General features: G+C 33.4%; 6 protein-coding genes, 1 long non-coding RNA gene and 2 pseudogenes across 10 annotated transcripts; 8 read left to right on the top strand and 1 right to left on the bottom strand.

Moving 5' to 3' along the window:
• Positions 1–19,506: 19,506 nt before the first annotated feature.
• LOC117906638 (disease resistance protein RUN1-like) lies at positions 19,507–33,022 on the top strand. Of its 3 annotated transcripts, XM_034819751.1 has the most exons (5): positions 19,507–20,118; positions 22,279–22,354; positions 22,461–22,825; positions 22,903–22,991; positions 23,387–24,335. In XM_034819751.1, the coding sequence occupies exons 1-3, from the start codon at positions 19,610–19,612 to the stop codon at positions 22,548–22,550; spliced, it is 675 nt and encodes a 224-aa protein (XP_034675642.1). In that variant the 5' UTR covers positions 19,507–19,609; the 3' UTR covers positions 22,551–22,825; positions 22,903–22,991; positions 23,387–24,335. The 3 variants fall into 3 exon arrangements, with proteins under 3 accessions (XP_034675642.1, XP_034675643.1, XP_034675644.1); XM_034819752.1 differs by lacking the exons at positions 22,279–22,354; positions 22,461–22,825; positions 22,903–22,991; positions 23,387–24,335 and adding exons at positions 20,721–20,840; positions 20,916–20,987 and having other exon boundaries at positions 19,508–20,118; XM_034819753.1 differs by lacking the exons at positions 22,279–22,354; positions 22,461–22,825; positions 22,903–22,991; positions 23,387–24,335 and adding an exon at positions 32,866–33,022 and having other exon boundaries at positions 19,509–20,118.
• Positions 25,876–26,422, bottom strand: LOC117906640. Its single transcript, XR_004649871.1, has 2 exons — positions 26,189–26,422; positions 25,876–26,093 (listed from the first exon to the last, which is right to left on the bottom strand). It is a non-coding gene; the product is annotated as an uncharacterized LOC117906640 (long non-coding RNA).
• Positions 33,023–37,468: 4,446 nt separating the features above from the next.
• LOC117906637 (disease resistance protein RPV1-like) lies at positions 37,469–105,850 on the top strand. 2 transcript variants are annotated; one of them, XR_004649870.1, is made up of 4 exons: positions 37,469–39,006; positions 39,108–40,189; positions 40,261–40,918; positions 105,339–105,850. XR_004649870.1 is itself a non-coding variant. In XM_034819750.1 (4 exons), the coding sequence occupies exons 3-4, from the start codon at positions 40,526–40,528 to the stop codon at positions 41,531–41,533; spliced, it is 939 nt and encodes a 312-aa protein (XP_034675641.1). In that variant the 5' UTR covers positions 37,493–39,006; positions 39,108–40,189; positions 40,261–40,525; the 3' UTR covers positions 41,534–42,012. The 2 variants fall into 2 exon arrangements, 1 of the variants encoding a protein (XP_034675641.1); XM_034819750.1 differs by lacking the exon at positions 105,339–105,850 and adding an exon at positions 40,988–42,012 and having other exon boundaries at positions 37,493–39,006.
• LOC117905821 (disease resistance protein RPV1-like) lies at positions 41,637–62,537 on the top strand. The gene is made up of 9 exons (XM_034818684.1): positions 41,637–41,713; positions 48,360–49,458; positions 49,571–49,852; positions 49,943–50,045; positions 50,124–50,902; positions 58,155–59,678; positions 59,751–60,977; positions 61,047–61,730; positions 62,370–62,537. The coding sequence occupies exons 1-9, from the start codon at positions 41,637–41,639 to the stop codon at positions 62,535–62,537; spliced, it is 5,943 nt and encodes a 1,980-aa protein (XP_034674575.1).
• Positions 63,465–64,790, top strand: LOC117905817 (annotated as a pseudogene).
• LOC117906639 (disease resistance protein RPV1-like) lies at positions 90,120–93,765 on the top strand. The gene is made up of 2 exons (XM_034819754.1): positions 90,120–90,730; positions 93,687–93,765. The coding sequence occupies exons 1-2, from the start codon at positions 90,219–90,221 to the stop codon at positions 93,700–93,702; spliced, it is 528 nt and encodes a 175-aa protein (XP_034675645.1). The 5' UTR covers positions 90,120–90,218; the 3' UTR covers positions 93,703–93,765.
• Positions 94,188–103,963, top strand: LOC117905816 (disease resistance protein RPV1-like). Its single transcript, XM_034818679.1, has 2 exons — positions 94,188–94,465; positions 102,443–103,963. Exons 1-2 carry the CDS (start codon positions 94,394–94,396, stop codon positions 103,961–103,963), a joined length of 1,593 nt encoding a protein of 530 aa, XP_034674570.1. The 5' UTR covers positions 94,188–94,393.
• Positions 104,060–105,989, top strand: LOC117905815 (disease resistance protein RUN1-like). Its single transcript, XM_034818678.1, has 2 exons — positions 104,060–105,271; positions 105,339–105,989. Exons 1-2 carry the CDS (start codon positions 104,060–104,062, stop codon positions 105,987–105,989), a joined length of 1,863 nt encoding a protein of 620 aa, XP_034674569.1.
• Positions 105,990–116,955: 10,966 nt separating this feature from the next.
• LOC117906635 lies at positions 116,956–118,740 on the top strand (annotated as a pseudogene).
• Positions 118,741–120,772: the final 2,032 nt, after the last annotated feature.

Here is a 120,772-nt window from a genome sequence, read left to right as displayed (position 1 = left end):
ATCTTTACTTCAAATGTTCTGAGAGGCACATGTCTCAACAAAAAGTTGTGACTGTACATGTTGATATAGCTGCATCCTAGATTATGGCCTGACCGATTTCATAGATGCCAAATTTATATATTTACATATTTTTGAGGCTCAAGTTACGCTTTCTCATAATCTTGCTCTTTGCTTGTCTTCACAGACTCTAGATTTCAAACCAGCAAAGCTCATCTTTTTCTCTCTAATTTCACAACCTATAAATCATTCAATGATTTCCCTCTGATTTCTCACTACAATAAACACAACTTCTCTCTGATTTTGCCCAAGTTATATTAAGATATTATACTAGGCAAGATTATGCATGCACTAGTTATGTGATAATCTATTGAATTTGTGTGAACTAACCCAAGTAGTATAACTGGGTTGTCTCAAATCTAGCCTCAAACTTACTCAAACTATGGGATCTAAGGTTGGAATGTCATATAGACTGTGAAAGCAAAAAGTGGTTTGTTTTTTTTTTCTAAATGTAGTATTTTTAATCATTAGTGAATTTGTAGGAGTAAAAATTTTAAAATTTAATTATTCATTTTTTTATTTAATTTGTTATCTTAAGTTGTATTTATTTTATTGACAAAATTTGTTATCATACGGCTAAGTGTGAAATTCTATTTAAACCTATATGATTGTTTTCTTCTAATAATATTTTAATTATCTTTATCACCTAGTTAAAAAATATAATTAGGGTATAACAATTTCATTTGGTCATATATGTTGCTAAGAAATAGAAAATGATGAAGAATGTGCATTACCCAATATGGTCTGTTTCTAATACATACAGCTAGTTTGTGATTTTGAACTGCAAATTAATCATGAGATTTTGGTGCAACACATCCTAAACACGTGGTCAATGCATGGGTGCAACACAATTACACAATTTAATCTCTTATCCTTGGGTTTGATAAATATATAAATAAATTGGGTGCCTTAGTAAACCAGTTTTACAGCCTGATGTCTACTTGCATGCAAACTCTTAAATTAACTTTTTTTTTTCTCTTTAATATTATAAACCTCTACCATTTACGGTTTGTTTAATCATATTTTTTAAAACTTATTTTGAAAAATTATTTTTTATTCTTTAATTTAAAAACAATTTTTAATAACAAGTTTCAAAAAACATAGTCAAATGAGTTTTTATATTTTTTGTTTTCGAAAAATTGATGAAAACAACTCCTACTTGTTTTTTAAAAATTATTCTTTATTTTACTTTATTTTTAAAAATTGTTTACAAAGAACAATAGTAAAATAGTGTTAGAAATTTTTTAAAATAATTTTTTGTATTTAAAAACGAAAAACTATTTTTAAATCACACAGTTAAATAAGCTCTTAATAACTTAAATTAACATATCTTGCTATTGTGCTTTGTATTATGCTTATGATTTATCAAGTTGTATTTTATATATGGTAATATATTTGATAATTGTAACATAATTTAGTAACCAATTTTAAGGTATAGCATATATATTTTTTGTAAAATAATAAATCAGATAATGCCATTTAAAAATCAAATTCTTTAGGGGAAAATGTTAAAAGAAATAAATTTTTTTAGTGCCAATTGTTCTTGTCTTTATTGGTGTTGAATTGTGAAGCTTGAATCGGTATTGTTACGCTTTGCTTAGGATGTCAGGGTCGAGTTGCCAATTGTTCTTTGTCTTTATTGGTGTTGGATTGTGAAATTTGAATCAGTATTGTTGAGCTTTGCTTAGGATGTCAAGGTCGACCTGCTTGGTTAGCTCATGGGGGTTGAGGGGGTCAGCTCCCTCTGGAAAAATTATTTGTTATGTGATGATTTACGAGTTTACTTCTATTATATATTTAACCCTTTTATGTTTAATTTTTTTTTTTTTTTTTTTAAGGTAGGGTGACTATAATTGAAAGGTTCTTTTTCAAGAGTTTCACCATTATAACTTTTCTCATTCATTTTAGAAAAATTATGCAACATCTAGTGATTTTAGAAAATTTTCAATAAGTTTTTTTTTTTTAATTATTAAGCATTAGGTTAATTTTTAATTTTACCCGGTTGCCATATTTTGGAATAGGCTTGAGATGATATTATTGATTAAATATTATTAGTCCTATTTTTAACTTGAACCCTAAACAAGTCCCAATGGTCTGAAAGCAACCTATGCACTTCATGTCATCAACCTATGTTCATGTGCTACAATCTATGGTTCTATGATTTTTTAGTTGCTTCTTTACCATCTAACAATATGAAATGCCATTAGGTATATTTTAATAAAGAAAATGGTGATATTTTAATATGTAATGCATTTTTTAGATTGCTCTTATTTGAGTTGTAAGCTTTTTCATTTTTATTCAATCACTTTCAATATTTTATATTGTTTGATTTTTATTTTATTTTTTCTTTTTTATCTTATTTGTTTTTCTTATTTAAAATTAAAAAAATATCAATTTATTTTATAACGCTTACCATAAATAAATAAAATAAAAACATATTATATTTATATTATTTTCAATTAGATTTTTTAATTGAGACCAAAAATTGATCCACTCATAAACACCCTTTGAAATTTGTAACTTATACTGAAATTTGAAATTTGATATTATATTTATAAAAATAATAAATATAAATTAATTTTCAAAATAAGGTTCAGAGTTAACGGACTATAATATCTTTAAAGCTTATGCAATGTATAGAAAATAATAAACTAAAGTCGATATATTTTCAGTTAATAATGCCCACCACCTGGTTGACGAAATGCCGCACGGTAGTTTTGTGTCTTGGATTGCTCTGGTTTCATCTGGGTAAGCCCTCCTCTCACCTTGTACCCCCATATGCTTGAAGAGGAAGCAACAACATCAACAGCAGCACCAATAAAATTAAGCACCCACAGCAGCGCATTCCCTGCAGCAACTAGCAACACATCATCAGCTGTAGCGATAGCAGTTGCGCCCCCCATCAAACAGGCTGATTCATTGTAAGGAATTTAATATGTACACTATATATAGAGAGGATGGACTTGAGGTCTCCCTTAACCTTCTCCATCAACATAATCATGGGCCCCACTTGAACGCTCTAAAAAGGCACCCTCCTACATATTTCATGGGCCCATTTATAATACAGTGGAAATGCAGCAAACTAAGAAAGCCCAAACAAGAACCAACCCATGTATAATGAGCCTGTTTTTTATATCACTTTAAAAAATAGAATCCACGACAGTGGTAAATGTCACTTCTAGGTGTTTACTATTGTTATTTTTTTCCATTTAATGTCTCAATTGGGTTCTTGCTTGAAGGAAAAACTATAGGCCATGAGGGATTAGTTTTAAACTATGGCCACCTTTATATATATCATGTACAAAATTTTCAATTTTATTTTTTTATTATATCTCATCACCAAGTGGTGGAATGGCGGTGCACGACTATCTTAGATAAATTTTATAAAAAATTTTGTTTGTTTTATGTTTAATTTTATTTAAATACAATATATATCATAAAAGTTTCTAATAAATCGAAACTTTTTGTAGTTTGTATAGTATATTTTTACAAATTTTACTTTGTGATAGGTTTTATTTTATTTGATTTTGAGATTTTAAAAATGTTTTAATTTTTTGGCTCATAAATTTTATTTTTTTTTTTAAAAAAAGCTTAAACCCAAGCTCAAAATTGAAATTCAATTATAGTTAAATAGCCCAAAGTTTTTATTTTCTTAATTAATTAAGTTACAAATTAAATAGTCTTTTGAATACTTACTTTTACATTTATAAAAGTTAAGGTCTTTTCCCATTAAATTATCAATATACCAAATATAATTTATTAGAAGTTTTTGTTCTTATCTTCCGACCAACAAGAATCAATCTTGCCTTTTTTAAGGTGTAAGGATAAGCTCACAAGAAAAAGTTTCTAGTATTTTAATGCAAGCATTAGGTGAGCATAATAAGAATCAATCATATTTTTTTAAAGAAGGTTTGAGGATAAGCTCGGAAGAAAAAAGATCTCAAGACAATGATTTTTTTATATTTTAATGCCAACTTTAGGTGACCAAAGGGAATCAAATGTTGGTTGAAATATTCAACTCAATTTTTATTAAAAATTTAAATATATTATCATCTTTATTTAAATGTTAGTGTTTATCAATGGTTGAAATTTATTCAATGCAAACTTAAATCCATGCCTATGTTCAAAATAAATAAAAAATTAGAGAAAAAAAAAAAGAAAAATCTGATGTGGAAATATGTTGAGAGAAATTTTATTTAGTGGGCTTTATTTGATGCACAAGTCACATGACAAGTGGAAAATGAATTTATGGTAACTTCCAATACATGCATTTCCATTTTCAGTGGAGAAAAATGATTGGGTATCAAGTTTTAAGATTATTAGTTTTTGTGATTCCATGTGCATTTTTTTTATGCGTGAAAGTTTATGTAAATTTTTTTGGATAAGAATTCATTTTCAAGTTTTAAAGAAGCATTATTATGTGTAATCCATCATCATGTAGAAAGAAGAGTATCCCATCTTTATATAATTCATTTGTGTGTATGTGGAACCAATTTTTAAGAGAAATGTTTTCTCTTATCACTTTTTTTTAGCCTAAAATTAATTCCTAGGAGTGGATATAGTTAATTTCTTATTCTAAAATATTAGGTGTTTGCCATCATTTTTTATACAAGCACACATATTTTAATAAATAAATCAAGTGATCAAATTGATTAACTATCACCCACCTCAATACGATTTTAAGAAAATAAATAATAACTATTGTATGATAAAAGGTACTATTCCATGAAAAAGTATTAAAAAAAATTTACATCTTTTACAAAATATAAATTTTATAATTATCTAGGGTCTATAATATGAGTAATTCATATTCATATTTGATTGTTAAACAATAAAGTTTTATTCATTCTTTTACGAATATTTTGTATTTACTTCAATTCTTTTACAATTTGCTTTAGAGTTTCATAAGTAAAATTACTTTTAACTTTTATTTAAAAGTCATTATGACAAAATTACTTTTAATTTATAAATACATTATTTAGTATTTATATTTGAATAAAAAAATAATTTTGATATTATATCTCGTAATATATTTAATAACAAAATTCAAAAGAAGCATTAATCAAATGATTGTTTAAGAGATTTTCTATATTTTTAAAAGTGACTTCAAGAGCTTTTAGAATCATTAGCTCCCAATTTGGCTTTTAGTAGTGTACACTTTAAATTGTGCAGCCCTTTCTTACAAGATAATTAATTTTTTATTTCCTTTCAAAATTAAATTCCATCAATATCCAAAAACTTCCAAGAAAAGTTAGATGATGTTGGGATATTTATGTTTAATTTTAATTGTATTTTCAAAGTATCCATTTTTCAAGAAAAAAAAAAAGGGATAAGATTTGATTTGTGCTATATTTATAAATGGTGTAATGAGAGACAAAAGATTTTTTCATAAAACTAAATGGGAGTAATATTTTATTTTTATTGTCATGTAATGTACATCTTACCATCATCCACATTACCACCATATTTTAAAATTTATTTTTTATATAAGAGAGGTCCAACTTGCCTAATCATACGTCTTTTTGCGTTATTCAATGTTTGTAGGTGTTTTCCTTTTTAACTATAGACATTTTGTTCAATACATTTTTTAGAAGATGACATCTAACTTTATTATCCTCCCACACCTATGATATTTTGTAATATTTTTTAGTAAAAGAATGATGTGCTACAAGCCTACAACCTTAAGCCATTTTGGAAAAAATAATAATAATAAAATAAATAGCTTTTTTAGAAAGTGATGAAAACACGCAATATTATGCAAGATTATAGGTGTTCATCACATTATAGTAATAGGGTTTTCTTGAATGATCCATTCCCTCTTCAATGATTAATTCTACTAAAATAATTAGTTATTTAAGGTAATAGATTTTATTTTTTTATTGAAAGGAAATGGATGAATGAAGAAACTATTGTGGAAATATGTTGAAAGAAGGTTTTTATAAGTTCCCATGGGCTCCTCTTGAAAATGAAATTTTTATATCATATATAATGTATATACCATTTATATGCACTAGTAAGAAATGGATATTTAGCAACTTGTCAACATTAGTTAATTTGTATAAGAATTTTCAATGAATGTAAGATCGACTAATAATGTAGGAAAATGATTAGGAATCTAGTTTTAAAATAATTGGTTTTTGAGACCTCCTTATGTCTCTTTTATAAAGCGATTTTTTATATATAATATTTTGGATATAAAAGTCCATTTTCTAGAACTCCACTTGATTTTTTAAAATTGAATTTTTATGTGTCATACTCAAATTAAAGCAATATGGTCATCACCTTGAAGGAAGAAGAGCTCACATTCTATCTATTTTATTTATTTATTTTCACTACATATAGATAAATAGTATTAAATTTAGCATCCCATTTATTCTAATTTTGTTAATGAAAGGATTTGATTAGTATTTTTCGTTATTTAATATGTACATGTTGGTTGTTTGCATCAAACAAAACTCTATTTGTTAGATTAATTGAGTAATTAAACTGATAAAGTCTTAACCATCTCAATATATAATTAAATAAATGAATAAATAATGCATCACAAATTATCAATCAAACCCAAAATATGCTTTGGAGCTACTCTTGAAAAATTAAAAAAAAAAAAAAATATAGTAAACAAATTGTTACACCACATCTACTTAGGGTATTCATTTTTTTTTTTACAATATCATTAATTAAAGTTAATAGGTTGTGAAAACTTCCAAAAATTATAAGGAAATCAAAATATTAAATAAAATTGATTCCTAAGGCTACAAAAATAAGCATGCATAAGTTTTTTTCACAACAATTTGAGACTCATTGCATGAATAGTTGTTATTCATACTTGGTTCTTACATGACAAATTAAAGCATTGTTAATTCTTTAAAAAAAAAAAAAAACAATTATGTTTACTTCAAAAGTGAAGTTTCTCTTTATGATTCAATTCAAGGATTCATAAAAAATGAACTTTCTTTTTATTATTAAAATAAATTAGTCTTTTGCTCATTCCTTCCAACATTAAAGTTGTAATTAACTTTAACTATGACCTAATTTATATCTTAATACCATCCATATAAACACTATATTTTGTGAGTCATTTGGATTATTTTTCAATGAAAGAGGTTCAACAAGCATATGAGCCAACAAGGATAAAAGATTAGAGAATAGCTTTACCCAACCATATATGGTATTGTCTTATTGAGCATGTTTCCCATTTCTACAAAGGCATTATTCTTTTTGAACAAGATATCATTCTCAATATATGTTTCTACACATTTTCTGTTTTTTGACCAAGGGATTGTTTAATGTTCCAACGGATTAAGTTGTTCCTTTCAAAATCTTTTATTATATATATATATATATATATATATATATATATATATATATATATATATATATATCATCCAATGTAACAACCTCTCGAGGATTTAAACTACTTTGTTGACATTTCAACATTATTATTTTCTCAAGGAAGTTTCATGTGTATGTGTACATCTACGCAAGGCGTACATTTGGATGTTATACTTATGAATTTTAGGGTGGTTGTTCCCTTCTATTCTTTTTAAAGGCAGGCACCCACCTTCCCACTCATTACCATTATGACCTAGTGCAAATGACTTTCATTATATCTCATAAAAGACGAACAACTCATTTTAAATAATTTTGTTCATGCAAATAAATAATTAATTTAGAGGCACTTAAATGATCAACATTTTTTAATATGTATGCATATATACATGCATGCATACATACATAAACATACACTAAAAAGTAAAAAAAATAAAAATAAATAAGAAATTGAAATTAATTTTAGAAAATAGTGGAACAACTTTTAGATTTTATTAATTTTAAAATTATTTCCAATTTATATATAATTTTTCTCAATATAGGACAAGTGAGAACAATTTCTTTCCATGTTTATCTCGATTAAATAAAATATTCATATAAGAAATTAATTACTCTTTTATAATAATAGGAATGTCCTTATGAAGAGTATATCTTAATTGAAAAATATGAAAAAATTATTTTATTATAATAATAGGAAATTTTTTACAAATATATATATATATATATATATATATATATAATATAAAAATTTATTTGACAATATTGATTAAGAATACTTTATTATATAAAAAGTACAGAAAACTTGTTATTTCTCAATAGGAAATCAATTTTAATATCAACTATAATGATTTGTTCATTTTTATATAAATATTGTCTACAATAAGATCAAAATATTCATGGATATGCATCTATTTTATGTAGTGATGGAAACTTCACTTTTTAACTAATATGATCTCATAATTATTAAGACTATGTTTGGTTTCCAAAAAATTTGAGGGAAAATGTAAGGAAAAGAAAACAAAGAGGAAAAGTAAAAGAAAAAAAAAAGTAAAGGAAAATAAAAATAACATTAAAGCGATGAATTATTTTTATTTACTACTTCAAACTCATTTTATTAATTTTAACTCATCAACATAAAGATTAAATAATTTAAAAATGCACAAATTCTAAACTAATTTTAATTATATTTTATTTTCTTTGAAATTTGTCATAAGACAATTAAACATAAAAAATTATTTTCTTTAATATCTTTTTTCTTTCCTTAGTACTTTATGGGAACCAAAGTTAAATAAAAATAATTGAAGGTGTGACTCATATATATCACAATGCAATATAATTTTAATGGGATTTAATTCTAAAAAAAATATTACTAAGTACAATATTCATGGATATGCATCTATTAATAGTAATGTCTACTGCAAATGCAAAAAGACTTTAAAACTTAAACTAAGAATGGTTAATGGTAGTTGACCATATAATTAATTAGAATTATGTGTAATTTAATTTTCTCATAAAAATTAATCATATTTAACATTTGTCATGATATGATTCTAGTTTTTTTTTTTTTTTTGTATGACCATTAACAATGAAACTAAATATTGAATCTATACATGTTTACTTTAAAAGATTGATTTCAAACCCTACATTTTCTCTCTGTGCAAAAGACTTTTCTAAATAAGAGTAAATATTTATACCTAGGTTTCTAATGAGAAAAGAGCATTCTACTCCCTTTATTATCTCATTTCTATTTTTTTTTTTCAATCCAATTAAATCTTAATACTAAAGACTTTTGTTCAAATATAAATGCCCAATTCATTTATTTGGCTCATAATTTTTTTTTACTTAAGCCCAAACTCAAAATTAAAATCCAATTATATTTAAATAGCACAAAGTTTTTATTTTCTTAATTAATTAAGTTACAAACTTACTTAAGCTTGGGGTTGGGTTCTTGCATATGTAATTTTGAATTTCATGTTGTTAATGAGTGTTCACTTGAAATGAAATTTTGTGGTATTTGAGAAATCAAAGTACCAAAAATCAAGGAACTAGAAATAGAAATGATTGAATTAAAACTATAGTTGGCAAGATCTTATTTATTTTATTTTGATTTTAAATGGAGAATTTTCATATTTGGTGCCTAAGAAGCTCAATAAGAGTATGATGATAAAAAATAAATATAGGATGAGCTAATTTTTCTGCTCCAATCAAGTGTGATTTTAGTCTTTTGAATATTTACTCAGTTTTCATTTATTGACTATAAACGTTCTAGTATTTTAATGCAAACATAAGTTTCTAGTAATTTACTGCAAGCATTACGTGAGTACAACAATAATCAATCTTGGTTTTTTAAGAAAGTATGAGAATAAGCTCAAAGAAAAAAAATCCTAAGACAATGACTTTTTTGTATTTTAATGCCAACATTAGGTGAGTGGAAGGAAATCAAACGTTGGTTGAAAAATTCAACTCAGTTTTTATTAAAAAATTAAATACATTATCATCTTTATTTAAATATTGTTAGGGCATATCTATGATTGAAATTCAATCAATGCAAACTTACATCCATAAACATGTTTAAAATAAAGAAATTTGATGTGGAAATGCATTGAGAGAAATTTTATCTAGTGGGCTCTATTTGATGCATAAGTCACATGACAAGTGAGAAATTTAGTACCATCCTATTTCGGCATATATAAGACAAAGAATAGAGACTCGTCTATACTATGTGAGCAAAACAATGGTAGACGCTGAGACTCGGTACTCCAGAATGGAATAGATTGCTCTAACCCTAAAGAATGCTGCTCAGAATTTCTGCCCATCCTTCCAAGCTCATTAAGTGACCATACTCACAAACCAACCACTTCAAGTTATCTTGCACAAACCGGATCTATTCGGACGAATGTTGAAATGGGTCATCGAGTTGAGTAAGAAATCAAGTATTAGCCAAGGTTATCATTAAAGGGACAAGTTATGGTCGACTTGATAGCTGAACTCCTTAAAAAACAAGCACATCCGGCTAATCACTATGGAAAGCAACGGTGGACACTTCATATAGACGGAACATCTAGAGTGTCTGGATTCGGAGTAGGTCTGATCCTACAATCACCAACTGGGGAACTGATGGAGCAAGCTATCTGTCTCAGCTTTTCTGCCTCCAATAACGAAGTAGAATATGAAGTTGTCCTAATCGAGCTAAATCTTGCCCTAGTATTAGCAACAACCAAGTTGGAATCAGAAGTGACTCTCAGCTAATTGTCGGACATATTCAATGAGAGTACAAAGCAAATGATGAATGCGTGGCTTGCTACCTCGCCATAGTGGAAAGTTGCCTTAAAAAGCTGGACGAGTGGGTCATTAGACGAGTACCGTGTGAGGAGAACAGGAAGATAGACGCACTAGTTGGAAAGTTGCAGTCTAATTGGGAAGGGTCATATGTTATAACTAAGGCAAGAGACTCGAGGGCATACCACCTCCAGACTCTAGATGAAGTACCCCTCCTCCGCCCATGGAATGTGACCAACCTAAAACTATATTATCAATAAAATTGCTTATATAATATAGTAGAGATAAACGACTAAAGCAAGCATGCTTAAAATAATGGGTGCATTCATCTTGAAAAAAATGTATTTACAAGTATGAAATATTAGGCTTCAGCCGACCAAAGTAAAGAAATACAAAGAATCAAACCTTGTCCGGGGATCTTGCAATTCCTGCCTCAATCGAATAGCTTCTTCTTCGGCTTTTTCTTTCTCGGTCGACATAGCCATCTTTTTCTCAGCCAGTCGATGAGCTTTAGTCTAAGACACCTCTTTCTCCTCTTCAACCTTCCTCAATAAACCAACACTTTCTTCAACCAGCTCTTGGGCAATAGGAGCCTCACTCTTCGTCGTCTCCAAGTTGGCAAAGAGATTCTCATTCCTGTCTATGATTTGGGCAGCCTATGCCCTCATGGTTTCGACTTATATGGAGAATGCAAGTAATAGCAATATCCGGAGTACCGTATGAAAACGGTGTCGAAGTGGCACATGCCCCTTAGCACCCAAAAACTTGAAAATGGATAATACCCAACAACTACCCTACCAGATATAGGTAGATGGATTAGGGGGCATTGTGGGGAGCTATATTTCACATGTCCTTCTCAAAATCTAAACCCTTTGGCCGACTAGGGCAAACATATAACCCATCTGGGATCACTCTGTCTAGACTTAGACAAGCTCCGTCTGGTACCAGAGTGAGAAGTTTTACTTCTTCCACAATGCCAGATGGAATAAATAAACCAAGCCGATTGGACCTTTCAAACAGGAAAATCAAGCCAATCAAGTCCTCAGGATTTCTAACATGCGTGGTTAACCACACTTGATGTTTGAGCAACGAACTAGACATCATTTACACCCAAAAGTCAATGTCAATCAATTGTTACACACAATCCCAAACATTGGCAAGCGTAAATGGATAGTTAGCCACAGGGTTAGAGATTTTGGCACAACAGTCAGCAAATGACACCAGTCAACAACCCTTACTTGATATGATTGCCCAGTCCACGCAGGAATGACGACATTGACTGTCCTATTAAGGCTCAATTTCCACCCTAGTGGCAATCGCCATACAAGAAAGGCAAGAGTGCATAATCAACGCTATAACGACGATGCCATCAACTTTATATAAACTCCTCAAGAAGCATGAAAAAGGTACACGTGCATTCTCTCCCACAAAAAAAAAAAATAGTTAGAGTTATCCTCATTGATTTATGACTTAAGCTTCAAAGGGGCATGCCTGGACCACTTGTCTAGACATCTTTCTATGCAAGGAAGAAGTCCACCTAACTCCAGTGAAGCTGGACGGACCTGAATCCAATTGGCTCGACACCAACAATGCCCACCACCTGGTTGATGAAATGTCGCACAGTAGTTTTGTTTCTTGGATTGCTCTGGTTTCATTTGGGCAAGCCCTCATCTCACCCTATGCCCATATTCTTAAAGAGGAAGCAACAACATCAACAACAACACCAATAGAATTAAGCAGCCACAGTAGCACATGCCTTGCAACAACTAGCAACACATCATCAGCTGTAGCGATAGCAGTTACGCCCCTCAAAAAGGCTGATTCATATGTAAGGAATTTACTATGTATACTATATATAGAGATGATGGACTTGAGGTCTTCCTTAATCATCTCCATCAACATAATCATGAACCCCAACATAATTTTTATGCAAAGTTTTTTATTTTCTTAATTAATAAAATTACAAATTTACTTAAGCTTGGGGTTAGGCAGTTGCATATGTAATTTTGAATTTCATGTTGTTAATGAGTGTTCCCTTCAAATGAAATTTTGTGTTATTTGAGAAATCGAAGTACCAAAATCAAGGAACTAGCTAACAACAAAAATAGTTGAATTAAAATTGCAATTGACAATATCTTTTTTATTTTATTTTGATTTTAAATAGAGAATTTTTATATTTGATGCCTAAGAAGCTCAATAAGAGTATGATGATAAAAAATAAATATAGGATGAGCTAAATATTTTGCTCCAATCAATTGTGATTTTAGTTTTTTGAATATTTACTCGGTTTTCATTTATTGACTATAAACGTTCTTTTCATATATTTGCATAAATGTGTCATTTAAAATGTAAGGTCTTTTCCTATTAAATTATCAATATATCAAATATAATTTATTAGAAGTTTATGTTCTTATCTTCCAACCAGTAAGACTCAATCTTGGTTTTTTTTTCTAAGAAGGTGCAAGGATAAGCTCACAAGAACAAGTTTATAGTATTTTTAATGCAAGCATTAGGTGAGCTTTTTTGTATTTTAATGCCAACATTAGGTAAGTAGAAGGAAATCAAATGTTGGTCGAAAAATTCAACTTAGTTTTTTGTTAAAAATTTAAATACATTATCATCTTTATTTAAATATTGTTAGTGCATATCTATGGTTGAAATTTATTCAATGCAAACTTACATCCATAAACATGTTTAAAATAAAAAAAATTTGATGTGGAGATACGTTAACAGAAACTCTATCTAGTGGGCTCTATTTGATGCATTAGTTACATGACAAGTGGGAAATTAATTTATAGTAACTTCCAATACATGGAAGAAAAATAATCATAAGTTGCTTATTTTGTTAATTCTTTAACAAAAATAGAAAAATAATTATGTTTACTTCAAAATTGAAATTTATCTCTTTGATTTAGTTTGAGGATTCATATGAATGAACTTTCTTTCTATTATGAAGATAATTAATCTTGTTGACTTTCTAGGTGTTGCCCTTTCTCACAAAAAGTTGTTCATTCCTTCCAACATTAAAGTTATAATTAACTTTCATTGTAGCCTATTTTACATCTTAATACCATCCATATAAACACTATATTTTATGAATCATTTGGATTATTTTTCAATGAAATAGGTTCAACAAGCATATGAGCCAACAAGGATAAAAGATTAGAGAATAGCCTTAGCTAACCATATGTGGTATTGTCATATTCAATGTTCTTATGTGTTTCCCATTCCTACCAAGACATTATTCTTTTTTAATAAGATATTATTCTCAATATATATTTCTATATGTTTTCTGTTTTTTGACCAAGGGATTGTTTAATGTTCCAATGCGTGAAGATGTTCCTTTCAAAATCTTTTATTAATATATATATATATATATCATCTAATGTGACAACCTATCAAGGATGTAAACTACTTTGTTGACATTTCAACATTACTATTTTCTCAAGGAAGTTTCATCTGTATGTGTATATCAATGAAAGGTACTTTATACTTTTGAATTTTAGGGTGGTTGTTCCTTTCTATTCTTTTTAAAGGCCGGCACCCATCTTCCCACTCATTACCATTATGACATAGTGCAAATGAACTTTATTATATCTCATCAAAGATGAACAACTCATTTTAAATAATAATTTTCATGCAAATAAATAATTAATTTAGAGCCCCTTAAATGACCAATATTTTTTAATATGTATGCATATATATATACATGCATGCATACATACATACATACATAAACATACACTAATTAAAAAATAAAAAATAAAAAAATAAGAAATTGAAATAACAAACACTAATTAAGTCAAAAACTGACCAATCTCCATCTTGGCAAATTAGTCCTATACTACCAACTACCAAAATTCTTCTTTACAAGTGAACCAATTATCATCTCCTGCAAACGAACCTTTAGATGCCGTACACCCGAAAGGCATTCAAACTCCAAGGTTTAAATCAAGTTCAACAATGCTTGAACTTGAATGTTAGTACCACCTTAATAAAGGTATCTGCAGGATTATTAGCAGTTCCAATTTTTTGGATGCAAATATTTCCCTCAATAATTTCACTAACAAAGTGAAACTGAACATTGATATGCTTCAAATGTATGTGATAAGGTTGATTTTTAATTAAGTCACTGACACTTTGCCTACTAAAATACACACAAATATGTATTTTGAACAACTTCAAAGTTCTAAAGCAGTCCATGTAACCAAATCACCTTCTTAATAACCTCAGAGAATACCATGTACTCTGCCTCTATTTGACAAGGCAACTATAAGATTATAGAGTAGACTTCCAACTTGCAAGTCTGTAGCAAAAGTAAATACATGACCTATAATTAATTGACATTTATTTTAAGTCAATTGTATAATCAGAATTGACATAACTAACAGTACATTTACCTATACCATCATCCTACTAAAAAACCAAGCCAACATCTAAAGTGTGCAGAATGTACATATTGCAAAATCCACTTCATAGCTTGCCAATGTTAAATACCATCCAGATACCTGCTAACCAAACTAATAACTTGTTAAATACCAGGCCTCATACACACGATAACATACATCAAGCTCTTTACTGCTTTAGAACAAGGAACTTGCGATAGGTACTCATGTTTTGCATTTATGCTACCAAGCTTGAAATGAGAAGCAAGTGGGTACTTACATGTTTGGATTACTTAGTCATGCCACTTTGTACGTGCTTGTTTGTTCAAATATTGCTTTTGTCAAACTACCCTAGCCTTTGACTCTTATCTTTGCAAATTTCTATGCCAAGAATCTTTCTTTTTCTTTTATTCCATTTTGTTGACTTAATTGAGTTCTCAATATTTCAATTTCCATTTTTCGTTGGATGCCCCCAATATGTTATCATTATATTGGAGCAACTATATGAAAGATCCATCATATAGATAGCAAAAACATACACTATGATCAAATTGATTTTTTGTGTACTATTGTCTAGCTTGGATTGGAGTTGCTTAATCCATATAGCGAATTTCTCAATTTGCATGCCCAATTTGCCTTTTGGACAACCTTACAACCATCTGGTTTATTATTCATATGACTCTCTTTTTTCTCATGACCATTTAAAAATGTTGTTTTTACATCAAGTTGAACTTGTTCAAGGTCCAACAATACAAACGAAATTCGGATAGAGGAATGCTTTACCATTGGAGAAAATACATCATCATAGTCAATGCCTTCTTCTTGAGGACAACCCTTGGCCACCAACCTAGCCTAGAAATTGTTTTATTTTTGTCAAGAAATCCTTCCTTCTTTGTATATACCCATTTGCTTCCAATTTTTTTCTTACCCTTGCATAGTTGAGATAACTCCCAAGTCTCAGTTCTTTTGAAGGGACTACATTTCTACTGCCGTTGCATGCTTCCAATGTTTACTAATTTTATTTTTTCACTGCCTCTTTGTATGAAGTACATCATCATCTATTATTGGAAATACATATACTATCATATCAACAAATCAAGTAGGCATTTGAATATCTCTTCTTGGTCTAGTAACTATAGTTGAATCTTGCTATTGTGGAAGTACTTGAGTTGCAGTATCTTCTTCATGTATGATATCTTTATTTGACATTTCAAGGTTACTAGTTGTCTCATTGACATTTGCTAGGTCAATTGATGTTTTCTGAACTCCACATGTTTTGAAGTACCATAGTCTTCTCTTCTTGAGAACAATTTTTCTTCACATGCTTGTTACAATAGAGAAGATTTATCAAAAGTTAATCCTTGCTCAAATTTATTTATTTTTATTGGCACCAAAGATAATATCTTTTCACACCTATACAGAGCGCCATGAACAATGATCTCTTGGCTTTCAAATTTAATTTAGATTCCTTCACATGAAAAAAGACAGAACCAAAAACTTGATAAGGAATCATAATCATTTGCAGGTTTTTTAGACCGTACCTCAATAAGAGTTCTACCTTTAATTATAGTTGATGACTTACGACTGGATAAGATTACAAGCATAAACCACTGCCTCAACCCAAAATTCTTGATTTGCTCATTCCATCATTTGGCAACATATATTGATCACTCTTTTCCAACAATGTTATTTGATTCATTTGCTTTGCTATCCCATTTTTCTGTGGTGTATCTCTAATTGTGAAATGTTGAACAATGCTCTCATTTTGACATGGAGAAATGGATCACTTTTTTTATTCACCTACATTTTCTAATCTTAGATATTTGATCTTCCTACTAGTCCGACTTTCAATCATCTCGTTCTGTTTAAAAGACACTCCCAAAGCCTCATTCTTAGTTTTCATGGGATACACCCCAAACCTTTTACATTACATACAGCCAAACCCTTCTAGAGAAGTCATCAACAAAAGTAATAAAATAGTGCATACCTTCTAAAGATGCTACTCAGGTTGGTCCCAAATCGTCTGCATGGAAATAATCGAAGATACCTTCAGTACAGTGGAATATTGCAGTCTCAAATATCACTACTCTTGTTTGCTTTCCAAAAATATAGTGCTCACAAAATTTTCCAAAAATTCAGCTGCAGCCTAGTGAAACACAACAGATATTTTATTCCTTTGGCTTGGGTCTGCTGCTAAATTCATCATCCATTGAAGAAGCAAGGGGAACTGTCCAGGATGAATCGAGTATTTTTGAGTTTGAAGAAATCCTGAATATCGAAAAAGCACTCTAGCTTTACAAACAAAGGCTACAAGAAGGAAGGCTCCTTCTACTGAAGTATGCCATTACACTAAGTGTGCTTATTATAGGAATTATTGTTGGTTTAGATCGCCTGAGGAACTTGCGTTGAGTTCTCTGTTTACTTATAGATGGAGAATGAAGAGAAGTTTGATAATTTAGGAAAGCTTTTACACGTGAAATGGTGACGAAAATTGGGAGGTGTAATCAGCAGAGAGAGATTGTGAACAATGAAGGAATAGAGGAAGAAGATAGGGCAGTTGAAGGTGTTGGTTAGTTTTAGTTGAAGAGAACATGGAATTGTTGAGGCATCAGTGATTAAAGATTCAATAGCAATTTCATTAAGATAAGACTCAAAATATGTTACTAAATATAGCAAAGTACATAATAAGATATTTGATATGTTAGTCCTCTCATATTTGATCATATGCCCAAATTAAGTCCATGTTCTAGTCATGTGACACTTTCCATGTGTCGATTCATCATTGTGAAGGTAGGTTGGCCTCACACCATGTGAGTGTGATAGATAAAGTAACAACTTCTGAAGGAAATATGAGGTTATCCAGGGGCGCGCAGTTTTTTTAATTTCTTGGTAGGCTGCACATGGCTTTGTCATCAACAGCCCACATGGATTGCAACCATCAGCATTATATTTGCTATATTTAGCAACAAATTTTGAGCCTCATCTTAAGGAATTTCCGTTAAATCTTTAATTATTACTGCCTTAACAATTGCATGTTCTCTTCAACTAACTTTTAACCAACAATATTTTCGATAGGTGTTCCAACACGTTTTCCCTTTTTGACCAAGACATTGTTTAATATCCAAACACGTTCAGCTGACCAAGACATTGACCAAGACATTTTGCATGATGCAATGTAATTTTGACTTTTTTTTAATATATATATATATATATATATATATATATATATATTCTTTTTTACAAAGACAATATTTTCGATAAATATTTCAACACATTTTCCCTTTTTGACCAAGACATTGTTTAATATCCAAACACGTTCAACTGACCAAGACATTTTGCATGATGCAAGGTAATTTTGACTTTTTTTTAATATATATATATATTCTTTTTTACAAAGACAATATTTTCGATAGGTATTCCAACACGTTTTCTCTTTTTGACCAAGACATTGTTTAATATCCAAACACGTTCAACTGACCAAGACATTAACCAAGACATTTTGCATGATGCAAGGTAATTTTGATTTTTTTTTTAATATGTATATATATATATATATATATGTATGTATATATTTAATTAATTAAAATAATTATTAAAAAATCAACCAAAAATAGCAAAACATTAAGAAATTGAAAATAGTGAAACGACTTTTAGATTTTATTATTTTTAAAATTATTTCCAATTTATATATAATTTTTCTCAATAAAAGACATGTGAGAACAATTTCTTTCCATGTTTATCTTGATTAAATAAAATATTCATATAAGAAACTAAGTACTCTTTTATAAAAATGGGTTGTTCCTTAGGAATAATATATCTTAATAGGAAAACATAAAAAAAATATTTTATTTATTATAATAATAAGAATTTTTTATAAAAAATATATTTTAAAAGAAAAAAAAAATTGATAATATTGATTAAGAATTATTTTTATATATAAAAGGTGTAAAACACTTGGTATTGCTCAATAAAAAATCAATTTTAATATCATTTATAATAATATACTCTTTTTTATATAAATATTATCTACAATAACATAAAAATATTTCACTTGATTTAAAAAAAAAAAAAAAACTTTATGTGTCATAAGATAATAATATATTTTTTATTTTCAAAAAGTCAAGCTTATATAATACGGAAGTTGTTATATAGCTTTACCTGACACATCAACTTAATAAACCTTTATTTTCTACTGAATATTGCTCATTATGGAAAAGATAAAAATTAATTCAATAACTTTAATTTAATGTACGTGTAAGTTCACACGATCTCCAATGCCCTAATTGACTTGATAATTTTTTATTTTTTATATTTTAGAAATTAATTGAAAATAAAAGAAAAGAACAGCTGTAAATTGCACAGACAAGAGTGCCGGTCATTGTTGACTACCAAAAAGGAGAAAAGCGAAAGTTCAAAGCCACAGGGATACAGCTAAGCAGAAATAATTGAGAAAGAAAAAGCACATCCTACCACCAACATCCAAACTTCACCTAAGGCTAAGGGAATTAAGTCAGTCAATACCCAAAGACCCTTATTTTTCCTCCAATTTCTGTTCAACCATGGCTTCCCCCAGCATCCAGAGACCCTCTTCTTCTTCCACTTCTCACCCTCAGTGGAGCTACGATGTGTTTTTGAGTTTTAGAGGTGAAGATACTTGCATAAGCTTTACCGATCACCTCTACTCGGCTTTGATTCGTAACAATATTAATACCTTCAGAGATGATGAAGAACTTCGAAGGGGTGAAGAGATTGCACAAGAGCTCTTAACAGCTATTGAAGAATCAAGGAGTGCCATTATTGTCTTCTCAAAAACCTATGCTCATTCCAAATGGTGTCTGGAAGAGCTTGTCAAGATCATGAAATGCAAAGAGGAAAGGGAACAAATGGTAGTTATCCCAATTTTCTATCATGTAGATCCGTCTGAAGTGCGGAACCAAACTGGGGCTTATGGAGAAGCATTTACGCATCATGAGGAGAATACAGATGAGGAGAGAAAGGAAAAGATAAGGAAATGGAAGACTGCCCTGAGGCAAGCAAGCAATCTAGCCGGATACGATGCGAAGAACAGGTAATTGTAACTTCTCTTCATTTGTTATGGGAGAATTGTGTTTTGGGCCCAGCTGGGCCCAAAAATTAACAAATGGTCCATCTAACCGACCCATTTAAGCTGAAAACCCATAGGAAGTGTCAAAATTAAAAAGAAGGATATGCACTTTTATTAATTCCAAAAATAACCTTTGCTGATTATGAAAAAAAAAATAATAAACAAAAAAATCCAGGTTGGAATTTTGCCCTAATTTTGGTGTCTCTTCAGATTTCAAGCCTAGAAGCCGTTTTCTTCTCTTCATCCCGAGTTCCTCCATCGCTTGCATCTTAATCTCTGCGGCTCTTTGGAATTTTGCCCTAATTTTGCTCTCTTCAGCATTTCAAGCCTATAAGCCATTTTCTTCTCTACCTAGAAGTCGTTTTCTTCTCTACCTAGAAGTCGTTTTCTTCTCTGCCTAGAAGCCGTTTTCTTCTCTGCCTAGAAGTCATTTTCTTCTCTGCCTAGAAGCCGTTTTCTTCTCTGCCTAAAAGCCGTTTTTTCTGTTCGTCCCGAGTTTCTCCATCGCTTGCATCTCAATCTCTGCGGCTTTTTGGAATTTTGCCCTAATTTTGGTCTCTTTTCAGCATTTCAAGCCTAGAAGCCGTTTTCTTCTCTTCCTCCCGAGCACCTCCATCGCTTGCATCTCAATCTCTGCGGCTCTTTCATTTTTTCTCGCATTCGTCTCTCTCGAAAATTTGAATAAGGTATGGATTTCAGTTGCGTCTCTCTTGTTGCATATTTGAGGTTAGTAGATTGCCTAAATTTTGGTATCTCTTCAGCATTTCAAGCCTAGAAGTCGTTTTCTTCTCTTCCTCCCGAGCACCTCCATCGGTTGCATCTCAATCTCTCGGCTCTTTCATTTTTTCTCGCATTCGTCTCTCTCGAAAATTTGAATAAGGTATAGATTTCAGTTGGGTCTCTCTTGTTGCATATTTGAGGTTAGTAGATTGCTAAGCAAGGTTACATTTAGTTGTTAGATCCTTCTGATCCTTTATTTTTTTTTGTATTATAATATTTGTTTACATGGGTTTTTGCCCTTTTTCAGTTTGGTTGAATTGATTTCCTTGTCAGAAAACAACAAAACTGAAGGAATGGGAATCTTGTTCTATGACATAAACTCATATTTTAGTCGGTTTGTGCTTTGTAAATATGTTTTTCCAGTTGCTTTTAAATTTTTCATTCTAAAGAAAGAGATTATGATGTGTCTTTGGCTTGTCAGCAGCTTATCAATTTTTAGGAAAGAATTGGATTTTTGAAGGCTTCATGGTAGCATAAGCTTGCCAATGCATTGATCATCTAGTTTTTAGTTCTCCATGCCCTTAATGTCATTAAGACCCAAGATAACTTTTAAATTTTCCTTTAGATTTGCTGGGTTGAACAAAGAACTTGCACACACACAGAGTTCATGTGGAGCAACTTGTTAAAACTGGTTTTTTACTGAAGTGGCCATTTCATTTTCTTAGCTTTTGCTTGAATATTAAATTATATGGGGTAGGCATCTCCAAACTCATTTCTCGAAAACAAAGATAGGTTCTTGAATAAAGAACTTTGAAACAGTACACGCACATGTGGGACACGAAGTGGAGATTGAACTTCATTTTTTAACAAAATCTTCTATAGGCTGCACTTGTTTTTCTTCTTTTTTGGGTATTTATTCAAAATTTATATGGTTAGAGCACTTTACTTGCTTCTTTTCTAGAACATACAATTAAAAAATGTCTAATTAAAACATAGTTACTAAGCTACCAAAGATGAGTTTTCCAACTCTGTTTTGGTTCTCATTAGATATATAGTTTACATTTTTGGGTTGGCAATTATTCTTCTGGAATTGTAAGGAACCAAAATTGCAGACTTCTACATCAATTGGATGTGTGTTGATAAAAGATTGCTATTGTTGTGGTGGGTTGCTTTTACTTCTCTTTCCCTTAAGTTATCTAGCTCATCTATCAATACATTGGTATTGCAAGGAACCTCTTCCACCTCTTCGTGCACTTGTTTGAGTTTTAATACATTTGTAATTTGATTGACATAGAGTGTTGACCTTGCAGTCCGGGATATTGTATAGGATTGCAACTTAATTTAAGTTCATCTCTTATTTATAATTCCACACTTAATAACGTTTTCGTAATTATATTGACGTAGGCATGATTGCGGAGTTTTTGTAATGAAATTCATGGAATTGTGGTCAATGGGGGGGTTCTCCAAATCAATCGATGTGGTACGTAGGAGGAATTATCTATGACTATCTCATTAATGTTAAAATAGTTAGAAAAGCCTAATTAATTAATTTGCTGATTTGTTGCTATCAACTTGAATGAATGTAGGGAAAGTTGAAACATTACAGGTTGAAGATTATGGGGAGTATGTTGTTCTCAGCACAAAATGCACACCGAGATCGTGTCAGGAGATATTAAAGGGGATTGTAATTTGTGATAAGACTGTATAAAGTTAGCACATTTGTATGTAATTTATGGTGGACAAATGTAGTTCTTTAAATTTTGTTTTTGGATTGTAATTCTCTTTAGGGGGGCAAGCCAAGACACTAATGTTTGTTCACATTAGCCCTGAACCAGATGCTGATGGAGAAACAATTAGCATAGTTAAATTTGCAGAGCGATTTGCCATGGTAGAACTTGGTGCTGCTCGTGTAAACAAGGATAGTGCAGATGTGAAAGAGCTGAAAGAACAGGTTCTGAATGCTCTCATTATTTATCATTCTTCTCAATTCTTATTTATTATTCTGAAAACTTTTAACTATTATTTCAGATTGGTACTCTGAAGGCAGCTCTGGCAGGAAAGAGGAAAACCAGAGGACATGCCATATGCATATTGGTTTGTGGTAGACTCACTTTGTGGTATGTTTTACGGTACCATGTTTTATTTCTGCTGATACAAATTTTTTTTAACTAACAATTTGAATATCTTTAAATGACTACATTGTCTCTTTTTCATCAAAAAGATTGAGGCATGCCCATCATTACCACCTGAAGTATATTGAAACAAGTCAACAACACTCCTACATGCCTCCTTGATCCAGTGTGTGCCCAATTTAGTTTTAACATATTGTTACTACCATAATGTCACTGCAAACTCCATTTCGCTACACATTGACGTTTCTATGTTTGCCAACGAACAGTTTTTTATCATATGTTTCTACCTTGCATCATTCAATAAGGACATTCTTTTTTGGTGGATTTTTTTATTAGAAAACAGGGAGTTCTGGTTTTGATGGCATTGTTTGCTATGGCAGGTTCAAAAAATGGGATCAATTGGGAGGTCAATTGATGTTGCAAGTTTTAAGAATTATGTAGAATTATGCTAGGCAATTGAATGCATGTTTGGAGTTGTAGGTGTGCTCAACGACGAGAAAGGCTCAGGTTGGAAAATGGTGTATGTGGATTATGAGAATGATGTACTTCTTGTTGGGGATGATCCCTGGAAATAAGTTCTGTTCTGTTGTTTTGTGCATGCATACACTGATAGAACCCAGATCTACTGAACCCCCACTATACCATTATAGTAACTAGACCAATACATTATCATAGTAAAATTAACCAGAAATAAAGTCAGTATATACCTACATTTTTAGGATCATTTTGCTGGCATTCTGGTGGGGACTGTTTATAGTTCACTTTCTTGCTATATCTTGCTTTCACAGCTTATGTTTTTAGTAGTTTGTGTTTTCATTTGGAACAACTAGCACTATGGGTTCGATTCTGCAGTTAGACATATTTCTAATGCTTATCAATGTTCCTCTGCCAGTGAGTATGTTGGTTTTGAATCTATTACCCATCACCACAAAGGAACTTCTGTTCTCCGCTATTTAGATTTCTTAACGAAAATTGAGAATTGAAACTGATGAAAGAAAAAGGTGATTGATGAGAAATTAAACCAAGTGGAATGCTATATCTTGTGGTCCTAGACTCTACAATGGTTCATACCTAGACAAAAACATGTCCTTCCCACGTGCTTTTGAAAGATATATCTTCAGCTTTTAGATTCTCTCTGTTTTCGTATTTATTGCATCTTTTGCATTTCAATAGCCTATACTTTGCTGTTGCATATTGTGCATTTATATGGGTTTCCATGATTCCTTTTGCATGTTTACACATCTACTTCCACTCTTCTATAGATATTTTTTTCTCAGATTTAGGCACTATCTTCTTTCAGATGAATTATTTTTAATGAAATTACCTCTGTATTTCAGACCATTGAGATTCTTTTAAGCAAAAAGATATTATTGAACATGGAGGTTAGTTGACACTCTCTTTTTATTGCTATGCTAATTCACAGATGGTAGAATGTTTCAATTTTGTGAAGCTGAAGTTCATTTGTGGAAGATATCTTATTTTTAAAGAGGCTTGGTGATATTCAACTTTAAAGAGGCTTAAAGAAGCTTCACCATTGAGCTTGAAGGTTTGCCTGAGATCAGTGAGTCCCTTCTACTCATTTTATTTCTGTGTTGGCCCCAGATCACTCTGGGTTCTAACACTGCATTGATGGCTGGTTCAGATACGAGAAGACAGATTTCAAACTCTTGATCAATGCCTTGTCTGTGAGTATAGAAGGTCTGTTCAAGGCTTTTCTAGACAGATTTCCAATTACTTTCGTGAGGTACAAAGTTTCTTTATTTTCTAGTGAATATAGAAACTTTCTTGGTCTTTTCACTCTATTTCTGTCCTTTTTTTAGTAGGGGGTCCGAGCATGAATGGTGGAAAAGGACTATGCAGCTAAAGGTATCAGTAGTGTACATTATTTTCTAGTACGTTGAAAGATGATGATATTTCCATGGGGGTTGTGACAATCCAATAAAAAGTTCCACTTTTCAATGCCTAAAAATGGTTGTTAATGAGAAAATGCATAAGTTGGGGTTCTCACAATCACTGAATTATCATAATCCGCTCCCACTAGGTTATCAAAACCGTGTTGGTGATATTGCTATGCTGCTTATCATGTGCAATTAGCCATCAAGCAGTTTAGATTGTAAGATTCTTGTCATTTTTATACATGCAGTGGTTCCCCCTAGCTTGGAACAAGTATCCAATGACATGGTGGAAGCTAGAGCCAGAACTAGAGATGCCAACAAGAAAGGAAGAAGCATTTACCCAGATGGCCAAAAAGAAAAATTTTGTTATCTGATTTAAGTGACTTGAGAAGCAGGGAAATGTGGATGCAATATGACATGATAGCCCGCCCTTTGGGAAAATTGGTTATGGTTGCATTACACAGGTTTACAGAAATTGTCTCTGGAGAAAAACCAAGCAAACACAAGCATCAATAAGCTTCTATGAAGTGCAGTCTTTCAAGTTTTGGGTTCTCTACTTTGGAATTTTCTGGGTTAATGTAATGGATCTCTTGTAATAAAACATCTTAATAGAACATGATTTCATTTTAATGGGTCATTCTAGGGCACAGTTGAAAACATTATATTACCCTTCTCTGCAGTATAGGCTATTTGAAACAAAGATTGGCTTTCCTATTTTAATTTAACTACCTATTGTAAATTTTCAATGGAAAATTTGAATTATCATTCAAGTTGAAGATCCATCATTTTCTTCCTTTGTCATAAATACCTGTTTAAAGACAATATGAGACAATTTGAGAGAGAAGGAGATGAAAATTGCATAGTCCTTTTATCCTTTTTAAGACAATTTGATTGTGATGAATACCTGTTTAAAGTACAGTGAATTCATACATTATTTGTATTAAAGAATGTAGGTAACAATTATTTGGCTTGTCAAAATTTAGAGACCAGAACACTTTTGGCCCGGATAAATATAAAAAAATAAGAGATGGCTTACACTATGAATGTAGGGACGTGTTCCTCAAAAAGTCACAGCAGAATCCTAACTATTTTCAGCTGCCTTATTGGCCTTGTAGGTGTTCACTAATTGCAGCTGCACATCTTGAGAAACCGGTGAATGCTCTTTGTATTCCATTGTGAATTCACCTTTCCCCTGCACATAGAGGATCAAATAACATATATTTTAACATATTCTACAGAGCAACTCCAGCTATGGCATAGCCCTTATAAAATGATACTTGGTTTTACCTGAGTCATTGAACGAAGTGGTGTTGAGTACCCAAACATATTGTTTAGAGGGACCTGTGAAGCAGAAAATGATTCCACAAATGATTACTTACAATAAAACTGATGCAAACCAATAGTACTGCTAATACTGACAATTGAAGCAAGCTTGACAAGGTGATTCTTAGAACCCTAAGTCTCTTCCAAACAACTCCAATGCTTTCTGATTAACTACTCTTCAATTTTATTTTATTTTTTTGACAGGCAAATAAAATAAATGTATTAACAAAAAAACACCTACCAAAAGTGCTCCAAGGTACACAAGTCATAACTAGTGACGCCAAAAAACAAAAACACAAAAGAGCAAGAAAAACAAAAATCCCTTCATGAAAACCCTAACCAATCTATAAACTCTTAACATGGTTAGGGATCATCTATGTACAATCTACAATCTATCCCACAACAAAAGGCTATAAAGACATGTGATTAGCGCTTGATTAGGCATTTTTTTTGCTTTCAAATGATCTCCAGTTCCTGCCCTTACATAATGTCCAAAATGTACACAATGGGACAAACCTCTAGACCTTTCATTTTTTGTCCAAAATGAACCAAGACACCTTAAAAGAGTTTCTCTTACTGAACTTGCCATCACCCACACAACCCGAAACAAGGAAAACACCAAATTCCATAACACCCTACCTCCCCATACAATGTAGAAAGATGTGATCTATAGACTCTTCATCTTCCTTGCAAAGAAATAATCGAGTCACCAATAAGACCATCGTTTCTCTACTCTTATGCCTTATACATCATCAGACTGCATGTTCATGGGGGTTTTGAACAAAAATAACTTGTTTTCAAAAAATATTCTCTAAAGTAAATTCCCTATCAAAATAAATTCTAAATTGGTGTTTCTCAATCATGTGGATGCCATGTGGTTTGAGATTTTTTTTTTCATATATATATATATATATATAACATTTTTTCGTGTCGCTTTTTCCCTTTTTTGTCCTAGGTTTTTTTTGTGGGCAAAATTGCTCAAGGCTTGGTAATAAGAACCCACTTTGCCATTGGGTTAGTTGGGTGGATATTAGCTTGATTGATTATAATAATAAGGTTTTTCAGAGACTTATAGTCAATATTTGTGTTTAAATTATCAATGGACTTGTTCCTCACGTTTGGAAAAAGTAAGATAAACACCCTTGTACACCCTTGTACTTTTAGTACATTGGCCTTGTACACTTAGTGTAAATGCCTTGTACAGTTGCAGAAATTCAACCTAGATACAACATAACTAGTGCATATGGCTGGGTTAACCACGTTCCAATGTCATGGCTCACCGAGTTGGGGAAAAATGACACCAAATCGAGGTTTCTATTCATCATAAGCGCGCTATCTCATCCAATGAATGTGTACGAAGGGAAATGAGGAATGTCTCCCTTAGAAAAAATAAATGAGCAAGCAATTTTTTCAAAAGCATTTCAAATCCTTCAAGATAGGCACCCTTGTACACACTTGTACATTTAGCACATTTGCTTTGTACACTTAGTGTAAATGCCTTGTCCAATCACCAAATCCTTAATAGGTATATATTTTCAAGTGAATATAGGTGAGTAACCAATGTTTCCATTACCAAGGAGTGTGTTGTCAACCGATATGTGTGAGGAATGTTCACGATGAGTGGAAAATGTTGATGACTAAGTTTTTCAAAATCACTTGAAATACCTTAAGATACACACCCTTGTACACCCTTGTACATTTAGTATATTGCCATTGTACACTTGGTGTAAAGGCCTTGTACAGTTGGAACAATTCCACTTAAATACAACTGAAAGAGTGCATATGGGCGGGTTAACCACATTCCAAAGAAATGGCTAAGTGAAAAAGGGGAAAATGAAACCCAATTTAGGTTCCTATGCAACATAAGTTTGCTACCACAAGGCATTTGAATGTGTACGAAGGGAAATGAGGAATGACTGTGAGGGATGCCCCCTAGCAAAAAAATAAGGAAATGAGCAGCGAATTTTTTTCAAAAAAAATTGAAATCCTTCAATATAAGTAGGGTTGTACACACTTGTACAGTTAGCACTTTTGGATTGTACAGTTAGTGTAAATGGCTTGTACAGTTATGCAATCCACCAAAGGGACGATCGAACAAGTGCATATGGGTGGGGCAACAATGTTTCCATTATCGTGAATAAGGGAAAAAGAGGAAAAACTTAACCCTCATTTCAGTTCCTACGCCTAAGTAATGTGGAGGAGCTAAAACAATGAACTAACATTGTACAAATAAAATAATATACGTGGAAGGAGTGTGTTGTCAACCGATATGTGTGAGGAATGTTCACGACGAGTGAAAAATGTTGATGACTAAGTTCTTCAAAATCACTTGAAATACCTTAAGATACACACCCTTGTACACCCTTGTACATTTAGTACATTGCCATTGTACACTTGGTGTAAAGGCCTTGTACAGTTGGAGCAATTTCACTTAAATACAACTGAAGGAGTGCATATGGGCGGGTTAACCACATTCCAAAGAAATGGCTGAGTGAAAAATGGGAAAATGAAACCCAATTTAGGTTCCTATGCAACATAAGTGTGCTATCGCAAGGCATTTGAATGTGTACGAAGGGAAATGAGGAATGACTGTGAGGGATGTCCCCCTAGTAAAAAAAAGAAGGAAATGAGCAACGATTGTTTTCAAAAAAAGTTGAAATCCATCAATATAGGTAGGGTTGTACACACTTGTACAGTTAGCACATTTGGATTGTACAGTTAGTGTAAATGGCTTGTACAATTATGCAATCCACCGAAGGGACGACCGAACAAGTGCATATGGGTGGGGCAACAATGTTTCCATTCTTATGGATGAGAGAAAATGAGGAAAAAATGAACCCTCATTTCCGTTCATACGCATAAGTAATGTAGGGGAGATAAAACAATGAATTAACATGGTAGATATCAAATAAAATGCATGCAATGAGTATGTTATCAACCAATAAGTGTGAGGAATGTCCCCCACGATTGGAAAAAGTAAATGAGCAAGTTCTTAAAAATCACTCGAAATCCCTTAAGATACACATCCTTGTACACCCTTGTACAGTTGGTGTACATGCCTTGTACAGTTGGTGTAAATGTCTTGTACAGTTACAAGAATTCGACCTACCTACAACTTAAAGAGTGCATATGGTCGGGTTAACCACATCCCAATGTCATGGCTGACTGAAAAGGGGGAAAATGAAACCCAATTTACTTTCCTATTCATCATAAGTGCGCTAACTAATCCCCACAGCTCACCGTCTCCACCATACCCATTTATTGCCTACACTATACAGCCAACAACCAGATTATAAAGTGAAGAATTTTCAAACAGGTGAAATGCCATTCAATAGGAGATCTTTTCGAAAATATTCACTGTAAGTTTCTTCAATTTACTTACCTCATGCTTCATTCCTATGACCCAAGATGGATATGATCAAATCAAAATGTGAGAGAAAATAATTTACACCCACCGTCATTTGGATTTTGAAATGATGATGATGATAAAATAGATGCAAGGCTTTTCTAATTTCTGACTTGCTCACAACCCTCGCCCGTCGAAGAAATCAGTTGGGGGACATGCAGCAGCAACTCCCCACACCATATATCATAACAAAACCTAACTATTCGCCAATCACCTAAAGAGAAGGAAATGAACCTCATGAACTCATCCCATCCTTGATTGATGCTCTTCCATGAATCTTTACCATTGAGAGCTCCTCACTAAGTCAATAATATGTACTTCATTGATAATATTCAATCATTACAGCCAACATCTAACGTAAACAGGTTTCACCATCTTTTGCAAGACACTTTGACTACATTTGGCTGACATGATAGGATAATATATACATATCCTAAAGATCATTGTCAATGTAGAATATGATGTTCTTGGATATTATATCTGATAGAAACGATATTCTAGTTCATTATATCCAATCAGAGATGTTATAATATGCTTATGTTTGATTTGTAGAAGAAATGAAAAATAAAAAGGAAAATATATTGCATATCCGTATTCGATATTTTTTAAAATAAAAAATATACCAAGTGCCATTAAAAAAATGAAGAAAATGGATGAGAGAAACGAATTTAGGATCCATGGGATGTATATATATATATATTTTTTTTTTTTTGATAGGCATATCCATGGGATGTATATATCTCATGAGATTTAAAAAAAAGTTGGATAAATTATCTCATCACTTATCATATCCTATTAGTTGAACATAAGATATGAGAAATGACGAGATCTTTGATTATTATAAGGAATAATCGAGAGGTTTACTTATCTTATCCTATTTCTTATCACCAATGAGAGTTTCTCTAAACCATTTTATCAGCCACCTTCATAAATATTTCTTTATGGCCAATCTCCCAAGCATGAAGCTAATCTTGTTTTGTAAATTCTTATCCCATATCTTAGCCTCAACTCAAACAGTAATTAAATCTTGCCATTAATGAAGCCTTAATAAATAAACTATTTTATCGGTCACCTTCATAAATTTTCTTTATGGCCAATCTCCCCAAGCATGAATCTTATATGGTTTTGTAAATTCTTGACCTATATCTTAACCTACGGAGCTTTAACAAATCCATGGCATCTAATAACAATTTTACGTGAAAATTAAAATGGAAAAATCCATGCAAATGTCTTAGGTACCAAGTTCATTTTCATTCTCCACTAATCAAGCATATCATATTCAAATTTTGTGTATGCAGTTTCCCAGGAAAAAAAAGTTCAATGATAATTTGTTTTCCAGAAGGAACAACCTTAATTTTCTGGAAATGGGGGTAAGTGAAAGAGAATTCTGACGTTCCATTTTTAGAAATAGACAAAAATCAACATTAATACTAAAACATTTCTTGAAAAACAATAAAAACAACACTGCGAATATAAGCGGAAGAAAAGAATCCTAACCGCTGAAACAACTTCTCGGCGGCCTCGGTCTCTCTGGCTTGATACATTGCCTTCTACACTAAATTAAACGACGCCGTATTAGGAATGATGGCGTAGTCCTCCATTTGCGCCACCAGATCCAGCAGCTCCCCAGCCGAGGCGCCGATCATCAACTTCGCCCTCAAGTAATGGTTATACAAGTTCACATTCGGCTTATTCGGCTTCCCATTCTTATCAAGCGACCTAATCCAAAACTCGAACAGCTGATTCATATCCGCCCACCGCTGTGACGTCATCCAGTCGGCGAACACGTTCATCAGGCTCGGCACATTCAGCGTCTGCGACAGCGCCTGCAGCCGCGACGAAGAGGACTGGTGCAGAAATCCTAGAGGAATGATGGACTGAGCCTGGGGGATGGGGCTCCGCCAGTTCTCGTTGTAGAGCGGGCTCCCTGAGGCGGGGTTGGGAGGAAGTGGAGTGGGAGATGGCGGGGAAAGGCTGGGCTCGACGAGTTGGGGTTCCTAGGAAAGGAATGTGAAGGTGGAAATGGAAGCTTTAAAGGGATTGTTGTGGTGGTTTAGGGTTTTGAGGAGGGTTTTACGGGCTCTGGAGAGGATTGCCATTTGGGACGCCATTGATAAGCTCCGCTCAGTTCAGAGGTTTCATCGAGAGTACTAACAGAAGCGAAGGTGACATGGCATTTCACATTTAACACAATTCTCCCTTTTAATTTACAGCAATCTGAGTTGGAAATTTGAAGGGTATCAATATCTCATAGCCTTTCTATTAATTCTGTAACATATATGGACCATTTGTTAATTTTTGGGCCCAGCTGGGCCCAAAACACAATTCTCCCATTTGTTATTTGAAGTACTGTCCTTTTCTCTGTCTGCTGATATAAAAAATTATTTAAGAATATACTAACCACTTAAAGCTATGTGGTTAGTATGAGATATTTACTAACCACTTAAAGCTAAGTGAGTTTTAAACTTTTATGATTTTTTATTCATTTTTATTTTTTATAAAATAAAATTCCGTTCATTAAAATTTTACACTTGATAGAGAATATACTAAATTATTTTAAGTTAAAATTGATATTCTTTTAAAATAATTTTTTTTCTTAATTCCTTCGTACAATAGAATTAAAATTATAAATAAAATATGTTTAATTAATTTATAAAAGTTATATTTTGATTAAAGGGTTTTCAAAATTTTTTATAAAAATTTATAAATAATAATAATAATAATAATAAAGAACAGGGGAACCATTATCTAAATGAATGGTGAGAGAAAGTTATGCAAGTACAAAAGATGGTAATGTTGATAGTCTATAGTAAAATTATTAGGTTAAAAAGCTTGGATGCAGAATAGTGGTTGATTCTGTGATGGAATCCCCTATCAAAATAGGGTAGTAATATTCCAAACAAGTCAACTTCATTTTGAGCCTTCCAAAAGATTGAGTAGATAAGTTAACACAAAAATATTTCAATTTCTTTTTTCCACTTTTGATAATGCAAATCATATTCTGCATTTTTTTCCCTCATTTCTATCACACCAGCAACTGTATAGAATAATGCAATCGTACCCATAAGTAGTTTGATAGATGTGGTTTATTTTATTTTAATTTAAATTATTTTTAGCCCTACTAAGTTATAGTTGGAAAAGTAGGCATCATTAAATTTATTTCATATAATTTATTGTCTTTTGCTACTCATTCTATTGCATGAGTACATGATCTATTATGCTTTGCAATTGGCAGGTATGAGTCAACGCTTATTGATGAAATTATTGAGAAAGTTCATGGAAATTTACCTAAGATTTTAGGTGTTAATAAGAACATTGTTGGAATGGATTCATGCGTGGATATTTGAGGACAAAGCTAGCAATTCAGAGAATCTTTGGGACTCCATTTATTTCATCGCTTCGTTATTCAGAGAACCTTATTTTCAGAACAAGTTCTCAAAAAACTATAATATCTCATAAAGTTGTCAATCATGGTTCTAGTCTAGAAAATAGGTTTCTATTTTTAAGAACTGAAAAATTAATTTTAAAAACAATTCTTAAATAGGCTTTAAGTCACCCATTGGAAAGAAAATCTGGGTTAAGAAGGAGAACCAAAAAGCCTTAGTTGACCATAAGGCCTAAGAGCTAGGAAAAAACACGTTTTGCCTACTCTAGTTGAATGACAAAGAACTTAGATCTTTCTCGACTTTTGAACTCATAGAATGAGTTTGGTTGTATTCGGGAATGGTAAAAGCAACAATGAACTTAGAGTCTTTCTGCACGTTTGAACCTATAAATAGAAGCTTGGTTGTATTTGGGGATGGTTGCATTACATATAACCAACTTGAAAGTGAAAGGCACCATAGAAGGTCCAAATTTACCTATACTCAAGGAGTTACTATATATTGAGGGATTGAAAGCAAACTTAATTAACGCAAGTTAATTTTGTGATTGTATTTGCTTTGTTCATTTTACTCTAAATCAATGTCTATTCAAGGATGTGTCTTGGTAAGAAATAGAATTTTTGATAATTTTTGCTATGCCTTTGTACACCTCTCTACTTCTTCCTCATCATCTAGTGCACATAGTTGTAAAATGTGAAATTTACATCCAAAGACATGTAGCATTGTATGATAGCGCATTTAAACTCTAATGATTTGTCAAGGTTTACAAATAAAGAACCAATTCAAGCAATTCCCATTTAGGAAAGCCTAAAAATCCTATTTGTCCTATCTAGGAAAATGAATTCACATGAGTGAGAGAAAAAGATGATTTTCTCTTCTTCTAGGATCTTAGAGATGTTACATATGGATTTAATGGGTCCTATGAGAGTGCAATGCCTAGGAAGAAAGAAGTACATCCTAAGATTCAAAGTGTTATTCTTTCAAATGATGAATAAAAATGAATTTTCAATAAGAAAAATAAGAAATAATAGAGGAAAGGAGTTTGTAATTCTGACTTCTAGAGTTTTTGTGAGGAGAAGGAAATTAAAGAAGAGCTTTCAACATCTAAAACTCCATAGAAAAATAAAGTTATTGAAAGGAAAAATAAAGTGCTCCAAGAGATAGCACATATTATATTGGATTTCAAGAACCTACCTGGTTATTTGTCTTAAGATAGAGCCCTTGCAAGCAAGAGATGATGTAACAAAGTTAGGCTTGAGTTTCCACTAATTTATCCTTGTTCACATTGATATTGATTTGAGTATTCATGCATGCATTAGTGGTATTATACATGACTTAAGTGCATTAGGAGTTATGCGAAATATTTAAGTGATGGGTTTCTTGCAAGATTTATGATTTGTTCATAGTTGGTTGATGGATTTAGGCAATCCATTTGAGGTTATAGTGCACTACCTTCTAATTGGATGGTTGACTTGTTATAGTCATTGGGATGAGGTTTCTAAGGTGAGTGCATTAGTATATATGATTACACATTAGACAAAATTTACAATGAATCATAACATTAGCTATTGAGGTAGTCATGATTCACCAAACTACTATACCGAATGCACTCTCAACCTTGAGAAAATATTGAGCTAATGTTGAAGTTTTTAGTGACTTTGATTTATGGGTGAGTCTGTAGGATGGTCATATATTTCCTAGGGATTGGGTCACTATTGATTAAGGTAGGTGGCAATAGATTTGCATAAGATACGCATCATAATATCTCATGGATTAAGATAGTGTGTCCCCTTGGGTGATCTTAAGGACATGTGATCATGAAATCTATGGTTGTAGTAATTCGTTTAGTAGAATTTAACATATGTTCATTGTGAGTTAGATTATGTCAATTTATCACTTAATGGGATGATCTATAACTAAAGGATTGGAAAGATGATCTTAAAAGATTGATAGTATTCACCTCATTATATTATGGATACCAGTTCATGGGGAGCTTGCTTTTAGTCGTTAGTAGGTCACAGACCCATGTATTTTATATTAATGTAATATTATAGGATATTAGAGTGTAGTTGATTTTTTGTAGTGGGATGTTAAGTCAACTTTAGAATTAGATTATAAAGAAGCCATTGTTTTCCTACGAATCCTAATGGTCCCTACTCGAGTTCATACTTCTATGTGACACGTTACTTAAGGGATATATGGGTTATTTATTCATACGTGTGCATAAGGGTGTTTTGGTAAAAATGCAAAGTTGCTTTAGATCTTATGAATGATGTTTTTGGAATGGGATAATTAATTAATTGGACCATAATAGGGCTAATTAATTAATTAGGATCCAAGTGGGCTTTTTTTAGTGACCCCTAAGCCTAAGATAGGCTCAAGTCACTTTAGAATCTAGAGAGAGGAACCCTAGCGTCCACCCTTCTATGAGGATTCCACCATCTACAAGTGCCTAGATCCAGGAAAGAGAGCCATCAAGCAAAGATCTCTTGGTTTTTGAGATTTGCACTAGCTTCTTCATCGACTAAAATCATTTTGGAAACATCAAGATTGCAGGTGTATTTTTTTAAGCACATAGATCTATAGTTTTTCATGTATATGCTTTTGTTGCGTATCCCTAAGATAGTTTTTGCATACACCCCAACGATCCTAGGCTTAGAATGGATTAATCCAAATGCTCTAACAACTTGTCAATTGAATCCATAAACACAACATCTTATACTTCTAATTGAGTCCACCTATATGTTAAAACCAAAAGGACTTGCTATGATGTTTAGACAAGTAGGAAGCTTAATGTAAAATATCGTTTTTAGAAACAATGTCTTATCTAAACAATTCTAAAAAATTATGGATGTTTGAATCAAAACGTGTTGAAAGAATTTTTGTTAGATACTCAACTTGGATTAAAGCCTTCAAGATCTTCTTTAATAATTAAAGAGTTGTAATTGAATCGATCAATGTATTGATAGATGACTTAGGAAGTAAAGAAAATAATGTGTTTTTCTTAAGGATATTTCATTAAACATTTTAGATTTAGGCAAAGAAAAAAGAGTTGAATGATTGAGAATGTGACTGAACTCAATGTTGAAAATCAAGCAAACATCCACATGGAGCAAACTAAGAGAAACTAGTGATCATCCTAACAATGTGATTGGAAATGTTAGCGATGGGGTCCTCTCTAGAAGTTAAATTAAAATGGATGAACTTAGCTAGGTCACAACAATAGAAAAGTTGTAGGAAAATTTTTACAAGAGATGGGAGTGGTAAGTTTGTAAATCTATCCACCCGTAGATCAATGGTTGGAAGCCTTCTTTATCTAATGACATTTAGGCTAGATAAACCTATAGCATAGGAGTTTATGCTTGATAACAATCTTCATAAGAAATCACACCTTGGAGTTGTTAATAAAATCATTATATTTGTGGTTGGTACTTATAAACTTAGATTGTGGTATTACACCAATATATTTGTAGACAACATTTTTCATACAAATGCTGACTAGGGATGGAAGGTCTAAAGATGGGAAGAACACTTATAGGGGATGTTTCTATATCAGTTGCCTAGCTTAATAAGAAGCTAACAAACCAAGCAATTACTTTTGATAAAACATATGTTAAAAGGATTATGGTGTGAGTGATAAATCATACTTATGCCTTGTCATAACATGAGAGCTATTAATATATTAAAGATCTATTTTTACATTATAAAACTAAGCCCATTAACATAAGACATTACTAGTTTTAGTTGAATAACATACCATTGAGAGATATGAATTGTGCAGTGAATTTTGTTTACACTATCTTTGAACTCTTTCAAGAGATAAAATCAACCTAACTCATGGATGAATGTGCGTCATTATGGTAGTTTCTTTAGGAATCTAAAGATATATATTGATTTGATAAAATTAAGACTTGAAAGATGTTTGTGTTGGGATAATTCAAGAACTACCTTGGGTATATTAATCAACATATGAAAAATACTTTACTCATTTTCTAATATTTGAATGATGGATTTTAAAGGGGTGTTTCAAACACATTTAATTTTTAAGTGTAAGCCTTATTGGCTCATTTCTCATAAAAGATCAAGTATAAAAAGAACTTAGCACCAAAATGCTTTAATATACATGAGTTATTCTCTCTAATGTTAAATCCTTTGATCCATACCTAAGTAGTCTAGAATCAAGTATCACTGTTTATTATGGGAAAAATTTATTAACATTGATCATTCCATTTTACTTGAATTCTGACCGTTCTTCTCTATTGTTCAAATACTAAGTCTTTTTATGTAGTAACTCTGATTAAGAAAAACCAGAGAAAGAGTCACTACAACTTTTAAAATAGATTTGCTATGGAATTTGTCAATACTAGGATAAATGAATTACTTTTATTTAAATCCTACGTGAAAAACAATATGTGAATGAACTTTTATTTAGTAAAACTAAGTAAAAGAAATTAAATCAATAAGTAAATGAATATTGATTTTTAATTCAATTAATTCAAGTCTGAGGCTTTCCTCAATCCAACTTAAGGTATAAAAACAGAAAGAACAAAGGTCTTTAAGTAACATGATCTTGAGGTTCTAGGATCCTTAGCCGCTCGTGATTGACCCAAGCTTTAAAACTCAAAATTGCATTTGAAACCTAATTTTCCTTTTTAAAACAGACTCCTAAAACCATCAAATAAATTAGATGAATTACCAATTTAAGACTTATGTTTTTAACTCTTAGTACTCCTTGTAGCTTTGTCATAGGGTAGATAACGATAGGGAAGACCGGGATAACTAATGATCAAGAATTACCAAGAATTACTAGTATCGAGTAATAGCCTACTATATTATTCCCTAAACTAACTCACAAGGATAGGGTAAAAATAAAATTGATAAATTGTGACTCAACCAATAATTAATCTCATTGTTATAATGATTTACTCATTATCCCTGTAAGTTTCTTAGCCCTTAGGTTTTTATGCTTCAAGCCCCAAGTTAGCTTTTAGCCTCGTGGGGGTGATGTCATAATCACACTCCATAAAAGAGTAAAATTCCATAAGTTGAATCAAAAGAAACTAAAAAACAATATATTCACTAAAGAAGAAGAGAAAGAAACCGAAGTTGTATTTTTCCACCACAAAATGTCAAACTCTTGGAAAAAGATCTCTAAACCCTAAAACTAAGAGAGTTTATATAGTATTTATCAATGACCTAACATGTGGCATACTCTCATTGGCCACTTATTACAAGGAAAAGTCATAAACAACCTAAAAAGCTTAAAAAATTACGAGTTCTAAATGAGTGTAATGCATTTCGAATTTGATGGGGGCATTTGAAACTCGTTTCGACATGTCTCAAGCCTCAAACTCGATCACTAGTGGCTGAGTTCGAAATTTGGGTGAACTCCAAGTCAATTTCGAACTCATAAGTGGAAGGAGGTCCAATTCAAAATCAAGGGGCTGAGTTCGAAATGCACAGTGAATTTCGAACTCAACATTCTTCTCTGACTAGTTTGCTTCAAACGCGTATAATTTCCTAGTTTCAACTCCGACTTGTGCACCATTTGAAGCGTTGGATTCCTAAATTCCAAAGCTTCGAAAGATTTATAGCTTGCCAAAAATGGACTTCGGGAAATGCTATAAATTTCACCTCAAATTCAAAGTACATGATACCATTAGATTTTAAGTTCCAAATTTCCATCCAACTTGATGAATTTGCTTCATGCCTCATTTCCCAAACTCATCATAACCTTGTCTTGCCTTTCTACATAGTCTATGTATCTTGACTCCCTCATTTCCTCATTTAACCCTTTCCTAATCTTTCAAATTTTAATGTGATTCAACTTGCTATGTGTAGTCCTCATAGACAATAAAGGTACACCTGAGATCCTCTTGCTATCAACTATGCAAGTAAAGAAGGGATTTAAGAATAAGCAAATGACCTACTTGGCTACACTAAAGAAGGAAAAGAAAGATATAATAAGGGAACTCATTCCTAAGGTAATTGAGGTGGTACTTGAAGATTTAAGAATAAGCAAATGACCTACTTGGCTACACTAAAGAAGGAAAAGAAAGATATAATAAGGGAACTCATTCCTAAGGTAATTGAGGTGGTACTTGAAGAGTTCTAGTATGTGATTATGTGATGCCAATAGAAGTGACAATTCATGTTGGTGGATCATGTTCACAGTGTGTCAAAGCAAAGACACTCAACTAAATAAATCAACTCAAACATGACACACAAAATATATACGCCTGAGATCCAATAGTACAGACTGAGGATGTGGATGCTAGCTGCTTGGAATGCCAGAGGAACGTGGAACACCGAAAGCTTTGTTTAAAGGGTCAGACAATCAGCCTACTACCCATTGAGTGTGCCTCTGAATTTGATACCTTATGTTTGCGAGAGTGCAAAAACCTTGAGAGTCTGCCAACAAGCATTTGGGAGTTCAAATCCCTAAAATCTCTCTTTTGCTCTCACTGTTCACAATTGCAGTACTTTCCAGAAATCTTGGAGAATATGGAAAACTTAAGGGAGCTTCACTTGAACAAAACGGCTATAAAAGAGCTACCATTATCAATCAAATATTTGAATAGGCTTGAAGTTTTGAATCTGTACGGCTGCAAAAACCTTGTGACTCTTCCAGAAAGCATTTGTAATTTATGCTTTCTTGAAGTTCTCGATGTCAGTGATTGTTCAAAACTCCACAAATTGCCACAAAACCTGGGGAGGCTGAAAAGTTTGAAGATTTTCTATGCTTGTGGCTTAAATTCAACATGTTGCCAATTGCTTTCTTTGTCAGGTTTATGGTCATTAAAGAAGTTAATTCTACCTTGGTCAAAGCTAATGCAAGGAGTAATCCTGAGTGATATTTGCTGCTTGTACTCGTTGGAAGTGTTGGATCTATCTTTCTGCTATATAGATGAAGGAGGAATCCCCACTGAAATTTGCCACCTATCATCTCTGCAAGAATTACTTCTAATCGGGAATCGTTTTAGGAGCATACCTGCTGGGATCATTCAACTTTCTATGCTGAGACACCTTAACTTGGGTCACTGTGAAGAGCTTCAACAAATTCCAGCGCTTCCATCTAGTTTGCGTGTCTTAGATGTACATAAGTGCCCACGGCTGGAAACTTCTTCAGGTCTACTCTGGTCTTCTCTATTCAACTGCTTCAAATCAGTGATTCAGGTATGATATTCATAGAACAAAACTTCTTTGTGGAGACATGGGGATTTATGTGTTGATTAAATTTTCTGAAGGATTTTGAATGCAAGATTTATCCTAAAGAAAAACGTTTTGCCCAAGTAAGTCTTATTATTTCAGGAAGTAGTGGAATTCCAAAATGGATAAGCCATCACAAAAAGGGAGCTAAAGTAGTAGCAAAGCTTCCTCAAAATTGGTATAAAAATAATGACTTGTTGGGTTTTGTTTTGTACTCTGTCTATGGTCCACTTGATGATGAATCTGAGGAGAGACTGGAGAATCATGGAAGTTACTTCAAGTATGGTTTGACTTTGCGTGGTCATGAAATTTCTTTGGTGGATGAACAACAGTTTAATCACTCGTGGGGCTGCTGTGATGTTGTACCAAAAAATGTGGATGATTTATTATCCGAAGGCAGAGATTGTGAAGAAGTGTCACTCAAATAAATGGAGGCAGTTGACGGCTTCATTTTGTGGCTTCTTACGTGGTAAAACAATAAAAGTGGAAGAGTGTGGGATCCATCTTATATATGCCCATGATCATGAAAAGAACCATGGTAAAGCAATGATACCCACCATTTGCCGGGAATGTCAAGAGGATATGCAATCCCGACGGTATCTAGATGTCCACAGTTGCACATGCTTGGAAACTTTATCAAGTCCATCAAGTCAACTTGGTTTTTCTCTGTTCAAATGCTTCAAATCAATGATTGAGGTATGATTTTCATAACATTCAGTCCTTTTTCCTTATGAACAGAGTATTAACACCTGTACTTTTGTGCAGGAATTTGAATGCGGCTCCTATTGGAACAAAGCAATCAGAGTTGCTATTCCGGGAAATAATGGAATTCCAGAGTGGATAAGCCAGCAAAAACAAGGATCTCAAATAACAATAGAGCTTCCTATGGATTGGTACAGAAAAGATGACTTCTTAGGATTTGCTTTATACTCTGTTTTTATTCTTATGGCTTGTGATGGGTTGAATTGCCAACTCAATATCTGTGGTGATCAATCTGAATGCTGTCACGTGGATGATGTCCAGTTTTATTGCTGCCCAATTTGCCGTGAATCGAGTCAAATGTGTGTGACTTATTATCCCAAGGTTGCTATTGACAACCAGTATTGGTCAAACGAATGGAGACGTTTGAAGGCTTCATTTCATAGCTTGGATGCACCAGTCGAAGTGAAAGAGTGTGGGTTCTATCTTATATATACAGGTGATGTTATCAACAGAAACATCCCAGAAGATACCAGTACTGATACTCAGAGAAGCTGTGACAACACAGAAGCCACCAAGCGCGACCATCAGACAATGATAAGAGTACAGTGATGAGCAGAGAAGTTGTGATACCAGATCAGCAGCAGAAGATACTAATTCTAACGCACAAACAAGCTATGACTGTACACAGTGCACTGAGCATAGCGATTCTCCAATGGGTACAACGACACAGGATATTAACAGTAATGTTGTTGATGCCCAAGATGATGAAGAGGACCATATGCACAACTGGTTGGAGCTTCTTTGCAAATTTGTTGGATGGATATGCTGCAGAAGATACTAAGCATTTATCTCAAGCTTTTTGTGAGCTACGATCCTTTCTCTTCTTCTTAGTTTCTATTATATGGCTAAGTGATTTAAAGGGGCTGAAAATTCTTCCAGTGATCTCATTTTTCTTCTTTTTCTTCTCTTTTTTTTTCCTAGTGAACCCCTGTTTTGAAAGTCCATAGGCCTCCATAGGCCAAAATCCAAATCTGTTTTACTCAAAAACCTTTTTTATTAAATAACTCAGTGCAGAAAATTACATCGTTGACTTTAGAGCATATGACTGCAGTATTAAACATTTTTTTAAATAAGTTAATGCAGGAAATTACACCGTAGCCTTTGACTTGATTAAGCTTTGGAAGGATATGACTGCAGTATTAAACATTTTTTTAAATAAGTTAATGCAGGAAATTACACCGTAGCCTTTGACTTGATTAAGCTTTGGAAGGGCATGATACATTGCTGAGTGGATAGCGTTAAGGGCCCAACCTCTATAAGGTAAGCCATGAAAGTCCTTATTAATCAAGGCAAGTCAAACATTTCATGCCAATTAATAAATGATAAGTAAATTTCGATTCTTTATAAATAAAAATAATAATCATTTAAATTAATAACCTGCTGGTTAGAAATCTTGATTCTTAATCATTCATAAAGAATGTCTGTATATGACATTTTATAGATTCAACAAGAATGCATGAAGAAACATTCTTGTAAAGAAACCAAAACAAATAAAGAAAAATGTATGGTCAGATTAATTTATTTACATTTATTAAGCCATGATTAATTTGGAAGATAGCGGTTGCTTTCTTCTAATAATATTTTAATTATCCCTAATATCTCAATTATTATTTTTAAAAGGAATCCACTCATTTATCGCCTAATCAAAAAATAGAATTAGGATAGAACAATTTGATTTGGTCATATATGTTTCTAGGAAATAGAAAATGAGGGAGAGTGTGCATGACCCAATATGGTTTGTTTCTAATAAATACAGCTAGTTTGTGATTTTAAACTGCAAGTTAATCATGAGATTTTGGTGCAACACATCCTAACCACATGGTCAATGCATGCACATACAAGAATATACAAATAAAATGGGTGTCTCAGTAAACCGGTTTTACACCCTGATGTCTACCTGCATGCCAACTCTTAAATTAACTTTTTTTCTCTTTAATATTATAAACCCCAATCATTTTTTAGGATCCGTTTGACCATATTTTCTAAAAATTATTTTAAAAAATTATTTTTTATTCTTTAATTTAAAAATAATTTAAAAACAAGTTTTAAAAAATATAATCAAATAAATTTATATATTTTCTGTTTTTTAACAACTAGTGAAAATAACTCCTACTTATTCTTTAAAAATTGTTTTCTATTTTACTTTGTTTTTAAAAATTATTTCCAAAGAATAAGCGTAAATTAATGTTATAAATTTTTAAAAACAATTTTTTAAATTTAAAAACAAAAAACTGCTTTTAAATCACATAACTAAATAAGCTCTTAGTAACTTAAATTAACATATCTTCTTGTTGTGCTTTGTGTTATGCTTTTTTGAGTACCAATTGTTTTTTTCTTTATTGTCGTTGGATTGTGAAGCTTGAATCAATATTGTTGCGCTTCATTTAGAATGCCAAGGTCAAACTGCCTTGCTAGTTCGTGGGAGTTGAGAGGGTTAGCACCCTCTAGAGAAATTATTTTTTATATGATGATTGGCGAGTTTATTTCTATTATATATTTAACCATTTTATATTTATTTATTTTTTATTTTTATTTTAAGCGAGTGCGACTGCAGTTGAAAGGTTCATTTTCAACCGCTTCACCATTATAACTTTTCTCATTCATTTTATAAAAATTATACAACATCTAGTGATTTTAGAAAAAAATTCAATAAGTTTTTTTAAAAAAAATTATTAAGCATTAGGTTAATTTTTAATTTTACCCGGTTGCCATATTTTGGAATAGGCTTGAGATGATATTACTCATTAAATATTATTAACTTTGAACCCTAAACAAGTTCCAATGGTCTGAAAGCAACCTATGCACTTCACATCATCAAACTAACTTCATGTGCTACATTCTATAGTTCTATGATTTTTTGGTTGCTCCTTTACCATCTAACAGTATGAAATGTATTTTATATGTATATTTTAATAAAGAAAATGGAGATATTTTAATATGTAATGTATTTTTTAGATTGATCTTATTTGAGTTGTAAACTTTTTCTTTTTTATTCAATCACTTTCAATATTTTATATTATTTGATTTTTATTTTTTTTTTCTTTTTATTTCAATTTCTCTTTATCTTATTTGTTTTTCTTATTTAAAATTAAAAAATAACAATTTATTTTATAATCCTCACCATAAATAAATAAAATAAAATCATATTATATTTATATTATTTTCAATTAGTTTTTTTAATTGAGACCAAAAATTGATCCACTCATAAGCATCCTTTGCAATTTGTAACTTACTTTTCCATTTATATTTGATATTATGTAAATTATGAGAGTATATTTTTAATTAATCATTAAAATAGAAAAAATTTGCATATGCGACTACTTATAATTTTATCACTTATATGAGGCTCTTAATACTTTAACAAAAAGCAAAAATAGAAAGAAAAAAATTTCTATTCATAAAAATAATGAATATAAATGAATTTTCAAAATAAAGCTCAAAGTTAACGGACCATAATAACTTTAAAGCTTATGAAAAGTATAGAAAATAATAAACTCCAGTTGATATATTTTTTCCAGTTGATAATGCCCACCACCTGGTTGATGAAATGCCGGTTGTTTTGTATCTTGGATTGCTCTGGTTTCATCTGGGTAAGCCCTCCTCTCACCTTGTACCCATATTCTTGAAGAGGAAGCAACAACATCAACAGCAGCACCAATAAAATTAAGCAGCCACAGCAGCGCATTCCCTACAGCAACTAGCAACACATCACCAGCTGTAGCGATAGCAGTTGCGCCCCCCATAAAACAGGCTGATTCATATGTAAGGAATTTACTATGTACACTATATATAGAGAGGATGGACTTGAGGTCTTCCTTAACCTTCTCCATCAACATAATCATGGGCCCCAGCACTTGTACGCTCTAAAAAGGCACCCTCCTACATATTTCATGGGCCCATTTATAATACAGTGGAAATGCAGCAAACTAAGAAAGCCCAAACAAGAACCAACCCACGTATGATGGGCCTGTTTTTTATATCACTTTAAAAAATAGAATCCACGACAGTGGTAAATGTCACTTCTTGGTGTTTACTATTGTTAATTTTTTCCATTTAATGTCTTAATTGGGTTCTTGCTTGAAGGAAAAACTATAGGCCATGAGGGATTAGTTTTAAAATATGGCCACCTTTATATATATATATATATATATATCATGTACAAAATTTTAAATTTTATATTTTTTATTATGTCTCTACACCAAGTGGTGGAATGGTGGTGCATGACTATCTTAGATAAATTTTATAAAAAAATTTGTTTGTTTTATCTTTAATTTTATTTAAATACAATATATACCATAAAAGTTTCTAATAAATCGAAACTTTTTGTAGTTTGTATTGTATATTTTTACAATTTTTATTTTGTTATAGGTTTTGTTTTATTTGATTTTAAGATTTTTAAATTGTTTTAATTTTTTGGCTCATAAAAAAAAAATTAACTTTTACCCAAGCCCAAAATTGAAATCCAATTATCGTTAAATAACCCAAAGTTTTTATTTTCTTAATTAATTAAGTTACAAATTAACTTAAGCTTAGGGTTGGGATGTTGCATATGTAATTTTGAGGTTCATGTTGGTAATGAGTGTTCCCTTCAAATGAAATTTTGTAGTATTTGAGAAATTGAAGTACCAAAAATCAAGGAACTAGCTAACAACAAAAATAGTTGAATTAAAATTGTAGTTGACAAGATCTTATTTATTTTATTTTGATTTTAAATAGAGAATTTTTATATTTGATGCCTAAGAAGCTCAATAAGAGTATGATGACCAAAAATAAATATAGGATGAGCTAAATTTTTTACTTCAATCAATTGTGATTTTAAGTCTTTTGAATACTTACTAGGTTTTTATTTATTGACTATAAACATTCTTTTCATATATCTGTGTAAACGTGTCGTCCAACTATATTATCCTTTCACATTTATAAAAGTTAAGGTCTTTTCCCATTAAATTATCAATATACCAAATATAATTTATTAGAAGTTTTTATTCTTATCTTCCGACCAACAAGAATCAATCTTGCTTTTTTGAAGGGGTAAGGATAAGCTCACAAGAAAAAGTTTCTAGTATTTTAATGCAAGCATTAGGTGAGCATAATAAGAATCGATCATGTTTTTTAAAGAAGGTTTGAGGATAAGCTCGAAAGAAAAAAATCTCAAGACAACGATTTATTTATATTTTAATGCCAACTTTAGGTGATTGGAAGGGAATCAAATGTTGGTTAAAATATTCAACTCAATTTTTATTAAAAATTTAAATACATTATCATCTTTATTTAAATGCTAGTGTATATCAATGGTTGAAATTTATTCAATGCAAACTTAAATCCATTCCTATGTTCAAAATAAATAAAAAATTAGAGAAAAAAAAAATCTAATGTGAAAATATGTTGAGAGAAATTTTATCTAGTGGGCTTTATTTGATGCATAAGTCACATGACAAGTGGAAAATGAATTTAATTATAATAACTTCCAATACATGCATTTCCATTATTAGTGGAGAAAAATGATTGAGTATCAAGTTTTAAGATTATTAGTTTTTGTGATTCCATGTGCATTTTTTTATAGGTGAAAGTTTATGTAAATATTTTTGGATAAGAATTTATTTTCAAGTTTTAAAGAAGCATTATTATGTGTAATCCATCATCATGTAGAAAGAAGAGTATCCCATCTTTATATATTTCATTTGTGCCTATGTGGAACCAATTTTTAAGAGAAATGTTTTCTCTTATCACTTTTTTTTAGCCTAAAATTAATTATTAGGAGTAGATATAATTAAATTTCTTATTCTAAAATATTAGGTGTTTGCCATCGTTTTTTATACAAGCACACACACTTCAATAAATAAATCAAGTGATCAAATTGATTAACTGTTAACCACCTTAATACAATTTTAAGAAAATAAATAATAAGTATTGTATGATAAAAGGTATAATTCCATATAAGTAATTCATATTCTTATTTGATTGTTAAACAATAAAGTTTTGTTCATTCTTTTACGAATATTTTGTGTTTGTTTCAAATCTTTTACGATTGGCTTTAGAGTTTCAGAAGCAAAATTACTTTTAAGTATCAGTCCCTTATTGATTGTATTTATGGTATAAATACATTATTTAGTATTTATAATTGAATAAAAAAAAGTAATTTTGATATTATATCTCGTAACATATTTAATAACAAAATTCAAAAGAAGCATCAATCAAATGATTGTTTAAGAGATTTTCTATATTTTTAAAAGTGACTTCTAGAGCTTTTAGAATCACTAGCTGCCAATTTGGCTTTTAGTCTTGTGCACTTTAAATTGTGCAGCCATTCCTTACAAGATAATTAATTTTTTATTTCCTTTCAAAATTAAATTCCATCAATATCCAAAAACTTCCAAGAAAAGTTAGATGATGTCGGGATATTTATGTTTAATTTTAATTGAATTTTCAAAGTATCCATTTTTCAAGGAAAAAAAAGGGATAAGATTTGATTTGTGGTATATTTATAAATGGTGTAATGAGAGAAAAGATTTTTTATTTAAGAATATACTAACCACTTAAAGCTAAGTGGTTAGTATGAGATATTTACTAACCACTTAAAGCTAAGTGAGTTTTAAACTTTTATGATTTTTTATTCATTTTTATTTTTTATAAAATAAAAATCCGTTCATTAAAATTTTACACTTGATAAAGAATATACTAAATTATTTTAAGTTAAATTGATATTTTTTTTAAATAATTTTTGTTCTTAATTCCTTCCTACAATAGAATTAAAATTATAAATAAAATATGTTTAATTAATTTATAAAAGTTATATTTTGATTAAAGGGTTTTCAAAATTTTTTATAAAAATTTATAAATAATAATAATAATAATAAAGAACAGCTAGGGGAACCATTATCTAAATGAATGGTGAGAGAAAGTTATGCAAGTACAAAAGATGGTAATGTTGATAGTCTAATCTGTAGTAAAATTATTAGGTTAAAAAGCTTGGATGCAGGATAGTGGTTGATTCTGTGATGGAATCCCCTATCAAAATAGGGTAGTAATATTCCAAACAAGTCAAACTTCATTTTGAGCCTTCCAAAAGATTGAGTAGATAAGTTAACACAAAAATATTTCAATTTCTTTTTTCCACTTTTGATAATGCAAATCATATTCTGCATTTTCTTCCCTCATTTCTATCACACGAGCAACTGTATAGAATAATGCAATCGTACCCATAAGTAGTTTGATAGATGTGGTTTATTTTATTTTAATTTAAATTATTTTTAACCCTACTAAGTTATAGTTGGAAAACTAGGCATCATTAAATTTATTTAATATAATTTATTGTTTTTTGCAACTCATCCTAATGCGCCAGTACACATGTCCCATTATGCTTTGCAATTGGCAGGTATGAATCAAAGCTTATTGATGAAATTATTGAGAACGTCCCTAGAAGCTTCCCTAAGACTTTAGATGTGAACAAGAACATTGTTGGAATGGATTCTCTTTTGGAAAGACTAATATCATTGTTAAAGATTGAGTTGAATGATGTTCGCATGGTTAGGGTTTATGGGCTTGGTGGAATCGGTAAGACTACCATCATCAATGCTCTTTATAACAAAATCTCATATCAATTTGAAAGTGTTAGCTTACTCACAGATGTCAGAAAAGAATCCACAGAAAATTCTGGTCTTCTTAAGTTACAACAACTTCTTCTTAATGATACTCTAAGGACAACGAGGAAAATAGTTTTAAGGAATGTTCATGAAGGTATCAAAGAAATAAGGGACAAGCTTTCCTCAAAAAAGGTTCTTGTTTTTCTGGATGATGTAGATGAGCTGACACAATTAGAACACTTGATTGGAAAGCATAATTGGTTTGGTCCAGGAAGTAGAATCATCATTACTACTAGGAAAAAAGATTTGCTAACTAGGCATGAAGTGAATGATATGTATGAAGTTAAGAAATTAAATTTTCATGAAGCTCTTCAACTTTTTTGTCGTTATGCCTTTAAACAACATCATCCGAAGGAAGGTTATGCAGATCTCTCTCATCAAGTAGTACGATATGCTGATGGTCTTCCATTAGCACTTAAAGTTTTGGGTTCTCTATTATTTGGAAAGAGACTACCAGATTGGAAAAGCGAATTGCGGAAGCTGGAAAAGGTGCCTAACATGGAAATTGTAAATGTGCTTAAAATAATTTTTGATGGATTGGATTATACACAAAGGATGATATTTCTCGACATTGCATATTTCTTTAAAGGAGGTGATGTGGAAATAGTTTCAAGAATATTGGATGGTTCCGAATTCAATGCGGAAAGTGGAATAAATGCTCTCGTTGATAGGTGTTTCATAACCATTTCAAAGGACAAGACAATAGATATGCATGATTTGTTAGCCCAAATGGGCAAGGGCATTGTTGATCAAGAATGTCCTAATGAGCCAGGAGAGAGGAGCAGATTATGGAGACATACAGATATTTATCGAGTATTAAAAAGAAATACGATAAGATATATATATAGAAAATATGTTTTGTTCAAGAAGTTATTTATCTTTATCACCTTAGTAAGGATTTACATGTATTGTGCTTTTCTAATTTTATACTCTTATTATCTAGGGGACTGAAAAAATTGAAGGGATATTCCTTGATGTGGACAAATCAGAACAGATACAGTTTACATGCAAAGCTTTCGAAAGGATGAATAGACTTAGATTGTTTGTCGTCTCCCACAATCGCATACAACTTCCTGAAGATTTTGTATTTTCGTCTGATGACTTGACATGTCTCAGTTGGGATGGATATTCTTTAGAATCTCTACCATCAAACTTTCATCCAAATGATCTTGCTCTCCTCAAATTGAGTAATAGTAACATAAAACTACTTTGGAAAGGAAACATGGTATGATTATTATTTATTTATGCTTTTGTTTCATAATATTTTTAAATTTTTTAAAATTGATTTATTAATAGAAATTCTATTTTGTTCCAGTGTCTTAGAAATTTAAGGTACATCGATCTCAGTCATTCACAACAGCTTATTGAATTACCAAATTTCTCGAACGTGCCAAATTTGGAGGAACTTATTCTTTTAGGTTGTATAATTTTACTTAAGGTTCACACACATATAAGAGTGTCATAAAACTAACTTTTTTTTTCCTTGAATTTTATAGGGTGTGTAAGCCTCGAGAGTCTTCCTGGGGACATTCATAAGTTGAAGCACCTTTTAACTCTTCATTGCAGTGGCTGTTCAAAACTAACTAGTTTTCCAAAAATCAAGTGCAACATTGGAAAACTAGAGGTGCTTAGTTTAGATGAAACAGCTATTAAAGAGCTACCATCATCGATTGAACTTCTAGAAGGTCTTCGCAACTTGTATTTGGACAATTGTAAAAACCTTGAGGGTCTCCCGGACAGCATTTGTAATTTGAGATTTCTTGTAGTTCTAAGTCTTGAAGGCTGCTCAAAACTTGACAGATTGCCGGAGGACCTGGAGAGAATGCCATGTCCAGAGTTTCTTTCCTTAAATTCTCTCAGTTGTCAATTGCCTTCTTTGTCAGGTTTATCTCTCTTAAGGGAACTATATTTAGATCAATGCAATCTAACACCAGGAGTAATAAAGAGTGATAACTGCTTGAACGCATTGAAAGAATTAAGTCTAAGAAACTGCAATCTAAATGGAGGAGTCTTCCATTGTATTTTCCATCTATCCTCACTGGAAGTATTAGATCTAAGTCGGTGCAATCCAGAGGAAGGAGGAACCCTCAGTGACATACTTGTGGGTATCAGTCAACTCTCTAACCTTAGAGCCCTTGACTTGAGTCACTGCATGAAGCTTTCACAAATTCCAGAGCTTCCTTCAAGTCTGCGACTGTTAGATATGCACAGCTCAATTGGGACCTCATTGCCACCTATGCATTCTCTGGTGAATTGCCTCAAATCAGCAAGTCAGGTATGATTTTCTTGTGTTAGCATACAATGTTTGCATAAATTGTATGTATTCCTGTATGTTGGCATATTTTGGCTAGAAATTGTCTTTTCCATGTAAATTAACCAGCATAGATATTGTATGATATATAATGCTAGTTGTTTTGTTAGCTTCTTATGAATTTGATGGAGCAAATGGGGTTGGAAATATGGTGAGTCAGGAGCAGCTACTGCCTGCCAGCTCACAAGTGTTTCCTTTATAGCCCTGGAGTGAATGGAGTTGATCATATAAGACCATTTGTTTTCAGTGGTGGAGGGAATTGAGCTTGAAAATGGGATTGAAAGGATAAGCTAATTGTTCCAGGTTGCTCGTTAATAGGATTTCACTACTGCAGATTGGAGTTCACATGTAATGTGAGTGAAAGACCGGAGTGATTTGAGAAGCATTTTTCATGAAAGAGTTGAAACAATGGGAATCATCTAGGACATAATTTTCTAGACCATGGAAACAAATGGCTGGAAGCGAAAAAACATTTGTTGAGTTAGTTGGATGCTCCTCCACCTTGAAATTTGCATGACAATAGGCCCATAAGGGTGTGCCTTATGTCCCTCGGCACTAAGTTGGTTCTACTCTCATTTCCAAAATGAAGAGTAAGAGAAACTCTTGGTGGGAGATTTTGAAATGTGAGAGAGCTTTACCTTAATTGAGATTCTAAGAGTGAATTTGAAGTTACAATTTCAGTTCTCTAAATCTACATGAAGATGTTGCTACAAGTGAAAACATCTTCTTATTTTGGTTCTCTGAATCTATATGAAGAAGAAGTTGCTTTGCAAATAGAATTTTTGTTTTATAGTTTTTGGAGATCACTTCAATGGGATAATGAAGGTGATTCTGTTGTAATGTAATTAGTGGAGGAGAAGAGAACTCGTGGTAATTGAAGATAGTTGAAGGAGGCTATGGCGAGAGATTGGTGGTGAGCACATGATGAGCCATATTGAAGCATATCAAAAAGAGGTGTGGATTGAAGAAATAATCACTCTGAGGATTCCTTAAGGGGATTGGTGATTGATTTGGGAGGACGTGTAGGCAAAACTGGATTTATATTCATAGTGGATTTGCAACAACAAAGGCACCCATTGTTATTTATTTATTTATTTATTTCCTTTCTCCACTTAGAGATTTTTTATGTTATATCTTGTGCAATATTTGTGTGCTTGTTTGATGAGATTTCATTAGAGACATTTTAGCCTATGACCTTGTGCTAATCACTCAATCACATTCATGTGCATATGTTATTTGATCATCTAAAAAAGATCTCAAGTTCATAGCATACTCTCTTAAAAACTCATAAATCATATCGAAACATGTTTGCTCATGTTCTCAATATGGATAAACTATATTCTCTTAAGATGGAAATTCACCGAGAAGGAACCTCTATAGGTAGACCTCCATACTTCGAAGGAGATAATTATGCTCATTCCAAGGTAAAACGGATATACTTCCTGAAAATGAAGTCTGACAGAGATTGGAGTTCTGTTCAATTTGGTTGATATCCTGATATGGTGCTAGATAGAGATCGGATATATATCCACTAGGGTAGGAAAAACTATGTAAAGTTGGGATAGGTGAAGGAATGAATTTCAAATGATCACAACAAAAACATTTTCTGAATATATTATTGAAATCATGGACATTGTGAATGCTGATTTTCAATCTATGGAAGATCCCTGAATATACCTGATTCCAAGGTTACCTGAAAACTGTTAAGATCCCCTCTGATCGTTTTAGACCTGAGGTCATAAAACTAGAGGAATGGAACACTGTTGATTCAATTAAGCTAGATGAGATAGTTGGCTCCCTTCAATTGGAGATGACCCCAAGTGTTCCTAAGAAGAAGAAACATTAACACTGCACTAAAAGTAGATGAACATGCATCTGAATTAGAATAGGAATAAAAAAATGACCAATATTTGAAATTTATAGGCTTGATAACCTTTCAAAAAGTTCAAGAAACGAAGGATAACCTATTCGAGACCATAAACTAGGGAAAAGAAATGTGATAAAAAGATAAAAAGCACTAAAAAGATAAGGTCACTTTCTTGAATGTCAAAAGGATAAGGTCATAGAAGTAATTTGGTATGATTTTGATGAAGAATGTAGAAATTTTATTGCATTAATTTGCTGGAAACATGCATAAACATAATTATGATTTATTGTCACATGACGTTGATGATATTTGTGTCTTTTGAGCATGATAAGCCTGTGGAAATTGTTGATATACTTGCTACCTTCTATATCACTTTTCAATGAAAAGAAAAATGTTAAATTTGAAACTGATCTTGAATCTGAAAATTTTGAAGGTTCGTCTCATGATACAACATATTTGGAAGAAAAGTTGTCATTTGAGATTGCCAAGTAAGCCTTGTATGATCAGTGCCTTAAGATGAAAATTGTGAAAGGTTGATGAGAATAAAAGAAGTATGAGACAAGACTTCCTTGCTTGAAAAAATTCTCTTACCTTGAAAATGAGCATAGTACCTTGTTAAAAAATTTGAATGTCTTACAATCTGATTATGAGTCACGTAAATTAGAATTGACTAAATTTAAAGAAGTCTGATCTAGCTCCATTCCTTTGTCCATAAAAGAAGTTGAATGTATGCCAAAGTTATTCTTCAATACTTAGCCAAACTGAATGCTCAGGTAAAATGAAAAGTAAATTAAAGAAAATATTGCAAGATCATCCTAAAGCTTGCAAGACTAAGAAAATCCAACAATAAAACACCAGACTTAGTGCAAAGTTTTAGATCCTCAAAGGTTAAGGCTTTGTTTAGGATTTTTTAAAAAAAATAATTCTTAAAAAACCGTTATTGAAAAAAGTTTTCAAAAATAGTTGGTCTAATGTTTTCTAAAATAAAAGTCTATTTAGAAACTTAGAACGTTTTTAATATATTTTTTGTATTTCCAAATATTTCTTAAAAATAACTTTTATTTTTAGTTCTTTATTTTTCATCATTCTTTATATTTTTACCATTATTTTCTTAAAACAACCCTACAAAATAAATGAAAACATTTGAAAGCAATTAAAATATGTTATTAGGAGATACCTTATTTTCATAACAAGTTCTCAAAAAACTATAATATGTCAAAAAGTTACCAAACATGGCTTTAGTCTAGAAAATAGGTTTCTATTTTTATGAATTGAAAAATTAATTTTAAAAATAATTCTTAAATAGGCTTTAAATCGCCCATTGGAAAGAAAAGCTGGGTAAAGAAGGAGAACTAAAAAGCCTTAATTAACCATAGGGCCTAAGAGCTAGAGAAAAACACGTTTTGAATTTTGAGAGTGGCTACTCTAGTTATATGACACAGAACTTCGATCTTCCTTGACTTTTGAACTCGTAGAAGGAGTTGGTTGTATTTGGGAATGGTAAAAGCAACAATGAACTTAGAGTCTTTCTCCACGTTTGAACCTATAAAGGGAAGTTTGGTTGGATTACATATAACCAACTTGAAACCAAAAGGTACCATAGAAGGTCCAAATTTACCTATGCTCAAGGAGTTACTATATATTGAGGGATTGAAAGCAAACTTAATTAACGCAAGTTAAATTTGTGATTGTATGTGCTTTGTTCATTTTACTCAAAATTAGTGTCTATTCAAGGATGTGTGTTGGTAAGAAATAGAATTTTTGATATTTTTTGTTATGCCTTTGTACGCCTCTCTACTTCTTCCTCATCATCTAGTGCACATAGTTGTAAAATGTGAAATTTACATCCAAAGACATATAGCATTGTATGATAGTGCATTTAAACTCTAATGATTTGTCTAGGATTACAAATAAAGAACTAATTAAAGCAATTCCCATTTAGGAAAGCCTAAAAATCCTATTTATTCTATCTAGGAAAATGAATTCACATGAGTGGGAGAAAAAGACGATTTTCTCTTCTTCTAGGATCTTAGAGATGTTGCATGTGGATTTAATGGGTCCTATGAGAGTGCAATGCCTAGGAAGAAAGAAGTACATCCTAAGATTCAAAGTGTTATGCTTTCAAATGATGAATAAAAATGGATTTTCAATAAGAAATAATAGAGGAAAGGAGTTTATAATTCTGACTTCTAAAGTTTTTGTGAGGAGAAGGAAATTAAAGAAGAGCTTTCAACATCTAAAACTTCATAGAAAAATGAAGTTATTGAAACGAAAAATAAAGTGCTCCGAGAGATAGCACATATTATATTGTATTTCAAGAACCTATTTGGTTATTTGTGTTAAAATATAGCCCTTGCAAGCAAGACATGATGTAACAAATTTAGGCTTGAGTTTCCACTAATTTATCTTTGTTCACATTGATATTGATTTGAGTATTCATGCATGCATTAGTGGTATTGTACATAACTAAAATGCATTAGGAGTTACGCGGAAGATTTAAGTCATGGGTTCCTTGCAAGATTTATGATTTGTTCATAGTTGGTTGATGGATTTAGACAATCCATTTGAAATTATAGTACACTACCTTCTAATTGGAGGGATGACTTGTCTTAGTCATTGGGATGAGGTTTTTAAGGTGAGTGCATTAGTATAATATGATTACACATTAGACAAAATTTACAATGAATCATGACATTAGCTATTGAGGTACACTTGAGATCCTCTTGCTATCAACTATGCAAGTAAAGAAGGTATTGAAGAATAAGCAAATGACCTACTTGGCTATATTAAAGGAGGAAAAGAATGATACAATAAGGGAACTCATTCGCAAGGTAATTGAGGTGGTACTTGAAGAGTTCTAGTATGTGATGCCACTAGAAGTGACAATTCATGTTGGTGGATCATGTTCACAATGTGTCAAAGCAAAGACACTTGATTAAATAAATCAATTCAAACATGACACAAAAATAATAATTAGGTTAAAAGAATGAACTCGGGCATAACCTAATTATTAAATAAGTAGCATGTCATATAGTCCATTTAATAATAATGTCAAGTTAGATCTTGTTTAAGTTAATATGATTAACTTCCCAATCTGACATGTTTATAACTTAATTAACCTACTTATTCAAAATCAAGTTTTAAATGAGTCAAATGTGGGTTAAATAGGTTATGGTTATAATCTAGTTAATTAACATCATTATTACACAACTCAATTTAGGTGAAATTTGTATTATGTAGTTTGACTAAAAAAACGACATATTTATTAAACAAGTTATTTAGGTTTACACAAATTTGACCTAAACATGATTATACTCAACCCAAACCCATTAAAAACGCCTCGGGTTCAAGTCTGGTTGACAAATTGTATCAAACTTTGCCATCCTTAGATGCTATTAAAGTTACATAAGAAACTCACATAAATAAGGGAATGGGAGCACAAAATTGACTTAGAGCCAGGAGCTAAGCCCCTTGCCATAGGGGTCCCATAGGATGGCACTGCCGAATTTAGAAGAACTAAGGAAACAACTTAAGGAGTTGCTTAACACGGGATACATCCAACAAACTAAAGCTTCACATGCCACACCAATATTATTCTAAAAGAAACATAATGAATCCCTCTGAATGTGTATAGATTATCGAAGACTCAACAAGGTGAAAGTGAAAATATCTTATTCTGCTTGTTAACAAGTTGTTTGATCAACTTAGTAAAGGAAGGGCCTGACAAAGTTAGATTTGAGATTAGGCTACTACCAAGTCATGATTGTTCGAATGGAACAAACCTAAAACTAGGTGTCCAATATGGTTCCTATAAATTTCAATCCTTGTTCAAATTTCCTTTTTCCACAAACTTTCTTGCAATACGAAATTACCTTTTATTTGAATTATATATGCACCACTCTTTCTCTAATAAATTAAAAAAATAAACTATTAAATAAGTAATACTTATATATTAAATAATTTATCCAAATACTATACAAAATAGTCATTAATTAGAGAAAAATAGTTTTTTTTTATTAAAGTACAAAAAACATTTGATATTGCTAAAGGATGAAAAAATAACTATTTGATATCTTATTTTAAAATGTGAATTTAATAAATCTAATTTGAAAGATATAAACGAAATTTATAAAAATCTAAGAACAACATATAAATTTTAAAGCATACATACCATTTTAAAATTTTGTGATAAAAACTTTATTTATTAATTTAAAAATTGTAATGAATACATAAAATAAGAATAAAAAATTTACAAAAAAAAAAAGAAAGAAAAAAATTGTTTCTCATTCTTGACATTGATAATTTTTTTTTACTTTTAATTTTTTTTTTCTCATTTGTATAGCTATTATAGTTTTTTTGACGATTCATTTACTAAGAATTTTGATTTCCCTTATATTTTATTTCAAATAACTAGTACATTTTTCTAAATATTTTATTCTTTATAATTTTTAAATTACATTTTTTTTAATTATAATTTTTTTTTTAAAGAAGGATGTAAATAAGTGTTGATAACCTTATAAAGTTTGTTTTGAATTTTTTTTTTTTTTGTTAAGTTTTTATTTATTTTGATAAGAGTATAAAAAAATAATAATAGTTTAAGATGAGTATAAGGATAGAAATAATGTTAAATTCAATTAAAAGTTTATTATACCTCCTTAAACATCAATTAATTCATGGAAGAGATGACGAAAGTCTCTTCAAATTGTGATGATAAAGTTAAGGATCATGAGTTTAAATAATGAGAATTATAGTTTAATATAATAATTATTAGGAAGTTAAAATGCCCTCACATGCTATTTTATTCATGGATAAAATGAATTAAACCTTTTTTAGCAAATTCTGAATGTGAATTTCCACTAGGATTTGAGGGAATGTTTTAGTTCATTAGACGCTCCACCTTGAAACTTGCATGGAAAAAAGCCAATAAGGGTGTGCTACATGTCTCTCGCCTCATGGGATTAAGAGAAACATGAGGAGAAATTTTTCTGTGAGTTTTTGAAACTTGAGCGAACTTTGTCTTTAAGATTCTGAGAGTTAAGTTGAAGCTACAATTCTAAGATCTCTGAATCTGTATGGAGAAGAAGCTACTACAAGTGAAGAAGAGATCTGCTTATTCTACTCACTTACGGTTTCAGTTTCCCCTCACTTCCAGTTTCCACACTTAATCTTGTCACTCACTTTCATGTTGATTGATTATCCGTCATCTAAAAGGGATATTAAGTAGATTCAGGAGCATAGATCAAAGAAAGTTAATACTGGAAATCAATTTATCGAAAACTGATAACAAACTCTCTCATAAAAACTCACATAATGGCAGACCCACTGGATTTACATTGACCTTTTGTGCAGGATTTGAAACACGAGAGCAATTCAAATGGAGTATTTCTCGCTGATTCTCACTACATTGGCCATGGAATCTGTATTGTTGTTCCGGGAAGCAGTGGAATTCCCAAGTGGATATGGAATCAGAGAAAGGGATATCACATCAGAATGGAGCTCCCTCAGAATTATTATGAAAATGATGACTTCTTGGGATTTGCTATATGCTTTGTTTATGCTCCACTTGATGAATGTGAGGACATACCAGAAAATGATTTGGCACATACATCCGAGAATGAATCTGGTGACGAAGCCCTAAATGAATATGATGATTTACTTGAAGCTGAATCTTCAATCTCCACTGAGTTAAAATGTCAATTGTCATTGTATGAAGTACATGGATTTTCTTTCCTACATGTGCGACATCTCAGTTTTCGCTCTACTTGTAAATGCTACCATAATGGAGGTGTATCAGAACAAATGTGGGTGATATTCTATCCCAAGGCTGCTCTTCTGGAGAGCTGTCACACCAATCAACTCATGCATCTTGATGCTGTATTTAAGGACTCTGGCAGTCATTTTAAGGTGCTCAAGTGTGGGCTCCAACCTATATACTCCCAAGATCCTATAGTACAGACTGAGGATGTGGATGCTAGCTGCTTGGAATGCCAGAGGAATGTGGAATACCGGAAGCTTTGTTTAAAGGGTCAGACAATCAGCCTACTACCCATTGAGTGTGCCTCTGAATTTGATACCTTATGTTTGCGAGAGTGCAAAAACCTTGAGAGTCTGCCAACAAGCATTTGGGAGTTCAAATCCCTAAAATCTCTCTTCTGCTCTTACTGTTCACAATTACGGTACTTTCCAGAAATCTTGGAGAATATGGAAAACTTAAGGGTGCTTCATTTGAACAAAACGGCTATAAAAGAGCTCCCATCATCAATCAAACATTTGAATAGGCTTGAAGTTTTGAATCTGGACAGCTGCGAAAACCTTGTGACTCTTCCAGAAAGCATTTGTGATTTATGCTTTCTTGAAGTTCTTGATGTCAGTTACTGTTCAAAACTCCACAAATTGCCACAAAATCTGGGGAGGCTGCAAAGCTTGAAGCATCTCCATGCTTTTGGCTTAAATTCAACATGTTGCCAATTGCTTTCTTTGTCGGGTTTATGCTCCTTAGAGAAGTTAATTCTACATGGGTCAAAGCTAATGCAAGGAGAAATCCTGAGTGATATTTGCTGCTTGTACTCGTTGGAAGTGTTAAATCTATCTTTCTGCAGTATAGATGAAGGAGGAATCCCCACTGAAATTTGCCACCTATCATCTCTGCAACAATTACTTCTAACCGGGAATCTTTTTAGGAGCATACCTGCTGGGGTCAATCAACTTTCTATGCTGAGACTCCTTGACTTGGGTCACTGTCAAGAGCTTCGACAAATTCCAGCGCTTCCATCCAGTTTGCGTGTCTTAGATGTACATGAGTGCACACGGCTGGAAACTTCTTCAGGTCTACTCTGGTCTTCTCTATTTAACTGCTTCAAATCAGTGATTCAGGTATGATATTCATAGAACAAAACTTTTTTTGTGGAGACATGGGGATTTACGTGTTCATTAAATTTTGTGCAGGATTTTGAATGCGAGATTTATCCTAAAGAAAAACGTTTTGCCCTAGTAAATCTTATAATTTCAGGAAGTAGTGGAATTCCAAAATGGATAAGCCATCACAAAAAGGGAGCTACAGTAGTAGCAAAGCTTCCTCAAAATTGGTATAAAAATAACGACTTGTTAGGTTTTGTTTTGTACTGTGTCTATGATCCACTTGATAATGAATCTGAGGAGACACTGGAGAATGATGCAACTTACCTCAAGTATGGTTTGACTTTGCGTGGTCATGAAATTCAGTTTGTGGATGAACTCCAGTTTTATCCCTCGTGTGACTGCTATGATGTTGTACCAAAAATGTGGATGATTTATTATCGGAAGGTGGAGATTGGGAAGAAGTATCACTCAAATAAAGGGAGGCAGTTGACGGCTTCATTTTGTGGCTTCTTACATGGTAAAAAAATGAAAGTGGAAGAGTGTGGGATCCATCTTATATATGCCCATGATCATGAAAAGAACCGTGGTAAAGCAATGATACCCACCATTTGTCGGGAATGTCAAGAGGATATGCAATCCCGACGGAAGCTTTGTTTAAAGGGAAATGCCATCAATGAACTACCCACTATTGAGTGTCCCCCTAAACTTAATAGCTTATGTTTGCGAGAATGCAAAAACCTTGAGCATCTTCCCAGTAGCATATGTGAGTTGAAATCCCTTACAACTCTCTTCTGCTCAGGCTGTTCACGATTAAGGAGCTTTCCGGAAATCCTTGAGGATGTGGAAAATTTGAGAGAGCTTCATTTAGATGGAACTGCTATAGAAGAACTACCAGCATCAATTCAATATTTAAGAGGGCTTCAATATTTGAATCTTGCAGATTGCAGCAACCTTGTGAGTCTTCCAGAAAGCATTTGTAATTTGAGTTCTCTCGAAATTCTAAATGTCAGTTTCTGTACAAAACTTGAGAAATTTCCTGAGAACCTGAGGAGTTTGCAATGTTTAGAGGATTTGTCCGCTTCAGGTCTAAATCTAAGCATGGACTGTTTTAATAGCATACTTGCAGGCATCATTCAACTTTCTAAACTGAGAGTCCTTGACTTGAGTCACTGCCAGGGGCTTCTACAAGATCCCCAGCTTCCGCCAAGTTTACGATATCTAGATGTCCACAGTTTGACATGCTTGGAAACTTTATCAAGTCCATCAAGCCAACTTGGTTTTTCTCTGTTCAAATGCTTCAAATCAATGATTGAGGTATGATTTTCATAACATTCAGCCATTTTTCCTTATGAACAGAGTATTAACACCTGTACTTCGGTGCAGGAATTTGAATGCGGCTCCTATTGGAACAAAGCAATCAGAGTTGTTATTTCGGGAAATAATGGAATTCCAGAGTGGATAAATCAGCAAAAAAAAGGATCTCAAACAACAATAGATCTTCCTATGGATTGGTACAGGAAAGATGACTTCTTAGGATTTGCTTTATACTCTGTTTTTATTCCTATGGCTTGTGATGGGTTGAATTGCGAACTCAATATCTGTGGTGATCAATCTGAATGCTGTCACGTGGATGATGTCCAGTTTTATTGCTGCCCAATTTGCCGTGAATCGAGTCAAATGTGTGTGACTTATTATCCCAAGGTGGCTATTGACAACCAGTATTGGTCAAACGAATGGAGACGTTTGAAGGCGTCATTTCATAGCTCGGATGCACAAGTCGAAGTGAAAGAGTGTGGGTACTATCTTATATATACAGGTGATGTTATCAACAGAAACATCCCAGAAGATACCAGTACTGATGCTCAGAGAAGCTGTGACAACACAGAAGCCACCAAGCGCGACCATCAGACAATGATAGAGTACAATGATGAGCAGAGAAGTTGTGATACCAGATCAGCAGCAGAAGATACTAATTCTAATGCACAAACAAGCTATGATTGTACACAGTGCACTGAGCATAGCGATTCTCCAATGGATACAACGACACAGAATATAAACAGTAATGTTGTTTGTAGGGACCCCTCCCCCTGATGACACATGGCACAAATTTCCCGATGACACGTGGCACGTATTCTTATCCGGATTAAACCTATCCGGATCTTCCCAAGAGTACACGTGGCGCGCTTCTCCTATCCGGACTTCCTCAGGGAGAAGCACACTACACTCACAAACATAACATCCGGACAACCGCCACAATGCATCCGGACGACCAACATATACTATCCGGATATGTTTGTCCGGATCATTGACTGAAGTAAGCAAGTCTTGCACGTCATCACAACAGCCTGCCATGGCCCACGTTCCGCCACCTGCAGAGTGAAAGGACAGGAATGAAGTGACGGCAAGTCACTTCCCACGATCTCTGACAGTCACGGCGCCTCCCACGATCTTTGTCAGCCGCCCGTAGGGTGATGATGGTCCTGCCACCACCTAGTGGCATCATGACAAGCCAAAATATCTCCCTACCATTAAAGAGGGAAACAGAGTTTCTGGTACTATATATATGAACCTTCGCACAAAGAGGAAGGTAAGCTTGCTATACCTAGTAAAAAGCCAACTGTGCTAACTTCTTACTCTCTCCATCACCATGGCTGACAAAACCATCGGAGGGTGTGTCCGGACGCCCTGTCCGGACATCTTTTGCAGGCACAACTGAACAAGAACTCAATATTGGTTGAGATCGTGCGTCCATTTGGCAGCAACGTGGATCACAGGGACGCGAGGCCTCAACATTGGCGCCGTCTGTGGGAAAATTTCGCTGATTCAGTCACCGGCAAAGATGGCCACACCTTCCAGAAGCCATTCATCTGCTAGAGGAGAGGAAGATAATTCTGAATGGCGCGAAGCCATCGAAAGAAGACAGTTAGCAAGCGAGCGACAACTGCAAGCTCTCCTCCAGGAGAAGACAAAATTAAGAGAGGAAAACGCAATATTGCGTATCCAGGCATCATCGACGGGGCCTCCCCGTCGTCAGCATTCAAGAGGCCAAGTAGCCAACTCAAGGCCTCACCCAGAGTCGATATACCCTGGAACAGCGGGACCAATCCCTGAAACACGCAACACTGGGCCACACGAGCCACACACACCCGTGCCTCGAGCTCCCCATGAGGAAAGCTAGGACTCCACTCGTTTCTCATCTAAGAGACAACGTGACAGAAGATCCCAGTTGTCGGGTGCGATGCGTGGGAGACTAGGCCCCCAGGAGCCTGGCAGGCCAAGGCTGCCAATACCCACCACATGGGGTGTGCACCATGATCCTACGGTCACCCCTATGCCACAGAACGTTCTCCCGCACCGTGACCCCTTGGTCACCCCTAGGGTGCAGAACGTTCCCCCGCACCAAGCGGTACGACAAGCTGTGAGAAATCTCCCAAATGAGCCACCCATTGGCTCAATCAGCAAAAGGTTGGATGACATGCTCTCCACGCCTTTTTGCTCTCATATCATTCATTACGAGCCCCCAAGGGGATTCCTCGTATCCAAATTCTCCACGTACGATGGGTCCAGCGACCCCTTCGACCATATCATGCATTATCGACAGCTCATGACTCTCGATATAGGCAACGACGCGTTACTATGCAAAGTATTCCCCGCCAGCTTACAAGGGCAGGCCTCTCATGGTTTCATCGCCTACCTCCCAACTCTGTTGATAATTTCAGGGACTTATCGAAAGTCTTCGTGGGGCAATACCTATGCTCCGCTCGGCATAAGCAGAACATCAGCACTCTGCAAAACATAAAGATGAAGGATAATGAGTCCTTGAGGGAGTTCGTAAAGCGGTTTGGTCAGGCCATCCTACAGGTGGAGGCTTGCAGCATGGATGTTGTCCTACAGATCTTCAAGCAAAGCATCTGCCCAGGCACCCCATTTTTCGAATCGCTCGCTAAAAAGCCTCCCACGACGATGAATGACTTGTTCCGGCGTGCCAACAAATACTCAATGCTCGAAGATGACGTACGAGCAGCCACCCAGCAGCAAGTCTTAGTTGCCGGACAGGCATCCAAAAGTAGTGCGGAGAGAAGTGCCAAAATTCCGGACAGGCCAAAACCATCTGATCGAAGGAAGGAAGGACCAAGTCACCCGGAAATGCCGCCCCTCACACCCCTTTCCATAACTTATGAGAAGCTTCTCCCTATGATCCAAGGCATGTCCGATTTTAGGTGGCCTAGACCCCTCGAATCGGACCCATCCAGAAGGGATCATAGCAAAAAATGCGCCTACCACAAGGAACATGGCCACACAACGGAGACGTGCAGGAGCCTTCAGTATTTGGTTGAAAGGCTTATAAAGGCGGGGCATTTGAGGCAATACCTCCGTTCAGACTCCGGAGGTAGAGACGCTTCCCGGAATCACAACTCCGGAACCCCCACGGCTCCAACCGCCCCCAAGGCCATCATAAACTATATTAATGGAGGTCCATCGGATGAGGAGCATGACTCCAAACGAAAGAGATAGAAATTGTTGAGGGAAGCATTAGTGCGTGAACGTATCAATTCCATCCGGCCTGGGATAACTGGGGGGGGTCCTTGCCCCATAGACGGAACAATCATTTTCCCACCAGTAGACCCCACACGGATATTGCGGCCACACCGCAACGCCCTCATTCTGTCCCTGGAAATGGGTAACTTCGATGTTAGATGCATCTTAGTTGACCCAAGCAGCTCAGCTGATTTGGTGCAAACATCGGTGATAAGCCACATGGGACACAGTTTAACTTATCTCGAGAACCCTAGGAGAATCTTGTCCGGGTTCAACGAAGCAGCTACTACTTATTTGGGAGACATTGTGCTGCCAGTCCAAGCTGGCCCAGTCACCCTCAACGTTCAATTTTCGATGGTACAAGATTTATCACCCTTCAACATTATCTTGGGGCGCACATGACTGCACTACATGAAGACCATCCCTTCCACGTACCATCAAATGGTAAGCTTTCTCACCGAGGATGGGCAAATCGACCTGTACGGCAGCCAGCTAGCCGCTCGCCAATGCTACCAGATAGCAAGAGAAGCAGGGACCAGCCAGGAGGATAAGCCCCTCCCTGAGTCCACCCACGCACTTGACCAATAGCAATCACTGTGTCCGGCGGACAAAGATCCCCCGATAGCGGATCCCTTGCAAACAATCCAAATTTCAGAGGAAGGTACTCACTCTACATATATCAGCTCCCTCTTAACACCGGAAGAGACCCAGAATATTCAAAACGCCCTCCGACAAAACCATGACGTTTTCGCATGGGCGCATTCTGATATGAAGGGAATTCACCCCTCCATCGTCTCTCATAGACTTAACGTCTTGCCAACGACAAAACCCACCCGGCAGAAGGTTAGACATTTCCACCCGGACAGGCAAAAGATCATCCGGGAAGAGGTTGACAAGCTACTGGATGCCGGATTCATTAGAGAGGTGGAGTATCCAGACTGGTTGGCGAATGTAGTGGTGGTACCCAAAAAGGAGGGCAAATGGCGAGTGTGCGTCGACTACACCAACCTCAATAATGCATGCCCAAAAGACAGTTTCCCTCTGCCACGCATAGATCAAATTGTGGACTCCACTGCTGGACAAGGAATGCTCTCCTTCTTGGATGCTTTCTCCGGATACCACCAAATCCCCATGGCTCCGGTTGACGAAGAAAAGACAGCCTTTATAACGCCACACGGACTTTATTGTTACAAAGTTATGCCGTTTGGCCTCAAAAACGCGTGCGCCACTTATCAAAGACTGATGACAAAGATCTTCAAACCTCTGGTTGGCCGCACAATGGAGGTATATATTGATGACATCGTTGTCAAAAGCAAAACACGAAAGGAGCATACCCTCCACTTGCAGGAAGTCTTCCACCTCTTAAGGAAGTATGGCATGAAGCTGAATCCTTCTAAATGCGCATTTGGCATAAGTGCTGGCAAATTCCTGGGATTTATGGTCAGCCAAAGGGGGATAGAGGTTAGCCCGGATCAAGTAAAAGCAGTCATGGAAACACCACCCCCCATGAATAAAAAGGAATTGCAGTGCCTTACAGGCAAGCTCGTCGCGCTATGGCGTTTTATAGCCCGCTTCACTGATGAACTGCGACCCTTCTTCCTGGCAATACGAAAAGCCGGAGCAAGCGGATGGATAGACAACTGTCAAAACGCTTTTGAAAAAATTAAACATTGCCTCATGCAACCGCCCATTCTAAGCAACCCTCTCCCTCGAGAAAAGTTGTATATGTACTTGGCTGTATCAGAATGGGCGGTGAGCGCTGTTCTATTCCGCTGCCCCACACTCAAGGAGCAGAAACCTATTTACTATGTTAGCAGAGCCTTGGCCGACGTAGAAACAAAGTATTCAAAGGTAGAACTAACGGCCTTGGCGCTTTGAAGTGCCGCCCAGAAGCTTCGCCCTTACTTCCAAGCCCACCCGGTGGTCGTGCTAACCGACCAACCCCTTCGCAACATACTGCACAAACCGGACCTAATCGGAAGAATGCTTCAATGGGCCATAGAGTTGAGCGAATTTGGAATTGAGTTCCAACCCAGGTTGTCCATAAAAGGCCAAGTGATGGCTAACTTCGTGCTGGAATACTCCCGAAGGCCTATCCAACATAAGGAACCAAGTGAAAAAGAATGGTGGACTTTGCGGGTTGATGGGGCCTCACGGTCATCCGGATCCTGGGTAGGGCTCCTGCTGCAATTCCCAACAGGAGAACATCTAGAGCAAGCCATCCAGGTGGGGTTCCCCGCCTCTAACAATGAAGCAGAATATGAGGCCATCCTATCCGGATTGGACCTCGCCCTAGCTCTATCTTTCTCCAAGCTCCGAATCTATAGTGATTCCCAACTCGTGGTAAGACACGTCCAGAAGGAATACGAAGCTAAGGATGCATGCATGGCACGATATCTAACTAAAGTAAGGGACACCTTACAACGATTCACAGAATGGACGATCGAAAAAATCAGACGAACTGAAAATGAGCGCGCCGATGCCTTGGCCGGCATAGCTGCCTCCATCCCCATCAAAGAAGCTATATTGTTGCCTATATATGTGCAAGTCAACCCTTCCGTAATGGAAGCTTCCACTTGTAATACCATTGAGGCAAAACAAGCAGGCGGCCAAGAATGGACGAACGACGTTACGGAATGCCTCCGGATAGGCACTCTGCCCGAGGATCCCAAGCAGGCACACAAGATCCGGGTGCAAGCTGCCCGTTTCACCCTGATTGGGGGGCACTTGTACAAACGGTCTTTCACAGGCCCCTACCTTCGATGCCTAAGTCATTCAGAGGCCTTGTATGTATTAGCTGAATTGCACAAAGGAGTATGTGGAAATCATTCTGGAGGACGATCTCTGGCGCATAGGGCTCATTCGCAATGATATTACTGGCCCACAATAAAAAAGGATGCGGCCGCCTATATAAAAAAATATGACAAATGTCAAAGGCACACCCCCATTCCACATATGCCGTCAGAGACATTGAAACCAATCTCGGGCCCCTGGCCCTTCGCACAGTGGGGCATGGACATAGTAGGGTCCCTCCCAGCCGCACCTGCCTAGAAGAAATTCCTGCTCGTCGCCACGGATTACTTCAGTAAATGGGTGGAAGTTGAAGCATATGCTAGCATCAAAGACAAATATGTCATCAAGTTCGTATGGAAAAACATCATCTGCCACTTTGGAATCCCCTAGACCATCATAGCGGACAATGGTCCACAGTTTGATAGCAAAAATTTCCGGAATTTCTGTTCGGAACTAAACATCCGGAATTCATACTCCACGCCACGTTATCCTCAAAGTAATGGGCAAGCAGAGGCCACAAACAAGACTCTAATCACTGCCTTGAAGAAAAAGCTCGAGCAAGCCAAAGGAAAATGGGTAGAGGAGCTACCCAGCGTCCTGTGGGCTTATCGAACCACACCCGGAGGTCCAACAGGAAACACTCCCTTCGCCCTCGCATACGGTATGGACGCAATCATTCCTACTGAAATAGAGCTATCCACTATCCGGACCGAGGCAGGAAGGCAGGATGATGCAAATACAGAGTTAGGAAGAAACTTGGACTGGACAGACGAAGTAAGGGAAACCGCATCCATCCGGATGGCACACTATCAACAAAGGGCATCAGCTCATTACAATCGCAAAGTAAGGCCCAGAAGCTTCAAAAATGGTACGCTGGTCCTTAGAAAAATTTTCGAAAATACTGTTGAAGTAGGAGCGGGAAAATTTCAAGCCAACTGGGAAGGCCCCTATATAGTGTCTAAGGCAAGTAAAAATGGAGCTTATCATCTGCAAACACTAGACGGAACTCCATTACTCAGACCATGGAATGTGTCCAATTTAAAGCAATATTACCAATGAAAGAAATAGAAGTGCAATCTGGGAAAAAGCATGTTCTATTGAATACTGGCAAAATTACATACAAAGGGTTCTCCGGACTACAAAATACAGAGAGAAGATAACAGTAAAAAATTACAAAAAGAAAAGCTCTCATTGAGCAGGCTTGCCGCGCAGCTTCTCCTCCTCGCCTGGGGGAATTGAAGGGTCGTCCCGTTTGATACCATGTTTCTTCATACAGCAACGGTAGCCGAAGAAGTACATCTCGTCTACTTACTTTTGGTAGTCCTCTTCAAGTTTCTCCCTTTCCGCAGCAAACTCAACCTCCAACTCTTCTTTTTGCGCTGATAAGCGCAACTGCAAATCCTCTCTCTACTTTTTCTTGATAGATACCTCCATCGGGAGTTGCCTCACCTCCCCCCTCAAAAGGGCCATCTCGTCCTCCGCCTCAAGCAGGCGGGCGTCCGTAGATTCCTCCCGACTCTTTGCCTCAGCAAGCTCTTCCCGGAGAGCCTCGTTGTCCTCTCGAGCAGCAGATAAACTGGTTTCGGCCTGCTCCAGTCTCAAACGCAGCTTCTCTTCATTGTTTTTGCGCTGAGAGACAAAGGTCTTCGTATAATCAGCAGTCCGCAGCAGGTCAGAAAAAAATCACGTTGTTGAGCCATGCCGCGAATGCCACTCACCAGCTGCAGAAAAACACATAAACAAGAAGAACAAAGTTACAAACCATACGACAGACACATCAGCATGGCGAGAAAAAGCAAACTATACCATTTCCACCGCTTCGAACATTTTTGCTGAAGGCATAGCAACATCTGAGCCGGGTGGAATCCGTTTCAGCTTCTCTTCCAACTCCGCATAGCTGAAAGGGCTAGCGGAGATGCAAGCTGCATCATCAACAGGACTTCCCCCTAACGAGGCATTAGAGAGTGACTCTTCCTCCGGGTCTAGGGCCCCATCATTCTCGGTCGGCTGGGTCTCTCCGGGTGAACCCCCATCCGGGACCAGCACCGGAGCGGCTGGGTTCTCTTCCGCCACCTCCGTCTCACTACCCGCCGGGTGATCCTCCTGGACGGACGAGCAGCTGACTTCAATGGTTTCCAAGAACCGATCCTAAAGCCGCCCAATGAGGTCAGACTTCAAGTCACGTGCCGGACGCGACCTTCTTGTAGCTGGCCCCTTCACCGGTACAAGGGCATGAGAGCTTGGCTCGCAAGGAGGCAAACCCTGACTTTCTGCCCCCGTTTCTTCCGTTGGGGGTGCCGAAGGAGGCAATGTTGCAGCACAAGAGGCCCCGGCTGCATCCGCATCCTGATGGGGAGAGCCGGGCTGATTGATTGAAGTCGCTTCCTCAGCCAGAAGAGTCACACGTCCAGCCACTGTCATTGAAGGCCCCGAGTGGTTTAGACCCGCAAGACGACCGGAGCCGCTTAAAATAGAAGGCGGGAGGGGGTGTGAAAACTTATTGTTATTTCCTTTACATAAGTTGAAGGGGGTGGTACAAACTCCTCCGGGGGAGTTGGGACTTTTATTTCTTTCCCCTTATTGAGAGTCAACTTCTTCTTCTTTTTCGAGGGGGCTCCAACAGGATGAGAAGAGGCGGAACGCTTTTTACCAGGGGCCTTCCGCAAGGTTCCCTTTTTTCTCCTTCCCTCCCGATCGTCGAGGAGTGCTTGGCGTTTTTGAGCATCTGCCTTGCGCACCTCCTTGTAGAAAGGGAGGTCTTTTAGAACGTAATGTTCTCCAGGCACTACCTTCTTTGGCAGCTTTCTGGGGAGAATATTGATGATGTATGCTTGGGACTCCCGGACAACGGCCAGCAGGTTTCGCGCAGTAAGCAACGTCTCATGATGCCTCTCAGCGGCAGTAATCTCAAATAACTTGTTCAGTCGAGCGAACGACGCTTTTTCTACCCACTCGACTACGCGACCCCTCTTGTCCAGACCTACATTATCAGCAACCAAAGACATTAAGTCATCTGATAACCCCAGCAAGAAGAACGACAAGATGAATCCCGGACAAACCCCGCAAGCTGCCTTACCCGGAAGCACCAACAAATGGTTGGGGGAAAATGGCCTCTCCGGATGCTCCAGTAGCCCCGCCCAGGCACCCCGGACCAGCACATGTCCCTTCGCTCCTCCCTTCGTCGAATCCGACAGCTCAGTCACCAGTTGAAGGGAGGGCAAGTGGGCAACCATGCTAAAAATGTCATTTTTACCCTTCTTAAGGGAGTAGACGAAAAGAACCTCCAGCAGCGAGAGGTCTAGGTTGAAAAGCATACTTAGAATGCTGCATCCCATCAGCACCCGGACCATATTGGGGTGGATGTAAGCTGGAGGAATCTGAGTGAAGTGAAGGAATTCCTTGAACAGTGACGGGAGGGGGAACCGGAGCCCAGCATTAAACTGCTCCTTGGTGAACACGATGGCATGGTCCTCCGACTTCTCAATCGACACGGCCTCTCCATCCAAAAGTTCCACGAGCACGCCATTTGGGATGCAGAACCGTTCGCGGAACTCCTTCACACTCAACTTATCCACAGACTTCTCGGCATGAGCATCGCCGGACGCGCCAGATAAGGTAGCTTCTTTATTCGCAGACATTTTTTAGCCTAGGGCTGAAATAGAATCTGCATGGAAGAAATACCAACAGTCAAAACACAGCAAAACCGACCCCACAAGCTTAACTCTACCACATAGAAAGATAGACAACCCACAAAAAGTATAGGGGGGAACCAGAAATCCTAAAACACACCCAGAAAAATAGTCAAAAACCCCCCGAAAAAGACCTAGAAACCAATATCAACACCCAATCGCAAGCAACTTGCCCAAGCAAGCCAAAAACAACCAACAAAACAAACACAAAAGACAAGAAAAGCGAACGTACCGAGTGGAAACTGGAAAAATAGGGTTGAAAACTGCAATACAGTCACCGTCACGACGCAAAGTATTGCCGGCAAAAAACCCTAGAAGCTTCACTCAAAAATGAAGGTACGCAGAAGGTAAAAGAAGCAATAACAGAGAAAACGCAATAGGAAAAATGCAAGAGGAAAGCACAGTCTGCTATTTATAGGGAGACAGCCCCTCGGTATCCCAAATGCTCAACTACGCTATCATTGAAACGACACACTGCCTGGGAATACCCAGAGACGACGGCTCATCATAAATGATCTTCTGTCTCTTCGCCCCCGCTCGCCACGTGGCCCAATGAGCGCAAAAAGTAACCTTAGTTTCAAAAAAACAATTATTTTTTAACCCACCCATTTTGCTCAGGCAAAATCGGCAAGTTAAAAAGGGGGGCATTGTAGGGACCCCTCCCCCTGATGACACATGGCACAAATTTCCCGATGACACGTGGCACGCATTCTTATCCGGATTAAACCTATCCGGATCTTCCCAAGAGTACACGTGGCGCGCTTCTCCTATCCGGACTTCCTCAAGGAGAAGCACACTACACTCACAAACATAACATCCGGACAATCGCCACAATGCATCCGGACGACCTACATATACTATCCGGATATGTTTGTCCGGATCATTGACTGAAATAAGCAAGTCTTGCACGTCATCACAACAACCTGCCATGGCCCACGTTCCGCCACCTGCAGAGTGAAAGGACAGGAATGAAGTGACGGCAAGTCACTTCCCACGATCTCTGACAGTCACGGCGCCTCCCACGATCTCTGTCAGCCGCCCGTAGGGTGATGATGGTCCTGCCACCACCTAGTGGCATCATGACAAGCCAAAATATCTCCCTACCATTAAAGAGGGAAATAGAGTTTCTGGTACTATATATATGAACCTTCGCACAAAGAGGAAGGTAAGCTTACTATACCTAGTAAAAAGCCAACTGTGTTAACTTCTTACTCTCTCCATCACCATGGCTGACAAAACCATCGGAGGGTGTGTCTGGACGCCCTGTCCGGACATCTTTTGTAGGCACAACTGAACAAGAACTCAATATTGGTTGAGATCGTGCGTCCATTTGGCAGCAACGTGGATCACAGGGACGCGAGGCCTTAACATTGTTGATGCCCATGATGACGAAGAGGACCATATGCACAACTGGTTGAAGCTTCTTTGCAAATTTGTTGTGAGCTACGATTCTTTCTCTTCTTCTTAGTTTCTATTATATGGCTAAGTGATTTAAAGGGGCTGAAAATTCTTCCAGTGATCTCATTTTTCTTCTTTTTCTTCTCTTTTTTTTCCTACTGAACCCCTGTTTTGAAAGTCCATAGGCCTCCATAGGCCAAAATCCAAATCTGTTTTACTCAAAAACCATTTTTATTAAATAACTAGTGCAGAAAATTACATCATTGATTTTAGAGCATATGTAGTACGAGCTTTACTGCAGTACTAAACATTTTTTTTTAAGTAAGTTAATGCAGGATATTACACCTTTGCCTTTGACTTGATTAAGCTTTGGAAGGGCATGATACACTGCTGAGTGGATAACGTTAAGGGCCCAACCTCTATCAGGTAAGCCATGAAAGTCCTTATTAATCAAGGCAAGTCGAACATATCATGTCAATTAATAATTCTTATTAATAATTCTCGAAGCAAGTATAAGAAATCAAATTATGCTGGGAACAATATAAGTTCAATTTTTTTTTCCCTTTGGAATATTGTTTTGAGAAGTATTTTAAATGAGTTAAAAATAGAATTATGACATTGTTTTACTAACTAAAGTTGTTGGGATTGATTCTTTACTTCGTAAGTTATCACTTTTCAAGCATTAAATATCTTACGAACTAGTTCATTATACAAAAATTACAAATTTTAATGTCTTATCCTTTGGTTTCATGGATATCTATATGGAATATCTCAAGCAATTAAAAGTGAAACCATCATACGATTAGTCAAAAGATTGAAACTTGATTAGTCAATCTTTGCGTCCTTTATGATTGAGGCAAGTTATCACCTTAATTTCCAATTTTGATTAAAACTTTATTCATTCCAACTCACACTATTTAATTTTTTGCTCTGCTTCTTTTAATTCTTTTTTTTTTTTTTTAACATCATAAGGAATGTGAATTTCAAAGTCATAATGAGCAATCAAATTGAAGAAGACAAGAACATCTTAACTTCAAATGTTCTAAGAGGTACATGTCTAACCGTGAAATTCTTTTTAAATCTATATGATATTCATACGATAAATGATAAAATAAATTTCAATTCTTTATAAATAAAAATAATAATCATTTAAAATAATAATCGACTGGTTAGAAATCTTGATTCTTAATCATTCAAAAAGAATGTCTATAGATGATATTTTATAGATTCAACAAGAATACATAAAGAAACATTCTTGTAAAGAAACCAAAACAAATAAAGAAAAATGTATGATCAGATTAATTTATTTACATTTATTAAGCCATGATTAATCCGGAAGATAGTGGTTGTTTTCTTCTAATAATATTTTAATCATCCCTAATATCTCAATTATTATTTTAAAAAGGAGTCCATTCATTTATTGCCTAATTAAAAAATATAATTAGTATATAACAATTTCATTTGGTTATATATGTTGCTAAGAAATAGAAAATGACGGAGAATGTGCGTGACCCAATATGGTCTGTTTCTAATAAATACAGCTAGTTTGTGATTTTGAACTACAAGTTAATCATGAGATTTTGGTGCAACACATCCTAACCACATGGTCAATGCATGCACATCGAAGAATATATAAATAAAATGGGTGCCTTAGTAAACCAGTTTTACAGCTTGATCTCTACCTGCATGCAAACTCTTAAATTAACTTTTTTTTCTCATTAATATTATAAACCCTAACTATTTAAGTTCCGTTTGGTCATATTTTCTTAAACTTATTTTTAAAATTTTTTTTTTTTAATTTAAAAACAAGTTTCAAAAAACATGGTCAAATGAGTTTATATATTTTTTGTTTTTTAAAAACGAGTGAAAACAACTCATACTTGTTCTTTAAAAATTGTTTTCAATTTTACCATCTTTAAACATTGTTTCCAAAAAACAACATTAAAATAGTGTTAAAAAAATTTTAAAATAATTTTTTATTTTTAAAAGCAGAAAACTATTTTTAAATCACACAACTAAATAAGCTCTTACTAATTAAATTAATATATCTTTTTGTTGTGCTTTTTTTTATGATTAAGATTTATTAAGTTGTATTTTATATATGGTAATATCTTTGATAACCGTAATATAATTTACTAACCAATTTTAAGATATAACATATATATATTTATTAAAATAATTAATGAGATAACACCATTTAAAAATAAAATTCAACTTAAAGGGAAAAAGTTAAAAAAAATAAATTTTTTGAGTGTCAATTGTTCTTGTCTTTATTGGTGTTGGATTGTGAAGCTTGAATCAGTATTGTTGCGGTTTGCTTAGGATGTTAGGGTCGAGCCGCTTGGTTAGCTTATGGGGGTTGATGGGGTCAACGCCCTCTGGAGAAATTGTTTTTTTATGTGATGATTGACAAGTTTATATCAAATATAATTTATTAGAAGTTTTTGTTCTTATCTTCCGACCAATAAGATTAATCAATCTTGTTTTTTTTTCTAAGAAGGTGCAATGATAAGCTCACAAGAATAAGTTTATAGTATTTTAATGCAAGCATTAGGTGAGCTTTTTTTGTATTTTAATGCCAACAATAGGTGAGCAGAAGGAAATCAAATGTTGGTTGAAAAATTCAACTTAGTTTTTATTAAAAATTTAAATACATTATCATCTTTATTTAAATATTGTTAGCTCATATCTATGGTTGAAATTTATTCAATGCAAACTTACATCCATAAACATGTTTCAAATAAAGAAATTTGATGTGGAAATACGTCAACATAAATTTTATCTAGTGGGCTCTATTTGATGCATTAGTCACATGACAAGTGGGAAATTAATTTATGGTAACTTCCAATACATAGAAGAAAAATAATCATAAGTTTTATTACAATAAGATGAGACCAGTTGTATGAATAGTTGCTATTCTTCTTTGATTTTTACATGATAAATTTTGTTAATTCTTTAACAAAAATAGAAAAATAATTATGTTTACTTCAAAATTGAAATTTATCTCTTTGATTCAATTTCATAAGAATGAACTTTCTTTCTATTATTAAGATAATTAATCTTATTGACTTTCTAGGTGTTGCCCTTTCTCACAAGAAGTTTCTCATTCCTTCCAACATTAAAGTTATAATTAACTTTCATTGTAGCCTAATTTATATCTTAATACCATCCATATAAACACTATATTTTATGAGTCATTTGGATTATTTGTCAATGAAAGAGGCTCAACAAGTATATGAGCCAACAAGGATAAAAGATTAGAGAATAGCCTTACCTAACCATATGAGATATTGTCATATTGTCATATTCAATGTTCTTACGCGTTTCCCATTCCCACCAAGACATTATTTTTTTTTAATAAGATATTATTATCAATATATATTTCTATATGTTTTCTGTTTTTTGACCAAGGGATTGTTTAATATTCCAATGCGTTAAGATGTTCCTTTCAAAATCTTTTATCTCACACACACACACACAGATATATATATATATATATATATCATCTAATGTGACAACCTATTGAGGATTTAAACTACTTTGTTGATATTTCAACATTACTATTTTTTCAAGGAAGTTTCATGCGTATGTGTACATCAACGCAAGGAACTTTTGTATATTATACTTTCGAATTTTAGGGTGGTTGTTCCCTTCTATTCTTTTTAAAGGCAGACACCCACCTTCCCACTCATTACCACTATGACCTAGTGCGAATGACTTTTATTATATCTCATAAAAGATGAACAACTCATTTTAAATAATTTTTTTCATGCAAATAAATAATTAATTTAGAGCCACTTAAATGATCAACATTTTTTAATATGTATGCATATATACATGCATGCATACATACATAAACATACACTAATTAAAAAGTAAAAAAAATAAAAAAAAATTGAAATTAATTTTAGAAAATAGTGAAACAACTTTTAGATTTTATTAATTTTAAAATTATTTCCAATTTATATATAATTTTTCTCAATATAGGACATGTGAGAACAATTTCTTTCCATGTTTATTTTGATTAAATAAAATATTCATATAAAAAAATAATCTATCTTTTATAATAATAGGAATGTCCTTATGAAGAGTATATCTTAATTGAAAAATATGAAAATATTATTTTATTATAATAATAGGAAATTTTTTTACAAAAAATATATATATTTTAATAGAAAAATGTAAAAAGTTATTTGATAATATTGATTAAGAAATTTTTTATATATATAAAAAGTGTAGAACACTTGTAATTTCTCCATAGGAAATCAATTTTAATATCATTTATAATAATCTATTCATTTTTATATAAAGATTGTTTACACTAAGATCAAAATATTCATGTATATGCATCTAGTATATGTAGTGGTAGAAACTTCACTTTTTAACTAATATGATCTCATAATCCTTAAGGTTATGTTTGCTTTCCAAAAAATTTGAGATAAAATACAAGGGAAAGAAAACAAAGAGAAAAAATAAAAGAAAAGAAAAATTGAAGGAAAATAAAAAATAAGGTTAAAGTCGATAAATTATTTTTATTTGTTATTTCAAACTCATTTTATTTATTTTAACTCATCAATATAAAGATTAAATAATTTGAAAATAAATAAGTTCTAAACTAATTTTAATTATATAGATATTTTTGTTTTGAATTTTTCATAAGACAATCAAACATGAAGAATTATTTTCCTTAATATCTTTTTTCTTGCCTTAATATTTTCTGAGAACCAAAGTTAAATAAAAATAATTGAAGGTGTGACTCATATACATCACAATGCAATATAATTTTAATGGGATTTAATTCTAAAAGAAATATTACTAACTACAATATTCATGGATATGCATCTATTAATAGTAATGTCCAATGCAAGTGCAAAAAGACTTTAAAATTTTAACTAAGAATGGTTAATGGTATTCGACTATATAATTAATTAGAATTATGTGTTATTTAATTTTCTCATAAAAATTAATCATATTTAATAATTATCATGATATGATTCTAGATTATTTATTTTTTTATGACCATTAAAAATGAAACTAAATATTGAATCTATACATGTTTACTTTAAAAGATTGATTTCAATCCCTACATTTTCTCTCTATGCAAAAGACTTTTGTAAAGAAGGGTGAATATTTATACCTAGGTTTCTAATGGGAAAAGACCATTCTACTCCCTTTAATATCTTATTTCTATTTTTTTTTTCGATCCAATTAAATCTTAATTCTAAAGACTAATTGTTTAAATATAAATGCCCAATTAATTTATTTGGGTCATAATTTTTCTTTTTAACTTTAACCCAAACTAAAAATTAAAATCCAATTATATTTAAATAGCCCAAAGTTTTTATTTTCTTAATTACAAAATTAAAATCCAATCATATATTTGTATAAATGTGTCGTCCAACTATATTATCCTTTTACATTTACAAAATTTAAGGTCTTTTCCCATTAAATTACCAATATACCAAATGTAATTTATTAGAAGTTTTTGTTCTTATCTTCTTACCTATGAGAATCAATATTGTTTTCTAAGAAGGTGTAAGGATAAGCTCACAAAAAAAAGTTCATAGTATTTTAATGCAAGCATTAGGTGAGCACAACAAGAATCAATCTTTTTTTTCTTTAAGAAGGTTTGAGGATAAGCTCCGAAGAAAAAGTTCCCAATACAATGATTTTATATATATTAATGCATTTTAATGCCAACATTAGGTGAGTGGAAGGAAATCAAATGTTGGTTGAAAAATTCAACTGAATTTTTATTAAAAATTTAAATACATTATCATTTTTATTTAAATATTGTTAGTATACATTAATGCTTGAAATTTATTCAATGTAAACTTACATCCATAATCATGTTTACAATAAAAAAATTTGATGTGGAAATACCTTGAGATAAATTTTATCTAGTGGGCTCTATTTGATGCCTAAGTCATATAACAAGTGGGAAATGAATTTATAGTAATTTCCAATACATGGAAGAAAAATAATCATAAGTTTTGTTACAATAAGATGCGACCCATTGCATGGATAGTAGCTATTCTTCTTTGATTCTTACATGATCGATAAATTAAGTATTGCTAATTATTTAACAAAGAAACAAAAAAAGATAATTATGTTCACTTCAAAATTGAAGTTTGTCTCTTTGATTCACTTTGAGGATTCATAAATATGAATTTTTTTTCCATTATTAAGATAATTAATCTTATTGACTTTCTTGGTGTTGCCCTTTCTCACAAAAAGTTGCTTATTCCCTCCAACATTAAAGTTATAATTAACTTTCATTGTAGCCTAATTTATATCTTAATAGCATCCATATAAACACTATATTTTATGAGTCATTTGGATTATTTTCCTATCAAAGAGGTTCAACAAGTGTATGAGCCAACAAGGATAAGGGATTAGAGAATTGTCTTACCTAAACCCTATGTGATATTGTCTTATTTAACGTTCCTATGCATTTTCCATTTTTTACTAAGGCATTATTCTTTTTGACCAAGATATTATTTGATATATGTTCCTATGCATTTTCCTTTTTTGACCAAGGCATTGTTTAATGTACCTACGTGTTTAGATGTTTCACTTCAAAACTTTCTATTTCTAAGATACGTGTTGTCTTTTAATGCAAGTTATCTAATGTAACAACTTGTTGAAGATTTAAACTACTTTGTTAACTTTTCAATATTGCCATTTTTTCAAGGAAGTTTAATGTTTCCTTCCCTATTAAAATTAAAGTTTTCTTTACTTTTGTTAGGTACGTAACTTATATTACTCTTTTATACTTTCAAAAGTCATGTTGAATGAATGGAGACACAATAAAAGAAATGAAATAATTTAGAATAAGGACCATAATGTTCGTCAATGCAACTTATCTAATTCAATATTACCATTTTCTCAAGGAAGTTTCATGTTTGCTTCCTCCATTACGATTAAAGTTTTTTTTACTTTTTATTAGGTACATGATTTCATTACTCTTTTCATACTTCCAAAAAAGTAAATAAGATTGTCACACACCCACCCACCTTGATCTTGACCATGTTATTTGTAGTTTTATTCTAACTATTACCTTGATCTTCACCATATAATTGAATTTAAAATTACTTTCTCAAATTATTTAAAAAGACTTCAATGAATAAAGTGAAAAGATTAAAGGAGGTCTTCTCATTAGATTTAATATTGTATTAGTATTAAAAATTAATAAATGTTTAAAAACAAAGAAAATACCTTCTTTTTTTTTTTTTTAAGAAATTATAATTTTACATAATCTTTTTTAGAATCTATTTACGTTATTTATTTCTAAAGAAATTTGTATCCTAAATTATAATCACTTTAAATAATATAGAGTACCAACTCATGACTTTGAATTCCATTACCTTTTTTTATCATTCATTATTATTATTTTTCTTTTTCTTGTTTCACCTATTAATATGTTTGCTTCCTTCCCAACCTTTCCTTGTGATAGATGTTACCATTTTATTTATATCTATAAGCAAAATTTCCTAGTGATAAAGATCATAAATTTTACCAAGTTGCAACATTCATGTGTAACAATGAATTACTAGATACTTTTTCTTATTTTTTACAAATCTAATTTAGAAATTATTCAAAATAAAATCTATATTTAGGACAATTCTCACCAATCCCAATCAAAGAAAAATATAAAATACAAAACAACTAAGGGAAGCATCTTGATAAATAATGCTTTCCTTGAAAACTAGCAGAATATATAAATTTTGATTGAATGAAACATTTTAACTTCATAATGAAACATTAATGTTACTCTTTAATATAATAAATAAAATAAAATTATTGAAAATGTTTTTCTTGCATTCTTGTATCTTTCATGTTTAGGATATTTAGGTCATGTTTAGCCAAGTTTTCAAAAGCACTTCTTAAAAAATAATTTGTAAGAACATTCTCAAATATTTCATTTGCAAAATTGTATTTGAAAACATAAATATAAAACATAGTATTTTCATTTGCAAAGTTTTTGGAGTATTCTCCATCTTTTCATTTTTTGCTCAAAAACTATACAAACAATATTTGAAAATATGTCAAAATCATGTTTTTAAAATAACATGTATCTAGAGCAAATTTTGAAGAAATTCTTATTGGTCAAAATTTGTCTAATGTGTTTTTTTAAATAAAAAAAAAAGTTAGAATCTGGTTTTCTACTATAAAAAATAGAAAATTATTTTAAACATAATTACCTACCAAATCCTTGTTTTCTTAATTTTCTTTGTAGAACTTTAATAAATAACTATGGAAGGATTTTATATTTTAAATTGATAATAAGAAAAGTATACTTGCATGATTTCCTTAAAATCTAATGTTTCTAGAAAGATTCAAAGGATAATTTTCGATATAAATATATAAATGAATTTAATATAAGTGAAATGGAAATTGACATTTGTTTTATCACATCCGACTCATTTCCAATTTAATTTATTGGATGATGGACATGTTGATAAAGTTGGTTTGGACTATTTTATTTTTAAAAATTTATTTTTGGAATATGTGCCCATTTTGAGTTTAATTTATTGGAAGGTGGGTAGTTGAATTGGATTATACTCCTTTTCAAATCTTATTTTTGACTTATGTATCTATCATTAGTTTAATTTATAGGACGATGGATGTGTGGATTTGAACTATTCTATTTTTCAAATTTTATTTTTTTGCATATGCACCTAACTTTAGTTTAATATTTTCTATGGTATTGATATTTTATTTATATCTATACTCTAAATAATTTATGATAAAATAATATTAATATCGATAAAAATTTGTATCACATCAATTTTTACCATGAAAAACTCTTATTAAAAATGAAATCCATCTAATATATAAGTTAAAATAAACAATAATCACCTAGCCTCATTAAAGAAAACCCAAAAATGAAAAAGCCATGAAAGGGGTTACCTAGGTCAGTCAACAAAGGTCTCTTTCGTTCTTGTGAACTTGTTATTTCTACCTACTAACGGTCTTAAAATTAAGTCTTTTCTAAAATGGCGAAAATGACAACTCAACTCTCACAATTTTTCTCAGGTAAATCATATTTAGTTATATGGTTTTGAAAACCATGTATTTCTCGTATAACAGCCAGTAATCCCAACTCTCCCTAAAAGAAAAGAACGGCTGTAAATCGCAGAGGCAAGACTGTCGGCCATTGTTGACTGCCAAAAGGGACAAAAGTGAAAGTTCAAAGCTAGAGGGATACAGCTAAGCAGAAATAATTGAGAAAGGAAAAGCACATCCCACCACCAGCATCCAAACTTCATAAAGGCAAAGGATTCAGCTGCAGAACGTGTTTGGAGATGAGATCAGGAGGCTCGGCGGTCTGACGAGGCTGTGCTGGAGTTGATTAAAAATAATAATAATAAAAATTTGGCTTTGGTGTGACTCTTACAAAGGGCGGTTGTGAGAGTCGTATATTAGGTTATAGGGTATAGGTTATGGCAGCTTTAGTATGAGCTGTCTTACTGCTAAGTTACGGGCTGGCAGTGGGCTATTAGGGATGGCTGAGGACATGGTTTGCAGGTTGTAAGGTATGGTTTATCAGCTAGTTTGGTGTGACTTTGGGCAGCTCAAAGGGAAAAAATAGCTGTGGCAGGGGTAAATGGGTGATGGCCTGATGGGTGAAAAGATGTATGTCTTGGGCGGCCAAAGCTGGACTGTAACACAGAGTGGAACAGCTGATTGCAGCTGCAAGGGGCTAAGGGTAGGAGCAGCTGTGCTGTTGACCGGTTATGGGATACTGTGTTTTATTAGATTATTTTAATACCATAGGCTATGGAGGTAGATATGTAAATACATTTAAATGGAAATATAACTTTTATTGTTTTGTTTTAAAACATAGGTTATGATAAACATAAAACTTTATTTTGATATATAATTGATGAAATGTTATTCAGATATGGTTAATTATTATTATTATTATTATTATTATTACTGAAAATAACTCATTTTATATTATGTGGGAATTGAATAATTATAGTGATGTTTTAATATATAATTAATAAAATATTGAAATGATTATAATTTCATCATGATTTGTCAATTAAAAAAAAACATATTAATATCTTTATTTTTATAATTTATAGAGTGATTTTTAATAAAATGATTGGATGACATAAATTCTCATTTGTATAAAGATTTGTTTGAATTTGTTACGGGCCTTTTATCATATTCTACATTTTAAAGGAGAATGAAATCAATTATTAATTAATTTAAAACTTTAATCTAATTATAAAGTTAAAGTTTTAAAATTTTAAACAATCCTAAATATGTTATAAATCAATCAAAAACCAAGTCCTAAATTAAGATTTAAAATCACTAAAATCAAGATTGGAATGCACCCAATCCCTCCCATATGTCTCTTGTATAAAATAAAATAAAAAAAACTAGTAATTGATATAATCATAATGAACCATCAATGAAAGCTAAAAAAACAGCTTAGAAAAATGATCATAAGTGCATAATAAGTTGTTAAAGGATGTAAGAAAGACAATTTTAAATGAGATGTGTTAAAAAAATAAAATAGAGGATCAACGCTATTATGATCATTTGAATAGCAAATGTAAGAGATCTTATTAATTATTATAGTGTTAATAGTTGAAAGATTGTTTAGTGGGAGTGAAGTTGTGGATTGAGTAGGTACGTATTTGGATTGGATGGTTGAGACCATTCATCGAAGTCTCAAAATATGGTCATTTGACATTATTCCTACAAGAAAGATATGGTAGAAGTTTTGTTAATAAAGGAAAACTTAAGCTCATCTAAAATTTGATTAGTTTGAGAATGTAAATAACGATAAGCCTTTCGAAAAGAGGGCTATAATCAATAAATACATTAGAATATGTTTTCTTCAAATTTGCAACCTATTTCATTAAAACATAAAACCAATATTATTATTTAAAAAAAGAAAAAAAAAAGAATTGAAACTTAGGAATAACAAAAGGAAGACAAAGAGGAAGGAGTAAGATTTTCGATAAAGTTACAATTAAAAGCCATGAAAGGGTTACCTAGAGCAGTCAATAAAAATGACTTTATTTGTTGTGAACTCTTTATTTCTTCCTATTAATGATTTTAAAATTAAGTATTTTCTAAAATGGCAAAAATGCCAACTTAACACTCACATTTTTCTTTTTTAAACCATAGAAAGATTTCTAGTATCCTCTTTAACCATCCTCACGATAATAATAATAATAAAAAGATATAAAGTAAAAAAAAAGATAGGGCTGTTGGGGATACAATTCCCAAGAAACAGATGTTCTTTTGAAATTTAGGGTTATCTATTCTTTCAAAAGATATTCACTCTCATTACCATTATGACATTAATGACTTTTATGATAAAGGTACTTTGAATTTTAGGGTGATTGGTTTAGTCTATTTTTTTTAGAGGTACCCACCTTCCCACTCATTACTATGATACCTATATATACCATTATGACCTATAAATTAGTGGGATTTAAGTACAATATTTATTTATGTGCTTCTATTAATAATAAAGTCATCTGTAAAATGTGAAAAGTATGTAAGAATTTAAATTTTGAAATTTTGAGCATGGTCTTTCTTCCTTAGAATTAGAATTTCATGAAGGTTTTGTGCTTTTTTCTACTCTTCAAGATCAAATTTTTCTTTACCTTTTGTCATATGACTTATCATATTTTTCTACTATAATATTGCTCACTATGGAAAAGACAAAAATTAATTAAATAACTTTAATTTAATGTGCGTTCACACGATCTTATGACCTAAGTAAAGACCACATGGATTTGATCATTTTTTTTTATTTATTTTAGAATAAAAGAAAAGAACAGCTGTAAACGGCAGAGAAAGACTGTCGGCCATTGTTGACTGTCAAAAAGAGAAAACTCAGAAAAGTGAGTAAAATGTAAAAGAAAAGAGTGAAGGGAAATTATTGAAGTACGGTCTTGACCATGTGAACCACACTATCATTCAAAGCTAAAGGGATACAGCTAGGGAGAAATAATTAAGAAAGAAAAAGCAGGGCTTTTTTAACTTTTGCGGCAATTTTAAAAAATTATAATTAAAAAATGGTAGTTTTGAAAATATTGACAGATTTACGACAGTTTTGACCACGTGGAAGGTGTCTTTTGAAGAGACACCTTCCACAATTTTCAAAATCATGAAAGAATTGAATTTAAGCTAAAGGTGTCTCTTGAAGAGACACCTTCTACAATTCCAGAAAATTTGATTTATATTAAAGGTGTCTCTTGAAAAAACACTTTCGACGTGGCAAAAAATCCAATATGCATTAAAGGTGTCTCTTGAAGAGACACTTTCCACGTGGCAAAAAATTCAATATTCATTAAAGGTGTCTCTTGAAGAAACACTTTCCACAATTTGAAAATTTTGAATGTCTTATAAATTTGATTTTAAAGCTAAAGATGTCTCTTGAAGAGACACCTTCTACAATTCCTAAAAATTTTAATTTATACCAAAGGTGTCTCTTGAAGAGACACCTTCTAGAATTCCAAAAAATTAGATTTATACTAAATATGTCTCTTGGAAAGACACTTTACACAATTCCACAAAATCCAATATGTATTTTATTTGTGGAAATGATTTTAAAGCTAAAGATGTCTCTCTTTAATGTATGAAAATTGTGGAAAGTGTCTCTTCAAGAGACACTTTCAGTATAAACCCAATTTTTTTAAAATAATAGAAGGTGTCTCTTGAAGAGACACCTTCAATATAATTCCATTTTTTGGGAATTGTGAAATGTGTCTCTTGATACCTTCCGCAATTTTAAAAATATTGAGTTTATACTGAAAGTGCTTGTTCAAAAGACACTTTCCACAATTTCCATTCAAACAGTGGAAAATTTTGAATTTATGCTGAAGGTGTCTCTTGAAGAGACACCTTCCATAATCACAAAAAACTGAAATTATATTTGGACGCCTTTCATCATTTTTAAAAAATTGGGTTTATACTGAAAGTGTCTCTTGAAGAGACACTTTCAACAAAATTTTCAGTGAAAATTTCGAATTTTGAAAATGGACATTCTACAATTCCCAAAAAATAAAATTATACTAAAGGTGTCTCTTCAAGAGACACTTTCCACAATTTTCATTATTTGTTAAAAATTTTCGCTTTATACTGAAAGTGTCTCTTGAAGAGACACTTTCCACAATTTCCATACACAGTAGAAAATTTCGAATTTATACTGAAGGTGTCTCTTCAAGAGACACCTTCCACAAAAGAAAAAAAAAATCTATCTCTTAATTAGTATTACCTACTGTACAACCAAATGTTTAAAGTTTATCACCTGTATACATTATAATCAGTATTTTCACATTCGATCCAAAACCAATGAAAACAAGTAAACCAATAGAGAATAACAACACCTTTCCAAAATAGTAACAATACTATTTTGTGTAAAATAAGTCCAAAATAGATAGAATACTATAGAACTTATGTTAATAAAAAGTTAGTTAATCCAAAATATAACAAGTAAAAACATACATCTTGAGTATCTGTCCAAAATAATGATATGCAAAATACTAATAGTATCTAAAATACAAGTCATATGTAGTAACATCCTCAATGTGTACCGCACGAAGAAGCCTTCCTCTTCTGTAGTTAACGTTTATGATGTGCATGCTCCACTATTGACTCTATGGGGCTAACATGTAACACTCCATGAGCTCCAGGACCACGTCTCCTACCACGTCCTCGACCATGTTCTCGACCAAGATTTGTCTTTTGTCCTTGCTGATCATCATTTGCTATATGAACTAACTCCTCATCAACGAATGTAGCCTCTATCGATGGTGGTGATGATGCAACAAGTGGTACTACAGGTGGGGTGGATGGCACTTTCATAGGTGTAATAGGAGTCTCCTAAACAGGTGGCAGACTAATGTCAGTCGATGGTGCATCTCTAATAACAGATGTATGCCTAGTCCCTCTCGTATGAGCCCCTCGCCCTCTAGTCCGTACACCTTCTGATCGAGTAATGAATTGCTACATGATTTGCACGCTCCCTTAAATTTCATTTCCTTATTTTTTTTTCCTTCATAATAATTCTACCACCAAATCTGATAAAATCAAAACTAAGTTTTATAAGCCTCTAAGTGATAAAAAAAGACCTTCTATCGAGAAAGGGGGTTATTTCTTAACACAGAGAGTCGACATAGAAGACCTTTATTGAAAATGGTGTTGCTGTTTTGAAAAGTTTGAATGGACAAGACTCTAAGTTGAGTTAATCGAAAGAGGAAGAGACGCAGTTTATTGGGACTTTAAGATAAATATTTTTCTTCTCCACACCATCCTTTGACATCGGTCACTTGTAACTCATCAATTGATCAACTTCGTTTATATGATTTATTATTATTTTTTCCAGTTTTTATAATGAAAATATTTCTTTGGTTTGAAGAAATATTCATGTTAATGGTTTGGATAGAGAATCTTTCTATTTAAAATATTTTTCATCAAAATTTACAAAAAAAAAAGTTATAAAAGATTTTAATTTTTTTTAAATATTTTCTAAATTTTATCAACCTCATTTTATAAAACTTTCTAAAATTATAAATAATAATGTAATAATAAATGTTTTTTCATAAAATTAATTTTTTATAATTTTAGAAAATTTTATAAAACAAAGTTGATAAAATTTAGAAATATTTTTAAAAAATTTAAAATCTTTTACAACGTTTTTTTTTTAAATTTTGATGAAAAATATTTTAAATAGAAAGATTCTCTATCCGAACCATTAACATGAATATTTCTTCAAACCAAAGAAATGTTTTCATTAGAAAAACTGGAAAAAATAATAATAAATCATATAAACGAAGTTGGTCAATTGATGACTTGCAAGTGACCGATGTCAAAGGATGGTGTGGAGGAGAAAAATATTTATCTTAAAAGTCGCAATAAACTGCATCTCTTCCTCTTCCCATCAACTCAACTTAGAGTCTTGTCCATTCAAACTTTTCAAAGTAACAACACCATTTTCAATAAAGGTCTTCTGTGCCGATTTTTTGTGTTTAGAAATAACCCCCTTTCTCGATAGAAGGTCTTTTTTTTTTTTTTTTTTTATCACTTAGAGGCTTATAAAACTTAATTTTGATTTTATCAGATTTGGTGGTGGAATTAATATGAAGGAAAAAAAAAAAGGAAATGAAAATTAAGGGAGCGTGCAAATCATGTAACGATTCATTTGAGTTGATCTCGATGATAAACTTTAATGTCTAGATTAAATCAAAAGGACTCTCTTCTTCAGATGAGATGTGTCATCAATTATTTCACCATCCTTGTAATACACAATTGTAAGCAAACTATCCATTGATGTACCTAAAAAGAATCAAATAAAAGATATATAAGACTGATTCTTGTAACACACAATTGTAAGCAAACTATCCATTGATGTACCTAAAAAGAATCAAATAAAAGATATATAAGACTGAATCAAATTTGGGGGGATTCGAACCCCCAACAAAAGGTTCAACATGCATCTCAGCTCCACTAGGACAAATTTACCCCATGATATATGATATGCACTAAAGAAATATATATCAAAAGTTAGGATATAAATACAATATCAAAAAACACTTTAAATAAAAAGTTAATTATAATTATTTTATAATTGAATGAAAAATTTTCATTTAATTGATTAGTAAAAATATATCATAATTTTATTCATAGTGTTTTTAATATTATTAATATATTAAAATTTTATATATTTATCATAATTTATTTTATAATATATCATAATTTTTTTAAATAGATTTTAAAATTAAACATGTTATAATCACATTTCACAATATTATCATCAAATAATATTTTGTATAATGAATGTACACTTACAAAATGTACATACACAAGCTTTTTTTGCCACTTGGGGGGATTTGAACCCCCAACAAAAGGTTCAACATGCATCCCCAACTCCACTAGGGCAAACTTGCCCCATGACATATAATATGCACTAAAGAAATATATATCAAAAGTTAGAATATAAATACAATATTAAAAAAACACTTTAAATAAAAAATTAATTATAACTATTTTATAATTGAATGAAAAATTTTCATTTAATTGATTAGTAAAAATATATTATAATTTTATTCATAGTGTTTTTAACATTATTAATATATTAAAAATTTATATATTTATCATAATTTATTTTATAATATATCATAATTTTTTAATATTAAATAGATTTTAAAATTAAACATGTTATAATCACATTTCACATTATTATAATCAATTTATAGTTTTTATGCATACAAAATTGAACTTTTTTTTTCCACTGTTGGAGGATTCGAACCCCCAACAAAAGGTTCAACATGTATCCCAGCTCCACTAGGACAAACTTGTCCCATGATAAATGATATGCACTAAAGAAATATATATCAAAAGTTAGGATATAAATACAATATTAAAAAAAACACTTTAAATAACAAATTAATTATAATTATTTTATAATTGAATGAAAAATTTTCAATTAATAAAAATATATCATAATTTTATTCATCGTATTAACTGATTCCGTTTACCTTGGAGTTTAGTCTAATTTTCACTATATCCGTATGGATATCAATCTAACCAGATAAAAACAAATTCAATTCAATCTTATCCAAACCTAAACCGTAAAAGATAAAAAATGAATAAATTATTAAACAAATAAAAATATTTCTTCAACTGATGTATGTGGATTGCCTATTAAAGATCAACATACCTTCTTGCAACAGTTGAAAGCAATGAAACAAATAAAAATATTTCTTATTTGTTTTTAATTTTAACAAAAAAAAAATAGTATTTTTTATTTTTTATTTTAACAAATAAAAAGTGAAGAATCTCTTTGAATTTAAATTTGAATTTGAATTTCAATTTCAATTATTGCAGGTACTAATCTAATCAGGTTATTATTTTTTTATTTTGTTGCAGCTCTAGACAATTTATCCCCAGGGACCCAAGTTTCTGATTCCAATCTCGAAGCTTCTCCTGTACAAGAGCCTTGGATGGAGCTATGTAGATCTTCATTCCACAAAATAGAAAAAGAAACCCAGAAGAAAAAATCACTACTTGCAAGTGGATATGTAAACAATTTTTATGGCCTAATATAAACCACTACGCACATCAGCATGGCTTCAGAAGTAAAATTTGCAGTTATCAATTTATAAATTCAGAATTAATGCTTGTCTAAATTTGAGTGATGATAGACTGTAAAAGGAGGAACCCCTGTTTGATTCCCAAGTTTTTGATTCCCAATAAAATCCATCCCCCATTTGCTTCCGGGAAAGTCCATGCAAAATCCCATAAAAAAACAAACAAAAAAATGTTTTTTTTTTTTTGGCTCCATGCTTTCTGGATCTGTCCAGGGGTCTCTTTGCTTTTGTGCCATTGGATTTAAATTTCACAAACCCTCCACGATTTTTGAGCCACGCTGAAAAACACAACCTTTCCTCTCAAATCATGAGCAAATTACGCTGAAAAAATTGGACAGATACCCTGTGCGCGGGCTGGACTGGTAGGAAATATTGGAAATTTTTTTTTTTTTTCAACTTTCCCACACTTTCTTGGCAACCAAACAAAATCACAACAAGTCGAACCACAAAAAAATTAAAACTTTCTCCATTATTTTTAGTCCACTCGGTTTCATTGTAAAAAAAAACAAAAACTTTAATTTTTTTACAGCTTTCCCACACTTTCTCGGTGACCAAACACAACCACACAACCAAATATAACCACAAAACTTACAGAAAACACCGGGGCAATGGTTTCTCAGATCTGCACTTCACTTCCTTCCTATTGGTGTTGAGGCAAGGATCTCCACCTCATGATCAACGTGCGGGATAGTGGGTTTTCGGGCAGAGGAGGTTTGATGCAGAGAAGAAAAATGAGAAGGGAAGAGAAGAAAAACGGGAAGGGAAATGGAAAGGGGGATGGGTTTTCATATCTCTCCTACGTGTTATCCTACGTGTTCAAAAGTGCCGTAAAATTGGAATTATTTTCCAAACTATGGTATTTTAAATATTATTTTTTTTAATAGCAATATATTTATCAAGAATCCGAAAAAGCACATCCCACCACCAACATCCAAACTTCACATAAGGCTAGGGGAATAAGTTACTCAGTACCCGAAGACCCTTATTTTTCCTCCAATTTCTGTTCAACCATGGCCTCCCCTAGCATCCAGAGACCCTCTTCTTCTTCTTCTTCCACTTCTCACTCTCAGTGGAGCTACGATGTGTTTTTGAGTTTTAGAGGTGAAGATACTCGCAAAAGCTTTACTGATCACCTCTACTCGGCTTTGATTCGTAACAATATTAGAACCTTCAGAGATGATGAAGAGCTTCCAAGGGGAGAAGAGATTGCACCAGAGCTCTTAAAAGCTATTGAAGAATCAAGGATTGCCATTATTGTTTTCTCAAAAACCTATGCTCATTCCAAATGGTGTCTGGACGAGCTTGTCAAGATCATGGAATGCAAAGAGGAAAGGGGACAAAAAGTTATCCCAATTTTCTATAATGTGGATCCGTCTGAAGTTCGGAAGCAAACTGGGATTTGTGGAGAAGCATTTGCCGGTCATGAGGAAAATGCAGACGAGGAGAGAAAGGAAAAGATAAGGAAATGGAGGACTGCCATGGAGCAAGCAGGCAATCTAGCCGGACATGTTGCGGAGAACAGGTAATTGTAACTTCTTTTCATTTTTCACTTGAAGTACTCTCCTTTTCTCTGTCTGCTGATATAAAATTTTTTTAAAGCTATGTGAGTTTTAAAATTTTAAATTTTTTTATTTTTTATAAAATAAAAATCTGTTCATTAAAATTTTACACTTGATAAAGAATATACTAAATTATTTTAAGTTAAAATTGATATTCTTTTAAAATAATTTTTTTTTAATTCCTTCAGACAAAATAATTAAAATTATAAATAAAATATGTTCAATTAATTTATAAAAGTTATATTTTGATTAAAGGGTTTTAATTTTTTTTTATAAAATTTATAAATAATAATAATAATAATAATAATAATAGAGAACAACTAGGGGAACCATTATCTAAGGCTATGTTTGGTTCCCGGAAAGTACAAAGGAAAGAAAAAAAATGCTAAGGAAAATGAATTTCTTATGTTTGGTTGTCCTATGAAAAATATCAAAAAAAATCAAATATAATTAAAACTAATTAAAAACTTATGTATTTTTAAATTATTTAATTTTTATATTGATGAGTTAAAATAAATAAAATGAGTTTGAAGTAACAAAAAAAATAATTTATCAATTTTTAATCTATTTTTTTATTTTCCTTCACCTTTTCTTTCCTTCTACTTTTCCTTTGCATTTTCTTTCCCTCCCATTTTCCCTCAAATTTTCCGGGAACCAAACATAGCCTAAATGAATGGTGAGAGAAAGTTATGCAAGTACAAAAGATGGTAATGTTGATCGTCTAATCGGTAGTAAAATTATTAGGTTAAAAAGCTTGGATGCAGAATAGTGGTTGATTCTGTGATGGAATCCCCTATCAAAATAGGGTAGTAATATTCCAAACAAGTCAACTTCATTTTGAGCCTTCCAAAAGATTGTGTAGATAAGTTAACACAAAAATATTTCAATTTCTTTTTTCCACTTTTGATAATGCAAATCATATTCTGCATTTTCTTCCCGCATTTCTATCACACGAGCAACTATATAGAATAATGAAACTATACTCATAAGTACTTTGATAGATGTGGTTCATTTTATTTTAATTTAAATTCTTTTTAGCCCTACTAAGTTATAGTTGGAAAACTAAGCATCAATAAATTTATTTCACATAATTTTTTGTCTTTTGCTACTCATTCTATTGCGTGAGTACATGATCTATTATGATTTGCAATTGGCAGGTATGAATCAAAGCTTATCGATGATATTATTGAGAACGTTCATGGAAACTTACCTAAGATTTTAGGTGTTAACAAGAACATTTTTGGAATGGATTCTCGTTTGGAAAAACTAAGATCATTGTTAAAGATTGAGTCGAATGATGTTCGCATGGTCGGGGTTTATGGGCTTGGTGGAATCGGTAAGACTACCATCATCAATGCTCTTTATAACCAAATCTCACATCAATTCGAAAGTGTTACCTTGCTCACAAATGTCAGAAAAGAATCCACAGAAAATTCTGGTCTTCTTAAGTTACAACAACAACTTCTTGATGATACTCTAAGGACAAAGGGGCAAATAGTTTTAAAGAATGTTTATGAAGGTATCAAAATAATAAGGGATAAGCTTTCTTCAAAAAAGGTTCTTGTTTTTCTGGATGATGTAGATGAGCTGACACAATTGGAACACTTAATTGGAAAGCATGATTGGTTTGGTCCAGGAAGCAGAATCATCATTACTACTAGGGAAAAATATCTGCTAACTAGACATGGAGTGGATGATATGTATAAAGTTGAAAAATTAAAATTTCAAGAAGGTCTTCAACTTTTTTGTTGCTATGCCTTTAAACAAGACCATCCTAAGGAAGGTTATAGAGATCTCCCTTGTCAAGTAGTAGAATATGCTGATGGTCTTCCATTAGCACTTAAAGTTTTGGGTTCTCTATTATTTGGAAAGCAACCACCAGATTGGGAAAGCGAATTGAGGAAGCTAGAAAAGGTGCCTAACATGGAAATTGTAAATATGCTTAAAATAAGTTTTGATGGATTGGATTATACACAAAGGATGATATTTCTTGACATTGCATGTTTCTTTAAAGGAAGAGATGTGCAAACGGTCTCAAGAATGTTGGAGGGTTCCAAATGCGAAGTGAAAAGTGGGATAAATGCTCTTGTTGATAGGTGTTTCATAACCATTTCAAATGACAATAAATATGCATGATTTGTTAGCCCAAATGGGCAAGGGCATCGTTGATCAAGAATGTCCTAATGAGCCAGGAGAGAGGAGTAGATTATGGAGACATACAGATATTTATCGAGTATTAAAAAGAAATACGGTAAGATATATATGTACATAAACAATATATTTTGTTCAAGAAGTTATTTATCTATATCACCTTAGTAAGGATTTATATGTATTATGCTCTTATAATTTTATACTCTTATTATCTAGGGGACTAAAAACATTGAAGGGATATCTGTTGATATGGACACATCAGAACAGATACAGTTTACATGCAAAGCTTTCGAAAGGATGAATAGACTTAGATTGCTTGTCGTCTCCCACAATCGCATACAACTTCCTGAAGATTTTGTATTTTCGTTTGATGACTTGACATGTCTCAATTGGGATAGATATTCTTTAGAATCTCTACCATCAAACTATTATCCAAATGATCTTGTTTTCCTCAGTTTGAGCAATAGTAACATAAAACTACTTTGGAAAGGAAACATGGTATGATTATTATTTATTTTTGCTTTTGTTTCATAATATTTTAAAGTTTTTTAAAATTGATTTATTAATAGAAATTCTATTTTGTTCCAGTGTCTTAGAAATTTAAGGTACATCGATCTTAGAGATTCACAACAACTTATTGAACTACCAAATTTCTCAAACGTGCCAAATTTGGAGGAACTTATTCTTTCAGGTTGTATAATTTTACTTAAGGTTCACCCACATATAAGGGTGTTATTAAACTAACTTTTTTTTCCTTGAATTTTATAGGGTGTGTAAGCCTTGAGAGTCTTCCTGGGGACATCCATGAGTCGAAACACCTTTTAACTCTTCATTGCAGTGGCTGTTCAAAACTAACTAGTTTTCCAAAAATCAAGCGCAGTATTGGAAAACTAGAAAAACTTAGTTTAGATAAAACAGCTATAAAAGAGCTACCATCATCGATTGAACTTCTAGAAGGTCTTCGCAACTTGTATTTGGATAATTGTAAAAACCTTGAGGGTCTCCCGAACAACATTTGTAATTTGAGATTTCTTGAAGTTCTAAGTCTTGAAGGTTGCTCAAAACTTGACAGATTGCCGGAGGACCTGGAGAGAATGCCATGTCTAGAGGTTCTTTCTTTAAATTCGCTCGGTTGTCAATTGCCTTCTTTGTCAGGTTTATCTCTCTTAAGGAAACTACAGTTAGATCAATGCAATCTAACACCAGGAGTAATAAAGAGTGATAACTGCTTGAATGCGTTGAAAGAATAAAGTCTAAGAAACTGCAATCTAAATGGAGGAGCGTTCAGTAGTATTTTCCATTTATCGTCATTGGAAGTATTAAATCTAAGTGGGTGCAATCCAAAGGAAGGAGGAATCCTCAGTGACATACTTGTGGGTATCAGTCAACTAGCTAACCTAAGAGCCCTTGACTTGAGTCACTGCAAGAAGCTTTCACAAATTCCAGAGCTTCCTTCAAGTCTGCGACTGTTAGATATGCACAGTTCAATTGGGACCTCATTGCCACCTATGCATTCTCTGGTGAATTGCCTCAAATCAGCAAGTCAGGTATGATTTTCTTGTGTTAGCGTACAATGTTTGTATAAATTGTATGTATTCCTGTATGTTGGCATATTTTGGCTAGAAATTGTCTTTTCCATGTAAATTAACTAGCATAGATATTGTATGATATATAATGCTAGTTGCTTTGTTAGCTTCTTATGAATTTGATGGAGCAAATGGGGTTGGAAATATGGTGAGTCGGGAGGAGCTACTGCCTGCCTGCTCACAAGTGTTTCCTGTATAGCCCTGGAGTGAATGGAGTTGATCAATAAGACCATTTGTTTTCACTGGTGGAGGGAATTGAGATTGAAAATGGGATTGAAAGGATAAGCTACTTGTTCCAGGTTGCTAACAGAAGTCCTGGTTTGCTACAGCTAAGCAACTGAGAACTAGGAACTCAATCCAAGTCTTTTGATAGGATTTCACTACTGCAGATTGGAGTTCACATGTAATGTGAGTGAAAGACCGGAGTGATATGAAAGCATTTTTGATGAAAGAGTTGAAACAATGGGAATCATCGATCTAGGACATATTTTTCTAGACCATGGAAACAAATGGCCGGAAAAGGAAAAACATTTGTTGAGTTAGTTGGATGCTCCTCCACCTTGAAATTTGCATGACAATAGGCCATAAGGGTGTGCCTTATGTCCCTCGGCACTGAGTTGGTTCTACTCATTTTAAAAATGAAGAGCAAGAGAAACTCTTAGTGGGAGATTTTGAAATGTGAGAGAGCTTTACCTTAATTGAGATTCTAAGAGTGAATTTGAAGTTACAATTTGAGTTCTGTGAATCTACATGAAGATGTTGCTACAAGTGAAAACATCTTATTTTGGTTCTATGAATCTATATGAAGAAGTTGCTTTGCAAATAGAATTTTTGTTTTCTAGTTTTTGGAGATCACTTCAATGACATAATGAAAGTGATTCTGTTGTAATGTAATTAGTGGAGGAGAAAAGAACTCGTGGTAACTGAAGAGAGTTGAAGGAGGCTATGGTGAGAGATTGGTGGTGAGCACATGATGAGCCATATTGAAGCATATAAAAAAGAGGTGTGGATTGAAGAAATAATCACGCTGAGGATTCCTTGAGGAGATTGGTGATTGATCTTAGAGGACTTGCTGGCAAAACTGGATTTATATTCATACTGGTTGTAGTAATTCGATTAGTAGAATTTAACACATGTTCGTTATGAGTTAGAGTATGTCCATTTTCATTTAATGGGATCATCTATAACTCAAGGATTGGAAAGGTAATCTTAAAAGATTAGTAGCGTTCACCTCATTATATTATGGACACCAGTACATGGGGAGCTTGCTTTTAGTACCCATTTATTTTATATTCATGTAATATCATAGGATATTAGAGTGAAGTTGATTCTTTGTAGTAGGATGTTAAGTCAACTTTAGAATTAGATTATAAAGAAGCCACTATTTTCCTACAAATCCTAATGGTCCTTACTCGAGTTCATACTTCTATGTGACACATTACTTAAGGGATATATGGGTTATTTATTCATATGTGTACATAAGGGTGTTTTGGTAAAAATGCAAAGTTGCTTTAGATCTTATGAATGATGTTTTTTAGAATGGGATAATTAATTAATTGGACCCTAATAGGACTAATTAATTAATTAGGATCCAAGTAGGCTTTTTTTAGTGACCCTTAAGCCTAAGATAAACTCAAGTCACTTAAGCCCATAGGGAATCCTATATAAACCCATTTAGGGGTTAGGATTTTTTTTATTCTTCTTCCATTTCTTTAGAATCTAAAGAGAGGAACCAGAGCCTCCACCCTTCTATGAGGATTCCACCATCTACAAGTGCCTAGATCCAGGAAAGAGAGCCATCGAGCAAAAGATCTCTTGGTTGTTGAGATTTGCACTAGCTTTTTCATCGACTGAAATCATTTTGGAAACATCAAGATTGTAGGTGTATTTTCTTAAGCACATGGATCTATAGTTTTTCATGTATACGCTTTTGTTGCGTAGATCTAGAGATCCCTAAGATAGTTTTTGCATACACCCCAACGATCCTAAGCTTAGAATGGATTAATCCAAAGGCTCTAACAACTTGTCATTTGAATGCATAAACACAACATCTTATACTTCTAACTGAGTCCACCTATACGTTAAAACCAAAAGGACTTGCTATGATGTTTAGACAAGCAGGAAGCTGAATGTAAAATATAGTTTTTAGAAACAATGTCTTATCTAAACAATTCTAAAAAATTAGGGATGTTTGAATCAACATGTGTTGACAGAATTTTTGTTAGATACTCAACTTGGATTAAAGCCTTTAAGATCTTCTTTAATAATTAAAGAGTTGTAATTGAATCGATCAAAGTATTGATAGATGACTTAGGAAGTAAAGAAAATAATATGTTTTTCTTAAGGATATTTCATCAAACATTCTAGATTTAGGCGAGGAAAAAAGAGTTGAATGATTGAGAATGTGAATGAACTCAATGTTGAAAATCAAGCAAACATCCACATGGAGCAAAATAAGAGAAACTAGTGATCATCCTATCAACAATGTGATTGGAAATGTTAGGGATGGGGTCCTCTCTAGAAGCTAAATTAAAATGGATGAACTTAGCTAGGTCACGACAATAGAAAAGTTGTAGGAAAATTTTTACAAGAGATGGGAGTGGTAAGTTTGTAAATCTATCCACCTGTAGATCAATGGTTGGAAGCCTTCTTTATCTAATGACATTTAGGTTGCATAAACCTATAGCATAGGAGTTTATGCTTGATAACAATCTTCCTAAGAAATCACACCTTGGAGTTGTTAATAGAATCATTATATTTGTGGTTGGTACTTATAAACTTGGATTGTGGTATTACACCAACATATTTGTAGACAACATTTTTCATACAAATGATGACTAGGGATGGATTGTCTAAAGATGGGAAGAACACTTACAAGGGATGTTTCTATATTTTAATTGCTCAATTGCCTAGCTTAATAAGAAGCTAACAAACTAAGCAATTACTTTCGATAAAACGTATGTTAAAAGGATTATGGTGTGAGTGATAAATCATAATTATGCCTTGTCATAACATGAGAGCTAAGCTATTAATATATTAAAGATCTAGTTTTACATTATAAAACTAAGCCCATTAACATAAGGCATTACTAGTTTTAGTTGAATAACATACCATTGAGAGATATGAATTGTACAATGAATTTTGTTTGCACTATTTTTGAACTCTTTCAAGAGATAAAATCTACCTAACTCATGGATGAATGTGCATCATTATAGTAGTTTCTTTAGAAATCTAAAGATATATATTGATTTGATAAAATTAAGACTTGAAAGATGTTTGTGTTGGGATAATTCAAGAACTACCTTGGGTATATTAATGAACATATGAAAAAAATACTTTACTTGTTTTCTAATATTTGAATGATGGATTTTAGAGGAATGTTTCAAACACATTAAATTTTCAAGTGTAAGCCTTATTGGCTCAGTCCTCATAAAAGATCAAGGGTAAAAAGAACGTAGCACCAAAATGCTTTAATATACATGAGTTATTCTCTCTAATGTTAAATCTTTTGATCCATACCTAAGTTGTGTAGAATCAAGTATCATTCTTTATTATGGTAAACATTCATTAACATTGATCATCCCATTTTACTTGAATTCTGATTGTTCTTCTCTCTTGTTCAAATACTAAGTCTTTTTTATGTAGTAACTCTGATTAAGAAAAACCAAAGAAAGAGTCACTACAACTTTTATAGTACTCCAGGTATCATCCTCTAGGACTGGCTATGGAATTTGTTAATACTATGACAAATGAATCAATTTTATTTAAATCCTAAAGTGAAAAACAATATGTGAATGAACTTTTATTTAGTAAAACTAAATAAAAGAAACTAAATTAATAACAAAATTTATATTGATTTTTAATTCAATTGATTCAAGTCTAAGGCTTTCCTCAATCCAACTTAAGGTATAGAACCAGAGAAAACAGAGGTCTTTAAGTAACATGATATTGAGGTTTTAGGATCCTTAACCGCTCACGATCGATCGAAGCTCTAAAACTCAAAATTGAATTTGAAACCTAATTTTCCTTTTTAAAACAAACTCCTAAAACCATCAAATAAATGAGAAGAATTACTAGTTTAAGACTTGTCTTTTTAACTCTTCGTACTCCTTATAGCTTTGTTATAAGGTAGATAATGATAGGGAAGACCAGGATAACTAATGATCAAGAGTTACCAAGAATCACTAGTATCGAGTAATAGCTTACTATATTATTCCTTAAATTAACTCACAAGGATAGGGTAAAAATAAAATTGATAAATTGTGACTCAACCAATAATTAATCTTATTGTTATAATGATTTACTCATTATCCCTGTAAGTGTCTTAGCCTTACTCATACTTCAAGCCCCAAGTTGGCTTTTAGCCCCGTGGGGGTGATGCCATAATCACATTCCATAAAACAGTAAAATTTCATAAGTTGAATCAAAAGAAACTAAAAAAACAATATATTCACTAAAAAAGAAGAGGAACAAACCGAAGTTGTTGTCTTTTTCCACCACAAAATGTCAAACTCTTGGAAAAAGATCTTTAAACCCTAGAACTAAGAGAGTTTATATAGTATTATCAATGACCTAACATGTGGCATACTCTCATTGGCCACTTATTACAAGGAAAAGTCATAAACAACCTAAAAAGCTTCAAAAATTGCGAGTTCTGAATGAGTATAATGTATTTCGAATTTGATAGGGGCGTTTGAAACTCATTTCAACATGTCTCAAGCCTCAAAGTCGATAACTAGTGGTTGAGTTTGGAATTTGGGTAAGCTCCAAGTAAATTTCGAACTCATAAGTAGAAGGAGGTCCAATTCAAAATCACGGGGTTGAGTTCAAAATGCACAATGAATTTCAAACTCAACATTCTTCTCTGACTAGTATGCTTCAAACGCGTATAATTTCCTTGTTTCAACTCCAATTTTTGCAGCATTTGAAGCGCTGGATTCCTGAATTCCAGAGCTTCAAAAGATTTATAGCTTGCCAAAAATGGACTTTAGGAAATGCTTTAAATTTCACCTCAAATTCAAAGTACATAATGCCTCTAGATTTTAAGTTCCAAATTTCCATCCAACTTGATGGATGCCTCATTTTCCATGTTTGTGTGTCTTCTTTCGTAATTTATAATGATCAATCCTCATCTCCCAAACTCATCATAACTTTGTCTTGCCTTTCCACATTGTCTATAAGTCTTGACTCACTCATTTCCTCATTTAACCCTTTCTTGATCTTTCAAATTTTAACGTGATTTAACTTGCTATGTGTAGTCCTCACAGACAATAAAGGTACACTTGAGATCTTCTTGCTATCAACTATGAAAGTAAAGAAGGGATTGAAGAATAAGAAAATGACCTACTTGGCTACATTAAAGGAGGAAAAGAAATATACAATAAGGGAACTCATTCACAAGGTAATTGAGGTGGTATTTGAAGAGTTCTAGTATGTGATGCCACTAGAAGTGACAATTCATGTTGGTGGATCCTGTTCACAATGTGTCAAAGCAAAGACACTTGATTAAATAAATCAACTCAAACATGACACAAAAAATAATAATTAGGTTAAAAGAATGAACTCGGGCATAACCTAATTATTAAATAAGTAACATGTCATATAGTCCATTTAATAATAATGTCCCATTTAATAACAAAGTCAAGTTAGATCTTGTTTAAGTTAATATGATTAACTTCCCAATCTGACATGTTTATAACTCAATTAACCTACTTATTCAAAGTCAAGTTTTAAATTAGTCAAATGTGGGTTATTGTTATAATCTAGTTAATTAACATCATTATTAGACAACTCAATTTAAGTGAAATTTTTATTATGTAGTTTGACTAAAAAACAACCTATTTATTAAACAAGTTATTTAGATTTACACAAATTTGACCTAAACATGATTATACTCAACCCAAACCCACTAAAAATGCCTCGGGTTTGAGTTTGGTTGACAAATTGTATCAAACTTTGCCATCCTTAGATACCATTAAAGTTTCATAAGAAACTCACACAAATGAGGGAAAGGGAGCACAAGATTGACTTAGAGCCAGGAGCTAAGCCCCTTGCCATGGAGGTCCCATAGGATGGCACTACCTAATTTAGAATAACTAAGGAAACAACTTAAGGACTTGCTTAACATGGGATACATCCAACAAACTAAAGCTTCATATGCCACATCTATATTATTCTAAAAGAAACATAATGGATCCCTCTAAATGTGTATAGATTATCGAAGATTCAACAAGGTGAAAGTGAAAAATATTTTATTCTGCTTGTTAACAATTTGTTTGATCAACTTAGTAAAGGAAGGGCTGACAAAGTTAGATTTGAGATTAGGCTACTACCAAGTCATGATTGTTGGAATGGGACAAACCTAAAACTAGGTGTCCAATAGTGTTCCTATAAATTTCAATCCTTGTTCAAATATCCTTTTTTCGCAAACTTTTTTGCAATATGAAATTACCTTTTATTTGAATTATATATGCACCACTCTTTCTCTAATAAATTAAAAAAAAATAAACTATTAAATAAGTAATACTTATATATTAAATAATTCATACAAATATTATACAAAATAGTCATTAATTTTTTAAAAAATAGTTTTTTTTTTTTAATAAAGTACAAAAAAGTTTGATATTGCTAAATGATGAAAAAATAACTATTTGATATCATATTTTAAAATATGAGTTTAATAATTCTAATTTTGAAGATATAAATGAAATTTATAAAAATCTAATAACAATATATAAATTTTGAAACATACATGCCATTTTAAAATTTTGTGATAAAAACTTTATTTATTAATTTAAAAATTGTAATGAATACATAAAATAAGAATATAAAAAATTTACAAAAAAGAAAAAGAAAAAAATTGTTACTCAATCTTGACATTGATAATTTTTTTTTTTTTACTTTTAATTTTTTTTTCTCATTTGCAAAGCTATTACAGTTTTTTGATGATTCATTTACTAAGAATTTTGATTTCCCTTATATTTTATTTCAAATAACTAATATATTTTTCTAAAAATTTTATTCTTTATAATTTTTAAATGACATTTTTTTAATTATAATTTTTTTTAAATAATGATGTAAATAAGTGTTGATAACTTTATAAAGTTTGCTTTGAAATCTTTTTTTTTTTTGTTAAGTTTTTATTTATTTTGATAAGAGTATAAAAAAAATAGTTTAAGATGACTATAAGGATAGAAATAATGTTAAATTCAATTAAAATTTTATTATACCTCCTTAAACATCAATTAATTCATGGAAAAGATGACGAAAGTCTCTTCAAAATGTGGTGATGAAGTGAAAGATCGTGAGTTTAAATAATGAGAATTATAGTTTAATATAATAATTATTAGGAAGTTAAAATGCCCTCAAATGCTTTTTTTATTCAGGAATAAAATGAATTAAACTTTTCTTTAGCAAATTCTGAAATTTCTAGTGTGAATTTCCATTAGGATTTGAGGGAATGTTTTAGTTCATTAGACGACTCCACCTTGAAACTTGCATGGAAAAAAGCCAATAAGTGTGTGCTACATGTCTCTCGCCTCATGGGATTAAGAGAAACATGAGGAGAAATTTTTCTGTGAGTTTTTGAAATTTGAGCGAACTTTGTCTTTAAGATTCTGAGAGTTAAGTTGAAGCTACAATTCTAAGATCTCTGAATCTGTATGGAGAAGAAGCTACTGCAAGTGAAGAAGAGATCTGCTTATTCTACTCACTTACGGTTTCAGTTTCCCCTCACTTCCAGTTTCCACACTTAATCTTGTCACTCACTTTCATGTTGATTGATTATCCATCATCTAAAAGGGATATTAAGTAGATTCAGGAGCATAGATCAAAGAAAGTTAATACTGGGAATCAATTTATCGAAAACTGATAACAAACTCTCTCATAAAAACTCACATAATGGCAGACCCACTGGATTTACATTGACCTTTTGTGCAGGATTTGAAACACGAGAGCAATTCAAATGGAGTATTTCTCGCTGATTCTCACTACATTGGCCATGGAATCTGTATTGTTGTTCCGGGAAGCAGTGGAATTCCCAAGTGGATAACGAATCAGGAAGAGGGATATCAGATCAGAATGGAGCTTCCTCAGATTTGTTATGAAAATAATGACTTATTGGGATTTGCTATATGCTTTGTTTATGCTCCACTCGATAAATGTGAGGACATACCAGAAAATGATTTTGCACATACATCGGAGAATGAATCTGGTGACGAAGCCCTACATGAATATGACGATTTACTTGAAGCTGAATCTTCAATCACCACTGAGTTAGAATGTGAATTGTCATTGAATGACGGATATGGACTTTCTTCCCTGTGTGTGCGACATCTCAGTTTTCGCACTACTTGTAAATGCTACCATGATGGAGGTGTATCAGAACAAATGTGGGTGATGATCTATCCTAAGGCTGCTATTCTGGAGAGCTGTCACACCAAGCAATACACGCTTCTTGAGGCTCAATTTATGGGCTCTCACGATCATTTTAAGGTGCTCAAGTGTGGGCTCCAACCTATATACGCCCAAGATCCAATAGTACAGACTGAGGATGCGGATGCTAGCTGCTTGGAATGTCAGAGGAATGTGGAACACCGAAAGCTTTGTTTAAAGGGTCAGACAATCAGCCTACTACCCATTGAGTGTGCCTCTGAAGTTGATACCTTATGTTTGCGAGAGTGCAAACACCTTGAGAGTCTGCCAACAAGCATTTGGGAGTTCAAATCCCTCAAATCTCTATTTTGCTCTCACTGTTCACAATTACAGTACTTTCCAGAAATCTTGGAGAATATGGAAAACTTAAGGGAGCTTCACTTGAACGAAACAGCTATAAAAGAGCTACCATCATCAATCAAACATTTGAATAGGCTTGAAGTTCTGAATCTGGACCACTGCAAAAACCTTGTGACTCTTCCAGAAAGCATTTGTAATTTATGCTTTCTTCGAGTTCTCACTGTCAGTTACTGTTCAAAACTCCACAAATTGCCACAAAACCTGGGAAGGCTGCAAAGCTTGAAGCATCTCCGTGCTTGTGGCTTAAATTCAACATGTTGCCAATTGCTTTCTTTGTCAGGTTTATGCTCCTTAGAGACATTAAATCTATCTAGGTCAAAGCTAATGCAAGGAGAAATCCTGAGTGATATTTGCGGCTTGTACTCGTTGGAAGTGTTAGATCTGTCTTTCTGCAGTATAGATGAAGGAGGAATCCCCACTGAAATTTGCCACCTATCATCTCTGCGACAATTACTTCTAGCCGGGAATCTTTTTAGGAGCATACCTGATGGGGTCAATCAACTTTCTATGCTGAGACTCCTTTACTTGGGTCACTGTCGAGAGCTTCGACAAATTCCAGCGCTTCCATCCAGTTTGTGTGTCTTAGATGTACATGAGTGCACACGGCTGGAAACTTCTTCAGGTCTCTACTCTGGTCTTCTCTATTCAACTGCTTCAAATCAGTGATTCAGGTATGATATTCATATATAGAACAAAACTTTTTTTGTGGAGAATTGGGGATTTACGTGTTAATTAAATTTTGTGCAGGATTTTGAATGCGAGATGATTAATCCTAGAGCAACACTTATTGCCCGAGTACATATTATTATTTCAGGAAGTTGTGGAATTCCAAAATGGATAAGCCATCACAAAAAGGGAGCTACAGTAGTAGCAAAGCTTCCTAAAAATTGGTATAAAAATAACGACTTGTTGGGTTTTGTTTTGTACTGTGTCTATGATCCACTTGATAATGAATCCGAGGAGACACTGGAGAATGATGCAACTTACTTCAAGTGTGATTTGACTTTGCGTGGTCATGAAATTAAGTTTGTGGATGAACTCCAGTTTTGTCCCTCGTGTCACTGCTATGGTGTTGTACCAAAAATGTGGATGATTTATCTTCCGAAGGTGAGGATTGTGAAGTATCACTCAAATAAATGGAGGCAGTTGACGGCTTCATTTTGTGGCTTCTTACGTGGTAAAGCAATGAAAGTGGAAGAGTGTGGGATCCATCTTATATATGCCCATGATCATGAAAAGAACAATGGTAAAGCAATGATACCCACCATTTGCCGGGAATGTCAAGAGGATGTGCAATCCCGACGGAAGCTTTGTTTAAAGGGAAATGCCGTCAATGAACTACCCACTATTGAGTGTCCCCCTAAACTTAATAGCTTATGTTTGCGAGAATGCAAAAACCTTGAGCGTCTTCCCAGTAGCATATGTGAATTGAAATCCCTTACAAGTCTCTTCTGCTCAGGCTGTTCACGATTAAGGAGCTTTCCGGAAATCCTTGAGGATGTGGAAAATTTAAGAGAGCTTCATTTAGATGGAACTGCTATAAAAGAACTACCAGCATCAATTCAATATTTAAGAGGGCTTCAATATTTGAATCTTGGATATTGCACCAACCTTGTGAGTCTTCCAGAAAGCATTTGTAATTTGAGTTCTCTCAAAGCTCTAAATGTGGGTTTCTGTACAAAACTTGAGAAATTTCCCCAGAACCTGAGGAGTTTGCAATGTTTAGCGGGTTTGAACGCTTCAGGTCTAAATCTAAGCATGGACTGTTTTAGTAGCATACTTGCAGGCAGCGTTCAACTTTCTAAACTGAGAGTCCTTGAATTGAGTCACTGCCAGGGGCTTCTACAAGTTCCAGAGCTTCCGCCAAGTTTACGATATCTAGATATCCACAGTTGCACATGCTTGGAAACTTTATCAAGTCCATCAAGTCAACTTGGTTTTTCTCTGTTCAAATGCTGGAAATCAACGATTGAGGTTTGATTTTCATAACATTCAGCCCTTTTCCTTATGAACAGAGTATTAACACTGTGCTTCTGTGCAGGAATTTGAATGCGGCTCCTATTGGGGCAAGGCAATCAGAGTTGTTATTTCGGGAAATAATGGAATTCCAGAGTGGATAAGCCAGCAAAAAAAGGGATCTCAAATAACAATAGAGCTTCCTATGGATTGGTACAGAAAAGATGACTTCTTAGGATTTGCTTTATACTCTGTTTTTATTCCTACGGCTAGGAATCGGTTGTGTTGCAAACTCAATATCTGTGGTGATCAATCTGAATGCTGTCACGTGGATGATGTCCAGTTTTATTGCTGCCAAATTTGCGGTGAATCAAGTCAAATGTGTGTGACTTATTATCCCAAGGTTGCTATTGACAACCAGTATTGGTCAAACGAATGGAGACGTTTGAAGGCTTCATTTCATAGCTTGGATGCACCAGTCGAAGTGAAAGAGTGTGGGTACTATCTTATATATACAGGTGATGTTATCAACAGAAACATCCCAGAAGATACCAGTACTGATGCTCAGAGGAGCTGTGACAACACAGAAGCCACCAAGCGCGACCATCAGACAATGACAGAGTACAGTGATGAGCAGAGAAGTTGTGATACCATATCAGCAGCAGAAGATACTAATTCTAATCCACAAACAAGCAATGACTGTACACACTGCACTAAAAGGTTAAGATTAATTTAAAGAAATTATGGTGTAATATTATATGAGCTTTTGTATATAATTTAGGATGTTTCACCTTAATTTCCAATTTTGATTAAAACTTTATTCATTCCAATTCACACTATTTAATTTTTTGCTCTGCTTCTTCTAATTCTTTTTATTTATTTATTTTTATTTATTTTTTTACATCAAAAGGAATGTGAATCTCAAAGTCGATGAGGAATCAAATTGAAGAAGACAAAAACATCTTAACTTCAAATGTTCTGAGAGGTACATTTCTAAGTGTGAAATTCTTTTTAAATCTATATGATATTCATAAACGATGAAGTAAATTTCGATTAAAATAATAACCAACCAATTAGAAATATCGATTCTTAATTATTCAAAAAGAATGTCTATGGATGATATTTTATAGGTTCAACAAGAATACATAAAGAAGCATTCTTGTAAAGAAACCAAAACAAATAAAGAAAAATGTATGCTCGGATTAATTTATTTACATTTATTAAGCCGTGATTAATTTGTTTTCTTCTAATAATATTTTAATTATCCCTAATATCCCAATTATTAATTTTAAAAGGAGTTCATTTATTTATCACCTAATTAAAAAATATAATTAGGATATAACAATTTCATTTGATCATATTTGTGGCTAAGAAATAGAAAATGACGGAAAATGTGCATGACCCAATATGGTTTGTTTCTAATATGTACAACTAGTTTGTGATTTCGAATTGCAAGTTAATCATGAGATTTTGGTGCAATACATCTTAACCACATGGTCAATGCGTGCACATAGAAGAATATATAAATAAGATGAGTGCCTTAGTAAACCAGTTTTACAACCTGATGTCTACCTGCATGCAAAGTCTTAAATTAACTTTTTTTCTCTTTAATATTATAAACCCCTACTATTTAGGGTTTGTTTAGTCCTATTTTCTAAAACTTATTATGAAATATTATTTTTTATTCTTTAATTTAAAAACAATTTTTAAAAATAGGTTTCAAAAAACATAATCAAATGAGTTTATATATTTTTTGTTTTTGAAAAATTGATGAAAACAACTCCTACTTATTTTTTAAAAATTATTTCTTATTTTACTTTATTTTAAAAAATTGTTTACAAAGAACAACAATAAAATAGTGTTAGAAATTTTTAAATATAACTTTTTTGTATTTAAAAACAGAAAGCTATTTTTAAATCACACAACTAAATAAGCTCTTAATAATTTAAATTAACATATCTTGTTGTTTGCTTTGTATTATGCTTAAGATTTATGAAGTTGTATGTTATATATGGTAATATATTTGATAACTATAATATAATTTAGTAACCAATTTTAAGATATAACATATATATATATATATATATATATATATATATATATATATATATATATATATATATATATATATATATATATATATATATATATTGTAAAATAATTAATAAGATAATACCATTTAAAAATCAAATTCAACTTAAAGGGAAAAAGTTAAAAGAAATAAATTTTTTAAGTGTCAATTGTTCTTGTCTTTATTGGTATTGGATTGTGAAGCTTGAATTAGTATTATTGCGCTTTACTTAGAATGTTATGGTCGAGCTACTTGGTTAACTTATGGGGGTTGAGGGGGTCAGCACACTATGGAGAAATTGTTTTTTTATGTGATGATTGATGAGTTTATTTCTATTAGATGTTTAACCCTTTTAGGTCCATGTTTTTTTTTTTTTTTTAAGGGAGTGAGACTACAATTGAAATGTTTTTTTTTCAAGAGCTTCACCATTATAACTTTTCTCATTCATTTTAGAAAAATTATGTAACATCTAGTGATTTTAGAAAAAATTTCAATAAGGTTTTTTTTTTTTTTTTTTTTAAATTATTAAGCATTAGGTTAATTTTTAATTTTACCCGGTTGCCATATTTTGGAATAGGCTTGAGATGATATTACTGATTCAATATTATTAGTCCTATTTTTAACTTTGAACCTTAAACAAGTGCCAATGGTTTGAAAGCAACCTATACACTTTAGGTCATCAGACCAAGTTCATGTGCTACATTCTATGGTTCTATGATTTTTTACTTGCTCCTTTACCATCTAACAAAATGAAATGCCATAAGGTATATTTTAATAAAGAAAATGGTGATATTTTAATATGTAATGCATTTTTTATATTGGTCTTATTTGAGCTATAAACTTTTTCATTTTTATTCAATCACTTTCAATATTTTATTTTGTTTGATTTTTAATTTTTTTTCTTATTTAAAATTAAAAAAAATATCAATTTATTTTATAACCCCTACCATAAATAAATAAAATAAAAACATATTTGTAGACCCCCGTTTGGGTTCATTTTCATGCAGCTCATTTTGCCGGGTGCTAGGATTGGAGTTAGCCACGTGTCGACTCTTGAGAGGCCATGAGAGAATCATAATAGTGGATTGTTGAGAGCTATCAGAGGATGACACCTGTCAAGGAGAATCAAAGGGGAGCGTATTTTTGGTTAGGAGCGTATTCTGTTGGTAGAGAGAGGTGATATTTTGGGAGGTTCATTTTAGCTTGGGGGAGAAGCAAACGAGTAGGGGAATGAGAGGATTCTGGGGAGAGGGTGGTGAGATATTTTGAAGGTGTTCTTTTGGCTTGGGGTAGGCAGGTTGGTTTTTTTGGGAACAGAGAGGAGCTTGAAGAAGGAGGAGGAGGGGTAGCTTGAGAAAAGGAAGTTGGTTTAGAGCCAAGAAAACGCTTGCTTGAAAGAAGCATTGCATGGTAAGATTGTTTGGGTTCATCGTTCATTATATCATTATCATTCTCTCATCTCTTTTTTATGTGTTCATTGTGGGATCCTCCCTAAAAATTGCCGCGTGGCTCCCTCTCCCTTGGGCACGCAGGCGGCCCTTGCGACACGTGGCATCGCTCATTCCACCCGGACGGAAATTCTCACTCATTCCACCTGGATGTATCACATCCGGAATTCTGTCCGGCCAACGTTCTACCTTATCCGGATGTCTCATAGCCGCAATTCTGTCCGACCGACATCCCACCTTCTCCGAATATTTCACATCCGATGTCTGTTGCCGGATGGGAGAGGAGGATGATTCAACTTCCCCGGACAGACATGTCCGGATCCTCCAGTAATGCTTACCCGGAGAATATCAGTAGTCGACGATTCAGCTCCCCCGGACAGACATGTCCGGATCCTCTAGTAACGCTTACTCGGACAGATTACCCGGACTGCTTGGCTCGTCAGACACTCACGATTCGCCGGATCCATTTCCGCCCACAATAAAAAAGCACCGACAATACTGACTACCAAGTCTCCTGAGTTGTCACTCATCTTTAATGCAAGATACATTCGACAAGACATTCCCAAGTCTTCTCAGGTTGTCTGACACATCCCAGATATTTAAAATCATAAATTGAGGCGACATCCACCGCCTGAATACCTTCCTGACAACCGTCACCTTGCACCAGAAACGTCATGATTACTTCGCCACCTTATGAGCCATAATCATGATGATGGGACCCGCTAGCACAGCGATGCCATACTTTCTGACTCATATATAAGCTCTAAGGAGACTCTTAGGGAGGTAAGGGATAAGAGATAAGCAACAAGGGATAAACATCCTACGAAGGGATAAGCATCCTGCTAAGGGATAAACATCCTGCTAAGGGATAAACAACCTGCAAAGGGATAAGCATCCTTGAAACATCCTTGACAAAAATCACGGAGCAATACTCCCAAAGGAAAACTCTATTTTCCAACAGCTTCCAAAAGACTAACTTAATCATCGTAGGGTGTGTCCGGACAACCCATCTGGACATCTTTTTTGTAGGAGGAAGGAGGATTCACTGTAATGCGTTGATCGAGATTCTGTTGCTGATGATTACTATTGCAACAGGGGAATTTTGCCATCAACATTCATTTTACATTGTTTGTGAGTTTGTTTTGTTCTTGTTATTATAGTTTCATCCCCTGTTTCTCTATTTTTATCCAAAAATGATCTAACTGTGCTTTGAGTGGTTGCTTCATATTTGAAAATCTTCTCGTATCTTGGTTCTTTTTAGATATTTTATAGGTTAATCCACATGCATTTGAGCCCATTGATTAAGACATAAAGTGTGGTTTTTGCTGGTTCATCTCATTTTCTTCATTTATGCTCTGTTTTTAGCAATCTTCTCTCTGCTCTTAGTGTTTACACATTTTTGGATATGGGACCTCACCCTGGGATGTGAGACCATGGGATGGTGGTGCCGACAAGAAAGAGTTTGAGTATGTCATGAGCATGGTGGGTTTGTGGGGAGTTGAAACTCTTTGAATCTGAATTTGACGAAGAGACAAAAACAGGTGATGTCATTCTATGAAATCATATTTATGACTATCAGCGACCCGCGTCTAGGGAAGAAATTCTGCAATTTCCAGTGTTGTCCCATCGAAGATGGTTTTCCAGCGGTGAAGCTCTTTAACTAAGGCTATTCCTACAACTACAATGACGTCATCTTCCACCCAAGTCATATTGACTTCACTGCCAACGCAGTCCAGCTGGGCACCAAACTCAGCCGTGACGTCCATCTCTCAATGCCCTGCGTGGCGTCGTCGATGGGCACCATCACCGAATCTGCTATGGCCGTGACCTTGGCCACTATTGGCGGCACCGGGATCATCCACTCCAACAACTCCGCCACGGAGCAGGCGGCGTTGGTCTGATTCTGCCAAGTCATGGTGCGTTCCTTTCATGACGGATCTCTCATTGTCTTAGGCAGTTACGATGGACCCTGCAAGATCTGAGCCTTCGACACCGACGCTCTCTTGAAGACGCTCATTGAGAATAACGCTCCCAAGCCAGAACAGTCTCATCCTATGTCTCCGAGCTCCCCGACATCAAGTTGCGGGATTTTCAGTGCTTCAAAAGCTACTACTCCTGGGACACAAGGCATGACATCAGAAGTTAACAGGAACGAAGAAGGAAACACATCCGAATTTGCAAGAAACCCCAGTGCATGAGGCGTCTTCAACGCGAACTTCCCTTCAAAATCTGATGGCAGCTAGAGAGGAAGTGTCAATCAGGATGGACAATGCAACAGATTGAATGGATTGCTTGTTAATGTTAGCGACAACGAGATATCGGGTGTGTTAGAGACTGGAACAAATTGCAAGGCATTTCCTAGCTGAGCAGTCTTCGGATCATTCAAAGTGCCATGGAAGTTCAGCCGCTCCCTTACAAAGTTCTAAAGGTGATGATGGGATCAGTTCTATTGAGATTGCATCCATAATTTTTGCATTTGCCTTTCTTTTTTTTTTTTTTTTCTATTCTTATGGTTTTGGTCGTTCTCATCCTTTACATGAGAAAATAGATCCCCAAGTCACAGGTTCAGGGTTCTAACACAAGGAAAATCACAGTTTTCATTGATATTGGTGTTCCATTGACATTTGAGAATATAGCTTAGGCAACCGGGAATTTCAATGCCAGCAACTGCATTTGAATGGAGGTTTTGGTGCCACTTACAAGTTGAGATTTCACCAGGAGCCCTAGTGACTATGAAATGACCGGTTCATTCACACCCGAGACCCATTCTCTCTCTCTCTCTCTCTCTCTCTCTAGCATGGCATGCATGGCCACCTTTGGTGGGCCACCCTTAAAATCTACATGCCTCACCTCTATATTTTCATGCATGCTTTCAAAAACCCATTTTCAAAAAAAAAATCTCACTTTCAAATGATTTTAATTCTTAAATTTTTATCTCTTGATTTTAAATAAATCCAATTTTAATAAATCAATTCCAACCATTTTTCCACTAGGCATGCATCTTTTATTTTTATTTTTTATATTCTTATTATTTTTATTTTTATTTTTATTTTTTTTCTTTGATTTAAGTATTTTTTTTAATAAAATTGGTTGTCATTCTCTCTTGGGCAAACTTTTTTCACACTTTCTTTGATTTTTTAAAATGTTTTAAAATAAGTATGAATTAAATTTTGTAATTTCGAGTGATGGAATTTACGGAATTAATTCATGTAAAAATAAATTGGGTTTTGGTGGGGGCCCAACATCAAAGAAGTTTTATTTAAAATAAAAATGAACTTGAGTGAAGTGTCAGGTGTGTCATTGGTGATTTCATATTCGGTTTAGTGACATGTGAGTCATATTTTAAATTCATTAATTGTGCACCAACCCCATTTCTTGACAGCGCATTGTGGTTTGTTGTTAAGGTACGCACCCGCTCTCACTCTAACCATTCTTTATTGAGTGTTTTGATTCCTATATGTGCATGATCGTTCTGGGTATTCATTGATTTGCTTATCAATTGTCATTATTACTTTATTTTATTAGTAGAGACCCATTTTTTTAGGACTTAAAGGGTTGCTACAGTCCTTACCGTACCTTTCCAATAAGTAACCTGACCTCCGAGCCCTGGTTTGGTTTTTTATTGGACTATCTTTTCCAAATAAGAAGTCACATTTAAGGTTTTCTTTCTTATTTTGTTTACCTTTTAAAAATAAAACAAAAATAAGTTGCGACTCCAAGTCATTTTCTAAATAATAAATCATTTTCTAAATAAAAAACGAGCTCGCCATCGAGTGAAAGCGCATGAACAGAAATGTGGAGTCCACAAAATGGCGACTCCACTGGGGATCACTAGAGGGTCAAACATGAACTTAAGATGGGGCAAATGTGGCGTTTGATTGATCGATCAGAAGGTACTCACTTCTCTTTGTGCTTTGTCATGCCACTTTGTACTAGTTTCTTTAAATATTGCTTGTGTCAAACTAACCTTGGCGTTGCTTCTACCTTTGCAAATTTCTGTGCCAAGAATGTTTCTTTCAATTTCCAATTTTTTATTTAACCGAGTTTTCAATATTTCAATTTCCATTTTTCTCTTAGATGCTATTTGTATGTTGTCATCATATAAGAGCAAGTATATGAAAGATCCATCATGTAGCTTGCAAAAACACACACAATGATCAAATTCATTTTTTGTGTGCTATGCTCTTGGAGTTGCTCAATCCATATAGCAACTTTCTCAATTTGTATACCCAACTTTCTTTTCTGACAACCTTAACCATATGGCTGATTCATATAAATCTCTTCTTCCTCCTCACCATGTAGGAATGTTGTTTTTATATCAAGTTGAACTTGTTCAAGGTCCAACAATGCAACCAAGACTTAACAATGCAACAATGATAAAGGAATGCTTTAACATTGTAGAAAACATGTCATCATAGTCAATGCCTTCCTCTCGAGGATATCCCTAGGTACCAACCTAGCCTTAAAACTATCTTATTTCTTACCCTTGCGTGGTTAACTCCTAAGTCTTGTTCTTTTGAAGGGACTACATTTTTTCATCCATTGCATGCTTCCAATGTTTACTAAATTTATTTTTTCACTGCATTTCTTACTCTTTGTTGAAACTATCATATCAACAAATCAAATAGGCATTTGAATATCTCTTCTTGGTCTAGTAATTACAATTGAATCTTGGTATTGTGGAAGAACTTGACCTAAAGTATATTCTTCATCTGTCATTTGAAGGTTACTAGTTGTCTCATTGACATTTGTTGGGTCAATTGGTGTTGTCTCAAACTCCACATGTTCTAAACTACAATAGTCTTCTCTTCTTTAGAACAATTTTCTTGTCATGTTTCAATAGAGAAGATTCATCAAAAGTTATATCTTTGCTCAAATCTATTTTTTCTTTTTTTAAATATGGGCACCAAAGATGATATCGTTTCACATGCACCTATACTAAGCTTCATGAATAATAATCTCTTGGCTTTCAGATCTAATTTAGATTCCTTCACATGAAAAAAAGGCAAAGAAACAAGAAAGTGATAAGGAATCATAATCATTTATAGGTTTTCCAGATTGTACCTTAACAAGAGTTCTACCTTTAATTATAATTGATGACATACAATTGGTGAGATGACAGGCCTAAACAATTGCCTCAACCCAAAATTCTTTATTTGCTCATTCCATCATTTGACAACATACATCGAGTCTTTTCCAACAATACTCGATTCATTCACTCTGCTTTCCCATTTTGCTGTGGTGTATCTCTAACCATGGAATGTTGAATTATACATGCTCTCATTCTGACGTGGAGAATGGACCACTTTTTTATCTAGCACGATTTTTCTGATCTTAGCCATTTGATCTTCCTACTAGTTTAAGTTTCAATCGTCTCGCTCCATTTAAGCAATACTCCCAAAACTTCATTCGTAGTTTTCATGACTTATTCCCAAACCCTTCTTGAGAAGTTATCAACAAAAGTAACAAAATAGTCTTAAATATCCTTATGGAAAAAGTCTAAGATAACTTCAGTAGAGTGGAAGATTGCAGTCTTAAATATCACTCTTGTTTGCTTTCCAAAAATATAGTGCTCACAAAATCCTAGTTTCCAAAAATTCAGCTGCAGCCTAGTGAAACACAGAAGATATCATATTCCTTTGGCTTGGTTCTGCTGCTACGTTCATCATCCAGTGTAAGTTAAACCCATTGAAGAAGAAAGGGGATCTGTCCAGGATGAATAGAGTATTTTGGGTTTGAAAAAGTCCTGAATATTGAAGAAGCACTCTAGCTTCACAGATTAGGGTTACAAGAAGGAAAAGCACTGAAAAAAAAGGCTGCTTCTACTGAAGTATGCCATTCTACTAAGTGGGTTTGTTTTAGGAATTCTTGTTAGTTTAGATCATATGAGGAACTTGCATTGAATTTTCTGGTTATCTATAGATAGAGAATTAAGAGAGAAGTTTGTTAATTTAGGAAAGCTTTTACATGTGAAATGGTGACGAAAATTGGGAGGTGTAATAAGTAGAGAGAGATTGTGAACAAGGAAGGAATAGAGGAAGAAGATAGGGTAGTTGAAGGTGCATGTTGGTTAGTTTTAGTTGAAGAGAACATGGAATTGTTGAGGCATCAGTGATTAAAGATTCAATAGCAATTTCCTTAAGATAAGGCTCAAAATATGTCACTAAATATAGAAAACATGCATCTGATGGTTGCAATACATGTGGGCTGTTGATGACATTGCTATTTGCAGCCCCTCAAGATTTAGAAAATGGCGGTTGAATAACTCCCCCTTTCCCCCAAAAAGTTGCACTTTATCCACCTCATACGATCATATGGTGTGAAATCAGCTTCACATGACTGACTCAACAAAAAATTTTAGGGTATGATATCATACAGATGTTGAATTATATATATATAAATTAGATGATTAAGGTGAGGCTCAAAATATGTTACTAAATATAGGAAACATACGGCTGATGGTTACAATACATGTGGGCCGTTGATGACATGGCTGTCTGCAGCCTCTCAAGATTTAAAAATGGCCCTTGAATAACTCCCACATTCCCTGAAAATGGTACTCCCATATGGTCACATGAATTTTGAACATAAGCTTTTTAATATATAAATCTGGAATGCTGAATAGAGATTATTATTATTAAAAAGAATTAGAAAGGAACAAATAAGGTGAAAATGTTAGAAATGATATCCAGCCACAAAAAAAAGGTTCTTCCCGTTGGATCCATGTTTTTAGCCCATCTTTGAATTAATAATACTGGCTATAGAATAAAGTCGACTGCGACTGCCCTCTCTTTTTTCATTAATGTTGGAGCTTTGGCTAAAACAATGACCACTAAGCTAATATTCCTTTTAATAAATACATGATCTAAATCAATCAAATACAACTTTCGATTACTTTAAATACTCGTTTACCTAGTAAGATAATAAATGTAAAAAGTAATATAGGCTAAAAATTGTCATATATGGCTGTGGCAATGGAGTTAAAGTTGCATAATTTTATTTCATTTTTAAATAAATCTTCTTAACATTTAAATATATAATAAAATTAGGAATATTAATACATTGCATTTTATCCTCATAGTCATTTAATAAGTGAATATCAAACAGAAAAAATGAAGAATCTATAAGTTATGTTTGGTTCCCAGAAAATCTGAGGGAACTGCAAGAGAAAAAAAATACAAAGAAAGAAAAAATGAAGGAAAATAAAAAAAATAGATTAAAAGTCGATAAATTATTTTTTTTGTTACTTCAAACTTATTTTATTTATTTTAACTTATCAATATAAAGATTAAATAATTTAAAAATACGTAAATTTTTAATTAGTTTTAATTATATTTGATTTTCTTTTATATTTTTCATAAGACAACCAAACATGAAAAAATCATTTTCCTTTACATTTTTTTTTCTTTTCTTAGTATTTTTCGAGAACCAAACATAACCTAAGTTTTAATTATATATATATATAATTAATATTCTGAACCGATAATTTTTCTAATTTTAGAATCACTTTGGTTTACAATGGATTAGACTATTAGATTTTTCTTTTCCTGTTTTCTTTTTCATTTTTCTTTGATTGGTTCAATCCAATATTTAAACCTTTGCCCGGACTCCCACAAGTCCATGTTCAAGTCATGTGACTCTTTCCATGTGTTGATTCATCATAGTGAAGGTAGGTTGGCCTCACACCATGTTATAGTGTGACATAGATAAAGCAACAACTTTTGAAGGAAATATGGGCTTATCCAGGGGCTTTTCCTTTATTTCTTGGTAGGCTGCAGATGGCTTTGTCATTAACAGCCCACATGGATTGCAACCATCAACAGCATATTTGCTATATTTAGCAACAAATTTTGAGCCTCATCTTAAGGAATTTCGGCTAAATCGTTAATTATTACTGCCTTAATAGTTCCATGTTCTCTTCAACTAACTTTTGACCAACACTTTCAACTACCATATCTTCTTCCTCTAATTTTTCATTCTTCAAAATCTCCCTCTACCGATTACACTTCCCAATTTTACTCATGATTTCACATGGAATATGACTCAACCTCTCCTCTGCTTAAAGCTTTCCTAAATTAGCAAACTTCTCTCCCCATTTTTTGCTATAAATAAGCAGCAACCTCAACACAAGTGCTTCATATCCAGACCAACAAGAATTCCCAAAACAAAACCCAGTTACTACAATGGCCTGTTTCAGTAGAATCATCTCCTTTTCGTTGCTTTTCCTACTCATTGCCCTAGCTTGTGAAGCTAGAGTACTTCTTCAATCTTCAGGATTTGTTCAAACTCGAAATACTCAATTCATCCTCAATGGGTCCCCTTTCTTCTTCAATGGGTTCAACTCATACTGGATGATGAACGTGGCCGCAGATCCAAGCCAAAGGAGTAAAGTGTCGGATGTTTTTAGCCAGGCTACAGCCACACGGCTGAGTGTCTGTAGGACATGGGCATTCAACGATGGAGGCACCCAAGCTCTTCAAATATCTCCTGGAGTTTATGATGAGCGTGTCTTTCAGGTTCCAGCATTTCCAGAAATCCTTTCCTTTTTTTTTTTTTTTTTTTAGCGCCTTTATGTAGAAATTTAATTTACTAACCTTTTTTTATACTTAAATATGACAACAAATATTCAGGGACTTGACTTTGTGATCTCGGAGGCAAGAAAGAATGGAGTCCGCTTGATTTTGAGTTTGAGCAACAACTACAAAGACTTTGGAGGAAGGCCTCAGTACGTGAGTTGGGCTAGAAATGCTGGTGCTCCAGTGAACAGTGATGATGATTTTTACACTAATGAGGTCGTCAAAGGCTACTATAAGAACCACGTTAAGGTACAAATTATTATAAATACCTAACTCACATCAGGTTAGATTTGACGAACGTGGTGTCTGGCCGACATTGTTTTTCCTAAGGACTTGATTCCTAATACTATTATTGGCTTAATTTCTTGCAGAGAGTGCTAACAAGGATCAATACAATCACCAGAGTTGCTTACAAGGATGACCCACAATCATGGCATGGGAACTGATAAACGAGCCACGTTGCCAAGTTGATTACTCTGGAAAAACCATAAATGTGAGCCTTGACATGCACCCATAACATTAGTTGGTAGCCTTCGGTGCACATGTTTATAATTATCGAGGAGTGCTTCCTTAAACTAATCACAATTCTTCAATATGGCAGGGATGGATTCAAGAAATGGCTAGCTATGTAAAATCCATTGACAGCAACCACTTGTTGACAGTAGGCATGGAAGGATTCTATGGAGATTCAATGCCAGAAAAGAAGGCAATAAACCCTGGTTACCAAGTTGGCACAGATTTTATCAGCAATCATCTTGTTAAGGAGATTGATTTCACGACCATACATGCATATCCTGATATTTGGTAAGCAATACATTCTAATTACTTCTCTCTAACATTTATCATTACAAGTTTATTAAGAAGATGTTGAAGCTAACAACTTGCATGCCTAATTTCCAACAGGCTGTCCGGAAAGGATGATAGCTCACAGATGGCTTTCATGCAAAGATGGATGACGAGCCATTCGACAGACTCGGAGACAATAATAAAGAAGCCAATGGTTTTTTCTGAATTTGGAAAATCGAGCAAAGACCAGGGATATAATATCAGTGCAAGGGATACATTCTTGAATGCCGTTTATACCAACATCTACAACTTTGCAAGAAGTGGAGGAATTGGTGGAGGCTTGGTTTGGCAACTCATGGCCGAGGGGATGCAGTCGTATGATGATGGATATGATATTGTTTTGTCTCAAAATCCTTCAACAAGGGGCATCATTACTCAACAATCTAATAAAATGATAGCCCTTGACCACGTCTAAATATATAGGATATGAAAAGTTATTATGAAGCGCACCTATAGAGTAATGGTATTGAAGCAGCAGGGTGAAAGCACTTGAAGAGAGTATTAGCATTAGAATTTAGTGCTTATGAACTAGGACCTTATAAACACAACCAGATGTACTTCACCATTGATTATTTGAAGGATTCATTTCAATCAAATTTACTATGTTTTTTGTTTTTTGTTTTTATTATTATTATTATTAGGTGGAGAAGCAATGTACAACTGATGAGGTCATGTGGAGAAGTAATAAATATTATTGTAATATTTATTTTTGTTTTTGATCCTCATACTTTGTCCTTTTTGATTCATTTTTAAATATAAGAAATTGGGTTTTAATTTTGTTAACAACGTCTATCTGGCCAATGGTTTACTGTCATCAAAGGAATCAATTTACAGAACTACAGCCCTTGATGCACTTGTAAATTTTAGTTCATAAGAATCTTAAGAAAAAGTGGTTGCTATTGCATAAGAGAAAAGATTTTTAGTTTTGATATCTGTTGTTCTAAACTCAAACAGCAAATGCTGTAAGTAACTCAACTTCAGAAGAGAAGTTTTAAATCCTAATTCTCTTCTTTAACAGTGTAAAGATATACGTACTGACCAAATTAAAGACATTATAATATTTTTTCTTCTTCCCTATCCATTTTTAGTAACAGGCTAGGTTTTAGGATAGGTATTGATACCAAATTAAGTGACAACCACTATGTTGAGGAATATCCCATTATAGTGGTATTGTTGTCAAGTAAGATTTCAAGATCATTTTCTTTCATTCACCTGTCTATTATCAAGGCATGCATGGTTATTTTTGGTGATAACCGTCCATTTGTATCTCATAGACTGATCACAGCTTTCACGGCTCCATTAATCCATTCCTATGCCCACACACTCCATTGGACCCTATCGGAATGCCTGTCTATATATGTGTATTTTTGGATCAAACTTGCCCTAGTCGTTGCATTTCATAGCCTTTCCATCAATTTCTGGGAGTCTGAGAATAGCTTTGTTATCAACAGTCCACATGTATTATAGCCATCTAGATTTAATAACATATTCTGAGCCTTATCTTATATTTACAATTAATGTTCATCAGCCAACCTTTTAATTAGGCACAATGGCATGCTTCAGTAGAATCAGCTTCTTTTGGGTGCTTTTTCATCTTGTAGCCCTAGCCTGTGTTGCTAGGGTTCTTCAGTCTTCATGATTTGTTCAAACTCGAAATACTCAATTTTGTCTTGAATGGCTCCCACTTTTTCTTCAAGGGGTTTAACTCATTGGATGATGAACGTTGCTGCAGACCCAAGCCAAATGAGCAAAGTATCTGGTGTGTTTCCCCTGCAAAACCAATTCATAAGCCAGAGGACTTAGACTTATTTATAGGCCCTCAAACCCTAGCAAAACCAATTTATAATCATGTGGGACAAGGATTCGAAAAAAAATAACAAACACTAATTAAGTCAAAAACTGACCAATCTCAACCTTGGCAAATTAGTCCTATACTACCAACTACCAAAATTCTTCTTTACAAGTGAACCAATTATCATCTCCTGCAAACGAACCTTTAGATGCCGTACACCCGAAAGGCATTCAAACTCCAAGGTTTAAATCAAGTTCAACAATGCTTGAACTTGAATGTTAGTACCACCTTAATAAAGATATCTGCCGGATTATTTGCAGTTTCAATTTTTGGATGCAAATATTTCCTTCAATAATTTCACTAACAAAGTCAAATTGAACATTGATATGCTTCAAATGTATGTGATAAGCTTGATTTTAACTAAGTGACAACTTCAAAGTTCTAAAGCAGTCCATGTAACCAAATCACCTTCTTAACAACCTCAGAGAGTACCATGTACTCTGCCTCTATTTGACTAGGCAACTATAAGATTGTAGAGTAGACTTCCAACTTGCAAGTCTGTAGCAAAAGTAAATACATGACCTATAATTAATTGACATTTATTTTAAGTCAGTTGTATAATCAGAATTGACATAACTAACAGTACATTTACCTATACCATCATCCTACTAAAAAACCAAGCCAACATCTAAAGTGTGCAGAATGTACATATTGCAAAATCCACTTCATAGCTTGCCAATGTCCTTCACCAAGATCATCCAGATACCTGCTAACCAAACTAATAAC

The sequence above is a fragment of the Vitis riparia genome, chromosome 18 (assembly GCF_004353265.1).
Source record: "Vitis riparia cultivar Riparia Gloire de Montpellier isolate 1030 chromosome 18, EGFV_Vit.rip_1.0, whole genome shotgun sequence".
NCBI lineage: Eukaryota > Viridiplantae > Streptophyta > Magnoliopsida > Vitales > Vitaceae > Vitis > Vitis riparia.
The sequence above is the reverse complement of the archived record's forward strand: the minus strand, read 5'-3'. Positions and strand labels throughout refer to the sequence as shown.

Coding starts and splice junctions, on each gene's coding strand:
- LOC117905816 (XM_034818679.1), top strand. CDS start 94,394: ATGCACAGTTCAATTGGGACCTCATTGCCACCTATGCATTCTCTGGTG. Junction 94,466..102,442: donor GCCTCAAATCAGCAAGTCAG/GTATGATTTTCT, acceptor CCTTTTGTGCAG/GATTTGAAACACGAGAGCAA.
- LOC117906637 (XM_034819750.1), top strand. CDS start 40,526: ATGAAATTTCTTTGGTGGATGAACAACAGTTTAATCACTCGTGGGGCT. Junction 40,919..40,987: donor GCTTCAAATCAATGATTGAG/GTATGATTTTCA, acceptor ACTTTTGTGCAG/GAATTTGAATGCGGCTCCTA.
- LOC117906638 (XM_034819751.1), top strand. CDS start 19,610: ATGGCTTCCCCCAGCATCCAGAGACCCTCTTCTTCTTCCACTTCTCAC. Junction 20,119..22,278: donor GGATACGATGCGAAGAACAG/GTAATTGTAACT, acceptor ATATTGACGTAG/GCATGATTGCGGAGTTTTTG. Junction 22,355..22,460: donor TCTCCAAATCAATCGATGTG/GTACGTAGGAGG, acceptor GAATGAATGTAG/GGAAAGTTGAAACATTACAG.
- LOC117906639 (XM_034819754.1), top strand. CDS start 90,219: ATGGCCTCCCCTAGCATCCAGAGACCCTCTTCTTCTTCTTCTTCCACT.
- LOC117905815 (XM_034818678.1), top strand. CDS start 104,060: ATGATTAATCCTAGAGCAACACTTATTGCCCGAGTACATATTATTATT. Junction 105,272..105,338: donor GCTGGAAATCAACGATTGAG/GTTTGATTTTCA, acceptor GCTTCTGTGCAG/GAATTTGAATGCGGCTCCTA.
- LOC117905821 (XM_034818684.1), top strand. CDS start 41,637: ATGGGTACAACGACACAGGATATTAACAGTAATGTTGTTGATGCCCAA. Junction 50,046..50,123: donor GGAGGAACTTATTCTTTTAG/GTTGTATAATTT, acceptor TGAATTTTATAG/GGTGTGTAAGCCTCGAGAGT. Junction 59,679..59,750: donor GCTTCAAATCAGTGATTCAG/GTATGATATTCA, acceptor AATTTTGTGCAG/GATTTTGAATGCGAGATTTA.